This window comes from Argiope bruennichi, chromosome X2 (assembly GCF_947563725.1).
Source record: "Argiope bruennichi chromosome X2, qqArgBrue1.1, whole genome shotgun sequence".
NCBI classification, from domain to species: domain Eukaryota; kingdom Metazoa; phylum Arthropoda; class Arachnida; order Araneae; family Araneidae; genus Argiope; species Argiope bruennichi.
This window is the reverse complement of record NC_079163.1, coordinates 68428815-68531270: the sequence shown is the minus strand read 5'-3', so window position 1 is coordinate 68531270 and position 102456 is coordinate 68428815. Positions and strand designations below refer to the sequence as shown.

At 29.7% G+C, this 102456-nt stretch overlaps 1 protein-coding gene across 1 annotated transcript; it reads left to right on the top strand.

The window, feature by feature from the left end:
* The first annotated feature begins 26185 nt into the window (after nucleotides 1–26185).
* LOC129960569 (WD repeat-containing protein 35-like) lies at nucleotides 26186–97736 on the top strand. Its single transcript, XM_056074061.1, has 32 exons — nucleotides 26186–26454; nucleotides 30690–30801; nucleotides 31877–31948; nucleotides 41110–41202; nucleotides 43038–43139; nucleotides 44672–44751; nucleotides 47416–47496; nucleotides 47681–47834; nucleotides 47986–48134; nucleotides 54765–54887; nucleotides 55071–55166; nucleotides 55278–55370; nucleotides 56375–56574; nucleotides 57665–57722; nucleotides 59667–59720; nucleotides 60680–60795; nucleotides 63116–63620; nucleotides 67650–67718; nucleotides 70280–70408; nucleotides 73483–73571; nucleotides 78616–78733; nucleotides 79667–79752; nucleotides 80934–81080; nucleotides 81218–81350; nucleotides 86309–86371; nucleotides 90145–90357; nucleotides 90442–90567; nucleotides 91912–92044; nucleotides 92149–92235; nucleotides 93117–93246; nucleotides 93326–93394; nucleotides 97536–97736. The coding sequence occupies exons 1-32, from the start codon at nucleotides 26431–26433 to the stop codon at nucleotides 97714–97716; spliced, it is 3885 nt and encodes a 1294-aa protein (XP_055930036.1). The 5' UTR covers nucleotides 26186–26430; the 3' UTR covers nucleotides 97717–97736.
* Nucleotides 97737–102456: the final 4720 nt, after the last annotated feature.

Sequence of the window (102456 nt, the reverse complement as noted above, 5' to 3'; positions counted from 1 at the left end):
CAATCTCAGATCTTAGAGAGTGATATTTTCTCTTGATTTCTAGCAGATTTACCATGCTGTAAGGATAAAACCCAAATTGATACACTGGCGACCAACAATGACGAACAACATTATCCATCTAATGGGTCGCCACGCATGGTCAGCATATAGTGTTTATGGTAGCCCGTGAGAAACAAGAAGCAAACAGAGCTGTTATAGCTTTTCATGTAGGATTTCCTCATTTGTCGTGGAGAGATGGAAGAAAACAGGTGAAAGTAGAATGTGTAGGAGAGAATAAACTTTAAGAGATAAATTTGATAAATATGTAAGAGATAAATTTGATATTTGATAAAAGCAATCAAACTTTTATCAAATATTGAGTGGATCGCATATACAGACTAGCAAACTTGATTGAAGCGATTTTAAACTCATAATAACTCCAGATAAAGTCACCCTTTGATGTTTAGCACAATAAAACAATACTTGTAACTACTGAGCTGTAATTTTAATATTTTTTCCGTTGGTATCCTGGAAAATGATCAAATTGATACTGCAGCAGCAAAAACTCCAATGATTAAACGTTTATCCCATTCCAGGACTTATATCGAATCCTAAAGCAATACATATGTGGCAACATGCTTTGAGAAGCAGAGATACGGTACTAATATACGGAAACTGAGATTTCGGAAACTTGGGCAATTTAATAAGAAACTGCATTTCATCCAACAGTCTATTTCTGGTTTTAAAACCATTCTCTTAACCTTTGACTGAATCTCAATTTAAGACCATACTTATTTTACTCACGAACATCTGCTTCATTCGAATCTTAGTCCGGCCATTCTAGATATGGATATGGTAATATCCTCTCTATCCAAAATTAAAATCCTCTCTATTAAATTAAAAATGGTTAATCTGAATTTTATTAAATACAGGTACAAATAATAGGCTTTGCAATAATACAAAATGATATGCTGTACAGGAATAAAATGAATAAAATTTCTTGACATGACACAGTTCGCTTAACGAAATGATATTCGATTATTTTTAGCCCCTTTTTTCACAGGATTTCAGTGGCATCAGGGGAGTGGCTGTTTCTTCAGGCTTTATTTACAGGCTGATTATAATTGAAGTTGCGTTTTCAAAAGGCTGTTAAAAAAAGAGCCACTGATCAGAAAGACCTGATATTTCATCTGATTATACGTTAAACAATGGGACTTGTTTTGAGAGAAAAAACAGTTCAAAATTTTCCTGATAAATGGTGCTGTACTCGTCATAAAGTACTAACTAACAGACACGCCACGCTATTCCAGCTCTCTTTGTTCAAAGCTTATCCACCACGACAAGGTGGTGCCAAGGAAATCGGTTTTAATTGTCATTAGGCCAAAAAACGTAAAAAAAAAAGTAAAAATTGATGAAGTTATCAAATAAAAAGGGAGGTTGGCGGCGACTTTCTTAAGAAATGGGCAATATGCTGTCCACCACTTTCTCCTACGACATGAAAGCGCAAAGCAGCATCTTCATAATGTTTCAGTGGCGATATTGCGAATGTGTTGCGTAATGCGTGTTTGTTTTCATTTCTTCTAAATTCTGAACTGGACGCCTATACACAGCATATTTTGAGTAACTCCACAGCCAGAAATCTCAAGAGTTCAGGTCAGGTGATCATGGTGGCCAGGTTGTTGGTAAATGATGACTGACAATTCCGTCATTTCAATAATGCATATTCAACAGCTGCTTCAGTGGTGTTGCAATGAGTAGAGAGCCATCTTATATAAAAATTGTACTATTCACATATCGGCGCTGTTCCAGTGCTTAAATGAGTTGGTTGCACAAAAGAGATTTATAACTTGTCCCGCCGTCTTTACGGTTTACAAGATCCGATAGACCAATCTCCTCGAAAAAGAAAGGGCCAAGATTAAATGTTGCCGTAAACCTTCACCACACAATGAACTTTTGAGAATGAAGAGGTATTTGGAACGGATTTTGTTTTGTCCGTATTATGCAATTTTGAATATTGAGAGGGCATTGGAGAGGGAAATGGACTTCATCTGTCCACATAATATTCCATTCCGAGAAATTTCCTGTGCACTTCGTGACGTTTCCTCCAATTCTGAAGCCGCATCCTTCACTGACGTACAGCAATTGCTTTCCTCCTAGTACTACATTTTACGTCAAATGAACCTGTCTTTTCAATTTTATCAGTCGGCTCCTTCAGATCGAATGCAATCAATGTATCAGTGCCTCTTCTTAAACTTTTTAATATCCGGAATTTCTTCAATGCATAGCCATCGTTCCTGTAACAAAGCATCGCAATCAGAATCTAATACTTCGATGATAGAGACATAACTACCTTCTCAGACGGAGAATAATAGGAAATGCATGTTCCTCTCCCTTTTATCACAAATATAATATGCGCCGCGCGTGTTGCATTTGTTAATTGGCATCTTAAAATTAGCATATATTTTCAAGTAATCATTTTTTTAGCATCTTAAAATTATCATATATTTTTAAGCAATCGTTTTTTAGCATCTTATGACGAATACCGGGCCATCTATCGGTTAAGTTGTGAATTATCTTTTTTTTTTTCATTCGCAGAACAAATTCACATTGCTTCCTGTATACTCATAAGAAATATCAGGTAATTCTGAGCTGTGGTTCTTTTTTACACCCTTTTGAAAGTGCAGCCTTAATTATAATCACCCGCTTTTTGCTAATTGTAGTTCAAGTGGTTATTTTTATCTGAACGTATTGTCACTTTTTATCTATCGGAAGTATCCAAGTACCATATTCTTAATTAGCTTTCCGATAGTTGTTAGTTGAGTCATTTGAGATACATCTTAACAATTTAGAAAAAGCAAAGGGCCTTTGTCGTATTTACGCTCTAGAATGTATATTGTTTTAGATTACTTTAGATCACTGCTTACGTTTCGCAGTGTTCGCTTCTTCTGGGCCCATAACCAATATAGAGTAAGCGCAATAAATACCACAGAATAGTTTAACAGCAGAAATATTTATTTACTATAACACATTAAAGGTTACGAAAGATTATGACAAACATGATAGGAAAGGATTACATATCTCCCTCTGTTTACACAAAGCGATCGAATCAAAGTTATGTCGAAGTTATGTAAATATCAGAATATGATTTTGTTTCAATGTAAACCATTCGCATTTCTAATCCATAAAAATTTCGAAAGAATAAAAAACTATTTGAATCGATGAAAAAGGAGTTCCAAGAATGCAATAGAAAATTTAATGGTTCCGAGAGACTGATGGGGAAAAAAAATTCATTCATTTCATATTTTCTCCATTTACCACAAACAGGTCAAGTCTCCTTTATACAAGTACATTTAAAATGAATTTTTTTCTTTAATAATAGAATAAAGGATTCCATTTGTTTAGTAACAGTAGTAGGCAAATTCTTTAGTTAAAATACATTATTCGAACAATTAAGATTTGTTTTGAGAGTTTCTTTCTTTTCAAGAACTAATGCTTTTAAGAGTCGGTATTAAGTTAATAACATGAAATAAAACGATGTATAGTAATAATCTTATTTACTGATAAAACTGTTTTTTCATTAAAATAAAAATACGAGAAAATGTGCATTTAATGAGAACAATAGTTTTGCATTTTCTGGGAAAATTTGGTAAAGTTTACATGTCACTTATTTTTCATTTCAAGTAAAAGTCCAAGTTTTCATCAATAAAATTTTTCAATTTACTTTTGATAAGGATCATAAGAGAAAAATATTGTCCTTATGAATGTGTAGAACCAAAGAATGAAGAAGCAGCAAATGCTGGTTTTTCCAACTGATTATATGAATCAGGAATACTATTCCAGGTATTGATCATAGGTTTAGGAATACTATACACCAGCTCTTTCAAAACAGATGACTTATTCTGTGAATGCATTTATTTTTCTCTAAATTTTGCATATCAGCATTTAAACCTTCATGCTTGAGACCCATGTGTCTTTATTTTTTAGTTTCTATAATTGCATTTCAAAAAAAGCTAGTTTCAATGTGAAAGAAAGAAAAATTCAATTCCATTACTTCAGCACCGAGAGTGGCTAATGTTACTATGCAATATCTAAATGCGTGAAAACTCTTAGGAAAACTTGCCGCATGCTTAAAATTGTTGTTTACAAAAAATGTGACATAATGAGAGTAGGTACGCACAATAAATAAGTTTAGAGTAAATACTTCACTTATACTATGTATTTATAGATTATATGCACTCTTTGTAACGGATATGAACCAAAAATGAATTTAGTGAAAAAAATTAAAACAGCTCAATAACAAGTTCAACTGTACATAAAGATGAAATACTGTATTGTACTATGCATAAAGATGAGGCTTCCAATACGGAAAGCCGGAGAAAGCCTTTCTTTCTTTGCCCTAAAAGCGACATTTTATTTCCTTTCGAGATCATCCATGTTGCATTTAGCTAAGGCATCTGTATTTGATCACTTCCCAAGAGGCACTACTTTAAAAAAGTGATGCATCTGTGATTGTCGTTCGGGAAGCAACAAAACCTCTATCGATCATTTGTTTTGAACGTCTGTTTATTGTTAGTCATGTCATTTTGAATTAATAATAAATGTCAATCACCAAGTTTTTTTCTATGCGATGTTTAGGCAAACTTGGAAAATTAATTAATGTTTTCTTTCAACATCTTGAGCAAAGAGGAATGATTTATTTTCGAATGAAATGACTTCTTCTAACATCGAAAAAAATTTCTTTTCCACTGAAGATGATGATTAAGATGAATTAAATAAGATGTAACGTCTACCATGAAAATAAATTTTTGGATCCACTTTTAGTCCTTAGTTCATGAAAGTCAACACACTTTTCTAGAAGAAATGCTTTAATTTCTAATAATAAGAAACTGAAATGTTTGAAGCATTTCTTCTTGAAAGTCTACGTATTTTATTATGTTGCAAAAGATCAGCGTAGGTACTTTCCCTTTCATCTAAGAATTCTTTAACTGGCAATAAAGAACTTTATCTATAATTGTGTTACAATCTTTATCATTAATTACATAATTTTGCAAATTTCTTTTGGAAATGCCTGCACATAAAGCGCTTCTTGATGAATGATACAATGGTAAATAATTATCCTGTGAATAATTTCTTTCTTCAAAATAGGACTAAACCCTTTTCTCACCGGTTTCTTTCCCATCTGTTGAAATTGAAACAATATTATAGAGTGGATTATAATGTTTCTCCGTGCATTGAATGACAACATTTGCAATATCCATGGCATATCTTTTATCTTTTAGTGGCAATAATCCTAAAAGCTCTTCTTTAGGAACCATAGACGAAATAAATTGAACGAAAAGTGAAATATGCTCTATCAATTATGTCAAAGGATTCATCAGCAGCTATTAATAACGCTACCACTAATTTACGATCACCGATTTGCTGGTTGGTTATATGCGAAAACATTTTGACTATTCTGTCTTTTGTTTTTTTCAGGAAGTGGCAACTCTAATTTTTTTCTAGGAATTTTTGTTTTATTCTTAAAATTCCGAAATCTCTCTTTGGGTTCGTTTATAAAACAACCTTTGGTGTATTCATCGCCTTAATTAACAATAACTTTTGCAATGTTAACATTGTTGTAAGATTTCGATAAATAAATACAGAACATGATTTTTCTTGACTCTTCTAAAGTTCCACAATTACTTTCTTCCACGCATTATCGGTGGGAGGTTTACTGCAAAATATCCCTCGATATTTAATTTCTTACTATGTGTCACGTCACAAATAAGATAGGTTGGAAGGTCATTTGAATCTTCAATAAACTTGAGTAATTTGGTTCTTTCAACTTTAAATTTAAGACTTTTGTGCTTAGTACTTTCCTCTTCTTCTTTGCAGCCATGTCAAACAGTGATTCATGAAAACATGTTACGTTTGATAATAATAAAAGCAGCAGCACGAAGTTAAAACATCTTATTAAATTGATGCAAAAAAGACAGTTATCCATAATAACATAGGCACTAAAAATGATGAACCTGAAGAAGAGCAAGCTCTATTCGCCGTGAATGGAGAAGCAATAAAAACAAGAACACTAAAGATTCTTTCACTGGATCTTTCTCCAGGTTTATTCTTGCCTGTGTCGAGGGTAAATTTCCTTTCACCAGAAATGTGAAACAAATCTACCAATGGGAGGACCTAGTAGGAAAGTTGGTGATGAATTGGTGAAACGATGTCAAGAGAGTATCGTCAAGGAGAAGGCACGGGAAAATGGTGAAAATTAATTACAATTAAAGATAATTAATGGAACTTTATTTAGATTGAAAAATGGGGCACATACACCTGATGAGCGCCTCTTAAGCCTCGTTCCTACGACTTGTGGCCTTACGGATTTGGTCATAAATTTGCCAACTGACCAATTGTAGGACACCCCCCGTCTGTGGACATCGATCGGCAGCTTCCCGCAAATTGTCGGTAAAATGAACAGACATCAAAGAACCCCGGAAAACCACAAGAGAGGCGAAAGAGGGCAAAATGCGCCAGACTGAAGGCGGGCACAGGTTGTCGGAACGAGGTTTTAGGAGCCCACCTCCTCCTTGGGAGTACGGTTGTCTCAATCATGAGCGAATAAAGTTTTACTCTCTTCATGCTCATCCTTCCTTTTGTTTTCTGCTTTTGCTTGATTTTTTCATTTCTCGAAGGCAAGCGAGAAAGTATTGTCGAAGCGAGGCCACGGCAGAAACTATCGCCGCTTCGTCTGATTCTTACTTTTCATTGATAGTCATAGATCCCACAAGATGGACATGTGTGGTGAGGCATTACACTGGCGATACACAGTGGTTCCCATTCTATTAATTCGGCTAATATCTAAGCATATGAGTGGTTAGTCTGCTGTGAATCAAGCGAAAAAGTCACTCTCTTACGCCTGATATTAAAGGTAGTCATTATCTTCGGAAGTGACTCTAAGTGTATAAGTTCCAGCTAGCACTATAGTAAGTGTCGGGGCTGGAATACCTTGAACCCGCGTTTACCAAAGTGCTAACTGGAACCCATTCTCCCACTCATTTAAATTTTAAAACTTCAAAAATTAAAATAAGACATTTCATATCCCGAAGCTAAGCGAAAAGACTTAACACAAACACCTACGCCAAATTCAAGCTATGTCTCGGCTGTACAAACAATTTCTTGCACAAACTTTTCATGCCCAAATTGTGTTTAAAATGCCACTCAAACAAAATTCCTTAATAATCATCCGATAACGATAACAAACAATACGTAACTGGTGTAATTGAAACTAGCAAACACAACACATCAAAATCAAAATCTGAGAAATCGTTTAACTAAATCTTTCTAAACGTGACATGTTTCCAAAAGATATCTGCCAAAAATTAACCTTCGCATTCCGAAGATCGTTTTAGTTCTGATACTTCAGAGTACTGAAAAACCGGAGTTCCTCTTTCAAAGATAAGAAAAATTTCCCTCTCCCTTCAGAAACTTACTTTTTAAATTTAATTTTGAATTTTTTTATAAGCGCGATTATTTGTTGTTGTTGTTGCTAATCTCCATGGTCTGGCTTAGTCAGACCAAATCCAAAAATCCGTTGACAAGAAGAAAGTCAAAAACGAGGAAGGGAGAAGAATAAATTTTTCCCCAATGAAATCCTAAACAGTCCAGAATATGTTCAGCAGAGGCCTGATGTTGGCAGCATTTCGGGCAAAGAGGGTAAAATTTTTCACCCTGAGAAAAGAAAAGACATTTAAGGTGGTCACTGGCAAGGCGCGACAGGCAAGTGTTGGTTTTTCTATCACAAGAAAGAATTAAGGACTGTCCAGGCTTATTGGCTCTATACCAATCATGAGTAGGGGGAACCATCCAATTCTTCTTATTTAGGAATTCCGCCTGAGAGAACAGTTCTAAGTATGTGAGCTCAGCAGAAGATGAAGTCGCTAGGCTGCTTCCTTTCTTTGCAAGCCTGTCTGCTATTTCGTTACCAAGTAAATCCACATGAGATGGGATCCACTGGAAATGAATATCATGTTGAAGTGAAATCAGCTTCAACTTCTGAAGAATAGACAAATTTGCTTTATCTCCAACATAGGTCCAATTGTGAAGGTGTTCCATTGAGCTGCGGCTATGTAAGAATCCTAAGGTTCTTATAATTATTTTCGTGGCGTGATTATTTAATCTACTCTTCTGAAGATGATTCGCAATTAAATGCTTTAGTAATTCAATTTTCCCGAATACTTGCTATTTAAATGGTGCGTGCAGAGTGATTAAATTAAAATAAACTAAAAATGTAATGTTTTGATAGTTTTAAAGAGGAAAGGGACTGGTATTGCCAAAATTCTAAAATGAACCACCCTTATCCTCTAGCAGCTAACATCAAAATGCAATCGACAAAATCTTAGAAATCTAAATAAATAAAAGTGAAACGCTAAATAGTTTGTATGTTTTAGAAATTCAAACTTAAGAATGTAATTCCGCAAATTTTGCAAACAAATGCTGTGGAGCATCAAGAAGGTTTTTAATTAAGGTTTCATAACAATTAGTTAAATCTATTTTTAATTAATTTTTGAGGCTATAAATCTGCCAATATTGAGTCTTGCAGTTTTTCAGAAAAGAACTTGCTCTCGACTTTCAGCCTTAGAATTTTACTCTTTTATTCTTTTCCTTTTGGAAAAGGCAGGGATACATTTTTTTCTATTTGGTGCTAAGCATTTCCTTTATTAATTTTTTCTAGGATAATATTTTGTTAAAATGAGTTTTCAGCCTTATTACTTAAAGAGCATAGTTTTACTGAAAGAAGCTCAAACCTTATCTTTTCCAAAATTGCTCATTATTATTTTGTTCTAAATTATTGAATTAAAAAATGAAATTAAAATCTATTTCAATTTTTTTATATTGCATCTTTTCCTAAATTTTAAAAATATTAATAAAGCAGTGTTTTGTCAAGCACATTATGTATTACTTTTTTTTCCTTTTGAATTCAATTTTCTTTTGAAACAAATTCAGTACTGCATATTTTTAATACTTCGTTCATTTTGAAATAAAGTTAATTTGTTAACCAATGCACAGAAATTAGCAAAAAATACTTTTTTTTAATATATTCAATCTTAATAAAGATTCAAGAAGATAGTACTTAAAAATAAGTGCAATTGTTTGAAAATGAAGACGATATGCCCATTTCAAGAAATAATACCTTATTTTTGAGCAGAATATATTCTTTTTTGCTTTCAAATAAATTAATATACGTATGTTCATGGGATCTCATTCCTAAGATCATTCAAGTCAGTTTCCTCAAAATACTGGAAAGCTCGAGTTTCTCTTTCATAAATCCGTCTACTCCCTCAAAAACTACATTAACAGTCCCTGCTCTTAAGAGGGTGATATACAAAAGAAGTCTCCATTTATCTGATAGCTTTTAAGCAAATGTATGTTCGGAATTTTTTTTAAAACTTCCCTGCTTCCCAACACACCTGGGCGAGCAGCTCTAACGAACAAATCATGCACCACAAGTATTCAAACTTTTTGTGCTAAACATACTGCTAACTTTTAACAAAAGGGGAAGGAATTTGGCAATGATATCCTGGCGACTTGGATGGCCTCCGTCCCTTCACTGAATGGGCGTTGTAGCCTTTCCATATTTATAAAGTTAAAAAATTTTAGTCTTACGTAATTCTGTGATTCTGGGACCTGAGAGTCACGGTTCAGTATACACAAAGGTTCAACGTCCATTTTTGATGGTGTTCCTAATTACTAGTATAAAATTTTATTAAATCAAAATAAGTTATTAAAATAAAAAAGATTTTATTTTGTAGCAATATTTTAAGTTCAAGCACCATTGTTGCTGAAGGGCAAAAAATAAAATATTTTAAATACTCTAAACTGCAGCGTTTTAATAATGTTAAACTAAGAAATTCACAATGTAATAAGTTATAGAGAAGAACTCTTGTGTATGAACAAATATAAACATTATTGTTTGGTATTTCTATGAAAAACAGCATATATTCTTTAAGTAGTAGAATTTTAATGTTAACATATCAAAAATAATACCTTATTTTGTTTTGAAATATCAAAGATTAAAAAGAGAAACCTACATTTTTGATGATAATTGAACTGAAACAATTGCAATATATTTAATTTTCCAGACACTTTTAATTATCATAATTAATTCTTGGCTGATGAATAAAGAAAGTAAAGATTTTTATTTTTGATTAGTTCGAATCATCATTTTTAATATAAAAGTATGTATTGATGCATGTATATATTTAGTTTTACATTTATATATTGATATTGGAAGAGTTAAGCTTTATAAGTTGAAATAAATTTAAATTTTCTTTTTAAATAATGCTGTTTATCTGTAGATTATATAAGTTTCTTTTTTTTTTTAATTCTTTATGCTTAAAATTCACAAATCAAGCATTTATTTTAGGTAAAAATATTATCAATTTTTAAAATGCATAGTTACTCCAAATGATTGATTATTTCATTCTTAACCAGATTTTCAAAAACAATGTGTATATATCCTCACAATTAAACATCAATCATTCTGTTTTTAAAAAAATATCTTTGATTCATTATTCATTGTGATTTAACAGTTTTCAGCTTATTGTTTGGATTGTTTTAAATGCATATATCCTTGTAATTACATATTATCAGGTTAATTATTCTGATACTTATTGGGTTTAATAGGCTTTGTTGTTGTTGTTTCTTATGGCACTTGCCACGGACAAGCCCGCTGTTACGAAGACAGCCGATTTAAGCCGGAGGAGGAGCGTCTCTTGTTTTTATAATAGCACCAACTAGGGCCAAGAGTACGACTTAGCTACTCACGCATCACTCATTCGCTTGCACAACTCATTTTTACAGGAGGGCACATTCACACACCTCACAGATTGAACAACGGAGGAACAACCATGCCCAAACCGGAACGCCCAGATCACTGGGAAGACGCGCTAACCCTATGCCAGGACGCCGGCTTAGTATGCTTTAAGATAATAAGCTAATTTTGCTATAATGAGTCTGTTTCAGAAATAGATTGTCATATATCAAAAACTTTTATTTGGAAAACTATTCAAAACGCATATATTAGTTAATAAGTGTCCAATAAACAGTATGACGAAATCAATATTACTGCTGTTATTTTTAGCGACGAAGTAATATAAACAATAATCAAATTAACAAATGAGAATCAAAAGTTAACAATCTGCATATTCATTATTATTGAAATTTGATTTCAAGTACCCTATACTGAGGAACAAACAAACAAACAAACAATCAAATCGATGTTCGGTGAAAACAAGAAACATTAGTACGATTAGGCGCTAAATTTCAGAGAATCATGTGAGATATTTGGACCAATGAAAATTTACTTCTTTTTTGATGGGGCAGTATGAAATGGGCAAAATCAATGCCACCTAGTGGTGGCTTTGACAAAACATGGGTAGCGGAACTCGCTCTTGAGAATAAGAATGACTCGCAAGTAAGAATCAACTCCCAATTGTGGTTTGCGTGACTTGCAAGTTAATTCGCAGTTTGGTGAACACGGTCAATTGAGGTCCATCTCGAATACGATATTCCGTTGACCTAGAGGCAATTATGAAATTGAGGTGGAAATTGGTGTGAGGAATTCTGGACTTCGAGTAGGGAAAACGAATTCCTCCATACTTGTAGAATGAAATGAACTTAAAATTCGACCTATACTACTACTTTTCGCATCTGGTACAAGAATGGAATGCAATTCTGCAAATAATGTATTTAATTTATAAATATGAAGAAGTATTTAGTATACTTTTAACCTTTTATAGAATTCAGCATATCTTCTCAATGATTCAAGTTTTAAAAATATCAATTCGTAGAAATCCTCCCGTCATTCGGTTTCATTTAGACAGCAAGCATCTGAAATTTAATTTATTACAATGTCGATATTTTACTGAATATTAATAGTATTCATCTGGAATTTTTATATAAGTTTTCCTATATATCTGACTTTAAAACTATGAAAAAATATCCTATAATTCTCTCATGCACTGTAAAACTTTATTAAAAATGCTCATATTTTTAAGAATATTAAAAAATATACTTTGAATTTTACTATAATATCTTAATAATACTTTGTAACACTTTCTATAATTTTCATATAATTTAGTTAAAAATTACATTTTGTTAATAATAAGGTGCTTAAATTTTTATTCTATTTAAAAGTCATTGATATTTTTCCGAATTTGAGTGACAGTTTTACAAAAGTAAAAGTACAGCAAATAAAATCATTGTTCGGAGTTTCAATCAATCTTTATTTTTTGAGAAAAAGTGTGACCCAAGATCTTTCTTTTTTTAATCAACTCATGGTCGGTTCCCTATATGCTTCCATGATTAACTCGTCTTTACATATTCGAAGACTGTTTGTCCAGCTTTTCTGGAGATATTTGGAAAATGCATAAATCCGAAAGTGGTGCGATACTTTTGATCTCATAGTGTAAATATCTATTATTACATGATCAATTGCCTGCATGCTCACACTAATTATAACGCAAAGGTTTTTCACCTCCTTAGTAAATGCCCATATTTAACTTCGTAGCGCTTGCTTTACTTCAAAACAACAGCAGTGACTTAGCTAGTGTTGTTTGGAGTTTATACCTTATTTTGAACTGATTTCTGTTGTTTTTTATTGCGCTTTATATTTTATTACTATTTTACCACTGAGTAATTACAGTTAAACAGTGTATCGCAGAAAAAACATGTTAGACGAAGTATAACCTACATACTGGTTCTTGAGCTTTAAAACTTCAAACTAAAGAGAATCTTCAAAAAGTGAGCCAAATATACCGGCCTTATTTCTTCTTTGGTCGACGGGATGCACTAAATATTAAGGACTTCGACATTTTCGATCTCCTCTACGACCACATTTTTGCTAATTTTTTTTTCAATTTTTAATTAACCCGTTAATTGTTATTTTCTTTACTACCTAATAAGATGACATTTTTTACTTTGGAAATATTTTCTTATTTTGATTCAAATGGTAATCGATTGAATACTTGACTTATCTATGTATTCGAAAAAAATTTTAATATTGAATTATAATCGTTATGAATGGTTTATTTTTTACTTACAACTATCAAAATTCGATAAATCGACGTATGGCACTCGGACAAAACAGTTAAGCGGTTAATCAGCTAGGAAATTAATAGAATGGGCCGCCACATTTCTGCACCTAAACAGCACTACCAATAAAAAGTAAGGCAAAATGCCATAGTATGTAAAAGAAAACATTCCAAGAAAATAATCCATGCATTTTTTTTCCCCGTCTAGATGAAATCGATTAATGTGAAACAACCCGTAGAGAGGGCTTGGAACACATGTTCGATTGATTAGATTCTAATGAATATTGCTTACAAATTTATGTTGTTTTTAATCATAGCCAATTTGTTATATAACTACTTTCGGAAGCTTATAAACTTACAGTAAAAAGCATATAGTAATTACTTTTTTTTATTAAGGTATAGCTTCAAAATAGACATAAAAACAAATGTAACTTTACAACATACGTTTTTTTATTACCCACAGTTGTGTTCAACTAAATCAATACAAAAAATATTTAAAAAAATCAACGTTTTTCATTGAACTTTTTAAAATTAAATAAGTTTAATCGATGGGCAGTGATTATTTTATTCGAATTTCTTTATTAAAAACCTTCCATAAAGCAAGTGAAAAGAGTAAAACTAATAAAATAAATATATACATTTATTAAGCCTTTATTAAATTCCTTTTAATTGCATTTTATTAATCTTTTATTAAATGGTTTAAAAAGTAAAGAAAAATAAACGATAAAAGTGCATGTCACTGCACAAAGTTATATTAAAATAAATTATTTTTAAAGTTAAAAGCAATGAAAAAAATTAACAATTAGATCTCTTTCGAAAAAAAAAATTAATAACAGAGTTAGAAGCGTGCAGACACTAGAGGGATGCTATATAGCAAAAATAGCTTTCTGAAGAACAATCGACGCATTTTAGATGTAGTTTTACATCGATCGCCAATTTATCACAATAACTTGATAACTTGATACCTTGATACCTATTCTATTATCACAATACAATAACTTGAACAACCTATTCAGAAGCATTGAAGTAATCCACTCTAGTAATATGTGATTAGATCATGAAAGAGAGAACAATAGCTTATTCTTTCTCAAATCTACAGGAAAAGAATCGCTTTTGAAAAAAAGCTTTTTTCTATGAGATACGATTCTAAAAACATACTAAAAAAATTTAAAGAATGGAAAAATATATCAGAGCTATAAAATATTTTTTTTCTACAAAATAAATTTTTCTAGTGCAAGAAGCAGATGGCTTTCTATGAAATAATGTTTTTATAAATGTTTTATCTTTTAAAATGAGATGGGTTAAATAAACAGCATATTTTTCACACATAAACGCAAAAGACACCCTAAAAAGCTTTTGGTAATTCTTCCATGCTAATTGTAATTTTGTTTTCTGAATTTTGGAACATCTTGAAAATGAACGTTTCTCAGATAAAACAATTTCTTTAAGAGAAATGTTTCAAAAACTCCTTAAGTTAATTAGATAAGTGAATTACTACAATTACTTAATCTGTAAAATATAAATAATAAAAAGCTAAACGAAGAATTTTTGGAATAAAATACAACTTGCAATCCTTTTTTAATTAAAACGTCTTCTGATTGGACAAAATAACGTTAGCATTTCCACTTGAGTGTTAAAAATTTTTTAAAAATTCTTTTGAAATCACACAATTGGAAAATAATTAAGAAAACATAAATTCTAATCAAAATGAATTTCTGAAAATTTTAATGAACATTTTTGAAAATGAAAAGGTTGAAAAGGTTATGTATAAATAATAACCTTTATATTATGATCTATAAAAAAATAATTTTAATGCAGTCTTTCCAGCGTATTTCTTTTATTATCTCTCTGAACATAATAAAGAAACATCAGTCTTGTCTGAGAATACTATAAAACTTTCATTTAATGGTTGGAGATTCCGAAATATTTATCGATTGTTACTGCACAATTTTCTATTATTTTTAACCTCTGCTATATCAAAATAAATCTCCAATCTCAATTTTTAGTAATCTTCAATTTCAGACTTGTATATGAAATGAATGTTTGTCAAATAGAATAATAAGTATCAGATATATTTCTGGAAAATATTGCCTTTCTTTTTATGAGTTATACATCTTTACAAAATGTCAACATTTTTTTCTCCATTTCTCAGAGCAAATAGTTTCTTTTTTCTTTAAAGTATCATTAGCTATTTAGTGATTTGGATGCGCAAAATGTTTCTTGTATGTATATCCTCATATTGATTAATTATATTCTTTAAGCAAAGCCATCTAAACTATCTTAAGCCATTACCCTGTTAAAAATTGAAAAAAAAAAAAATATTGTGCCATTTCTGAAACCGAAAACCAATGCCTGTGCTGCTACTAAAAGGGATCATATCATACAGAATATGAATCTTACAGATAAAAGTAGTATAAGTGACTAATGAAATTAGTTTATTTCATTTGATAGCAGATAGAAAATAACAGATTACATATAAATGTGACTATCTTAGCCCTTTTCATGGGTAGATAACAAATTACAAGCCGATTAATTAGACTCGGTCACTTTTATCTGATTGTTGGTTACTAAGAGGAAATTGTCTAAAATAACGAAGCAAACTGAAAGATAGCATTTTTTTTTTCTTTCAATAACAAGCTATTTTATTTTTGGCCTTTTTTAATCAAGATTTTTTGAGATAATCAGAACTTAAGATATTTTACCTATTTTTTTTCTTACGCCGCCGAAGTAAAAAATTATTAAATGTTACTTTTAATGAAAGTATTTAGCTCAAAAATATTTTGTTATTTCTTATTTAACCTATTATCTTGCAGTTATTCTTTTCATTTTTTGAAGGAGATTTTAATTTTTTTCATAAATTACTTTTCAAAATTATTCTTCTTAGAAATTTTTTTCTTTAAATGTTTCGGTAGTATCTTTTTATTCGAAAAGTAGCTATTCTAACTTAGAAATCGAGCATTATTCATAGATTCTCAAAATTTGTTTATATGTGAAGTCATTGCCTTTTAGATTATTTTTAGACGAAATTATTGCATATATATATATATATATATATGTGTGTGTGTGTGTGTGTGTGTGTGTGTGTGTAAGCATTATTTTAAATGAAGCAGAATGCAGGTGTGACAAGCAGCGAAGAGTGTTTGTATTTTTAAGTTTGTTTTATTCTCTTGCGGGTGGCAGGCATGATTATTTACAAGAATGCGTGGACAAGGCACGTTCGCCACAGTGCGGCACAAAAGCAGAAGTCGGGAAGAGAGAGAAATAAATTATCCCTCGTCTTATATAACATGAGACACCGATAGGGAAAATATTTTTTTTACTGTGCTAATATAGTATTAAGATTCTGATAGGGATTTCTGAACGCATGTCACTCACAAGTAAGGAAAACACAGGGATCTTTTAAAAGGAATGTGCTTACTGGACATTTTTCTAGCCCTTCACGCGGAGCGTGAGAATGTGCCGGCGTATTGCCGATTCAGCAATTTTATAAAGCTTTTCTTGAATTAATTAAGTAGAGAAAGTGGAATTGGATCAAGAAATAAGAGAATGAACTTACTATGGGCCAAATTAAGATAAAACTTTGGAAATTAATTAAACTCTGATTTCAATTTAATTAATTTCCAAAGTTATATATAGTTATATATATTCCAATAGTTATATATTTCCAAAGTTATATACGTACATCTGTTATTGCACAAAAATACTTACCTAACTCTTTATTTAAACATTATAATGATAAATTTTCTAATTCAAAATCTCCATGCTAATAAAGAATTTATATAAAAATTTATATTTGTAATGCTTAGTTAATTTTTAATCCAAATGAATCCTTTTTCTTAAATTATGACAGACTGAAAAGTAATAGAGGAGTTTAATTAATTACAGGATTTATTAACGTATTTTAATTTCCCTGGATTTTCTACACTTATTTCGTTATTTTTTGCATTCTTTGAAAGAAACGATCGCTGTTCTAAATATGAGGGTTTTTTTTTTTTTTTTTTCAATTACTAAATAATACAAATATTGGAGTTCTCAGAAAATCTCAGCCTAAATACTTAAATCTTATCTTTGAATTATCTTTGAAAGATAAAAGAAGAAAATAATCTTGTGCCATCTTTTGTTTTCTAATTTTTATGTGGCAAGTTCGTTATCTCTGAAATGTCTGGATGGATTTTTTTTAGATGAAATAAAAAGCATATTTTCTGTTGAGTGACTAAGTTTTTATTTATTTTTTATTTTCTACTTTTCTTCCAATTTTACGCGTAGAGAGAGTCTCTTGACGTCATTCAATAGAAGAAACTGAAATGTCGCTGTTTTCAGACATCGGTAAATAAACCTGTTTCTTCAAGACGAACGGCGAAGTTGAGTATCTCTTTAGGCTAGACAGGTTTCAGCATTCGGAAATTTTTATTTTACTTACAATGTTCCTGTGCAAGTGTCTTTTCTATGGTCAGAGGAATAATTGATGTTTTTCTGGGCACTTTTGGCGACGAACTCTTTGAACTCCCTTTATGATAATATCAAATAAAGATTCTTTTTTTTTCCCCAAAAATGTTCCGAAGCAATGCATCTCAGTATTTTCATAATCACCTCCAACACTCTAATTAAATACAATTTTTATATTTCTTTTTCTCTCTTAACGGACATTTAAGGCATTACACTTTTTAAAAAAATTTTCTCCTTTGACGCTAAACATACAAATGAAAGTAGTTCTTCGTAGAGGAATAAAACATACCGAAAAATTTTCATTTTTGGTTGTAGCATTATTTAAGATACATGGAACATTCAAAAGTTAATAGTTTCGAAATATGAAATTAATGATATGCTTCTTTATAATTCTCTTTTCCCATCATAGTAAAAATAAAAAAATGATTTAAAATGAAGTTTGTCCTAAGGATTCATAGAAAAAAATTAGAGCCAGCAATTAATTTCCTCGGAAACATTGCTGAATTTTATCCACGCGCAGAAAGAATATAAAATTCTTGATTTTAAACAATGAAATTTCGAAAGCGAAATCTTATTAAAACTAAGAGATTTAATTAAAATATGAAACTTTTGTCTGAATCGGAGTTAATCAAAATCTATTTTAGATTTTTAAAAGTTACGAGTTATTTTTCTGCCATTTTTTATGTGAAACAAATCACGCATAGTTTAATCATGTTTGAATAAAATAAAAAGAAATAATTGCTTGCAAAAGAGTAGCAAATCGTTAAAAATTCGAGATGAAATTACAGATAAAAGCTATAAATGTACCAGAGCGTAATGATTGATTTTTTTTTGTCAAAATAAAGCAAAATAAAGAGGAATTAAAAATGAATGGTCCATATACCAATCTTATATTCAAAGAGTCCCATCCCACCCATATATCTTATATTCATTTAAAAACATAATCAAAAGAACAAAACATGTCATTTGAAGAGTATTAAAAAATCACACAAGCTTGTCAATAATATAACCAACTAATAAAGTAGTTCAGGCTAAAATCAGTATTATTGAGCCATTCGACAAAATAGTCACTATGAGGCGAATGATGATTTCTACCCCATAAAGGGTGATGGAGGCTGAAATCATGAAGAGTGGCGAATTTATGCCGTCAAGGAATATTTAAATCGGGTTAATATTGAAACCGTGAGAGGAGCATAAGTATTAGTAATTGTGAAAATTTGATTACGGGTTTGGATTTCAACAAGTATTTTAAGGTCCAGCTCATTTTCTTTTCTAAAAATAACAACCAGGCGTATTTGTTAGTATACCGATAAGAAGGCCACCACCTGATCTATTATTTTGGTGGGTACGAAAAGAAATTTATTTGGAATAGTGAAGTGTATCTTTCAGATGAAAGATTCAAAAAGTAGATTTGGAGAATGGAAGTTGGTAGCACCAAATTTTTATATTTTTAATGCTGCGGCAATTCCACTGCAGAAAGGACATTTTTGGGGAAAATTAGGAATGGGAGCAGAAACTACTGTTGAACAACTATGACAAAAGGAGCCATGGAAAGAGAAAAAAAAAGTAGTGAAAAACGAAGAACAAAAACCCGAAATCGATGGTTTGGAAACAATGACAGAAACAAACAAAACAAAAGAAAGAAGGGAAAGAAGTCCTTAGCCAACTGGCATAATCTCTTGATCATTACTTCCACCAGCATCCCAATGTATTTTGATTTTCGACCTTTGATTAAAATTCTGTAAGATTTTCTTTTAGCATACAGGAGATGAATTGCAATCGACACTTTGTGTAATTAATTTAAGCATATTTCGGATTATCCATTCAATCTATTTTTGTAGCATATCAGCGAAAAGGACAGTTTGTTTTTCGATGCGTTCTTTTATTCATTGGAGAAATGATTCGAATTTCGCGTTAAAAGAATCTTGCAAGTCGGTGGCTGCTAGCATGATTTTGACAGTATCAGAATATTTGGTGCTTGATGTTTGTAAAAGTCTGCGAACTTAGCCAGTTGTGATATGGTAATGGCACTTAAGTTCAATTATATTTTTGTTCTTTTACGTATGATGGACATGATCTCTGTTGGACATTATGGGAACCGCTGCAATTAATGCATTTTTCTGGACTTTGACATGGCCCATGATGTGTCACACCACAAAGATAGCAGATGTTAGCTTTACCACAAATATGGATAGGGTGGACAAAGGAATAACATTTGTTGCATTGTCGAGGGCGATCTATAAATTGCTAGATCCGCTGGTTAATAAATCAAATTTTGATAGACAATAACTGTTCTAAGAATTTGATGGTTATTCCTAGAACAGTTATGAGAACTTGTAATATATATTTTTTATAGAGTTTTGTTTTAAAAGTCTCCGCATTTCAACAACAATAAGGTTATTTTTTTCCTGTATTTCTGCAGCTAGTTCCTCCATAGGGGTATTTATTGGTACATTGAACAGTCAGAAGCAAGAAGAGATGTTTTCCCATATCACATCTATCTCAACATCCTTATCCATAAATTTGTTTAATGACAGAAATTGCACAGCACATATCAGATCCTTTGTCGTGAATAATATTTTGCTTTGTCGGGCGTATTTCATGTTATCTTTTAAGTCATGCTTGTTAATAATGTTTTTGATGAAAGCTTGCTCGAGGAATGAGTTTAATTGGAGCATTTTCTGCGATTTGTCTGCATTCGACAGGATGCCATTAATTTCTTTATATTGATTTGGTCTCAGGCGCTTAACATGCTCGTTGGTGATTTTATTACTTCTATAGTAGTAATTATTTTGAACTATATCCATATTTAATTTTTTGTTTCCGTTCATGATTGCAGCATCGTCAATTGGTGAAAAGTGAATTCCGAATTCGTTTTACCAGGTGTGTGTGTGTGGGGGGGGGGGGTATCTTCTTAAAACTACAAAAAAAAATGACAGACAACCTTACTTGTCCGGAATACTTATTAAAGAGAAAAAGTATCAATAACACTTTCGGCAAAACACACGGTTGAAGACAACGGATTGAAGGCACAAGGGACGTAGAGAAAAGAATATATATGTACACATATATACAAATTCAAGTCGGCATTTAATCAGTGAATTGCCGTTTCAGTCTTCTGTTCTTCAGAATTAGATGGTTTTGAATTATAAATTCAATGTTATTTACAATTACTCTACATTGCGGGAAATTCAACCGAAAAATAAATGGCGTGTTTTCCAATATCATATATTAAGTCGATTACAGAGGTAACAGTGCATGATATTGAATTCTGAGAATTTTTCAAAAGTAAACTCATGATACTCAGTCATTCTAATTTTGATTTAAAAAAACCCCTGATCAGTTTTTATTTATCAATGGAGCATAAAAACAAATATATTACTCGAAATTGATTTTGTTAAAATCCACTTAAGATGTTCATAAAGTGGGAATTCAAATGTTCTGAATTTGACTCAGTTTTTTAAATTACTTTTTAGCAAACAATTGTCAGCTTTAAAGTCATGTATTTCTATTAAGACATTTTGGCAAACATTTCCATCAGTCTGAGATGATGCTCCCTTTCAAGATGTATCTGTCCTCTTATGATTTTCATTATGTTCCAATCCGAAAATATTAAATTAAGAATTAAAGTGGATTTTTTTTGTCTTAAAGCATTAAATTTAAAGAATAGTATTTTATCAGTAATATATTCTTTATTAAAAAGTCTCTAATAAACAGAAATACACAGGGGTTGGACAAAAATATGGAAACACCTCGTGAAATGCATGCTTATAAAGAAATGTTTATTCTAGTGAAATGTGTTTGTGCCGTTGGTGTTTTCGCCAGTTGACCCCACCTTTACAAAGACGTGAATACAATTCTCAAGTCATTTATTATCGGCGCTCTGTTCTGTGAAGCTGCAATTGCATCATATCAGAGCTAACAGAAATCGAATGTGGGCAAATTGTTGGAACGTGTATAGTGGGTGCTTCCGTCAGCAAGGTACATTAGATGTTTAGTGTTTCGAAAATGTATATCTAAGATTTATCCCGCATATTTGAAATGCGGAAAACATCATCAACTAAATTACAGCGTGGTCGAAAGTGTGTGTTCAATGAACGTGACAGATGATCATTAAGGAGGATTGTGACGAAAAAGAAGCAGACCACATCTGCCAAAGTTACTGCTGAAATGAATACCATGCTCACAAACCCTGTCAGTACTATAACAATCAGAAGGGAGCTACATCAGCAGGATATTTCTGGCAGAGCTGCAATTCAAAAACCATTCATCGGAGATGCTAATGCTCGTAACAAGAAAAAGTGGTGTTTAATTCATAAAATCTGGACTGTGGAGCAGTGCAAGACAGGAATATTTTCAGATGAATGTTGTTTCACATTATTTCCTGCTTCTGGCCGAGTTTACGTTTCGTGAACACCATCCCGAGCCAATAATGCAGACTGCTTATTGCCAAGAGTGAAACATGGCTGAAGTTCTGTATGGTTTGGGCAGCCATATCATGGTTTACTGCGGGTCCTATGATAACTCTGCTAAAGAGCGTTACTGCCAAGGATTATGTAAACGTTTTGACCGATCAAGTCCATCCCATGCTTAAATTTGCTTCCTAAAGGTAATGATGTTCAGAGCCGACCTTCTTTATAAAGGGGCCTGGGTGCAAGAATTATTTGGGGCCCTAAATTTTTGGTGAAGCATATATATGTATATACACGAACATATATTAGTATTGCATGTTTATTTTATGCATAATTTTGTTTTTTCTATTAATTACTTCAGAAAAATTACAATTTTTTGCAATTTCTATTTTGGTGCTTAATATAGCAAGCGCATTTAAGTATTCTGTACCGAAGTTTTTGTACTTAATGACCGAAGACATATTTTACGCTCAGCACTTGCCATAGTAACTGGCAATGTAAAGAAAAGTTTTAACATAGTTAATATATTTAGAAATAATTTATTGTAATTATTATTTAGTGAATATTACAGTATGTCTTATGCGTTATGTGCATCCCTTTCATTCGAAATCTAATCCGCTAACAAACCAATTTCTTGGGTTATATTTTCATTAATATCGTTGTTATAAAACTTTACAAAGTTTTTGAATCATTTTTCTAATTCCTGTTTTTCTAAGGTTCTTTCTTTTTTTTTTTTTATCAGTGATTGATTTGAAATACTTTAAATCTATCTTCTATCTGTGCAATAACAGTGTTAAAAAATAACATCTGAATTCCTCTATTGGGTTTTCTATAACTTCATCATCTGCTATTTCAGAATATAATTTTTTTCTTTTTCAAATTCGTTTTTCAGGAAAACATTCTGAAATTTTCAAATTATGAGTTATTACTTTTGCTTCATCTAAAAATGCGTTAAATTTTAAATTTCAGTTTTTGAGTATTGAGTAACTCAATAAAGTTATTGGGTAACTCAATTGAATATTACAGTTGGTTATTGAGTAACTTAAATTAAATCAATCAATAACAATTGGTTTTGCTTGAAATAGTTCATTGATAGTGTTAATTTTGGACAATATTGCAAACCATATTATTAAACATAAGAGAAATGGAATTCTTGTATTGAATCCAATAGGCATAGACATATCCAAAAGACATAGATAATACATATTCTTGTATTGAATCCAATAGACTTATAGCTTCGGATACCGCTGTATCATCGTTATTTGCATCAATAAATTCTCTAGGGCATTCAGGTTTGGTCAAACTGTGTGTACACTGCTTTAATAGAATCTATTTTGACTTCCCAACGAGTGTCGCATAATGGTTTAAGAGAAATACTTAAATATTTTTATAAAATTTCCCACATTTTTGTAAATGCAGAAAATAAGTGACATAAGCGTTGCAGTATCCAAAAAAAATTGTAATATATTCTGCTGAAAGCGGCATCACAAATTAATGGATTAAAAGAATGTGATAGGCAAGGCACATAAATTATATGAGTGTTTAGAGCAATTATTCTAGATTTTGCCCCTTTAATTTTCCCTTCCATGCTGCTACCATAGCCGTGTACCTGTCCTCTACAATTCATTTTTCTACAATATCTAAATCAAATTCTCTTAATCGTTTCAATAGTCTTTGCTACTCTTTCTCCAGTTACATAGGCTATTTCAATACGCCCTATAAATAACTCATTTATAGTCCATCTTTTCTCTTCAAAAACTGCATAATGACTGAAGTTTGATCCTTATGAGAAATTTTGTTCTGGTTATCTATGTGCTAAATGATGCACAATTCTATTTTTTGAATTATTTGTTATACTTATATGGTCTATCAGCACAGAGTCGTATTTACTTATAATTCGATTAAACTTTAAAAAATTTCTATTATTAGGTGTTCATATCATTTCATGGGTTCCTAGAAGTAGGAAATTATCACATGCTAAAAGTAAAATTACACCTATAGTTTTTTGAAATAGTAATTTAAGTCGTTCCGTTTCCTTATTTATAGTAACTTGATTTGTTTTATCAATAGTCGAACATAAATTTAGTCGCTTTAATAATTCTTTCCAAGCAATAAACAAATTAAAGTGACAAATAGAACTCTCATGATTGAATTATAGTTAGCAACTTTCTCCAGTTATTCTAGCCGCCTATAAATGGTGTAGATTGTTCATTTCCTCTTCTTTCGTAAAATAGTATACAACAAAAACAAATATGAAGTCTTGTGTTTTTGAATAAATTAACCAGTTGCGAAGCTGGGTTTCACCATTTGGCATTTTTAAAGCAGTATGTAGTGGAAAATGGTCTACCTTCAACATTTTCAGCAAACACTCCTTTGTGTTGTACAGGTCCGGTTTTAACACAAACAATCTAAACTTATCGGTTATAATATTTGGCCATAAACCTGGATCACTTATATTTACTGACCATATCTATTATGGTCATTTTCGTCGGTATTTTCTGATTCTATCATATTTGTATAAATATACAGTTCTTCAAAGAATTTTAGTTTCCACATTTTTACTGTAAAATTGTGTAATTTGTTCAGCTGAAGATGGAATTGTAATTTCTGAAGTCAAAGAAACTTCATTGCCAAAATTTACTTCAGAGACAAGAAGACAGACCTACTCATGATTTCTTGAAATTTAACTTTTTTTCTTTCTTATAAATTTTTTGACACCTACAGGTATATTTCTTTGGCATGAACATGATCAGATCTAACAATATTAAGCATTTTATTGTAGGTATTTTCAAAATGCTACATGCAACCTAATTAATTCGGCGAGGTAAATTACCGTAAATCTACTTACCCTATGTTGCACACTTGTCGCACACTTATTGCACTATAATATATCTATAAACTTCATATATTTACAAACTCGTCAATTTTTCCAGTTAAATTTCTTTCTCTCTTCTTTCCAATCCGCTATTATTATTCAGAACATTATTTTACTTCTTGATCATGTTGGGGCCCCGATGCATAGCATCCACTTCATCCCCCAGATGGCCGGCCCTGATGGTGTTTTCCAAGACAACATCTGGAGAATGTTCACACAACTAACATTCTCCAGAACTGGTACTCTGAGCACGATTTTACACATCTCCCTGGCCATCACAGTCACCTGACCTCAATATTATTGAACCATTATGGTCTACACTGGAGAGGAAAATACGCTGTCACTATCCACTTGATTATAGTTAACTGAACTTGCCATCGTTTTGTAGAAAGAATGGTACAAGATTCCCTTGTCAACAATACAGAAACTGTATTTATCCATTCCGAGAAGACTGCAAATTGTTTTGAATGACAGCAGATTTCCTACACCATATTAGGCTAGGAAACATGTTATTTTAGGTGTTCTAAATTTTTTTCAACCCCTGTGTACTTAAGCCGTGGCACAAATGTTTTTATTGAGGAACAAAAAGTTCTACCAACAGTATTAAAAATATTTCCTGTCGATACTGCCTCGTTCAGAGGTGGCTGGGTTTCAGCTGTACACAAGAAGAATTATTAAAAATATTAAGAATTTGTTCTGAAAAGCAAAGTACTCTGTCTGAATATATAATGCTCGAAAAATTCTTAATTTATACATTACATTAAAAAATAAACGAAATTCCAAATGCCAACTAACTTAGCACAAAAGGTATTAGATTTGGAACAGAGATTGTCATTTATTAATGCAATTTTTTCCAAAACTTAACTTTTTCAGACAACAGTCATAAATAAAAAGTCATGATAATTATATTTACAGTGTATGTTTTTATCTTATATGGAAGAAGTAATGGAACATGCAAGGTCGATCGTCTTGTGTTTGCCCATCACTACTGCTTTTAATGTAGCCTCGAACTTAAACAGTATATAAGGTCTGTTATGACTCGGAACACCACTTTCGTTTTGAAATCAGTTTATTTTTGCACAGCACAAGACATAGTTTCATGAGGCTATTTACATAAGGTTGATAGAAACTTGGCAGAGTATTTACAGATGAAGTAGACTGAAATTGATCAAATGAACCGTGCATCAAAAAGATGAAAATCGTAAAGTACAAAATTCTATCCTTAAAGCAAACACAGCATCTTCTACTTAAATCAAAACCAGATTCCCAGTATTCAAAGCTGAATAAGATGCAACGCAAACTCTAAAATGAAATAAACAGGAAATATAAAACTTATTAGAAGTGGCAACAACGTTCATTCGTCACATACGAAGAAGTTTTACATCTCAACTCCTTGGTAACTAAGGAGGAAAAAATGTTGCTTCAGTGAGCGTTGTTTACAAACAATGGTAGCAGAGCCGTAGAATATATCACATCTTTTATTGTTTCACTTACGCCGTGTGTTTTTTAAAAGAAATGTTTTTTGAAAGGAAAGGTGTTTAATTTATTGATATTCTTTTAAGAATATATAAGATTTTACCGAATTTTTAAGATATAAATTATTAAGATATAAATTTTCATTGTTCTAAAATTCTTTTGAACGAAGATGCAGTGCTATATGAGCAAAAAAGTAAGTGTTATTTGAATTCTCTAAAAAATTATGCATTTTAGAAATATTTTTTCTGCATTTATTATTGTTATGGCTAGGTATCTATGACATATAATTTCACACACATAATAGTAGAATGATTTTGTTCAGCATGACAGGTATATTGAGCTGCATTAAAATAATTTATGATTATTTTTAATGGTCGAGGATTTTTCAAGTACTTATATTTAAAGCTCCTTAGTGATTTAACTGAGTGACAAGTAACAGTAGAATATAAACGTTTACAAATTACACAACATTGAAATAGTGAAGAAAAATATAGTTCATTCAGACTCTTTGATAATATATTATTAAATGCAAATATTTATTTTGTTAGTATGTTTTAATCACTTGCTAACAAGGTAAATAGAAGATGCCTTATGAAATTTAGTATATTGAAGTCTCAACTTTACTGATACTAAAATACTTACTTTTAAAATTTATTAAAAACAAAATTAATCTTAAAAGTTTTATTATAAATTTTCAGTCTGATTTATATTTCCAGTATGGAATTAAAGCATGCTGGGTATATAAAGTTTTATATGGGCTTGATTTAAACTGATATGTGTTATTGTTTAATAGCCATTATATATATATATATATATATATATATATATATATATATATATATATATATATATATATATATATATATATATATATATAATGGTTCATACATTATACTTGTGAATTTTTGTTTACTTCTAATATGTAATCACTTGTTTATTGAATAGTCTTCTTTGTTTTGAAGTTTATAGCATCATATACATCTAAAGAATTAATGTTACTAGCTAATTTTAATAAAAACTAATACTTGTTAAAAAGTTTTTGTGTTCAATCCTAAATTCTTTCGTTTGTTTGTAGTAACTTAAAATAATAAGTAAATATTCAATTGACAGTTTAAGGAAAACCAAACATTGTGCTTGGCTTATAACAGGATATAATGATAGGGCATTCACTATAAATATATTGTATTTAAAAATAATACATGTGATTGAATAGAATTCAGTTTTAAATACTAGTAAATGATATTGTGTATAATCAATAGCATAATGAAGGTAAGGGGTACCTGCAACATAGCATTATTTTTTCATCTTTGTCATGATAATTTTTCTTTATAAAGTGATGGATAAATGTTTTGTCCCCATGTCACCTCCTTAGACTAATGACTGAGGAATATATAACCGTTTTGCCTTCTAAATTACTGTCTCATTGTGTATAATGAATCTACATATGAAAAGAAAATTATAGTTTCATTTTATGGGGTTATTTTTGAAGCTCTTTGATACATAGAAACATGTATTATGTCATTTAATAATATAGTACTCTGTCGTACCTCTCTATATACTATACTGTTAACTTGACTTATTACTTGCAATAGTATTTTTATCTTTGTTGTTTTTTCTTAATTATATGGTGAATAAATTATATGACAAATAATTTTTTGGCCATCATTAATAAGAGAAAGTAAAATGATATATGTTTTTATGATTATATGAGTTAATTAAAATTTTAATTGATACTAGTGGGGATTCATTGCAGTAACTATATTTAATTAGATATTAATTTGCTTTTTATATAATGTAGTACAAATTTTGTTCTTATCAAATATTTCATTACATTCAAATCCTTTTGGATAATTTTTTTATAATTTATTATTATTATTTTTAGAGATTCCAGGCCATTTAAAAATTTACATTTGGGAAGCATTATTTTTTAGGTTATTTTATTACCTTCTTATTGAACAATGAGCAAATAAACATTCAACTTATAATTATTTACTTGAAAGATAGTTATGAAGTTTTTTTAGTAAAGAGTATAGTTATCAAGCCAAATAAAATTTTAACCTTAGAAAAATTAACTGTTTTCTTGAAAGAATTTTTTTACTTGTATTTATAGATTTGAAATATTATTTAAATTAAAATATGTGTATTGAAGTAATTATAAGAAAATATATTGGTTAATATTTCTTGATAAAAATATATATTAAAAAAAATGAAAGATTGAAATTTGATTTTGAGGTTTATCATCTTGGTTTACATAACCTTGAAAGAGAAGAATTTTTTTTTTTCTAACTGGAAAATTAGCTTCTTAAAGTAACAATGTTTTTTCACATTAGATTAAAGATAAAAACTAAAATAAAAAAATTATACTTTTATAGTTTAAAGTGAATTATTTTTATCACTGGAAATAATGATATCATGTAATTATATATAGTTTAACAACCTGTTTTGAAAATATATTTGAACTGTGAATGAACTTAATAATTTTGAACCATGTTTGGATAGGATCTTAGCTGACATCCCTTTCCAAACTTCTGCGCCACACAAGTGCAAGCGTTCAATCTTCAACAAATGTAATAGTTACCAGGCTGAATACATAACAATAACAAATAATAAAAGATAATTTTCTTTTTCTTCTTCATTTGCACAACAGCTCTGGATAGGCCATGGCCTTCCTCAGAATTCTATTCCATGCCATTCTATTCATGGCTAAAGTTTTCCAAATTGTCACTTTAGTAGTTTTCTGGTCTTTTTCCAGACAATCAATCCATTTAGGTTTTGGTCTTTCTCTTTTTCAGGTTCCAAATGATTAGACAAAAAGATCTTTTTAATGGATTAGTTGCCATCCAATCTTATTAAGTGACCTGCCCATTTTATCCTTTATATTGTTATAAATTTATTTATATCTTGGTCTTTAAACAATTTGTAAATTTCTGAGTTGGTTCTTCTTCCCCAATAATTATCACATTTAATTCCACTAAATATACTTCTTAAAAATCCTGTTTCAAATATAACAAGAGTCTCTTTATCTTTCTCAGTCATAACATGTTTCAGCAGCATATGCTAGAATTTATAAAATCAAAGTTTTGTAAATGAGTTTGGTTTTTCTACTGATGCAATTAAATTTTAAATATTTTATTGTCCAAAAAAAGCAGCAGCACCTGTTAGCAAATGTAACTTTGTTGCAAACCTCTGATGTCATGTGATTCAGTATGTTTATTTCAGAGCCTAAATATTTGAAGCTATTGACAATTTCAAGCTTATATTCTCCTATTTCAAAATAAGGATTATTGAAATTGGTGCAAGCCATATATCCTGATGATGTCAGCTTTCGAAGGAAAGAAGGTCTGTTTAAGTGTTTCTGGGGTCTGAGTGATAATACCAATGGAATCAGCAAGTGTGAAAATTTGCACATATTAAAGATTATTCTTCTAGTGTTAGTGTTCAAATCTTTAATAATCTTTTGAAGAGTGATATTGAACATATGACAAGTCAGTGCATCATCCTGTCCAAGGCCATTTAAAATGACAGTTTGTTCTGAATTGTGACTCTTAGTTTAGTTTCACTTAAAGTAATAGTGACCAGCTTGATCAGTTTTTACATATTTTAAACTATCTCGCTGATAAAAAGATAACTTTAGGGTTTATTAATTCAACAATCAGACATTTATTTCCTCTCCTTACTGAGTGGTGCAAAATGAGAATATCATATCCAACCATGCCTTGATTATTTTAGGAGAAGATTTTAATCAAATTTTCTCCCTTTTTTGCACTTTCTCAGATCACATGCATCAGATATTATATATTGTGATCTACTCATGCATTTCATTATTTGTACTGGTGGGGAGAAATAAAAAAAGATAGGATAGAATTCTTCATATTTTCCTTAGCGTTTAAAATGAAACAATTAGTTTCCACTCAAAAGATTATTAATCCATCCAACATGAAACGACAATAAACAATGCCCATTCAAATCTTCTTTCTCACTGTTGAAAATGGTTGTTGAAATGGTGATTTTATGCTACACTTTGATAAAAAGGATTCAGTTCTTCAGAAAATTCAATATTATGCAAACAGAAAAAAATTTATATTTAGAAGCTGGAATTTACATTTTACAAACTAATTTTAATATTCTCCTGAAGAAATGAGTTTTCCTACTTATTTAAATGGAAAAAAACATAATGTAAAAGCCTGTGTCTTGAGTGTTTAGATTAATAGACAATTCATTATTATATAAAGACATAATTTTGTCATAAAATTGAACAGGGAAAGGAAAATTTCTTGTTGTTTTCCATTTTAAATTATTTGAAGATTATGTACTAAAACTTCCCAAACCTTAAAATACACGGCAGTTCCAATGGAAAATTTTATATAAAAGCTACATTTTTGTGGTGTTTTTTTTTATTGTAATATGAGATATGTTCTGTCTTTTCAGATAGCTTTACCAAAAAGCATAAATATGAAGTCAATAGCCTGGAATAAAACCCATGGTTATATTGCTTGTGGAGGTGAAGGTGGACTTCTAAAAGTATTAAAACTTGAGTCTCGTGAGTGACAAGCTTCAGTTCTATAAAATTGTCAATAAATTCCATTCAAATGCATGTTATTATATTAAATTTTTAGAAATTTGATTTTCCTATTTAGCATTATCAAGATATTAGTATATGCAGAATGCTATTAGTAGTTTGTTATCTGGATCCTATCTACAATGATATAATCGAGTAAACTATTCTTATTTGTTATGCTATATAAAATAACAGTAACCAGTTTTGCATACAATCAATGTAAAATGCATTTGCTGTGAACATCGGCTAATCTGAAGTTGATAGGACATAATGAAATTTCAGTTTATTCAAAAATTCAAAGTAAGAAAAATTGAATCTAAGTATAGCAAGTAAAAATGACATTAAAGATTTATTTTGAATAATTAATTGTTTGAGTAAATATTACATAATAAATAAATAAATAATAGGTAATTTTATTAAATAAATGATAATTCTAATTACAGTTTTTAATAATTAAAAATAATAATTTGAATATACAAATAAGTAGTTTTAATAAACAAAACAGTGTACAATACTTTGAATGGAACAATTGTCCAAGACTACAAAAGACTTGTTAAGACTTCAAAATAAAAATACTTTTCTAACATCTTCAAAGTTTTTTAAAAATAAAATCTGATTGCTTTTTATATTGAAAATTTTATAAAGTAATGAAACCCTCAAATGAATTAAAGGCTTTTAAAAGGTAGTGACTTATGATCGCTGAAGACATAAGATATGGATGCATTAAATCAGCTAAAACAGTTCCTAAAATAAAAACAGTTTTTAATTTTGTCTTTGAATTAACTGAAATAAATTTGAATTATAAACATTATTTTAATATTATATTAGTAAGAGATTAAAGAATCAGATAGAATAAAAGTCAATTTAAAATGTTCAAACTAGACATTTCCAGTGTATTAAGATTTTGGCTTTGAATAAATGCATTAGAACAACCATTAATTATTGTTTTGCTTCACCTTTCTGGCATACCATATTTAATCTTTAATGGCACTTTAATGCGTGCCATTTTATAAATATTTAGTAAGAGCATATTTTTAAATATTGAGTATTATTTCAGGTAGAGAAATTTCAGCCAGTGTTGTCAACTCATCAAGTTTATCAACAAATCAAAGTTTAGAAGGCCACACAGGTAAATATAGTGATCTATTTATATTACTGGAATTTATAATTTTCACATTTACTGAAAATATGAATTTTGTTTGCAGTTGCAAGCTTCATATTAACTCTAAAATATTTTTTTAAGAATATCTTTAGAAGGTTTAAATTTTTGGCATAGCTTTTAAAAGTTAGAGAACAATTTGATTTTTCTTTCAAAGGACCTACTTTAAAGCTTTATGTTCTCTTAATATGAATTTTTTTCTCTGTTTATTGTTCCATTAATGTGAATTTACTATTTGAATTAGTCTACAGTAAAAACTTTTATTCTTGTTGTCATCAACTTAATTTTACAGTCATTAAAAATAATTCTTATTTTTATTTAATATATTATATTATCGTTCTTTTCTGTTGCACCTTTGACTGTAATTTATAAAATACAGTGAAAATAAAATTCATGATTACTATTAAAGTTTTTTTAGTTAATTTTTTGATAGGGATTCTTGTCATGTTTATTAGGATATTTATTGGTCAATATGGAATACAAATCTATTTAAATAATATATCACTAATTGGGGATGAGCATAATCTACTCTACAGTTCTGAATAAATCATGACGCAGATAAGTGATTAAAAAATATATCCTTTCCTTCTGTTTAGGAAATAACATAGATAAATTTGCTATTGATGATTTTCTAGGTCATTTCACTTTTTACTATTTTCAGGGGTGTTTGTGTTCCGGGGAAACCCCGGAATTCCGGGGATTTTGAACTTCGATACCCGGAAATTCCGGGGATCGTCGTTCAAAAGAAAGTAGGAATAATAATGAATTATTTATTTTGATCTGGGTAATTTTGTTTGCTTTGAAAGCAGAAAACGCAAGGTCAGTGTGTGTGGTGAAAACTTTTCCTTTCTTTCTCCAAAGGCAGTGATAATGCGTGAAAAGGGGGGGAAAACTTCTTTTTTGTTCTTTCCTTATTGCGAGTTATGACTCATTCCCCCGGTTCTCGGACATTCTCTTCTGGATTCTTTTCGGCAAGTAGGCGCGGCTGAAAAAAAAGGGAGAGACTTCGTTCGACCAGATGTGCGATAACGTGACTTTGGGTTCAAAGGTCTCTCCTGGCGTGGCGCCATTAAGTAGAGAAGGGGGATTTTTCGCCGTATTAGCTATTTGTCATTGATCGCTTCGCAACTTTTTTTTCTCCGCTGTGTAAAATTTTCGTTTCATTTATTGATGCACGTGTAAATTTTTCGTTTCGCTTATTGAAATATCTTTTTATTTATGTACGCAAGAGAATTTCACCTTGAAATTTCAGCATATGAAACAGAAATTACCCCTTAAAAATTCATATCTAATTAGTTTTACAGCATTAGATCCAGAGCTAAGAGGTAAAACCAGTACAATATTAGCTTTTGAAAAATTATCATCTTTTATGTCCCATATTTTTAGTGATAATGAAAAGTCAAAAGTAGAAGCTGAAATAAGGTTATACCAGAGTGATATTGATATCACCAAAGAAATGCTCTACACATCTGATGAAAGTGGAAATCAAGTCAAGTGTACAATTGATAAATATTGGTCTAAAGTTTTTAATTTAAAAGATGATTTCACAAATGATTATAAGTATCCTACATTGGCTAAATTGGTCAAAGCCTGCCTTAGTGCTTCCATGGCCCATTAGTGGAAAGTGCATTCAACTTAATGGATACACTTGTCACTGACTATAGAACCTCTCTTAAGATTGATTCCCTAGATGCAGTGCAGACTATTAAATATGATTTAATGGCTTCTAAAGAAACCTCATGTGAAAAATATGGCTCAAAAAATCCAATGACTGATCCAATTCACAAAGATCTCTTACAGAATATGAACAGAAGTTGGAAAACATATCAAGAGGACTTAAAAACATGTATTTCAGATGAGTCACCTATAAAAGTCTCTGAAAAACCTTCTACATTAGCAGAAAAGCTGCATATGCTGTTCTCGAGGAAATTTCTTCAACTGTAAATGAGGAAAATAAAAGCCAACCTTCTTGCTATGAAGTTCACCACAAAAGAAAGACAAGCCCACAAACATCAGAAAATAAAAAAAAGCAGCAGAAATTAGATAATTTTTTTTAAAAGAATTAATTCAGATAATTTAAAATATTTGCATAAAATGTAGTAGTTTATATGTTTGAAAATTTATGATTATTAATTTTGCAAAAAAAGTAATTCATTGAACTTTTATAATTAGGTCATTCAATACTTCATAATTGTAATTTTTCATTTCTCCCCCCCCCTTCTCGAAACTCCAAAATGCCGGTAGTAAGTACGTAAAAGTTTCAGGGGATTTTTTGGGGTCCCAGAAACACCCCTGTATTTTAGTCCCTTAAATCTCAATGGCATCTAATACAAAATGACACAATAGATAAAATCCATAAATGAATGTATTAATAATTGCATCTTTTTAATAAAGTCCATTAAGAGAAAAAGGCTAATGATATAACCTTGGTGACAGCTGGAGATAAATTTGATTATGTAACTTCAAAAATCAATACAAATGCTTTATAACAGTTTTAGTACACATATATTTATTAAAATCTGATTAGTAGGGTGGACCATAAAAGAAAAAATCCCCCCCCCCTCAAAAGTACACTTACACCTCGAAAAATGTGTAAACTGGTGAAAAATAAGATGAGGGAAAAGAAGTGATAAAATTTTATTAAAATATTCCTCTCCTGCTTGGGTCTTAAAATATATTAAAAAAATGGTTGAAATTGACTGTTTTTCTTTAATTTTAAAAATTTCTTACTCTTTGTTATAGCATTGGCTATTACTTCTCCAGCTAAAACTATCTTCTATAGAGTAATATTTAAAAAAAAAAAAAATGAAAATCGGTGAGTAGTTGTTGGTCATACATTTTATCTAATGTTGACAAAAAATATGCGGAATTGCTTCAATTTATGGATGTCTTAATCATCACAATCTTTACATATCATCTCTGTGAATTGTAATAGTTAAAAATATGAATATTTCAATAGTACAAAAGTATTAAAATCAAGTTAATAGGAAAATCAAATAAACCAAATAAAAATTAAACCAAATAAATAAACCAAATCTAAATACTATGAAGTTTCTTTTCTTTTTCCTTTTTTGGTTTTAGTTTGAATAGGTAATAATTTTTAGTTGCGATTTCGAAACTGTTTTGTTTCGTTTTCATTTTAGTTTCGTTTTCAAACTATTTCTTACTTTAGATTGGTTACTTAATATTTCAATAGGTTATTTAGGCCTAAAAAATATCAATACCATTTATTTCCTTTGATTATTGGAAAACATTGTAAAACTAAATTCCAAAAATAGTATATTATTTCTAACAAAGAACGATTGGCAAAACTGGAGAAAGTTAAAAAGTTAAGAAACTTTTAAGAAAACATCTAAGCTATTATTATATTTTAATATCTCTTAAATGTTTTGTATGACTCTGCACTCTTTCGTCATATTAAATAATTCTTGGCTGTCTGATTTAAAGAAGTGTTTGGTTATTACGGATCTAATCCTACGTTCATCTGAAAGTACTTGGTAACAATTCATAATATTTTCTTAATATTATTAATCTTTACTAAAAGGGAAAACATCTACTTGAGCGAAACCGTGCATTCTCACTATTTCAATTTCACTTCAGTTCAGCGAATCTTGGTTCTCTAATCTGTTCCGTTTAATGGCCTATCAATGCCTCTTTTATCTCGACCAAAAGGTCATTCTGTTTCTAATATGTTTTCTTCCAGCTGATAACAAATTCCACATATCGATCATACGGTGATGACTGGTATCAGCCAGTGTTAATAAGTGCACCCACAAAGTTCATGAGTCAGCCGTAGAGTGTCAGATGGTCCAGAGTGTTTAATTTTCCATTCTTCAATATATTTAATATACCTTTATAATATTACGAAAATACCGAAGCGACTACATACTTAGTGCCTAAACCCAGATTTGTTGTTGAAATCGTCCATGCCACCGTTGTTAAATATTAAAATCAGGAAGTACTTCGCACCTGTTGAAACCATTTGAAATAACCTGTTACCTTTTTGAAAACTTATTTAAAACTATGGGACCTATGAAAAAATACAAGATATTTGCACTGAAAATATGCTGTTGATCACGCTACTGGATAACTATTCAGAAAATTGACAACTGGACAAATTTTATAGGCGATGCAAAGAGAAAAGCAGACATTTTAGCCAGCCAACATTCCGTTTTTATGCTTTGGAGTATATGGAAATTATGTGAATGAATACTTGCATCAGTTCTACACTATTACAAGAAATTAGTGACGATGAAATCAGATTATTTAATCAGCTTAATGAATTATCTAAAAGGGAAGTGGAAAGATTCTTATCTTTCATACAAACAACTGAACGATGTGACCGAAGCAGAATGTTCCTTAAAAGTTCATTCGCACGCAGTTGATGTTGTTGATAGCAGAAAGGCGATTTAGTCGTGGGGTGTTTAGCGAATTGTGTTGGAAGGTGACGTTGCATATTCTTCTCAATTTCATTCTCAGAAGAGAAGGACGTCGTTGTAAACATACCGGCAAATTGGGAGAATAGCCTGCATTTGACATTAAAATTAACTTTTAATGAATTATTTGACATTAAAATTGATCCAAGAGCTCTCAAAACCCTCAAAATTATGAATAGAAGAGACAATTCTGGGAAACATTTTCATTCATAATCAATTAGAATTGCAAAATGATATATATAAATTCATGAACCTGGGAAATATATTTGAATATTAAATGTAATAAAATTTTATTATTAAATGTTTTTATCCAATGCTTTCTGTCAGTTTCCTCATTTGCAGATTATAATTCACTATTCTACTAAGTTAAATAACAGAAAAAGTGTTGTTTTATTTGTGTTTGTCAAGAATTCAAAACTTTAAGCTATTGTTTAAAATGCTTAATAAGACAATAGTGGATAAATCTAATTTTCAAAATACTGTATTTTTTGCAGAATGTCAAACTTGCATAATAAATCTCTGTTTTCTTCTTTAAAAATTATTTACTTATTATAAGCTAAGTGTTTGCATATAACCTGAAAATGCATTAAGTATCTGTTAATGAATACATATTTTATATATCATAATCTATAAAATGAGTATTCATATTTATTCAGTTTTTTACGCAAGCATTTCAAGTGTTATTAAGATTATTATTCTTTAAGCATTCCAATTAATGCAAATTATTTCAAATTCAAATAATTTCAGTTAAATGCCATCTTAAAATCAATAAAGTATTTGTTCTAAAGTCAAATGCAAACATTTAGACTTCAATCTCATTGAATTCTATCAATGTCTAGTTATTATTACATATGATCAAATTCCTACATTTAATGCTTTAACAGAATTTTATCATGTCATGTATTTGTAATTAGTATTAAGATAAATAACATTGTATTATTGTCAATTGTTATATTTAACAAATAAAAAGTCTTTACATGTTATATTGTTAAAAATTCCAACTCATTTAATGCAAATGCCTATCAACAATTTATTATGTACTGCTGAACAACAACTAAAAGTGTTGTACAATACTCAATCATGTAGCTGCAAATTCTGTCAATTTTTTTTTGCTATGCACTGTAACAATTTTAAGAATGAGAAGTAAATAACAGGCTTAATATTGTTTATGACATTCAATTCAATGTGCATATGTGAAAATAGGAAAAGGAGGAAAGCAGTAATGTATTTTCAGATTTTGATTTGGTGGAAATGATTATAGACCATCTACTGCTGATATTCTATCTTAAAATTTTTGATTTTATCTGGAGGGTAAATAAATGATTTTTATTTTCAGAATTGTTATGAGATGCTGAAATCTCGCCAGATTTATTTCCTGTATTCCTGAGCTCATAAAAATTCTGCAAAGATAATAAATGCTAATATTTTATAATTGCATGAAGCAATTGCTATGTTATTATAATAGTAAATATCAATATGGAAAATAATGCATAGGATATTTATTCATTTGGAATTTTCCTGTTGTGAATAATGTTGAAACTATAATTATTTTTTAACAAGAGTTTTTGTTTACTTAAAGCAAGTTTAATATTTTCTTGAACTGGGAAATTGTCTCCAACTTTGATATCTTCACTGTTCTTGTTTGTTGAAAAATTACACTCGCTAGACTATAAAAAAATTATTTTTCATTCGTTGGGGCTCCATTTTTTTACACAGAACCACAAAATAAATTTTTTTTTTAAAAATGCATAAAAACATTCTTAAGAAGATGAATACTTTTAACACTATATGATCAAAAGGAGCAGGACACTTCAGCATTTCGACAACTTCATGTTTATGAGTCAATTATTTATATGAAATAGAAGTTATTTAATTACTTCATTTATTAAATAATGCATCAATTATTTAATAAATGAAGTGGAAGTTATTTTGTTACTTATCCTGCAGATCACTTGTGGGATGGCAAGTATAATTTTAATCAAAATGCGCAAACCTCAACAACAGAGCATATCAGTTTTCTTTTAAGCAATTGCATAAATTTTCGCTCGAAAGATTTCACGGATTAGGGGACCTTACACAACAGCAACCGTCATTGCAGCAAAAAGTAACCTAAATTCGTATTAATAATTATTGCATCTGCAAAATAAGCAAAACATGAAAGTGTTTAAATTCGCAAGATGTGATGCATCGAATCAGAGGACCACGATAAATTTGATTGATTTGATTTGCGTTTAATCAATACATAATGACGTAGTGACTGGTGGAAGATTAGTGATCAATTATGAGGCCCCATCGGGACAAAATGTTAGTGCATACGAGAAGGTACGGTTACGCACCTGGCGCCATCTATATTCACTAAACCACTAATGACGACTGGGGCGAAAAAAGTATATCGCGGGCGGCTATTACTCTCGCTGTGCCGCGGAATAGCAATCAAATAATAAAATTTAGTATTATTGGCAATACTTAATTTACTGCAGTTTAAATTATAATCTTACTTTATACATTTGAAGTGATATCTTGCATAATTTTAGTCTTTATGCAATTCAGTATAACTATTCAAAAATTCGAGTGTAAGAAATACTAATTAGTATAAAATCCTTATTGTTTAGCTTTTTTAAGCAACAACTGAAGTTCAGATTGCTGTCATGCGGATATCTTTTTGAATCTTAATGTTATTTAACACAATTTTTTTTTATAAGTTGCCCTATATATTTGGCTTAGAATATTTTTTCTTTCATTACATCTATGTTTTGCATATGCACAGCAAGAAATTATATACAAATAATCATATTACCTCGTACATTCAAATTATTTATTTCAAATTATAATATAAAGTTCATTTGGCCTATTTTCAAGTCTTCTGGAAATTTCGTATAATTTGTTGGGAAAACTTTTGCATGTTATTAGCGAATAACTTGCTGAAAAATTTGAAATTTTTGAAAAGAACCTTTTTATCTTAACCATTGTTATATGTTATTTTTCCAAAAAAGCACTCACTTATTGCGCACAGTCAATAAAATTATTAATGAAAGTTGAAACTAATTATCTGCTTTGTGTGAAATTGGATGAGCCCAAGCGTTTTTTTTCTTCATTAATTTCTGGTCGATCGCTTAATTGTACTCGTGATTCGGGCTGTGCCGATTTTGGATTTATCAAAAAAAAAAAAAAAGAAAAAAAAGGAAAAAAAAATGATTTTTCGATGCCAGTTTTCGAAAAATGTCGATCTATCGATATCAAGATCATGAATAATGGTTCACGATGAATCGCGAGGCAATAAATCGATATTCACAATTTATTTGCTTTTCCGATTTCATTTTGGTTATCGGTTAGTGTTTATTTTTGTTGCTCCTCGTTCTTTTTTCATCTTCATACATAATTTTTGTTAATATTTCTATATTCTAATATATAAAAATATTTGTTTTAAGCTTGTCATTGCTATTCAAAAAAGAATAAAAATTTATGTGACTTATATAAAAAATTAATTTTTCAAGGTATCAGATTTTGAATTCATGATTTATTAAAACTACTTAATTTTACTTGTTAAAGGCATTATTATCTCGGTTACCTTTTTTTTTAAATGAAGAATGAAAGGAACTGAAGTTTTTTTTAAAGTCAGTAATAAAAAGGGGAATATTTTTAAAATTGTTATTATTGAGAAAACGCAATATTATAAGTGTAACATGCAGACATTGCTTTAACATTGACACTATTAAAGGGGTTTTAACACTATTATATTCTACTTTTATTCAAAGAAAACGATTATTTTCATTATATAAATTGAAACTTCCTTTTGTTTGGAGTCGTCCTGATCAGTCAGTACGTTAAGAGATGCTATTTATAACTTATAATAGCTATAAATAAATAAGCCCAGCTCTATCGTAACCTAATTTTCAATTTGAAATGCAAGTTCAAGCATTATATTGTCGATATTCAAAGGCAGTTCCTAGAGTTTCCGAAAAAAATTCAAAAATATTGTATCAATCCTACTTTCGATAAAACAGGGTAATCTTTGCTATAATGAACTGAGAAAGAGAAATTTTATAAGTAAATGAAAAAAAATCGGTTGTTCCGCCTTTTTTATAACGAGGAGTTTTGAGGCCAATGCAAGAGCGTAAGATATCAATAAACTTATTACTTTCCCCCCTTTCGTTTTATCTGTTACCAATTCACAGCTTTTCTACTGCTATATAGTGACATGGGAGAAAAATAATTTTTTCACCAGTTTATTTGGCTGATCGTATTAAAGAGGATTTTGAATGATATTTTCTGATAAACGCAAATATGCTCTTTTATTATGGTATTGAAAATATTGATTATGCTGCTTGGCTGATGACTCTGTGTAATATAATTACTGCACAAATTTATCTTTTCCCCTTAATTTTCTGCATATATTTTATTGTGAGAGAGGAATTCATCTATTGTTTGATATAAATAATTCTTTTGTGACACAGTCTCATTGTTATGTATTCAGTTTATTCAGTATAAAATTATGCGGATATGAATGAAATTTGTTGTATATTTAAGTATTCTCTCATTGATAGGATTCAGAAATTTGATCTGCTATAATTTCGTTTTAAAATTTTGAATATGTAAAATTAGCTATTATAGAAAATATTTTTTATTATATTTAATGTGTTTAAATAATTTCCTTTTGGTGGTTGTGCAATTTCTAACCAAGGTTTTGTGTCGTAGGAAATGTGTCACTTGTCCAGTGGAATGAGCCGTATCAAAAATTAACTTCTTGTGATACTAATGGATTTATAATGGTTTGGATGGAGCATAAAGGTAATAGAATATGTATTTATTATGTTATCTTTTATATGCTGTTTATCTGATCAAAATGGAATATACTAATGATTACAGATTCCATGGTATTTATTGAGTAGATGCATGTGATATTTAAGATCTCTAAATATATCAAAAATGTTATTCAATTGCTATCACAGGAATAATCAAATGGCTGATTTATGACTTTACTCAGAAACTAAATTCCGTCATTGAAAAAATGTCATTTAAATCACTTATTCTGTGAATAAAGTGAATGCATGCTGACAGAAAGCATCAGGACAATAATTTATAAGTGGATTATGATTACTACAGAAGAATATTATTAATAACTACTAAACAGATTAATTTATTATGATATCAGTTCATAAAAGTATTTCTATATATATTAAAAAATAGTATACCACAATTTCAAATTTATTACTTACATATGTCTTAAATTCATTTTATCCATGTTCTTAGAATTAATTATTTTCTGTCTATTTGAATTCAAACTTACTTTAAGATATGGATATAGATTTCTCATGCTTCTCCAAGTTTAATTTCCATAACTGACCCTATGAAGCTGCAACATTGTGCGAAAACATGCGTTTAAAATAAATGTTTGCTGAGCTAAATTTGTTATTGTAATTGCAAGAGATTTCATTAGATATTGTTTATTTCAATGTTATTTAATTATTAAATGTTATTTAATTGCTAAGATAAGTTGCACATAACACTATAAAAGAATATTTGATAATTTTCCTTCAGGATTGATTAGATTCTTGTTTGAAGCTATATAAGTTACAGTTACTTGTCAAAATATTTTCTTCCCTGTTGTCTGCTTTCTTGCGGTGAGTACGTCATTCCCTGGTCATGGAATGAATAAAGATTCTTTCTACGCTATATCGTGCTTACCATGGTTTGAATAAAGACCTCTTGATAAATACCGTAGAGTAGATAGAATAGGAAGGCAGAAAGCAGGGAAGAGCGAGCGTGAGAAAAAAATCTGAGCTTATAAAGTTTCAAAAGGGAATTTTTCGACTCGGCGTTTTAACGTCGTTGGAAAAAAATTGCATCTACCGCGCAACTCAAAATTTAAAATTAAAACGAAACCAAAGTTCTGGCGATGTGAAAATCATTTTTTAGTATGTAGTTAATTTGATATAATTACACACAAGTTATATGTGCAGGGTGTTTTAGAATTCACAAGACAAATGCTAAGGGCATATTGTAAATATGCTTTATACTTTTCAGAAATATATGATGAAAATCACACTTTGAGGCTCAAACACAAGAAACAACAATAATAACAACAATTTTTTTGTTCTTCTTTATTGCAGTTTTCAGAAAATGGCGTCCACCAACAATAATACGTTGTGGTTTCTTAGATTTAAAATGTTTTGAATGGGAAATATTTTCCAAAATTTCGACTAATTTTAGTTTATAACTGGAAAAGAGTTTCAGAACAAATACTCGCGATAGTACAGCCTTTTTTCTTGTTCTGTAAGCGTTTAAAATTGAAAATGTTTTTGGTAAAGCGATTTCATTTAATCTCCAAAAAGTCATGGATTTCTTGTTTCACTATAAATTATTATTGTGCAATTCCAGTTTTATAATATAATAATTCATGCATTTAATAATGAATTATGCATCTTACAAATTTAAAATATAATAATGTTGTGCATTTGTGTTTGTAAAGATTGGAGAATAATACCATGGTTTTTATGTGTTTTAAAAATTCGACTGCTTTAGCAAGTTCTAAAATTACGCCATTGTTGGTTATATGATGAATTTTTTTTTTTAAAAATTTCTATGCCGTTACAATCTTTTATTCATTTTTTTTTATTTTATAGGAATTTGGTATGAAGAAATGGTTAATAACAGGCAGAAGTCATTAGTGCGAGGAATGGCATGGAATCATGATGGGCAAAAAATTTGTATAATTTATGATGATGGTTAGTTACTATTATGCATGCTATTATATTAAGTGTTAAAGTTATATACAGGGTTGTTATAATTTAAATTTGCCTATTCAGAGAAATTCGGAACCAGTCTTATAGCTCCCAAATAAACATAATTTTACTAACATGTAATACAAGTAATGCTCTCAAGGAAAACAACAAAAAAAATATACAATTTTTGTCAATAGGCGGCGTGCGTTGCGTCAATATCGGAGGTAATTTTTCTAGATATGTTGCTAAATAACCTCAAGGAAACATTTTTCATTGTTATTAATATCAAAATTCGCTAATTCAGAAAGCTCTGGATCTGTGGCTGCAAACACTGCAGAAAAATAAAAAGAGATAATAACATGGAATGCAATCTACGTCAACAAACAAAAATAAATATATGTCGCTCTGCATTCATAAATGAACAAACACAGCATTATGCATGCTCAATGAACCCTCCATTGTTTTCATTCATTCATTCTGAAAACTGTGTTTTCTACTGCATAGCGTAATGCCCTGTGTGATTGAACAGATACGAGGTGTAATACCGTCCTTCAAATCAGAGATCATCTGACATCCTTTAGACATAGTTTTTCAAAACCCTGCAGCCAAAAGTTGCATGGTAAAAGGTCAGGTGAGCGTGGTGGCTATATTGTTTGGAAATAACGAGTTATTTCACAATCTTGCATTTTAAGGAAGTCTGAAGTGAACTCGTTGATATAAATACCTTAACGATTTCGAATTTATGACATCACTGCCGCTACGTAGTTGGTCAACGATTTCAATAAATTATCTTATTCAGTGTCTTTAGCGTAATTAAAAAAAAACTTTAACGAACTATGCAGATTGTTATTGCTACAGAAACAAAATTGAAATAATATCCTAATATATCGGCGCAGTGGCGCATATAGACAAAAAATGGAACTTTTTTTTTCGGTTTACACAGAATGCATCACTTGTATTTCACGTTCGTGAAATTATGTTTCATTAGGTGTCGTAACACTGGTTCTAGAACCTGTTGAATAGTGGATATTTAATTATAATAACCCTGTATATGATTCAAAACATTAACTTGTGTTTGCGTTTTCTAATTATGTACAATCTGTCTGATATGCAAAATATTTTTTAAAGATGCTACATTTCATCACCCCCCTCAGTACTTCATTTATAAAGGAATCAAGGCAATTTTCTTATTTTAATTCATCATACAAGCATTGATAAGAAGTAGTAAGAGTAATGATATAATATATATTCAATATAATATGCTGGTAGGAAAATTAAGCCCTAAAAATGCTTAATTGGAATTATTGAGTACGGAAATTTTCACTAGAAGATTGATATTGGATGATAAGCTGTAAAACAATCAGTTTTTTCTCTTTTTAAAAGAAAACTGAAGTGTTAAACACACTCTACAAAATATTGTGACGTACAAATTGTGGAGTCTCTACACAATATTTTTTTGCAATATAATAAGATCAGACATTTAGATAAATCGCATAATATCACATATATATGTTTTTTTTTTTTTTTTTTTGCAGGTGTCATCATTGTTGGATCTGTTGATGGAAATAGAATATGGGGAAAAGAACTTAAAGGATTAAACTTAACTTGTGTGGAGGTAAGCATGGTTCCGAAATGAATCTTAGATTTGCAATAAATTTTTAATACGCTGTTCGGTTCAATGTGCTGCTGATTCGAAATTTAAAATTTTGCTTGTCATAATATAAAAAGCGATCGTAAAATAAATGGCCAATTTGAGCACTCTATAGCTGCAACTCTTATTTGGATTGATACTAAAATTTATATATATATATAGTATTTAATGCTGTGGCGGATGTCGGCATTTTGCAGTGCAAACTTTGAGGTATGAATTTTAGAAAATTGATGGATTGAGTTCCAGATTTCAACTCGGAGCATTTCGCGCCAAGCAAGCACGCGATATGCTATTTCACCATATCATTTCTTATATTCGAAGCCTAATTTTGCCAAACAATCATTTAAAAAAAAAATCATCACAATAAGAAGAGTGATAAGCAGATGAATGTGACTTTATAATTGAGATGAGATATAAATGGAAGGAGCTAATTGCTTATTTCTACTTAAAACCTACCCAACATGAATCACGTGGCTTGTGCGGAATCTTAGAGTAAGAATATCCTTTTTTGCCAGCATATCGCGAATCTTTGCATACTCTAAAACTGTCGCGTAACCTCTTTCTTTCCGCGTTAGGCCGGAATAACATTTCCTGAAAAAGATTTTTTTGGAGGACGGAAATTATTATTCTTTGAAAATTAAGTACACTGATTTCGAAAATAGGGGTTTCTTTTCCATAACATCAATAACTTGTTGATTTAAATCATGCTTACTTTTTTTACTTCATTTTTCTGATTTATTAAAAGTTATTATTTTTCTCCATTAAATAAATATTTTAATTCTTTTATTTGCCTAAAAACGTTTTTTAATTTTACATTTCATGTTCAAAAATTTCTGTCATTATTTCAAATACCATTTATAAAAGTGACCTAAATTATGAAAGTGACCTAATAGTTTTTTTTTCTCCAGATACTATATATATATATATATATATATATATATATATATATATATATAATCAGTACCATCCATTTTATGAGACAGAAAATTATAAGGTCTTAAACTTTGTTATAGTCTTCTTATGAGATTTTGTTATTTATTGTTGCAATTATTTTTAAAAATTAAATCTGTTAGAATTTTTTAAAAAAAATATCATTTATCAGTTGATTCTTTGTATAAAAAGTAATACCAATAAAAACTTCTTTAGTATCCCAATTAAAAAAATATTTTTTTAGAATTGGTCACAGATTACTTAATTATCTTCGAAGAGAAAATCCTTGATTATCATAATTCTAAATATTTATTCTGAAGATTGTTCCTTTTAGTAACTTTAATGAATAGAGCCACACAGTAAATTTTTTTTGAATAAATTCAACAAATCTTTTCTTAATCGAATTCAATCAAAGTTACCTTGTTATAATTTATCTAATAGTTGTATTGAGATGTGAATCTAATGTTTGGTAGTTAATTTTAATGAAAATTAAAATTAGTTAATAATTTTAAATATATTCTTGTATATTAGTTTAATAAGCTTTTGGATGAATACTATATTTAAATAAATTTCTTTAAAAATAAAATATTGTGGAGTAATATTTTGACAGCTCATTAACATAACAGCTCCAACAGCTACTTATACACATTTTTAATATTTCTACGGTTTAGTTTTGGTTTCAAAAATTTCACTTCTGGTTTATAATTTTGTCAATAACATGTTTCTAACTACTGTAGAAACTTAAATCTTTTTTTGAATCTTAAATGTATTGTTTTTAATACAAAATAATAATAAAAAAATGCAGAAATTTTTACGAAAGCAGTGATACTAGGGTATTGCATACCTTAAATTATTAATAAAAGTTGACATTCAGACAAAAATGTTATTTATAAAGATAGCATTTCTTTCTTTAGTACTTTCTTTTAAATCTTTACAATATCCCTAGTTTCTTTTTAGATCTTAATTAAAATTTATTTACTACTAGCATTCGTAATTGTTGAATTTTCAAAGTATTTAATACGAGATATAAATAATAATTCATATACACTTTTCTTTTTTTAAAAAAAAAAATCTCGTATAATTTAGGTAGAAACTCTGAATTCTGTAAGCAAAACAGGAAAGAAAAAAATTCGGGATGAAAAAACTCCTTATATCTTCGCTAATATACATGCTATTTTCACGAAAATCTGCAGAAGTATTACACATAATTGCGGCGGTGTGTGAAACAAGATGATCCCGAATCCTTTTCTTCATTTTTTTTTTTTTTTGGTTTATCCCCAAAATACCTACGTGACTGAATATGCATTATAAAATATGAATCCAACCATAATTTGTTTAGATAAATTTGAAAATATTTTGATACTTTTGAGCACATAGTATGTATGCGTCAATCTCCGAATAGAGAAATTTGAAATGTATTTTAGTACTTATTAAGTATGATTAATGCTGTTGTAAAATTAATTGAATTTCTGTTTGCACTATAATCTTGTCAACAAATGTAGCTATCTTTTTATAATACCTGTTCTTAAAATCACACATCATAATAAAATTTGTATTTTTCTGTAATATATTGATTACTAGGCTTTTATTTTTCTAGTTCTTTTATTCCGTAAATTACAGTTGTATTTTTAGATTTTGTTGAATGCATATTTTTAATTGTTAATTCTTTTGTGTAATTTTTTTTCGAATTCATATCAGTGGTCTCCGGATGGACGGTTTTTACTTTTGGGGTGCAACAATGCCGAGGTTCATATTTACGAATTTGGTGGAGCGTTTGTAGTAAGTAAATATATTTTCATTTTTCTCCATTGTCATAAAAAGTGATATATGATGTATTGGTTGAAACATGCAGTTAATTAAACAGTCTCTTAGCCGAAAACCTATGTTAAAGAGGAATATAGTCGCTCTTTGATGAGCAATTTTTTCGATATTTTAAAAATAATTGTTATGATTTATTACGCAGGGTAAAGTTCCGATAACATCGATTGATACCAAGAAAAAGGACGATTTGATAATGATAAGCTGGTTTAAGAAACAAAAGCATCCTGACATACCATCTTTAGCCATAGTTTTTGAAAGTGGTACAATTCAGTTATTGAAAAATGAAAATGATAATGGTAAGTATTTGTTTTGTATTTGGAAGTAATTATTATTATGCATTAATACAATCTAATCATGCCTTAGCTTCTTTGTGATTTTTAAATTTTTTGCAATAATATTTTTTACTAGCATTTGAAAAGTCTCTTGATTATAATTTTTGACTCTTAGCTCCTGCTGTAATTGATACAAACCTTGTTATAAGCTGCTTGGAATGGAATTTCAATGGTAGCATTGTTGCTGTTGCCGGGAAAAAAGAGAAAATTAATCATCCTGATGATAAATCTCATGAAGTTAAATTTTATAATGCATTTGGAGAGGTATTTTAAGTTTTTAGTTATACTAGAAAATACAATGCTTAGCACATTGATTTTAATTGTTTAAAATTTTTCCTTTCCAATATTATCATATATTATAAGCATTTATTTTAGGAATCTTACTATTGTTGTGTACTTGAATATATATTAAGTAATATATATTGGTAATAAGTTAGTTATAGATATGTTTTATTTATTTATTTTAATATTCTTTTTAACTTACTACAAAGCTAATTTAAATTTTCTAGGTTTTTGCCACAAATCTAGTAGTTTCTCTTGCTTCTTTTTTTCATGTATTACTTTTTTATATCATAAAAAAGAGAGTCAGTGATTACTTAGTATCAATTAATTTTTTTTTGGTTAGCTCCATTGCTTTTAGAGAAATGAATAAAACACTGTCTGGGAAATTTTAAATTTCTATGGTGCCTTTGCATTTTTATCTCACTCTTTATTTCACTTGTAATGTTTCTTTTTATTGATCGTCCTTCTACGCTATCGATTTGCATATAAGCAACCTAGCTCAACAAGGTGATTTTTTTTAATGTTTTGTACGTATTATCATATAAGAATTTCTTTTTTAAATTTTGCTTCTAGATGCTGCAACGTTCAAAAAAGAATTTTTTAATGGAGTAACTTTTTGAAAAATCAACGTAATAAGAAAGTTAGTTGGCTTTGTATTTTGAACAGTTTTTACAATCGCCAATAAAGTAAGAGACTTTGTGAACATACAAAAAAAGTTAATACTCTCCATATAAAAATGACACCCAGAAAAAATTTTGATGATGAAATGAAGACAACGATATTCGAAAGAAAGGAACTTTGAGGAAGTTTGTACAATGCAATACAGTGTTGACATTGTCTTTACTTTCACAAAATGTGTATGGCACTCATAAAAGCGATGTTGCTAAAAAAGTGATATTTACAAAAAAAAAAAAAAAAAAAAAAAAATGTCGATGAAATATCACATGCCATTGATATGTCAACTAAATTCTAGATCTCAAATATATTTCTTAATCATATCTGGATGGAATTAATTAAAGAGTAAACTGCTTTAACTTTTCTTTCAATACTTGGGGAAAAAAAAAAAAAGATCGGGATCGTTTTTTGTCTATAGATTACATACGACACGGTCATAAAAAATCACAGCATATATCGCAGCAGAAACTGTACCAAAGTGTGATTTATAAAAGAAAGCAACAAATGTGTACATTTTTTAAGTTGTAGTAGGATTCTTTGTGGAAATTCTTATCCTATCCTTCAAGGAAAGTGAAAATAGTGTAAAATATCAGCTGAGATACAAATGTTAATAAAGTTAGGATGGCGATAGAACCGGCAAATCAAATATACCAGGGAAATTCATTAAAATATCTAAAAAGCAACGAACGCGCCAAACATGCTCGCGATTGACCATTTCGCTCAATCATTTCTGCACATCCGAAATCTAATGTTGCCGAAATGATCATAATGACAGTAAACCAGTACCAATTTCTTTTAAGGGTAGGGCAACATTTTTGAATTTCTTTAAGATAAGAGGAGTGATAAACTGAAGAATGCGAGTTACAGCAATCCTAATGGAAATGGAAATATAGGAAAGATCGGTTTTCTCTTGGTTTTTATTTATTACTTTTCATTCGCTGGGATCGTATCAATGTCAATTACTTTTGGAACGTCATGATTAATTCATGATGTAGGCCTAAGATTCAAATATTAAGCGAGGATAAATCTGTTTACTCTATTTAAATTATGCTCCCGATATTCATGTTACAGGACACATTCAATTTAATTTTTCTATTAAACGTGTATTTCAATTTCTCAACATTCACCATTTTATTTTTTGATGCCTCAGTCATCGCTTCTTTTACATTCTTTACATTCGTTTTCGTATTCGCTTTCATTTCATTTGGTATTCACTCAGGAAAGTTATCATTTCATGAAAGACGGCGAAGAAATGTTCCTTCAATTGCATATGGATAAATAATTTCGGATGGGAGAAGTACCTTTTGATAGGAAACTTTCAGGTTATTGTTCTTTATGCAACAACAAAAAAAAAAAAAAATAATAATAATAATTTAAGCAATGTGGTGCGGAGAGCTATTGCCAGCCATCAAGGTAACCGGAAAATCTTTGATTTCACGAGAGCTCTATATTTCGTAATTAAAGATATTTCTGCCAAAAGATCTCTTTATACATTATGCACTAATTTAAAATAATTTCAGGAATTATATTTGATGCGGGATTGTTGGGAAATTTGCAGATGACTGCAAGAAGTTTTTGCATCCCCCAGCGTATAAAGTTTTTATTAAATAAGCAAAAGAAAAAGAAAAAAAACGAAGAAGGAACAAAAATGTGGTCAATCAGCTAGAGCTATCTCACTTTTATGAAACATATCAGTGACCACCTTTTACCAACAAAATTGACATTTTTTCTCTCCATTGCAAATAAATTTCAAAGTTTCTTAACTAAATATCAAACAGATGTATCCCTAATCTCATTTCTTTTTGAAGATCTAACGAAATTGGTATCGAATTTTGGTAACGAATTGGAGAGGTTTTGTGGTGATAGGTGTATTAAAGCAGAGGAATATTTTGAACGCGGGCTTTGAGAATGTAGCAAAAATTAATGTTAAGGTTTCCACTGTGGATTATTAATGCCAAAACATCTAAAGAACAGCTAATTACGTTTTTTAAAGATGTGCAAAATTTTCTAATTTTTGATGCGTTACTAGAGTGGTTCCCGCTGACCAATATTCTGATATTATTATTTTTCTTTTAGTCCATTGGTAACTTTGTATGAAACATTATTTGCCCTAAGCCTGCAAAATTATTGTTCATCTCATGTGAGAATAATTTAATGACTTCAATTTCTGCAGATAAGGGAAATAGTAATCCAAAAGATATACGTGTTGAATCAAAAGCATGTGCCAAACCTAGAGATGGGCAAAAGAGCAGAAAGAATTGATAAATTTTGTTTCGACTTGGTCTCAACTCACGCGAAACCTTGCAATGATTCTATATCATTTTTTAAAATGATAATTATACTTTCTGGTGGCAACAGTAATGTTGAGAGAGGAGTTTCCATCAATAATGATTGCCTATGGAAGAATATGAAAGAACAAACACTCATTACAAGAATAATTTTTAATAATATCATTTAAGAAAATGATGGAATTAGTAATTTTGAAGTGTCAAAACAAATGATTTTAAGTATGAGGAACTTGCGAGTCAAATATAAAGAGTATGAAGAGGAGAACCAAAAGGGAGAAAAGGTATCAAACGAAAATTTGAAAAGAGACAGGGAACAGAATATTAGCTTAAAGAAATTAAACAAAAAAAATAATTCTTGAAGCAGTTCAAAGAGCTAAAGATTTATGAAGATTTTATCTTGAATTTTTATAAAGTCTGAGGTTTCCATTTTTTGCAAGCCTCAAATTTTTTCAAAGGAGCTTTAAATCTTGAATTCATTTAAAGTAGGACTGGTTGTTTTCAGCTAAGTGCTTTTTATTAGTATTTTAATTAATTATATTTCAGTTTTTATTTTCATAATTGGTTATTATTTGTATTTTTTTTTTTTTTTTTTTGCATTTTAAGAGTATTAGACGTGCAATAACTGTTTGTTACTTGAGTTATTTTATATAAATTATTGTTTTATGTCTAGCATTGTTTATAATATTAAATAGAATTAAAAGACACTTGTATTTTATAAAAGCGTACATTTTTTGTTAAAGCAGTTGATTTTTTATGATTTATTAAAGAAAAAAAGATTTGAAATAATATCGGCAGTTTCTCTCATTAAAATCATTGCTAAATTAAATTGGATTTATATAATTATACTATTTTTATATTTATGCCGCAAAATTGTTATTCTGATAGTCCCGCAAAAAGCACTGTTTAGTTATTGAACTGTTTGAAAGTTTTGAGTAAAAGCTCATAATAGCCTTTACTGTTAATATAATTTAACTTGCATTGAAAATAGGTGTTTTAAGAATTAAGAGATGCTTCATAGAATTCTTATTCAGTTTTAATAGCAAAGCCTTTTTGCTAAAAATTGCGGTATTTTTTCCTTATGAGAAATGTAGTATTCTATTTTAATACATTTTTTAGGATGTTTATCTAATAATGTATATTATGCATATGCAATGATTTGAAATAAAACAGAAAACTAATATAATTAATAGCCGTAAATCAGCGATGTTGTAAGTTTAGTCTGGGATTTTTTTTTTTTTTTAACCTTTCTCTAAAGTTTTGCAATAAATTCCGACAAATTGGCGAATAAGGAATATTTTCAAGTCTGAAATGCTGGGTTTTAGTTCATTGAAATTTTGGAATACGGATTATATTGATTAACGGAAGTATTTTTTAAAAACTTTTTTTTTGGAATTTTATTTTAAAATAATGGGATCTCATTGTTTTTTCTTTTATTTCGTTCTGTCACAAAGTCACCTAAATCACTTCTTACTACTCTGCTTAGGGAGGCCTTAGTGACAAATTGAAAACTTATTTATTTATAAACTATGGACGTTATGGATTCTATAATACAAATTGCATGGAAATTTAAATTATATACTGTACATTTATTTTGATAACCTCGATCGACATTTTATTGAGAATTGCATTTGAAATATCTGGGTAATGTTACAAATTTTGAATTGCACTGAATCTTTTTATGTGGAAAATGTCTGAAGCCAGTTTAAGTTTCCAGGTATAATTAGTGAATTTATATTATATACACTCATGTCCAAAATTAAAGTCACAAAAATATTTTTCAAAGTAATTTTAAATGGCTACCAGTAAAATTTAAACAAATTATATTTTATATATTATGAAGGACCGGCAACACTATATTAACTTTTGTTGAGGGAAAAAATGTTGTTTAGCATTAGGTTTTGAGGAACTACTAAAATTAGACCGTTTAGGCATCTGGGATTTTTGTCTGCAATTTTGTGAATATTGCATTAAAACAAAAAATTTAACATGTTTCCAGTGAGAATGAGTTTTCATAATCGTTTAGACGATTCATTGAGATGCAGAGCCGTTGGCAGGCTTGAAGCTGGGTAGTCTCAAGCGGAGGTGGCTCGATGATTACAAGTGGCGCCGAAAGTGGTATCCAGGTTGTGGAATCAATTCCAAACAAGTGGTACTGTAACCAGGAAGGCCGGCCAAGGCCGTCACAGAGCAAAGGCGCCTGCACAGGATCGCTATTTGGTATTAAGCGCACGACGGCATAGGCTGACAGCGACTCCTCAACTTGCTCTTGACCTTGCTGCTGCGCCTGGAATAAGAATTTCTAGACAAACAGCATACAGACGTCTAGCAGAGAGGGCCCTTTATGCCCGATGACCAGTTGAGTGCGTCCCTTTGACTGCATCCAACAGAAAAGCCCGGTCCTTGTGGTGCCTAACACAGCAGTCTTGGGCACAGCAAGAATGGGGGCGTGTTCTTTTCAGTGATGAGTCGAGATTTACCACACAGAGTGACACTCGTCGAATCTTCATCTTTAGAGAGCGAGGAGCTCGCTATCATCCCTCCTACGTCAAAGAAATTGACAGATTTGATGGCAGAGGAATCCTTGTCTGGGGTGGCGTAATGTTGGGCAGTCATACACCACTGCACGTCTTCGATGCGGGTACTGTCAATGCACATCTCTATAGAGATGAGATCCTTGAAGCCTATGTGAGGTTGTTCCGGGGTATTTTGGCCGAGACTTCATATTTATGGACGATAACGCGCGTCCACACAGAGCCCAGATCGTTGATGATTTTCCTGAGGAATAGGATATTCGACGTATGGACTGGCCCTCGAGGTCTCCGGATCACAGTCCTATTGAACATGTTTGGGATGCTCTCGGAAGAGCCATTGCACTGCGTAACCCCCCTCCTAATACCCTCCAAGAGTTAAAAGCCGCCCATTTGGAAGAATGAGCTTTGTTGCCCCAAGCATTTATTGACACCCTCATAAACAGTATGAAAGCTCGTTGTGAAGCCTGTATAGCAGTGCACGGTGGTCACACTCCATATTAGACAGGCTTTTCCCGTGATAAATGCTTTATCTTGGATTCATAAAGTAACACTTTTTGATGTACCCTGTTTCTTAATTCTCAATTAAATTTTTTTTCATGTTGTTATGTGTTTATGTTCTTTCTTCCATTGTAGTGTACCTCTATGCCAAATTTCGTGGCAACACAGTGAACAGTTTTTCATTTTTCTCAGACTTTATGTTTGTGACCTTAATTTTGGACATGAGTGTATAGGATAAATACTTAAGTCTGGTGCAACTCAGATAACTGGTTAACCGAGAGAGTTGCAGCCATGAATGTGGGTGGATAACTTCTAGTAAAATGGTTTTATGCATACTACCAAATACTTTCAAGTGCTCTCCAATGGTAAATTCGGGAAGTATTGCGTATATCTTGAGAATTATGGGAGATACTATTAAACACTTTTATTACAAAGTACATTCGATTTTGTAAGTAAAGGCCTGTTTTAAAGAATATGATGATTAGTTGCCTGAATAGTTCAAAAATTATCTGAAGATTTTGCGAGAGATGTTTTATTTTTCAAGTTCTATTAAGTATTTATTTTTTGTTATAATTTTTATGGGCCGACTTATTCAGAAATGAATATACTTTTACTTTTAGATTATTCATATACTTCGATTTGCTGGAAATATATGTGGACTTTCATGGGAAGGAAATGGTCAAAGAATTGCTCTAGCTGTTGACTGTTACATATTTTTTGCTACAATTCGCCCTTATTATGAAGTTCGTACTGATTTTTGTTCAATTATTTTATGAAATATTGTTAATATTTACATTGTCCGTAATCTCTTTAATAAGTAATCAGACCTGTGAATTCAATTTTTCGTATAATGCGGTATTTTAGTGATAATTTCTTTTCTTGTTTTATTTTAATTGAAATTTGAAATCCATTTCTTTTTTTTCCAGTGGTGTTATTTTTCTAATACACTGGCTTATGCTTTCAGTAAGTCACATGATCAAAAGGAAAGTACAGTTATGTTTTGGAATTCGAACACTAAAGAAGTAATTATTGTTTTATTTCTCTCTCTCTGTCTTTCTTTTTCTTTTTTGTTTGAAACTTGTATTGGTATTATTTTTGCATTGTGTTCCAATATGCTGCCTCTTATCTTACAGAAACACATAAAATTGGTGAAAAACCTCTTTTCTTTGGCTTCATATGGAGATTTTTGTTGTATAGCCACAAAGAGCGAGGATATTTCTAAAGAGGTGATTTTATTGCTTGCATGATTTTATTAGAAAATGAAAAAACAATGCTTAATTTAAGAATGGTCTTTTCTAAAGTGTGACTATGGTAATGAAGTTATATTTGTTTAGACAAGCTTCATAATTTAATTTTGAAATTTGGAAGAATTTTTTTGTTTTTACTGACATTGTGGCAGTATGTGAGTATGGATAAGGAAAAAAAAAAGTATAAGGTATTATATTATTCTTAATAACTAATAATGGTAAAAAATTAAATGTAAAGGCATGAATTCAGTCTGAACTTAAAGTGTCTGTATTAAATGGTAAACTTTTGAAAATATGGAAAAAGCAAATTAAACACCATTTAATTTATAAAAATTCAAAAAATATGCATTATGTTACTAATTTGCATTATAATAGTGAAAAGAAAGTTATAAATTATTTGTGTGTTCATTCAAACAAAGTAACTTGACCCCTCTAAAAAATCTAATTTTGCAGAAATGCCTGTTTTATTTTTTCTTCCGACTTTTTTGTACTTATTCTATAAAGCATAAAAATGATGTTCATTCTAAATACATCTTTTGGCTTTAATAAAAAAATTGTGATATTTCATTTCATTTTTGTTTTGTCTATTATTATATAAATTTCATTTTTAAAATTATCTTGCATTTCCCTGTTTTATGACTTACCTTTTTTTTTTTTTTTTCTCCAATTTCAAAATTAAATGTTGCACCTTGTGGCAATTTTCAGTTTAACTTTTTATTGAGATATATTTTTTATTATTATTACTGCAGTGTGAAATTTCCACCATTTTATGGAAATATTATAATATTTTAGTTATACGGAAATCGTGCATGTCAAATGGCTGAAACATGAAATCGAAAATAAAAATCGATGTTTTTTTAATGGCATAATGAGGATTGTTAGATTATTATTGAGTTTACATTGTAGCTTTCACATTTTCAAATTACCATTTTCACCACTCACTTATTATTTCTTGTGATGAACATATGCATTGTTTATTTCAGTATTCTCTTGTTGTGTGCAATGCGATTGGATCACCAATCGATTCCTGCAACATTAATTTAGAACCTCGCCAACTTTGTATGAATTCTTCTGATGTTTTTGCTTCTACAAAAAATGCTTTTTGTAAATTTCATTTTCATTCACCAAAAAGCAAGTCATTAATGCAGTTTACTTCTGAAAAACCAGGTTTATCAGAAGAGAGGTAAGAAATCAAGTAATTTTTTTCAATGTAGATTGTTTTCTGTCATTTAATATTCATTGGCAGTTTAAAGAAATTTTTTATATATATATTCTGACCTGTCTGTGTATAATTTATATTAACTTGCTTTAAGAAAACTTTTCATAAGAAGAATGTCTTTTCAGAGTTGCCTTTTCCAATTAAAAACTAATGATTGTTTAAATTATGTCATAAATATTTTTAATCAATTGAAGATAATTTTACTTTCTGTTTTGTGTTTATCATTTTGTTTCCAGCTGAAAGAATTTGAATCTGATTTTAAGATGAAATTTGTTAGATGCCAAAATTAAAGTTGGCAAAGTTTGACTTTTTGTAGTTTAAAAATTTTAAATTTAAAAAAGTTAATCTGTACGTATTTGTATCACAATATAAGTTTCAGCAGAACATAGGTTAAAACGTTTAGCTAAATTGTAAGGAAATTTTTATTCGCCGATTCAGTTGCAATGAAAAATCTTTTTACAACTACGCCGCTCATGGATTTTGCTAAATTAATTTATAAGGTACTCTTTTTAATGGATAGAATTTATATAATATAATTACATTAAAATATATAAATGTTTGCTTGCTATGCTTTGAGCTTCACGCCTAATCATGTTTTTTGAACGATATTATTTGTCCTGTTGCATGTATAACTTTTGAAGCAATTTTCTTTTAATGTTTCTGCCTCTCTTTACCATCGTGACGAAAGCAAAAATTTAAGGCAAAGATTAGCATCGTTAAAATATTCCATTTGCGAATATCATCTTATTTTATATTATTTCGGAATTATGTCATTTCTTTCATTTGGAGCTATTTTTTATATCTACTTGAATTTACTCTATGTCTTACCTCATTACTCCGCATCCTTCATTGGTTTCAATTTATCATTTTCAAAAAGGATTTATAGTTTAAAATGAATTTTTTAGCAGAAAAGAAAATATTTTATTGCCGGCAATTTTCCATAATGTAATTTACTCATTTTTTCTGTAATGTTTTTACTTTCAGAAGGCATGATATAATTAGAAAATATTTATAACTTTTCTTTGCTGAAGTAACGTATGATTGTTCTTTTCAGATGCATTGTATATGATTTTCCAGTAATAGGGAAAAATTACAGCGATGATTACAAAAATGTAAGTTTTTTGTATATACAAAGATAAAAATAAGTTTTAAATCTTATTTACAGAAAAATTAATCTTTTTTTAAAGTCAAGTGTATTTTTGTAGGATTATTGTGGTAAAATAAAGTATAGTCCCTTAATGTCTGCACCAATTAATATGCATTAATTTAAGATGCTTTTTGCCTTTAAAAAAAGGATTTCCAGTGTAGATACATATTTCATTGGTCTTCGATTTGATTTCAATCCAGTTTTATTTATCAATTGACGCAATATTGCTAAATGCGCTATAATACAAAAAAAAAAAAAAAAAAAAAATACGACAGCGATAGTTGCCTACAAAAAGAACTCAGTGGATTGTGAGCGCGCTTAAACTTCAATGTTCGCTACTTGTTACTGATTTCTTCTACTATGTTCCCTTCGTCATATCTCCAGAAATAATATAATGTCTTTTATCTGTATCATTGCCCCATGTGGAACTATATTATGATATGCCTCATGTATTGTCTCAGTGTCGACTCAAATGTCGTTCTCGTCATCAGACTGTGGTTCAAAAATTCAACATTCTTTCCAAACTACTCCTATGGTTGCTTCAGAACGGGACGTTAACATAACAAAAATACACCAATCACAAACTAGCAGCAAAAACAATGAAAAACTGATTCTGTGAATGGAAACATGTATATATATAGTTCCATTCACAGAAGAGGTGGCTCGTCATCTCAGATATTAGAAGGGCTGAAAAAAAAAATTGTAATTTTTTTTAAATCTATTTTATGAGAAAATAAGTTTTCTTTTTCTTTTTTTGAAATTTCAAAGTCACATATGAAGCTGGTTGCATTTCAGAAATTTTAAATGAACAATATATGATATAAATTCCTTGTAGTTTTGCCAATGGAAAGTTGTTTAAATACTGAAGTGATAATTTAGCATATAAAAGTATCAGAACCTCCTTCCCCCACACACTCTTCCATTTCCATTGAGTCACCTCGATAATGCTACTTCAAAAATGAATATCAATAAGATATGCAATAAATGATTTGCAACATTCTTCGTTTTTTATTAATTAATTAATAATAATTGATCCTTCATAAAAATATAAAAACGTTAATCTGAATAACATTTTTGAAAATTATGTACATACCTTTTTTTTCAAAGAATAATCGTTTACAAAAGAAAAAGAATATTCAATCAATGATATGTGTTTTTTCGGTGTAACAAGAACCGAATCCGAAACTCAAAAATCAAAAAAGTACAAAAAAGAAGGGTAAAAAAGAAAGAAAACTGAGACAACTAAGGTCAGTTTTAAGAATGAAAGAAAGGAGTCATATTCCTATTCGTGTCTGACATTTCTGCTTATCTAGAACTTCTAAATTCAAGTGGAAAAAATTAGTCTTTGGTTTTCAAATCATTCATTCGCCTGTGCGCTTTCATAGCTGTTAGACAAATAGCCTGACTTAAGTTGTTTTTTTTTTTTCCCCGCATTGGTTCATTTTCGGTGTGATTTTTAGGTTTTCACTGTTCATTTCCTTTTTTGTTGATCAGTGAAATTTCATATTGGGAAAGTAAGCAAGCAAAAATAAGCAATATCTTTGAGTACAAAAGTAAGCAGATTTGATAAGAAAATAAAAATGTAATCTTTAAAAGTAATTTCAGGAAGTTCTGCCCCATTGCAATCCTAATAGACGAACAGCTATTGATTCACAGTATTAATTAATAATAAATTTTCTGTATCATTTTAAGCATCTGTCATTTGGAGATCATCTATGCAATTCTATAAATGCCTTTTGCTTTAAAATGCAATGTTTATTTCATGAAACACAAGCAGTATTCGGGTTCTTTTTGATCGATCATACTAAGATTTTTTTCTAGCATTACTTTAAAATTTGTGATTCTTGCTTTTATTTTGATTTTATGCTATTTACTGCTAAACATTAATTAAAATGTTTTCAAACCGTAGATAAATGCAAAAGCTATATGCTGTATGACATGCAGTGATGTGACATTAGCACTGGTAAGTCATAATTTTGCTCTTATTTTAAGAAATATTTCTTTTATTTCATTATTTCGGATTTACGACTCATAAATTTCATGGTTTTAACTTTACAATTGCTATAAAAGATAGCAGTGGTGTTAAATTAGCCATACTGTTAGCCATTATCTGATAGGGAAGACGCACTAGACTTTCCCTTTTTAGTAATTACTGGGCCCCTGGGGGATGGGTACTCCTTCCTGTGAGCTCATTTACAAATACATAACTGTTTCCTCTAACTGTAATACGAAAAACAGCTTCAGACCACTTTGATATAGTTTTAGAGTCATTTTTTGCAATAGAGACTAGAATAATTTAAACTGAGTTTGCAATAGACTACCAATATATATATATATATATATATATATATATATATATATATATATATGAACATTTGTAATGGACAAAAAAAAAAAAGCTTTTTTTTTGTTTTGTTGTTGCTGTTTAAGTCTTGTAAATATTATTGACTTACAAGAATACATATTTTCTGATAATTATCATTTTAGTTCAAAGAACTTCCTTCCAATAGTTAACGTAGCGAAATTTGTTGGTGAGTATTTAATTCCTCATTAAATTATATAGAGCCATGCCGAAAACTCATTTAGAAAATGTCATACTTGAAAACTTGACAGATTTGTTCACCATATGCCTCAATGTGATTACTGTTTAAAATTCATTATTCAGGAGTGTTTGTAATGTCTATTTTTTTGGTAGAGTTAATGTGGATCTAATCAAAAATCTAGTTCTACTTCATTAAAACATGTCGTCTTCGATAAAGGATGCCCTAAAATATTTCTTTTATTACCACGAAAGTACCTCACGTTGCATAATATCATAGAAAGAGAGTTTTTAGAATTGTTTAATAAACATAGTGATCTGAAATATGCATATGATGCGTGTGCATTGTATTGCCCTGACATTTTTTGTGTTTTCTTTATTAGGCAGATGTAACTGGATGCTTCTTCCTGTATTCATTACCAAAAGTCTCTTTAGTGTCAGTAATTCAGAATTCTCAGCATGGAATACCTTCTAAAATTGCTATGAATTGCTCATCTGAGTAAGTGGTAAATTCCGCTATTAATTTAACTGCATAATATGTTTCTAAAATTTTTGTTTAATTATTGCATATCTGAAATGAAAGGTGAAGATGAAATCGTAATAATAAGAGGGAAAATATAGAATATTCTGTTTCTTTCCCCTCCAAAGTATTAATTTACGATTTTTCAAAATAAGCGTAAATGGACAGAAAAGGAATTTTTTAATTCCACTTTTGATATATCTTATAAAGCTTTTTTCGATGATTGAGATAAAAGTATACTTATGGGAAAATTAGAAAAATATCAACAAAAATAATGTTAGAGATGAGGTTTGATAAAAAATGTATAGGTTATTTTATTCTGTTAATTTAAGTTATTTTAATTAAGTTAATTTTAATTTCTTTTATTCTGTCGTTTTCTTTTATTCTGTTAGTCTCGCCATATTATTCGCATTATGACTGGAAAAAAATATTTACTATATAAGGGACATAATTCAATGACTAGCATATGGACTGAAATTTAATTATTTGGAATTAATGCTAGCGATAACTAATTCTTAGAAGTAAGTACATAATCTGACCTCGAATTTAAAATCTTGCAAAGTGAAAGTTTTTTAAATCCAAACATACATTAATATGAATACTATCATGCGATATAAACTCATTTAACGTTAATCATGCAAGGCAAGACTGATTTTTTTTAAGTATCACTTCTTTTGCAGTAGTTACTGATGACTGTATACAAACAAAGGAAAATGTTTCATTGTCCGTATGTCTTAACAGGCATATTAATTTTACACATTCTGTTCTTATTGCGAGGAGTAAACATAAACAAAACAATCCTATTTAAAAAGAAAAAAAATGTTTAATATTATATATTAATGAATTTAACGGAATAATATTTTCTCTGTTCGTTATATTGCTACTACTGAAGCAGTAAATATCACGTTTTTTTATAATACTGTTTTGCAACATAAATAGCAGAGGTAGAGATGCGGGATCAATGTTTATGTGTGGTTTTTAGTAAACTTTTTTTACAGCCGACCACCCCGCCGCCACTGAATGAAGCAGTATCGACAGGTGGCTTTAGTAAACTGAAGGGAAAAGGAAAGAAAAAAGAAAATTTGTGTCTTATGATAATTGTTTTGTAAAGGCAAAACAGGGTATTTTTTGTGTATGTGTGAAAGGACCGATTAGCCGCCTTCCTCTGGCAAAAAATATTTCCGAATTCAATATTTTTTGGTGATAATCTGGTTATGCCAATTTCTTTTTAGAAAACTATTAAAAATAACCCCAAATATAACATATTGTTTGATGTCTTGTTATTGTGATAATATCTACTGAAAATAATCTTCTTTAATATTGTGAATAATGCTATAAGACTTTGCAAAACGATGTAGGTTACATTGAATTATGGAAGAAAATCAAAATATATCGTTGAGTTTTGCATTCTAGGATTTAAAAGTGCAAAAATAATAATATTTATTTAGAAATGTGAATTTTACTCATTTTTCTTTTACTATTGTTCTAAAAATTATATCGACTTGGCAAATTACCGTCGCATATACAGACATATCTTTCTCAAAACTGAAAAAATTAGAAAAAAATTACTGGAGATCTAGGATTAGTTAACATCGATTTACTACCTTAATTGTTTTACTCTAAAAATAAAATATGTAATGAAGATTTTTTTAGTTTTGCATACATTATAAGATTTTAAAATTATCATGTTTTTTCTATGAATTTTTTAAATAATTTTTGTAAAATATTCATTATCGAAGAATTGATTGCATTTAGTATAATAATTCTAAAACAATCAAAGTATAAAAATTTCAGTGCTTTTTAACATGTTGATTTTCTTAAGTATTTATAGTAATTGATATTTTAGTCTTATTTACCTGCTAGAAAAAATAAAATGTCAAGTAAATATTTAGAAATATCAATTTCGTAATTTCAGACCCCTCCTATTCGTTTTCTTTTTATTTGTTAAAATTCTGCAATTAGTTCTAAATTTTTATTCCTAGCTTTATTTTGATCTAAAGTGTGAAATCAGGTGAAAGTATAAATTCTCCGACATGTTTATTTTTCATTACTAAAGTTATACTAATTTTAGATGATGTGTTATGAGCGTTTTGATTTAGTAAATGGAAGATTATTCAAATTAGCGTCCAAGAATTGTCTATCCCGAGTTATTATGAAAAATTGCCACATTGCTGAAAATTTTAAATGCAATATGTGGAAGTTATTCTGTTATTAGATCTTCCTAATTTTCTGGAAAGTAATTCTTTGATATCATTATGTTTCTTTACTTATTTGAATTAATTCAAGTTCTTGTTTTTAGAATAATAGCCTGCATCAATATTTATGGAGAAATTACTTTTCACTCGGTATCAGAATATTATAAGAATCAAGCAGACACGAAGACTTTGAGCTCCAAAAAAAGTTCAGACCTACTTTCATTGCATTTTTCTGATTTCCAATCTGAAACAAGGTCGAGAAACAAAGAATTTGGATCTGATTTGGAAACACAGTTTTCCAGAACTAAGGAATCTGACTTATCTTCGGAATCAAATGGCATGATTCTCGACAATAGCAGGGATGGCGATGACAACAGTAATTTTGCTCGTCAGGCCAAGTTCAAGAACAAAAAAGAACTATCAGATTCTTTAGCAACTCTTGGAGAAACACATGATTTTAATTCCTCAAAAATGTTTAATGACCACCGGCAGAGAAATTTCGGCAAAAGCAAGTTCAACGATAATGCTAGAACTAAGAATCTATTCCCGGTAGTATCAAAACCATTGGATTTTGATCGAAAATGTGCATGGGATATTCAATTTGCTTCAGTAAGTGTAATGTAATATTATTTTGTCTTTTGTGATTTAATACTGTACTTTTATTTTAACTTAAAAAAAGTTGAACATATGTATTATATTGTTAAATAATTCAGACTTTTCTGGGAAAGGAAGTAAATTATCATACATTTTTTTTTTGTCTGCACGTTTTTTAGAATCATTTTCTTTACAGGCAGTTGTTTACTTTTAAATATTTGATAATTTTTTGATAATCGAATGACTGAAATTTCTATAACCATTAGATTTATACCACTCAATTGAACTCACACAAGTAAAGATATAATTTATTTTAATTCTATTCAATCCAGCAGTTTTCAATTGATACAGACAAACTATAACATGAACTTTCTACGCTATTTTTTTCTTAAATTACTTGTAATTTTATAGGCTTACAATTTATATCATTTATTTCTTATGTTATTTGAGGTTAGAAATATTTTTTATTCATAAAAGTCTTTTTTGTTTTGAGAACACTAGGACATGGCTGATGCTTTAAAAAGTTATATAAAACTCATTAATGATAATTTTAGATAAAGATTTTTCTGCCACTCTGAAACCAGAATTATAGTCTTGTACAATTTCAAAAATACTTATAACACAAAAAAGAATGCAGAATTTGTTCAGATATCTGGATAAGTAGATTTTGTATCATGGATGAAGTTGTTCTCAAAGCAGCATTATTAAATCTTTGCACTCTTTAACAAACTAATCTGTTGTTCAAGACTTAATTATTTAACTAAAAACATTTTTTGAAGATTTAAAATGATGACGCTTCGAATGATGACTTCTGGACACTTTGCAGTTTCAAAACTGATTAGCAAATAATTATTAATTCAAACATTTTGATAGAATATAGTTTTCAACTTTCCTTATCTCTTTAGAAAATTAACTCTCATAGATAAAATCAGAAGAATATCATCTTGTCCCCTGATTAGACTTCAGAATCCATGAAATTCGGATCTTCGGGTAGATTTCCCACGACAAGGAATTTATTTTTGGAAGTAGTGGGTATGAGAAGGCACCGATCCTGGTTCGTTCAGGCTGACCTTAAGAAATTAAAAAGTTATTAACCTAGTTGCAAATAAATATATTTGTTGGAAAAACAGATATGAATTATAAAATATAAGAAAGTAATAACTCTTTAACATATATAATAGGTAAAGTTCTTATCTGTTTCGTTGCATTAAGTTAGTGTTTGCAATATTTGTTATAATTTTACAATATTACAATGTTTATTAGTCCTCTTAAATTTTATGTGCAAACGTAGGTTCCATTCAGTCATGAATCATGATTAAATCTAAATAGATGCTTTTAAAGAAGTTATGTTCTTGAGTGAATTAAAAGGTTATTTTTTTTATCATTGCGAGTACAAAGTAAGGTGGTATTTAAGTAATTAAAAAAAATCCGGAAATGTAAGGTTAAGTTAATAAATATATGCACTCAATTTTTATAACGAGTACTGATAATAGGTCATGGGTTATAATGATATTATTTGTCAAATAAGCGACTCTGCTTCTCAATGCAATTGATTCATCATTATACTTCAGCATTTCAATACCCTAAAAAAATCAGCTGAGCAGCAAGCCGCTTAAGCACCGTTTCCTTCACGTCTTGATGGGAGGCGAACCGATGACTTCTTAAATGATCTTTATGTATACTAAACAGATGGTAATCTAAGGACAGGGAGAAATAGACCTAGACTGTATGCAGAATGTTTCAACTCCTTGAAATACAGATTCTGGAGACTTTGAAAATTATGGGCGCGCGTGGGTATGCAAGCAATCGACCGTGATGTTTATTTTGAATTACAAACTTCACCCAATTATAAAGCATATAATTGTAAAATTCGCTGTTTACCCCATTTCTAGATATTATTCGAGAATTGACCCTTATAAGTTTAATAAACTGAGAGCATCTCTTTTCCCACAGAGGTTTGACTCTTGCGCATCTTTTTTCTTGAGATTCGAGATGATTCTGTTACACGCGCTGGCGTTTATTCTCTGGTTCCAGCAGGTTAAGCTGCAGGAATTTTCGTGCAGGGAGCAAGATGTCCGACGGGGGAGGGGGGGGGCAAGTAACATTTTCCTAATTTAGCTTCAAAATAAGTAGTCACAAGGAAAAAAAAATGAACAATTCATTTTCCTAAAAACAAGACAAAAAAAAAAAAAAAAAACTTTTCATTTTTCAAAGTCGAAAAATTACCCGAAAAAATACTATATAGTTTCCTTTCAGATTTATAGATAGCAGCGATGGAATATGGCTTCTTTTATGACATTAATTTTATATTTAAAATGCTCCAATATTTTGACTTTAATATCGGAATTTTATTTATTTAAGCTTCTTAAAAGTTACAATTCTAACAAAAGCAATCGATCATATTCCTCCAATATCCTTGAGGTATTAAGTAATTAGTTTTACGATTCAAATTAATTTGTAAACATTTCAAAATGGATGTCCCGGAAGTCTCTTTATATGAGTCGCCGTCCGCTTAGTAAATTTCCAATTTATTTACGTGAAATATGTATCTTCGTATTGAAAACATTTTCAATGTATAAAACATGCTACACTCCTATTTTGTGAAAAGCAAATAGGCACTGCTGCTTCGAGCAGTTTCATTCAAAATAATGAAACTTTTTCTGTTTTCATTGTCTTCTATAAAAATCCCCTATAAATTTTTATCTCCTATAAAAATTATACTAAAATTTGTTTTTTAATGTTTTAATGGATTGAGATTTCTTAGAATAAGAATAAAAATATTTACCTAAGTTATTCATAATTAGTGTTACTGTTATAAAAAAATCATGCATAATTGTTTCTGTAGATTTTTCCTACCAAACTGATTGCTCTAGATGGGCAGTATTCTTAAATGAGGATATAAACCTTCCCGGAGGAAAACCAGTTTAAACAGTAAAAATTTATGTTTGGACTACCAACTAAATCTAATTTTTCGAAAATTTTAATAGACCTCGCTGGAAAGGGATAAACGAAGATGTTGTCGTCTAGTGATCGAGAAGTGCACAAAACCGTGCAGCCAACCACAACAGAACTACCGATTCTTATTGTCTTATTCTCATGTGTGTATGTAATTGCAATTCTTCCTCTTGGTGTTGAACTAAGCGAAACGAATTGGAAGAACAAACGATACTTTAAAATGATGCTAAAAGGAAATTTAATAGACCAGGGAAAATAAATTCAAATTAACCAACGAAATAAAAATTTTCGAATTAGCCGATTCCACTGTAATAATGATTTAACTCGCGTTTTTCAAAGCATGTTTTGTGTAGAAATTACTTTAAAATTCACACCATTCATTTTTTAACGTTGCACCACTTTCTGAATTGAAAAATAGGAAAGGTCTTTTACCGTTGTTTTTAACTTTTGTAACATTTGATCAATTGGAATTTACAAACTTCAGTAATGTAAAAATAACTATATTCTTATTCCATAAACCTTTTAGTGTCACCCTTCTTCAAACACTTTTTTCAAATTTGTTGCAATTATAAGGCAAGTCAAATTACATGAATCTAGATCGTAAATATTTTCCATAACAGGATTGTTCTCCTCAGATAGGGTTAGTTTGCAATAAGAAAATAAAATTAAAAAGACAACACTGATGCCCAAATGAATTTAATAACCTGAAAAGAATTCCTAAGAATTATGGCTCTGAAATTGAAATGGTACTTGGTTTTAATTTAAATAATTTCGAATACATTCTTGTCATAGAACATTTGGTTTGCTCAGCTAAAGGTCGTGTCTATCATCAGTCTTCTTCAAAAAAAAAAAAAACAATGCTAACTCATCTAATTACAGATGATTTCTGCATTTCTATTTACTATTTTGTTTTAAATCTAAAATCATATCTGATTTTTGAACTTGTTACAAAATAACGGACCTATCTTCAACTTTTGTATTATAATTGAAACTTTTTTTATTCGATACTTAATTAATTGATAATTAGGGAAAAAGTTTGTCACTGTTTAGTTTTCAGATTATTTATATATCCATCTATTTTTTTAATAGGATGATGCTCAGATGTGTGCAGTTATGGACAAAATGCGAATGTATATTTATAGAAGTACAGAACCTGAGGTAATAGTCTGCATTTAATCATTTTTATATCATTTGAAAAATGCTTTGTATTTTGTAATCTATAATAGTATCTTTATATTTGTGTAATATGTAACTTGTAGGAAAGGCTTAAAGCTCGAAATATTTTAATTTCAGACAATATTTTTCTTACCTTCTTTATATATTGCTATATATAGGTATTAGGCATCTTAGATGGCCAACTTGTTTGCTGGGATTACTGGCTGTGAAAAATTTCATTTCATTAATTTATTGTTAACTTTAAATAGCTTCCGTAGCAAAATATTTTTAAACTTTGAATTTTAATAGGATCTAACTCATATTATTCTCTTCTTTTCTGTGCATCTTACTAATTGACACTGTCACCTCACTTAAAATTTGAGTTTTAATCTGAAATGGAAAATAATTAAACTTTAACTAAATTTTCACCTACTAAACGTCGTTTGGGACCCCATGTTGTATGTTGATTCTTTATCCTCTTGATGCTAACTATCACCCCTCTGAATTTGTCGATCGAATTCGGCAACACCCTGTGTGTGTGTGTGTGTGTGTGTGTGTGTGTGTGTGTGTGTGTGTGTGTGTGTGTGTGTGTGTGTGTGTGTGTGTGTGTGTGTGTGTGTGTGTGTGTTTAATATAATGATATCTCCAGATCTAAATTAATTTCCTGGTTTTTATCTCGATTTGGCCCATGTTACACTCCGTTCTGGGATGTTTTCTTGTTTCCTGGTCTGGTTCCGCCTCTTTGTTTTGATTAATGCAGCAGGAGCTCTGTGATTGTGCTGAAATCGACAATCCTTACTGTCCACACTCCGAGTGTGAAGATGGCGATTTGTTGATCTGGACAAGTTCTTTTAGAAGATCCCTATTGTTCGTTTACCTATATCGACACGTGTGGAGAAGTCCCTATCAGAGTCTCAAGGTGTATAATCTTGAGGATAGATATTTCATTCGCTCTTTTCTCTTTCCGCTCTTGTGTTCTAGGGTAGACATGCCTCGTCGTTTCTTGCTGGTACATAGATTGTGCCTCTCGGGATAGAATGGGGGCGAAGTTAAAAATTCGGGGTGTCTTATCTCTCTTCAGCCGCGAGATTGCTTCGAAATTATGTGTTTTACATTATATATAAGTGTGTAATATACATGAACTAATTCTGTAAGAAAATTCAGTGTGCTACAATGAAAATAAAAACACTGAAATTAAACTAAAAGTTCGATAAGAGATACAATGAGCAGTTGTGTTTTTTATAAGATTATTAACTTTTGAAGTTAAACTTTAAATATAATTACCTCAAATAAAAAAAATCAAAGTTTCAATTTAAACATGATATAAAAAGAAAATCTTCTCAATATGCAAAGATGGGCGCATTTTTATAGTTTTTAAGAATGGAATAAAAATAAGCGATAAATTACTGTTGGAAAAAATTGAAATGATTTAAATTTCATTTTAATCATGAGAAGTATTGTTGCTAATCACGAAAAGAAATGTTTTGTTAAAATTATGATAAAAATGTTTGACAGTTAAATTGATGTTATTAAAAATATAATTCTTTTAAATTTTAAAATGTTGTAAAAATAATTCTTATGTGATAATGCAGGATGATTATAACTAAATTTACAAATTTAAAGCATTGTATATTAAGAACTATTGATCAGAGGTACCGAAAATTTTACTTAAATGCATTTGATATAGGCTTTGGTTTGAGAAAAGGGGAAAAAATAATAATAAAGTGAACAGAAAATTTAATATTTTTTAGGGTGGGTGGGTACTCTCTTTCTATGATGTTACCAAAATAATGTCGCTGTTCTTGTATGCATGAGTTTTTAACTATGATGTAATCATTTTTGCCCTAAGCCTACATTGTTGTCATCATAGGCTTGCATTATTCCCTTGTTCAGCGATTTTGTATGAGACATTTTCACTAAAATCATTCTTTCTTTCTGAGTTTTTTGTATAATTACCCTCACAATACTAATGGCAGTAAATTCTTGAAGGAAAGTTTTGCCCTCACTCTAGCAATTCTGTAAATGCATTCAAATCAAATTCAGGTAATACTGGCTTTAGGCTCTGAATTTATAGTATTTTAAAATCTTTAATCGCATCTACTTCAAATTTCAAAAAAAAAAAAAAAAAAAATGCTCAGAGGTACATATTTCTATTCTCTAAAGTATATTTGTGCCCAATTTTGTAACTTTAGGCCAAATGGTCTGTCCTCTCGAGCATCACCAAGCAAACACACATACACATTCTCTATTGTTATTAGTAGAGATGTACACAGAACTTTAATTTATACACGCAAAATAATGAATTTATTTTAATGCAGTGCCTAAAACAAGTCTATCCCAATATTTTTAGTTTCTAGTATTCTTTAAAATACTTCTGTTAAATTCCATATTATACTTTCCTATCAACTTAGAGCAACAAGACATTAGTGAAGGGAAAAAAAAATCTCTTTCAGTTGCGTTAATTATGCCGGTTGGTCTAATTTCTAGTACTCTGGGTACATTAAGATAATTTTCTGTTTATATGCATAACATAGTACATTCTTTCGGTCTTCGTGATTTCTTAGGAGCCTATGACTTGCTCAGCGTATATGTGCGAATTCAAAGATTTGGAGGTTAAAGCAGTTAAACTGACTGAATTGATGGAAAATCCAGATGAACCTGAAGTTGGTTACTTTTTCAAGAATGATGTCAAAGTATGTTTAATATTTATTTATTTATATTATACATTTCCTGTTTGACTTTTAAATTTAGCTTCTTATTTAAAATTTTTGTCATTGTTTTATTTTTAAATTTTGAAGTCTATTCCTAAAGCAAATGAATTTAATATATTGAAACACAGGGCATCCACAAAGTCTCTTAATAATTTCAAGATTTTACTTAGCAAACAAATAAAAATGTAAATGTGTAGAAATTATTATAATTAAGAAATAGGCAATGAAGTCCCCCCTCCTCCTCATTTTACCACATCTCTTTATGAGCATTAATAATTTCATGGAGAAAGCTTGGTGTTTTGTCTTATTTTCTTTAGCACTGTCAATGATAACAATAGCATTCGTCCACTACTTTCTATATTCATTGCTGTTCTAATCACCATTAATATTTTGTTTCATGCACAAGTTGACAGATATTATAGTGTATATTTCCCACACATAATCCTGTAGTCTCATTGATTATTCATATCTTTTTTTCTTATTTCAATGAACTATTTTATGCATTATATTTTCTAGAGGAATAGCCTTTTTCGTTTTACTCATCAGCTCTCTATCACCAAGAGAGAACTTAAAATACACAAATGCTATGTGATCACATATTTTGATAACGATTTGGTGCATGGTATAAATTTAATCCACATATCTCATCTCATCAATTGTCATTAATATATGGTTTAAAATTATAAAATATTTCCTATTATTGCTCTTTGTACCATCCAACAATTCTTACTGACGCGATATTATACAGATATTTAATTATTACAAAGAATATTTTATTATAATTTTGCTGTTAAACTTTTAATTGTCTTTAAATAAATATAAGATCAACTGTTGTGTTGTTTTTTTTTAAAATTAAATTAATTTTACACCCAACCTTCGGTGATGAGATATCTTTTCTTCCATATCGGAAAATTTTTCGCCGCTTCTGTTTAACCCTATAGATAAATAGATTATGATAATTCGCAGCATTAGTAGGAATGAGGAAAAGATGCGATAGCGCATATATTCTTTAAGTGTTACAGTCATTATATCATTCAAGAAAAATGTTCAAAACAAAAAAAGGGAGCGTGGATTGTTAGAAATAAGCTGAATAATATTAAATATTTTAAGTGGCATATACAAAATTGCTGGCACAGACATAAAATCTTTAAAAACTGTTGAACTATTCACTGTGCTGCCACAAAACTCGGCACAGAGATATATTACAATGGGAGAAAGAATATACCAATATAACAGTATGGGAAATCTTTTAAATTGTGAATTAAAAAACAGGATGTATTAAAAAGTGTTAAATCATGAATCACAGATAAAGCATTTATCTCGGGAAAAGTCTGTCTGTTATGGAGTGTGGCAACTGTGCACTGTTACGCAAGCCTCACTACGAGCTCTCATACTATCTATGAGGCTATCTATGATTATTATTCTAATATGGATAGTACTCTTATAATATCAATAAATGCTAGTGGCAATAAACCCATTCTTACAAAGGCGCGGCTTTTAACTGCTGGAGGGTCATGAGATAAGGGTTACGCTGTGCAGTGTCTCTTCATAACCCATCCTATACATGTTCAAAAGGATTGGGAACCGGAGACCTCGAGGACCAATCCATATGGTGAATATCCTCTTTCAGAAAATCATCAACACTCTGGGATCTGTGTGGTCGCGCATTATCATCCATAAAAGGGAAGTTCGGGCCAATTGAACCTTAGAAATCTTCACGTAGGTTTCAAGGATCTCATCTCTATAGCGATGTGCGGTTTAAGTACCCTCATCGAAAACTTGCAGTTGTGTACATATGCCCAACATTATACCGCCTCAGACAAGTATTCCATTGCTACCAAATCTGCTGTTTCTTTTACATAGAAGGGATGGTAGCGAGTTCCGTGTTGTCTTCAGATGAAGATTCTACGAGAATCACTAAAAAGAACGCGTCCCCATTCTTGGGGTGTCCAAGACGGATGTGTTCGGCTCAATAACAACTGGACTTTTCTCTTGGATGCAGTCAGAGGGACACACGCGACTGGACGCGGGGCTTAAATGTCACTATCTGCTAGATGTCTATATAATGTTTGCCTCGAAATTCTTATTCCAGACGCAGCAACAAGGCCACAAGCAAACTGAGGTGTCTTTGTCAATCAATGTCGTCGTGTGCTTAATGCCAAATAATGATCCTGTGCAGAAAGTTTATGTTAATTAAAGCCGCTTGAGATAGGCTTAAATCTGGCCAGTCAAAAGCTCTGCATCTCAAGGAATCATCTTAACGCTTATGAGAACTCATTCTCACTGCAAACAGATTAACTTTTTTATTTTAATGCCATATTCACAAAACTGCAGGCAAAAATCCGAGATGCTTAAATGTTCTAATTCCAGTAGTTTTACAAAAACTAACAATAAATAGCTTCTTTTGCTAAACCGAAGGTTGAAATTGTGTTACCCGTTCTTCAAAATATATAAAATAATACAAATTACTGTTAACAATTTAGAATTATTTAGAAAAAAATGTTTGTGATTTTAATTTGTAACATGAGTTTAATATTGTAATAATATTTCTATTATCATTGTTTGGCGATTAATCTTATGTATTTTTATTTATGGATGAGCCTAAGTTCATTTTAAGCTTTGGATGCGATTAAATGTAGAAACATATAGTATATTTTTTCATAAAATGCTGTATATATGCAATGTAGTTTTGCATATTCAAAATGTGTTTCTCAATCATAATCATACTTTTATCAGTAATGCGTAAAAATTTATGTGCTTTACAATGCTTTTCAAATCAAAACTATAAAACTAAAGGCATATTTAAATGAAAAATAACGTACTGCTGTAAAAGATATTAAAATTTTGAAAACATATGCTTTTAATGACATTTTTTGTTTTCCGTGTTATGTATCATTCTCTGGTTACGCATTCTTCGAGAACTCATTCTTTATTGTATCTTACGTTGTAATGATATTTAAATTTCGTTTATAATATTTTATTGTGATTATCTATTTGTAAAGCATATGTTTCAATGTATTATTTAATTTGTCTCTAAATTAAATTTATTTTTATAGTCACTTAGAGATACACGAAATTTAATAAGCAATGTTGGACTAAAAGATGCTGCTCAATTTATAGAAGAAAATCCTCATCCTCGCTTGTGGTAAACCTCTTTTTGTTTGCTTAATTCGATTAAATGAAAATTAAACTTACATTTGTTATGTAAGAGTAACCTAAAATTTGTATTTGACGCCGTTATTTTGGTATTCAAAATACATTTTCTGTAAATGAACTGCTTATAGTATGCTGGCTTCCAAAAGTTAAAATACAATATCCACTGTCAGAAAAAATAATATGAATGAAGCATAATTATTAAAATAAATAAATAATGAGTTTTAAAAAGGAATGTGTCTTACTCTGGTTGCCATGCGTTGATGTTATTATTTTTCTATAATTTTAAACTCCTGAACAGCAAAAATTGAAAGAAAAGACCATTCATCCAACAAACTTGTTCTTATTCATTTGAAGACCTCAAAGTGGTGTTTGAAACATTCCATTTATCTTCTGAGGTGGTTACACAAATGATCTTTTTATTTAAGATCCGGAGATAGAAATATCTAGTCCATTCGCTCCTAACCATGATTTTCTAGATATTCCTCGATAAGTCTAGCTTGGTGAGGTCAAGCATTATCATCCATTAGGATGTATTCCTTGCCAATAGCTCCAGCATATGGTCTGATACGTGAATCGAGAATCTCGTTTCTTTATCTCAAAGCAATTTATTTCACAGAAGTTAGGTGACAACCTAGAGAATTTCCCGTCCAGATCACATAATTCTCTTTATCTAAAACGTTGTCTTCTATTATAGATAGATAGTATCTTGTGTTTTGTACTCTTATCGACATTTATCTTGATTCACATTCTAGAGTAAATCTGGATTCGTTTGCGAAGAGCACAGAAGGCCGTTTTTATCTGGTCCTGGTAACGTGCTCTCACTGTCAAACTAAAGGGAATTTCTTTGGCGTCGATTAAGATGGACACACACAAGTGGTCTACCTGTATATAATCCTTGATTTTTAAAATGTCTTCGCACTGTAGTAACCTATATTGTCGTGCCTGTTCCAGTCAGCGGCACCCTTGTGCCATAAAACCGGAATTAACAACAACAACATCCAGTCAGCGGCAGTTTTCCCACAAAAGTGTTAGAAGCAGTTTCCTCGTGATTCGGAGGCTAAGGAAGCCTCAAAATTTATTTAACATATGTCACAATACTAACAGAAGACGAATTTTATACATTACAATCTTGTTCAAGGAAAATTTTCTTCCCTTTCTTTTTCCTTTAAAAATTTAATAAATGAATCAAAAAGACCAAATGAAACATAGAAGGAAATGACCCCTATTGCGGCATGTGCCTATCATTTCTGATAAATTAGTCTTCTAGTTACACAGGAAACATGTGCTCTATGTTAAACTAGATTAAAAAAAGACAGTTTTTTTTTTTTTTTTTTTTTGGTACCTGGGGTGCGATGGTCTGCTAATTTCTTAACAAGTATAGAACCTACGAAATTTTTTTCTTTCAAGAAGTGTTTATTGCCATAGCGATTCCAGAAAAAAGGATTAAGAGAAACTCTTGTGGCTTCACTGTTAAAACTGAATGTGATTGAGTAACTATAAAATTAAAGCATCAGTGACTGTTCTTACTTTTCAGATCTGTATGTGTAAGAAAACAGATTTTTGGCCGAGTTCCCAAGGTTCTGAAAAAAGTCTTAAAGAGGACTTAAATATCATAATCCTTTTAGGGGCTCATAGAAAGGTCATAAATTTGTTTGAAGCCTCTAAAAGACCTTTTTTCTGTTCTGGGGCCTTAATTTTTCTTTTACTTGAGCTCCCGGCAAGAAAATTTACACAAGTGAAAAGCATTTATCTCAGGTGCAAAATCGAAAATTTTGAGGCGAATTGTAACCTTCATAAAGTTTACTGCTATTGCTGAATACGCATAAAATATTGAAAATGTCTAAATTTAGGAAGGCGGGAGGGGGGGGGGGGGTTGAAGGAGTCTTTGGAAGTTATGAATAGTGTTTATAAATTATCAAATTTAATTGTGAAGACATGTCAGTTTTTGGCCCTCTCTCTAAGATAAGCCTTGGAGTCACTGGAGAAAAGATTTTAAAGCTCTTAATATTTCTGAAAATATACTTTTGATTTAAACTTATAATGTCAAATAAAAGAGAAATCAAAAGGACATTGAAATATTTTTGAAATATCACCTATTAACTTCAAAATATTTAGGTGTTTATTTTATATGGATCCTAGAAAATTGGCTTCAATTTGTTATGTCTGGTATGACAAATTGAAAATTTTATTATTTTCATTTTACGGAAAATACTTCTTATAAAAGAAAATGAATGCGATTATATAATAATTGGGTTTAATTCTTTCTAAGTAATGTAGTAAGGCCAAATTATTTAACATTTTTTAGATATAATTCATCGAAAGCAGTTAATAGGGACAATTTTGTATGTATGGATATTTAGGAAAAGATGAAAACTTGAATAAATTGTGGAAAATAATACAAGCACTTTTAATGCTTTTTCATGGATCAGCTGATATAGAAAAGGGTTTTTCTTGTAATAAACAAATCAAAGTTGAAAATCTAAAAACAATCTTTTAGATTACTTAGTGAAATATAATTAATTATTTAAAATATTCTAAAAATTCAAATTGCCTTGGAATCACGAAGGAACTAAGATTGTCTGTTGCAGGGTAAGACAAATATTTAGCTTACCTTGGAAATCAAAAGAAAAAGAAGAAATGCCCCCCCCCAAAAAAAAAGAAGAAATGCTGTTTTAATTAATTATATGTCCTAAAAATAAGTAAAGATTTCTACAAAGTGAAGGTGAAGAATTTGAAAAAAGTTCTGAAAAAATAACAAACAAAGGTGATTTGACAAATGATATAAAATATGTTTATTAATCGAACAATTTTCGCTGCTCATCACAAAAGAAAAAAAATCAGAATTGGAAAGTATTGAAGAAGAATTAAGTACAACGCTGAAAGAGTTTGAAGAACATTAATTCTCCCCTGTTCCTTGTAATGATGTTTTCTGTAACTAGTGCATTTCTGTATGTATTCAAACGTCAAAACAACATAAAAAAACCCCTGAAAGTTTAATGCAAGAAAAGTGTGAGAACCCTGTTTGAGGATGTAGTATATTTCGTTTCCAAAATCGGCAGGAAATTCCATTGACAGATTGTTTAATTGTGCAGTAAGTATCGCTTGACATTTAACTAATGCTTCCTTAGCAGTTTATTTGCTGCCATTTCATTTCTAATAATTACAAAGAAGAATTTTGGCAGATATTGAAGAGTTTTGAGTGGTACATTTTATCACGTATTTATTCAATTATCATTTTCAAAGTAGCATTTAAATATTGCTAAATATGAATTTTTGTCTCCCTCTCTGAAGTTTAATTTAATTTAATTTTATTAATGTTTAATCCTGTAATTTCTTTCATTACGATTCTAAAATGTTTATTTAATTTTCTTTTCTTTATCAGAAAATATGATTAAACTAAATTTAAGATACCAATGTAATGGCATGCTATTACTTATTTATATATTTTTTGGAACTCGTTATTTGCGATTCATATTATAATTATTTTAAGAATGGGACTTTTTAAAAGAAGAAAGTGACGTTTTTAATGTTTTACTTTTAGAGATAATATTCTTTAAAAAATTATCTTAAATTATTATTTTAAAAAATTGTGTGAGGGAAGGTGTAATTTCATCATTTTCATTTTCTTCTATTTGTACTGCTAAAGAATTAATATAATTTAATATTCATAATCACAACCGTTATGTGGTGCCATGGAAAAAACATAGTGTAAAAAAAATATCTTTGTCGGTAATAAAGTATATTAAAGTAAACGTTTTTAGTCCGACAAATGGCAATATAAGAATCAGCACCAAATTAAACAAAATGAATGTTAGAAGATAGGTATAAATGTAAAGTTAAAAGTACGAGTAAATTTATTTCATATTACATTCTTATCTTTGCTTTGGAAGGGTTTCAAAATAATTTTATGGCTGAAGTCTTGTAAGCTTAAATTGGTAACAACTAAATGATCTGAAACGAGCTCAGATGCAGTTATTATCTTCTTTATTCGAGTTTTAAATACTAGAAAAAGATCTTTACTAGGGGTTGTAACATGTGTCTATCTGGCGCAGATCTTGTCGAAAGTTAATTTTTTGGACTGAAACTGATCAAGAACCTCACTGAAAGGCCGCATCAGTTCGTGTTAATCTCATTTCCCTTTACCCCGATCTTGTGCTTCTTAACGAATTGAATAACCAACTTCTTTGAAATATTGCCAACAATACCTTCGTTGACAAAATTGTAGCAGGCCTTCATAGATATTCTTAACAAGCTACGAGAACAAGATATTAATAGTTTTCTTTGGCTTATATAAAAAAAAATACCAATATCTTTGAAAGATACATGGTAGATATTCTTTTTTATCATTTAATTTAATTAATGTTACCTAACATCCTTCGTATAAACCATATTTATTGTATAATTACATTCCTTTAATGGTAAGCTTCAGAAAACTTTGTACTTTAACTTTTGTAGACCAGTGTATTTTTCTTTTTTGTTAGTTGCTTAACTTTGCTATTTTACATCTGATTTTTTTTGGCATCTTTTGTGCTCTTAGTTTTGAGGAGAACTGTAAGTTCATATATAAAAATATGCAAAAGTGTACAGTTTATACGAAAATCGACTCTATAGGGTGTTTATAATTCTTATTTATATATAAAAATAATCACACTTTTCTGAACCTTCTAGTATTAAAAAAAAGTTTTTGCTGTTTTTAATTTTGAAGTATAACATTCCATAAATTTCTTCTTTAATAAAGATTAGGTTAAGAGTAAAGGTATAAATAATATTTCATTTACTTTTTGTACTCAGAAAATAATGTTAAGTACCACAAAGTTATGAAATATTGTTATAAATTACATTTTTTTTCTATATGAATGGATGCTGAACATTTATTGTGATTTTTCTTTTTGTAAATTTTTTAAAAAATACGGTTGCATTTTTCTCAACAGAGAATAATAAAATATTCTTAGTCTAGCTTTTATATTGTTAAGTTTTTTTTTTTTTTTTTTTTTGCAAAACAAGATTAAACAAATTGTTGATAATTATTATAGGCAGTTATTGGCTGAAGGGGCTTTGCTGAAAATGGATTTCTCAACTGCTGAATCTGCATTTGTTCGCTGTAAAGATTACCAAGGAATTCAGTTTGTTAAAAGCATTCTAGATATTAATGTATGTGATATCAAATTTATATTGATTTTATATAATGTGTGACATTTAAATCTTTCCGTCTATAATGTAGTCGTGCAGTGAGGAGAAAACAGTTGCTTCCCGTAGATTCGAATGCCCTTGTTGGAAACTTTATGTATTTGTTCCTTGAAATTAGAGAAAAAAATATGCATTCAGTACAAATATTTTTTGTTTATTTTGTATTTATGTTTTAAATCAAGGCAATAGGCCTTTATGCAATATAGGTGATTTCTTTTTCATATAATATTTTAGGGTAAATAATAATAATAAAAAAAACTAATTAAAATATAAATGTGGAAACATTATGGAAATTATGTTAAAAATCGCTTTCCAAAAAATGTATTTCTATTTTTGATTTTCATTTTATATTTTGAAATGAATTAAAAACCATATTGCTGCGAGTGTTCTGATATAATGCTGTATATATTTTTTAAATTTTCAACACAATTTATAACTTTAAAAAATTAAAAATTTTATAATGTTTCATGATTTTTTTTGCCTCTGTTGTAGTTTATGCTCCCTTAAACTTTTATAATTTTTTTTTATAATTTTCTATTTAATAATTGAATTATCTCAAGTACTGTAAAATTAGACATTCAAACAACAGTTTTGGATATTGAATATTAAAGCATGCTTAGGCATTAGCATAATTGGTAAATCGAGATGGTAGCTATTTATAGTGTAAGAATTTCAAAAGAATGCAAAGTAATTTTTTTATAGTACTGTATTTATTGCTCAAAAAGGATTCTCCTTTAAGATGAACTAGAAATATGAAATCTCATGTTGTTATTTTTTTAAAATAAATATTTCTTTCAATCCTACATGCTTAATTTGTTTAAGATATTAAACCTTTTTTATATCAAAAAGATTCTAAGTTCTTAATTTTTTTTTATTATTCAATTTCATTTTGATTAGAATGAAACTATTAGAAAAGCTGAAGTCCAAGCTTATTTTAAGAAATACGATGAAGTTGACAGAATATATTTGGCAACTGACAGAATGTAAGATATGTATCTTTGTTATAATTTATATACTATATATATACAATCACTTTTTATTTATTCTTATGAATTTCAAATGTATATTTTGAAGAATGAAATTGTTTTTGCATATTTAATTCAGATTTCAAAATTTCCTAAGTGGAAGCATGATAATGTAATAAAGCAGTATAAGCTTTGGATTGCAAAATCATGAAATGTTTTAGCAAAGATGTCGTAGTATTGGCATTTTATAAAAAGAGTGATAAGAGAAAAGAAATGAGTTCATTTCATTCATTCATGGAGAGTTAAAACACAAAACGAAATAATTAATGAATCAATTAGTTATCACTTTAAAATGTATAATAATTTCGAAATATTAAGCCTATATAGAATTGAATGCATAATAATGTGGCTTATAATTTTTAGTGTGGTAGCATTCATGTCATTTTGAATCACAATGAAAAGGAACTGTGGAGAAATCAAAGTGAACAATATTGTCAAAGTGAACAATATGCGTAATTGTCAGGTTTTTTTTTAAAATCCACAATGATGGATGATATACTACCAGAAAATATTTGCATATGGCAGTTTTTCTGTATTGAATAAATTTGTATTTCTGAAATAAATATTTTTACCTCAATTTGAGATTAAACTCTCCTAATTTAAAACCAAGCATATCTCTGAAATTTTGTGGATAGAAGTGTAAAACATTGTGTGCTTGCTGATGAATGTAAATGAAACATTTTAATAATTGACAATTTTGTTCTTGAGAGACATGTAAAGATTTAATTTTTTTTAAAAATTTATACTATCAAACGCAGTAGAAGAGAAAATCTTTTCATTCAATTTTTCACCTTATTTAAAGAAGTCCTGTAATTGGAAGTATATGCTTAAATGCAACATTTAAGGAAGTGAAATCTTGTTCCACTTTTTGGGGGACACCCTGTATATATATATATCTTCCAAAGAATTTATGTAAATGAAGAATCAAGCAAATTGCAGACAATTCCGAATGTATGCATTTTTTTCTATATGATTCAATCTTGCAGGGGTTTGAGGTATTTCAGGTTAATAATAATATCTAATAGATCGGAAAATTGTTTCTGCTAAATTATTTTTGTAAATTAGAAATATTGCATCCTACATATTAGTATATGATTTGTAGTTAAGCCATCTAAGATTTACTTTTGTTTTCTTTTTAGAATGTCTGCGATAGACCTTCATCGTCTTCTTGGAGATTCATTTCGAGTGATTGAATTGCTCAAAAAAGGAGGGGACCTTTTAGAAGTAAGTGAAATGGAAGAGGCATGGAATGGTGTGGCGGATTATTACTTTGACAGGCAAATGTGGTAAGTAAATAGAACTGTGATTGTTTTTTAATACTCAGTATTCACTAAAAAATAGAATTTAGAAAATTTTATATATGTATTTTTTTTAAATACGAATTGTTTGAATACTACGTGATATATTCTTTTTATATTCAAAGGAATGAAGCTGTAAATTATTATGAAAAGGCTCATAATGAAGCACAAATTGCCGAATGTTATTACATGCTTGAGGATTATGCTGGATTAGAGCGACTTCTTAATGACTTACCAGAAAATCATAAGTTATTGCCTGTATGTGAAATATTATATTGATTTTTAAAAATATATTATTTATATATAGGTTGTCTACTTTAATCGTGATATAAGTGCCAATTCCTGCTCTTTTATAAATAGGGAAAAAAATTAATATGTTAAATTCAATTAGGGAAAAATGCTTTAAATATATTATAGAATCATTTTTTATATTGTTTGTGTCGATAAATGTGCTGATTAAAAACATTCTGAAGTTTAAATTTTTATATAGACCCCTACTTTTATTAATCATACTTAATGAAATATTCTTGGCACATTAACATTTTAAACAAAATAATGTTCTATTCTCCCTCGAATAAAACTGGTATTTTGATTTCATTATTTTGAGCCAATCAATAGCCGCCTCGGGAGAACGCTACTTACTGATTGATAGTTTTTCCATAAAGTAGTCTTTGAAATGGTAGAAAATTGAATTTTCAAGATTTTAAAACTCGGTTAATTTTAATTGCAGAAAAGTGGAGCACTTTTTAAAAATTGAAAACGCTATTAAATATGGAATATTTTACTAAATATAATTAATAAGATAGGGGGTTCTAGATCTTCATAACTTTTTCAGCAGTACAACACAATACGCATTTATTGATATAAAAATACCTATATAAATGACATTAGAGACAGTATTGCTATATCAGTTTACTATTGTTACTGTTTGTTTCAATTTTGGTTTGTGTTAACAGTTATAGATACTGTTTGTGTAAAACTGTATAATCTCTTATTCTGCACGGTGATTTTTGCCTTATCTTGCAGCCGAAAGGGGGGGGGGTAGAAGAGTGTACATGAATTGTAATGTACCAGAACAATGTCATATTATTAACTGTTTGTAAATGATTGTAAAAACAAAAATGTGAGATGTCAAATAAAGGTAAATTAATATATTTCTTAAAGACATATTTAAAAAACAACAACTACATATTTGTGAAAAGCAGAAAAATTTCTCTATGATAACAGTATTTTCATTAAGAAATCTCGGTTTAATTGAGAGCTACAAGCATTGAAATACCAGCGAACTGTAAAATTAAACTATCGCCAAAATCTATAATCGACAATATCTTAAAGGACTTTTAACTGCAGTTTTTTTTATTTACTAAACCCAATGCATTAGCTTTCAAATGAATTAATACACCGTCTCGGTGTACTAATTTGGTGCACTAATTAATACGCTTTATCGGTGTACTAATTCAGAAGAAACTGTGCCTTTTATTTGAAATCTGAAATATTCCAGCACAAAATCAAATAAAATAATATCAAAATAGGGCCTTATTACTTTTTTTTAATGTGATTCTCGAATTTTCCTTCTTCTCTTTAGAAAAATGTTTTTTTGGGGGGTGTTAGAGCTGAAATTAATTGAGTTGAATAAATAATTATATATAAAACATTAATGAATTAATATAGCCTAGCAATCGCTAAATACTTCTTAATTATTCGAACAGATTTATTAAACAGGTTATAAAATATAGATAATATAAAGACAATGATTACAAAAATATAATTAAAATATGTAGTAGCATTTGAAATTATATTTTAAAATTAATGACTAACAAAGCGAAAAAAAAATTATTATATGCGGTTATGCCCCCAAGCACATCAGCGCCAGAGGTTACCAACAAACTTATACTGTTTCTGTCGAGATCAATGAAATGCATGTTTGTTTTTATTTTTCTAAAATATCAAAATTTTCATACGAATAACTATTTAAACTTCTCATTTCACATTTTTAAATGGTTTCAAATTCATCAGACAGTTCCTTATCTTTTGCAAAATTTCATTAAAAACTATCGAGACGATTAAATTTTTTTTTTTTTTTGATATATCAATATGCCTATTAGAAAAGAGAAAGTCGTCCTTATTTAGTGTCCATTATGAAGTTATTTATTTATTTTTTATTTTAATATTATATGGATGATTCAACTAGGGTAAGCTTTCATAGTAGAAGTGACGAAGATGGAGGTACAGTGGGAGCCCTAGTCTCCCGGCCGGGAATGATATGCCACACCGTCAGAGCAAAAAAAAAAAAAAAAAAAAAAAAAATATGGGGGGGGGGGAGGGGATTTTCTTCAAGAAGAAATTTTTGCGATTTTCTCCCTGTGAGTAATTTTTCTTTATTCCAAAAAGTTTTTGCGAGATTTATTTTGTACACACCGACAGTTGAACGTTGTTAAACATAAAAGCCTTAGCACCACAGTCAGAAACGTTTGGAAATATGAAGGTATTGTTGCTTTTGATCAATAGCAAATCATAAAATTTATAGCTGCATTTATAGCATAGAAGCAAATCATGAAATTTAAAAATTGTTCTAAAGAATTTGGGTCGAGGTTTTGCAAGGAAGTCAGATGCATTGATGAAAATTACATGCAATATTCTTAGAAGTATCAACAGGTACATACAAAAGATGTGTCTGTGCATTTTTAATTGTTAAAAATTGTATACTTACGACCGTAATTCAGAATAGACTTCAAAGCCTTATGATCTTTGGGATGCATAGTAGCAGGTCACAAAAATTGGACTTGCATCGTTAAGTAGAAAAGTTTTATATGTATTTTTTTAAAAAAAGCCAAAATCAGCTGCGCAAATGTCATTAGGAACTACTTTCATCATGGGATGATTTATTATATTTTCCAAAAACATATCAAGTGTATCCATTTGTGGTTATATCTATTTTGTAATATATTATTTATTTATTTATTATGTAAGAGTCCTATTTTTTAATGGGAAATGTGCCATTGGATATCTGAGAATGGACACAAAACTGTTTATCTATTTCAAAAAATTTAAATAACACACCTTTCTCAAGTTTAAACATATCAGAATGTGCTATTGTTCTTACATTCTTTTGAATGAACGATGAAAAATTCGGAAGAAAAATCTTATAGTGTTGTTTAAAAAAATTGCTGATTTAGTTTTTAGTTCAGTTATATTAACGTTCCGTTTTAAAGCAACACTAGGGCTATTTTGGGACGGACCTCATAATTTTGAACCGCGATCAGATGACGATGAGGACACCTGAGCTGGTACCCCCTCTCCAAACTTCCACACCACACCAGAAGGTGGACGTTTGGTCCCGACGAATTTTAGCGTGCACCAGACCCGCTTCCTTGATGGTTCTTCGGTGGAATGGGGTCTCGAACCTGAAGCCCTCCGGTTCTGAAGCTGAGACTTTACCACCAGGCCGCCGCTCCCCATAAAAGTTGCTGAGATATGTAAATAACGCATGTTATTGCAAATGAATTCAGGGATTTATAATTTGCCCATTAGATCCTACTTTTCTTTTTTTTGTGGGCCTGGGAGATTTAAAATGGCTTTAATGAAACATAATTAGATGAATTGAGGCCAATTTTATCAATATTAATAGTTATATTCAATATTAATTAACCGAAATAATATTTTTAATTACCGAATGAAAAATTTTGAAATTCTGAAACAATATTTTTTAGAATTATATAAAATAATATAAATATATAGAAATTAACAATCTTCATCGAGATTTAACTTGCAATGAATTATAATTGTGCATTATTTACACTAGCAACTTCCAGCGACTATCTTATTCGTCGGGAATATTGATTTAATTTCACTTGAATCTCTTAATATATATCAAATTACGTATAACAAAGTAATTTTAAACTTCAGTAGTAATAGACATGCTTTTAGTAACCTCGCATTCTCTGCTCATTATCGACGGGATTGTCTCTAAATAGAATTGATTAATTATTCTACGCAACATCTCATTGCAGGCGGCAGACGCAACTTCATTTTCTTATTCCTCATGTAAAATAAGCATTTGATTTCAGCATTAAATTAGAGAGGCGTGTCCAGCAGTATGTTAGTGAATTAAAACATAGTGGTTAAAAGAATCAATGATTTACAATCATAATCTTTGAGCTAATCGGGTGTATTTTCTAATATGTTTACTATCATAATCGTCTTTATTTTCAGATATCGCAGGAGAAATAAATGAAATAAGGAAATAAAGTAAAATTCATCAGGATATTATTTCAGATATAAAGAATGAAACAGAAGCAGACAAGCAAATATTTTTATAAACAATGAAAACAGTTTGAATTCCATAAAAAGTATTATTATAAATAATATATGAAATAATTTTGAAAATTTATTCAAATTAAGGGGGAAAATGTGTAATTAAATAGGTACCATTCAACAAATATATTTTTGAATTTTAAAATGAAGCAAAAATCTTTGTGTGTGGATTGTATATAAGTTTAATAATAATGTAATAAACTAAAAATAATGTAATAACCGATTGCAACTAGAACGGTGTTTCAGATATAGCTAATTACAGATTTTGGTTACAATTTGATTTTGTCCCGAATTTTCAGAGCTTATAACTCGCCATTAAATCTTATTATCCGTAATAAAAAGTTGCCAGTTTTTTTTTCTCTTTACAAATAAGTGATAATTGTTTATGCTGAAATTTCAGAAACTTCTCATATTTTGTTAATTTTAGATTTGGCATCTTTTGACTTTCTAATAATACTCATAAACAGTTAGTGTCCCTCCTTTCATTTAGCAGATTAGGTCAAGATTTCTCGGCATATTTGTAAAATTGGATTTCTCTTGTTTCTGTAGAATTAAATTCCCCCTTTGAAATGCATTTTTTAAAAATTTGTTATGAAATATTTATTGATGTATCTATATTTTCTAAATACATGTAAACTGAGTATCTGTAATATGAAGACAATGTTCTTAGTTTTGACAAATATATATGATACGTCATTTATATAGCCACCTATGGAATTGCCATTTAAAAGTTTTCTACATTTTCTTAAGTAGCAAATGTATGCACATTTTGTTCATTAGAATTGCTTGGATTTTTATTATTTTTGCCGTAATCCTTTAGATTTGAATAAGCTTTGAGATTTAATTTTTTGTACATTTTTATGATAAATCACACAGAAGATTATATATCTTTTCTGAATTAGGAACTTGGATCCATGTTTTCATCTGTTGGCATGTGTGAGCAAGCCGTCTCAGCTTTTGTTAAGGTAATAGCAAAAATTTAAAAAAACACCTTCGATTTAGATTGTTTTTTTTTTCTTTTAGAATTATTATTACAATTATTTGACTAACATTTTCAAATGCTTGAATTACTATTGTTATTTCTTTTTCTAATTACTATTTTATGAAATTATGATTTGGTCAATATAACAAATTATTATAAAAATGCTATGTATTATTAGAGTTTTGCTAATAATTTACTGGAATAAAAATAATTTGTTTTTTTAAAAATGTTCTTTAGGTATGTTGTTGAATATTTATTGGAATATTATTGTAGGATAAAATGATTTTTGAAAGTTTATTCTTTAGTGAAATTTGTTACATTTTTATTCAATTGATTTTAGTTTAAGATTAAATGATTACTAGATTTTTGCTTGTTGCAACTTGAGAAAGATTTCATTTAAGTGAGCTTTCGTTATTAATCTGGCAATGAAAACGTTGCATTAACGATGATTGCCACGGCACCGGGAGGACCGGAAAAATACAAAGAATTTAAGAATCATCTGAAAAACGGGGAAAATTCTGAGAAATTTGAAATTTTTTTTTAAAGTAGGGGATTTTAATTTCCTTCGTTCTTTTTTTCCCCCATCTAAAAAATGCCGATCTCTAAACACTGCAAGAATAAACGATCGTAGTTATAGCTCCAAAAAGAAAACGACACCATTCGCGACTGTGTAATCACGGAAATTCACCCCCCCCCCTTTTTTTTTTCTTGAATAGATCAATCGAATTTCGATTTCAGAGACAGTACTCTTTCTGTGAGATTCCCGGATTGCAGCTAACAGCATGCATGAGATTGCTGTAACTGTATGAGAAAATAGAATGAATTTCTGTGGCGGGAAGACTAACATTCAATCTGCGGAAGCATTGCTGTAGTTTTTAATCACTCACATGTGAGTTTATTGAATGGTTTGTTTCTTATTTGAGAAATTGTGAGCTTATTCAAAGCAGATTAAAATTTTTTTTAAACAATGCGTTGCCCCAAATCCGTATTTTATACGGATTGGACAAATAAAAATATTAATCCTGGCTTTGCTGAGTGGGTTAGAGAAATCCCGCAAAACCCTTTTGTTGCATACTGCTTTGTAAAAAGATAGTAAGCTTAAGTAATATGGGAAAACAAGTACTTACTAGTCATGCCAAAAGAGGAAAACATAAAAAATTTCGTGCCAATTCAAAAAAAGTCTTCATTGATTTTGGATTTTGTATCCGAAAGAATACAAGAGAAGGCGACATGTCAAGTTATAAAATGTCAAATTTGATGTCCGAAAATAATCTGATTTCGAACTTTTTAGTTGAAGAATAATCATTTAAAGCTGAACTTTTATGGGCAATAAAATTTTTTGTCACATTCGTCCTTTAATATGTTCACATATGTTCATTGATAGTGGAATAACTTAAAAATTTTTGTTAGGTCATGTAAAAATGTCGTACATGATTTGTTACGGATTAGCTCCATTTACGCAACAATCTCTTAAGAAATCTTTAAACAATAAAAAATTTGTTATATGCTTTGACGAAGCTTTCAATAGCATTTCACAAAATACCAAATGGATCTTACTGTAAAATGATGGTTTTGAATCAATTGATAAAGTCACCAGCAAATAATAGAATCCAATATTTTTAAGGTATACTACTTCTCAAGAATTGTTTGAGAATTTTAAAGATTTTGTATCAAGTTTGGACGTACAGTTACTTTTACAATTTAGTGTGGATGGACCAAATTTAAATTTAAAACATGTCAAAGAAGAATTTTCGAGCGAAAATTATTGTAAAATTTTAGATCTTAGTACTTGTGGACTACACATAATCCATTGAGCATTTCAGTATGAACATAAATCTACAGAATGGAAAGCTGAATCTGCTCTAAAAGCAACGTATAGAATATTTAAAGATAGTCCAGCTAGATATGCCGATTTCCTGGAAGTTACAGTTCTTCTGAATTTCCATTGAAGTTTTCTTCTATCCGCTGGGTAAAAAATGTCAGTGTTTTCGAACTTTTTCTGATAGTTTTTGATTACATAAAGAAATATATAAATTTCAGGGGAAAAAACTTTGCTTGAATCTGCCACGAGAGATAATATAAATGCTTGTCAGGATAAATTGATTCTGTCTAAAGTTAGCTTATATTGCTAATATTCCTCAGCCATTTCTTAAAAGATTTCTGACATCTAAACTTATAGTTCCTTTCTTATATGAAAATATTCTCATGCTTGTTTAACAATTAATGAAAAATATTGTCAAAAGAAACCTAATAGAAAAAACAAAAACATTAGACAGCTTATTTTAATAGAGCAGATTAATGCTTAAAATCTGAGATTGAGAAAAAATACCGATATTGGAACAGTGGTCACAAGCTACTTGATTACTAGTGTAGATACTAAAACTGAAAAAAAGAGGCATTTTTGCAGACTATTTTATGTTTGTGAAAAATACAATAAAAAATATTTGATTGCATGTCCAAAAATTTTGCTGTTTTAAAAGCTGCATCTTGTTTAAATCCACATTTATTGAAGAATAATGCATTATTATTTGAAAAACAAATAGTTGATTTGTTTCATTTTCCTTATTTCACAGTACAAATTTCTTCGACATGGTTAGAATGTGCAAAGATCCAATTTGAAATTTTCCTGAAAAAAAACAATAACTTAAAAGTGTATTCAAAGTACAGCGTGATTAATTTAATAAAAGAAATTCATTTAGATGATTTCTATTTTAATATTTTGAAGTCTAAAGAATTTCCCGATATTTGGGAAGCTGTAAAAACAATTTTTGTGTTATGAGTTGGCAATGCGGCTGTGGAGAATGGATTTAGTATCAACAAGGATGTGTTTGTAGAAAATATGAAAGAAGATTGTTTAATTGATCTGAGAACTGTGTATATTATCACGAACTTTTATGGAAGTGTTTTAAATGTACAGATTTCAAAAGATTTGCTTCAGTACGTTAAATGATCACGTGCGAGGTATTATGAAACTTTAGAAGAGCAGAAAAAAGTTCGGAGAAAAGAAAAGGAGCTCATCAAACGCCAAACAGCATTGCAAATGAAATTTGTTGCAAAAGAAAAAAAATTAAACGGATGACTGGAAAATTCGTAGAATTCGCAAAAATTGATGCCCAAATATATGAATTGGCGAAAGTAAATTAAAAAAATAAAGCAATCTTGCTTCATAATGTTTTTTTATTAAGCAATCATACAATGTTTTGCATCATGATAGTAAAAATGTTCTGTTTCATCAAACATTTTTCAAATGTTTTATTTCCTCCGATTCCTTAATTTTGTGGGACTTAAATTAAAGAGCATGATAGGTAGTCAATATCCTAATTTATTATATAAAATTTTTTTCCTAAATGATAGGTAATAAATAAAGTAATTTTTTTATATAAATATAAACATTCTTTTAATGTGCTATTATTTCAAGTAATGTTAAATTGTTGTTTCTTTTGCTTGTTTTTTCCATTCATTAAAATTATGGAGTAGTGTTATTCCATTATAACTAATACATAAGTGCTTTTCACACATTTTCTCTTATATTGAATATAAGCACAGGGAAAACACAAGGAATAATTTTGCATTCTAAAATAAAGTGTTTGAAATTATTTTAAGTCAGTTGTAATTTTATTAACTTATTGAAGAAATCTTAATTTATCAGTTTATACCATTTCCTCATAATTCTGTCAAGTGTCCTAAAACGCATTCATAAATGTTTCTCTAAACCTTTTACTAAGAATGATTTTAATTTAACCTGTTTCTTTTAAGTGCAACAAATTAAATGCTGCCATTGAATGCTGTACAACTCTAAATCAATGGAAGATGGCTATAAGTTTAGCTCAAAAGTATGATATCAAAGATGTTGATACGCTTCTATCTCAATATGTTGTTTATCTGAAGCAAGAAAAATCTATATTTACTGTTGTTGAGCTTTATAAGAAAGCTTGCAAGTTTTTGAATGCAGCTTTGATGCTATATAAGGTAATATTTTTATTTCTTAATTTTTCCGTATCGTTAAAGAATTTCGAATTTAATTTTAAATATCTTAATTTTTTTTTTTTTTAGTTTGTTAAAGATTTGCCGGAGAAGCACAAAGATCCTTTACTTCTGAGGAAAATATATGTTCTTATCGCCATTCTTGTTGAAGAGTATAAATCTAATAGAAAAGTCGCGAATTTCGACAGAAGTGATGTAAGATACTTTTTATCATTTTTAGCATATTCAATTATTCCCCCTCTCTTTTTAAAAATGTTTCATGAAAAAACGATTTCACATAATTTAATTAATTGAATGAGTGAAAAATTAAAATTTGGATGAAGTGCAGTGATGTAGCAATCGGAGGGCAAGAAAAGTTTATATTCTCCAGATGTCAGCCAATAACAGCCAGTCTCAGAGGGTGCAACAGGGACAAAACAATAATGCATGTATGCCACTTTTTAAAGAGAAATATCATGGAGTGATGTAAGAATAATGCCGTGCCCCTGGCCTCCTGTACTCTTTCTAAACCACTGAGGACGAAAAAAAATCGCATTATGCTCACTAACTCTCGCTGTGCCATTGATGAAGTGTAATGACATGAGTGAATAACTATTTTATAGATGTGAAGCATACTTTTTTTATTACTATTTTCTGTTTTTACATCTGCAAAAATGTATTCTTTAACCCTTTAAAGGGCCATTTTTTTCTAGTCGTCATTATGTTAAAATATTTTTAGGCTTGAAATTAGAATAAGAAAAGGGATTCATTTAGCTTATTAAATGAATTTGAGTTGATTAATTAATTTGGTTAATTAATAATTAAGTAACAAATCAAGACACATCATTTTGTGTAAGATAAAGAACTGAAGCATCTAAGTTTCTGTCTTTGTAAAAAAAAATTGCCAGAACTTATGCCAACCTACATAATTTCATACAAATATTGATAAATTTGGTGGGAAGCATACTTCCCACTGCCCTAGAAAGTTAATATAAAATAGGTTTAAAAGAAAACTCGAGGAATTGAAATTTGCTGTTGTAAAGTAATATTTAGATATTTGATTTTTTTAAAAAAAAAACCGTCTGTTATTGTGGCTGTTTTCCTTTTCAAAATATTAGCTTCTGTGATTGTTTTGTAAGATGCATGAAATTTTTTTACTTGAAATATTATTAGTACTATTTGGAACTAGATATTTTAGATAGTATCTATCAAAAGTTTCATATCTTATCTAATCATCTAGTTACTCACAGATAATTAGATTAATTTTATAGCATTATCAATAAATAGTTCTATAAATGCTTGTAACTGATATACTCTTGCAATATTTTAGGCTTTGTGATTCGATGCTTTATATAAAAAATTATTAATTGCTTTTCATAGAACAATTATTTGTTTCAGTTTTGTATATGCCTAATTTAAATTCTGTTTTCAAATTTGGTTTGCATGCAACTGTATATTACAATTATTTTGCATATTTTATTAAGAATATTTTTGTATTTATTAGAAACTTGAAATGCTTTCAACTGATTTTTAGATAATTGTTTAGTTATGTTTCAACAGATTACAGATTTAGGTATCAGCCTTGAAGAGGAAGTTGTTCTACAGAATGTAGCTCCTCGACTTATAGATGATCCATGGAGAGGCGCGAAAGCTTATCATTTTTTCATGCTTGCTCAGAAGCACTTATATCAAGGTTTTTTATTTGTTTATTTGTATTAAACCTTTTTAAATTAGCAATCTATATAGCGTGCTATTTTATTTAATTTTACTAAGATATATTTCTTATATTCTTTATAGGGTATATGGATGCTGCAATGAAAACTGCTTTGCATGTTCGAGAATATGAAGACATTTTGAACCTCAAAGATATATATTCACTTCTTGGTATTTATTTTTGTAGTTTGTATTTTCGATAGAATAGGAAATAATAATTTTCACGTGGTTATTTCTGGAGGTATAAGGTGATAATTTTAAAATACCAGTGATTGTAGTTTTTATTGTTTGATGGCTTAGAGTAATTTTGAATATTTGGTATTATGCTTTTTATTTTAAAATTAGAAATATTTAAAATAAAAATTCTTAAAGTATAGTAATATTTATTAACTATTTTCGTTCAATATTTTGAAATGATAATGAGAGCATCTTTAAGATTGCATGAACAAATCGGAAACAATTTTGGGATGAGTTTATCATATTTGGACTAATTTGCAAAGAACATGTCCAAAACATCGATTCTTAATTGAGAAATTTATTTACTCCTCTGCTAACAAGAAGGTGTGAAGGCTGTTGGATGTGATGCTTTTAATGAGTTTTTTATTATTCGATAAGGCAAATTCAAGTGTCTTCTCGCATTATAGAACAGTATCAATATTATGGCATTATGAATATATATAATTCTGAATAATGCTTCATTTAGAAGAATTGTGTCAGATCTTTTATGCTTTAAAAATTAAAGTAACTGCAAATGAACACTTTAAAACATAATTTACGCTATAAACGCTTCGATAAATAATTACATCAATATGTACAAAGTAAAAGCATTTTATTGTCACATACTTTTCTCTATTATTTTACATTTTTGAGAATTTTTCAGTTTCAGGTCGTTTTCTGTTTGTTTTAAGATTTATACATCATAGTTATTAAATAGAATTGTTTTTTTTTTAAATTTTATTTTAAGGTTTAGTATGATAATATCAGAGTTTTAAAAAATGCATTTGATTATAATTAATGTTTTTTTTTTAAATAGTAAATGTAAATTTTTGCAGCATTGTCCAGCTGTGCAAATCGTGCATTTGCCACTTGTTCTTCTGCCTTTATGAAACTGGAGTCTTTAGAAACTGTTTCATCAGAAGAGAGATCCAAATATGAAGCTTTGGCTGCTGAAATTTTTATAAAGTATATACCTATAAATGCGTTATACCTTATTAAATTCAGCTTTTGTATGCATTTCAATTACATTTCCAATCTTTTGTAGGCATCCACCCAAAGACAGTAGGAGTAGTATGGTTCATTGTAGAGGGTGTGCCGAATCTATTTCAGATTGGTAAGTTTCCTAAATTTGTATATTTAGAAAATTAAATGAATACTGGTCTTTTTCAACAGAAAAAGAAACTAAATCTTTATATCTTCAAATATGTATTTTTAATAACGGATGCTGAAATTAATTTTCTTTTATAGAAACAGAATTTTGAAGATTTTAATATTTCTTATTCATTTGTTTAAAACTGCTTGAAAGTTTTCTCTAATTCCACGAGATTCTAGTTCAGATAATAATCTTCATGAAACATTAAAAAGTGCTTCATAGATTTATGTGAAATGTATAATTATTTATATATGCTATATTATTAGAGGGAAAGTAAAATTTTATTATTAAGAATGGAATGTATAAATTTTTCTCATCTTAGATGACGTCTACGTAAATATTCCCTTAAATGCGTCAGAAAATTGATGTGCACTCATATATAATAGTAAATTATAAGAAAGATACAATAAGAAATTCAAGACTCGTGTCAGATATTGCTATATTTTAATGACCCTTTAATTCGACATAACACAGTTGTATCACCATACTTTATCTGTTTATGCCTTTAAATAATTGTACAAAAATAGTGTATGTGATTATATGCAAATCTTATTGAAATAAAAATTATTATCCTTTGACTTAGCATCTAATAATTTATTTTATTTTCGCAGAATCTTATGATAACAAGGGCCCTGCTACCATATGGGGATTGTTGTGGAGGGGGTGGGAAGAGGATTGTAATAATTTCAATATCACTCGAAATTGATTCACTTTAATTTTTGAGCTATGCGGGCTTCTTTTTCCCACTATGACTAACATGCCCCGAACCAAAAATAGTTTATTAGCAAAATTCCATTTTATACGCCTCTTTCTACTGCTTATTGTCATCCTATTCAGTTCTCGGCGCTGTCTGGTCATAACTTTCACAAGAGAAGGGGAAAAAAAATGAAAATTATTAATGAACTGCACGCCTACTTAAATAAAAAAAAATGTTACATTTATATTTACCACATGACAACAGGGGTGTTTGTGCTCCGGGGAAACCCCGGAATTCCGGGGATTTTGAACTTCGATACCCGGAAATTCCGGGGATCGTCGTTCAAAAGGAAGTAGGAATAATAATGAATTATTTATTTTGATCTGGGTAATTTTGTTTGCTTTGAAAGCAGAAAACGCAAGGTCAGTGTGTGTGGTGAAAACTTTTCCTTTCTTTCTCCAAAGGCAGTGATAATGCGTGAAAAGGGGGAGAAAACTTCTTTTTTGTTCTTTCCTTATTGCGAGTTATGACTCATTCCCCCGGTTCTCGGACATTCTCTTCTGGATTCTTTTCGGCAAGTAGGCGCGGCAGAAAAAAAAGGGAGAGACTTCGTTCGATCAGATGTGCGATCACGTGACCTGGGTTCAAAGGTCTTAATTTTGCAAAAAAAGTAATTCATTGAACTTTTATAATTAGGTCATTCAATACTTCATAATCGTAATTTTTCATTTCTCCCCCCCCCCTTCTCGAAACTCCAAAATGTCGGTAGTAAGTCCGTAAAAGTTTCAGGGGATTTTTTGGGGTTCCACAAACACCCCTGTGACAAGGTGATAGACTTAATTGTTTTACTCTGTATCTGATATACTTTTAAAATGTGTAATTCCTCGTTATGTGTTGATATATGCTTCATATTAGGCCACTCAATATTTTATATAAGATCATTTGCTTATTTATTTTTCCGTCACTAATTTTGTATTCAAATATCTAAAACATACTTATTTTTGAACTGCTATTTAAAAAAGTTCCAGAACTTACTAAGAAAGAATATGTACAGTTGGAAATATTTATCTGTTTTTTTCCTTCAAAATAATTAGTCTGCGCAACTAAGCATTTTTACCATAGTTCATATAGAGATATAAACCCAGATTGCAAGCTTCCTTTTGTGGCTTCCAGCAGTGCCTGCTTTGGATATCTGCTTCTCAAGCAAATTCTTCACTAGGAAAAAGAGGGGTTGTGGTGGGATCACTGAGATAAATTAGTTGTGAAAGTACCGTGAGGGAATATTTTGATTGGTTATTTGTTACTAACAGTAGGTCCAGCTCTAGAAGCGAAAGTACTATCGTACTATTTAATTTCAATCCGTCTTTTTCCTCCGACAATTTTTTCACTCATTTTCTAAACGGGTTAATTTAAAATTAAAAAATTTCTCAGTTCCATTAATGTCGAGAAGTTTAATTCATCAGCAAAGTTCTGAATATAATGCCTATATAAAGCTAAATTTTTTTAAGCTTTAGCGTAATTTTCTTGATGCCAATTATAAACTTAATTTTCTTGAAAAAGACAATAGGAGTGCAACAAATATTACCAAAGATTGTTGAGACATATAATGAAAATGCTAGAAAAACCTTTCATTCATGTGCTACAATTCACGTATTGTGACTGATCAGGTTTTCTTTCAAACAAGTTCTTTATATTCATTTGTAGTTTGTACTAGGTTTCTCGGCCGTCTTCGCGCATGCACACTTTACACAACCGACCCTGACTTAGAACCTACTTATTATCACCTTTAAACACCCTCAATATGGCCTTCTGAAGATCTAATCACACCAAACATTCAGAAGTTTACCGCAACAAGCTCTAAAATCTCGACAAAAGTTTTTCAATAGCAATTTTTCGCAATTTCTTTGAGAAAGCAAATTTCATACTGAGCGCAGTCCTTATCTTTCAACATGCTCGATACTTTGTAATCCGTTTTTGATCTGTCAATTCCACTCATCCTAGATAATTAACAGTAAAAATAAGAATCGATTCATTGTTATTTTGCATAAGCTTGACTTTTCCATTGGAAAGTCTCGGCGAATGTTGTTCGATATTCCCCCTTCTTCCCCTCGGCAAAAAGTAATTACCACTTAAGCGCATGTTCTTTACGTATTTGAACTGAAGTTCTGATCTCATGATACCTACCTCATATTTAGCTAAAAATGGCATAATTCTTTTATATTTGGAAATATGTAAAAAGTTGTCTGACTTTTTTAATATTTCCAAATAATATTTATTCCAGAATAGTTAAGAAACCTTCTCCTAATTTCTTTCAAATCGTGTTCAGAAGAGAGCTACAAAAGATATTTTAGTACGATTAAAATACAATAATTAACATTTATAAATAATTAACATTTTTAAAGACAACTTCACCTTTAAACGGCCTGAACTTTTTTCTTGTAATTATGTATTTTAGAAAATTATTTGTGTCTTTTTCGATTAAGGACTTTTTTCAAATAAAACCGAATGTATATTAAAGCAGGTGAGTTTCGGTTGAGGTTATTAAGAAAAAACGAAGCAAAACAAATCAAGAACAAAGCAAATTGTGCATTGGAGATGGGAGGGAGGAAGGAAGGAAATTCACATAGTATTCCGTGCGTCAAACCTGGGCTGCAAACATGGCAATCTAACCACAAGATACTGCTAATTTCAATGGGGGGGGGGGAATCTTTGGATTCTGTGTTTCAATACTACGCATGATTCCACTACTGAGGCTTTATAAAGCTTTTCGAAGACTAATCCCAAGATATGTATCTCTTACTTATTTATTTTGGAGGAAGGGGTATATTTTTTTCATTTTTATTGCTAATCGATATATCAAATATAACCCAACAGGACTTTAAAAAAATAGTTTTTTAAATAATTTGATGGGGCGCCGCAACCCTAATGGTGTTAATACATTCAAAAAATGATTAATAGAAAAGGAAGGCCAAGAATAAATATACTCTTCAAATTTTAAAACAAGTTTTATAATCTTAAATATTTGCAGAAAACAGTAGTCGTATAACCGTAGCAGACATCTCCTTGCAAAACCTTGGCAAAATAAATTATTTCTTTTCTGTATGGAGAATTATTTTTCAACTAAGACTATCGCCCTCAAACCGAATTCTCAAAATTCTACTGTATATAATAATTTTTAATTAGTTTTGATTCTGATTATTTAATGAGATCGATAAACTTCTGGGACGAAAATAAAAGTCGAAACACAAGAAAGATGCGTATTTAAAAGTTTCAAATTTTATTTGTTCTGTTTCTTGCCGATGTTTTTGTTTGATATCTGTATTCATTAGAGTAAAATAATTTTTCAATTTGTTTAAATGCATTGAGCTTATATAAATTTATATTCCATAATTTTTTTCTATTCAGGTACACATCGTGCCCAAACTGTACTCTTAGTTTTCCTATATGTGTTGCATCTGGAAGACCTATAATGAATCCCAGCTTACAGTGGACCTGTTTACAATGTCATCACTCTGCATTTAAGCAGGAAATGCTGACAAGAACATGTTGTGCTTTATGTCATTGTACCCTTTTAATACCAGTGTAATAAATATTAAAAAGACAAAATATTTATTGTTGGAATTATTAATGCTATCGACATATGAAAAAGATCATAAACCAATCGCTAATTAATTTTTCTAATTATGATTTTCTGGTATGTCTAATGAGAATTTTTCTTAACAGAAAAACTTAATAATCTCTCTCGAATAGAAATTGGCAGAGGCTGGAAATGTTAGTTTGAAGAAATTTACCTTTAACGATAACTCCATGAATTCTATAAAAATCATCTGGAAATTGTTTTTCATTCTTATTTAAAAATAGAAAAATATATGTAACAGACAACACTAGCAGAATTAAGTTTTAATATTTGTAGCACCTGAGGAAATATTTCTTTAGAAACAGTTTATTAAAACTTGATGGCTGTTTCGCATATATAACTATATATATTCAAATATATCTAGAGAGCTTACCACTTTAAGCAGTTTACAGAATATGCTAAAGTAGACCAATTTAGATGTATTTAGAGATGTTAAATGATACGATAAAAACGATATTAACAATTGAAACTGCCAAAAGAAGTCGTAATTATCAACAATATTTTAAAAAATATATATCATGAGGACTTTTACTTTGAAAACAAGTTTACTAAGAACATATATTTTCAAAGAATATGAAATAATAATAATAGTGTTAAAGTAACAGGTTACAGATACTTTATGAACAAAAAAAAAATTATGTTTGTATATTACATAAACCCTCCACCCTATTTCTTACAAAGGTTCCCATTTAGCTTTTGACGATGAAAATTCCTCCGTATCATTGAAATTGATAGAAGTCAAAATTTCTTACACAATTTAAATTATTGAAAGCTCAACTAAAGCCCTTGTGACAGGGTTGAATTCAAATCTTAATTAAACTTAGCTAAAGCTGTTTCTCCACTTATCACAGAAACAGATAGCATTAGTACTCAAATTCCCTCAAAACTGCTCTACATTATTTTTGTAAATTTAACAAAGCGTTTTTTCCGGAAAGTCTGAAACAGGTAACAAGTATCTAAAGTGCTTCATTTCTTCAAAATACTCGTCCCTGGTTATATCATTAAATGAAACTTTTTCATTAACCGAAAGAATTTGTTTCCAAGTTTTGACAATCGTTTTAATTCTTCTTCAGATGTATTAATAATATTTAAATTGGACTCTAAAATTGTCATAGTATGGTTTAATTAGATAATGTAAAGTTTCAGTTAAGAAATATTTCTAATCTTTCTTTAAAGGAGCGAAAGAAATTTCGCGAATATTTTGAAAAAATTAATATTTAGGCCAGTAATAGACTGCGTTATTGTTCACTATAGTAAATGAATGAAAGGGAGAAACAATGGCGTAACTAGGGTGGGAGAAGAGGAACACTTGCCTTGGATGCAAAATTAAAATATCGCTTGTATTTAAAGGGGAAAGTACGTTTTTCACTTTCTCGCATACAAAGTATAAAAAGAGTAAATTGTTATCGACAAATAATTCGAATTCGAAATGTTCACTATCTCCACATTTCATACTACCCTGAATCTGAAAAGCACTGGTTTGGAATTATGGTTGTCTGTCTGTGAACGCGATAACTTCAAAAACGCTTTAAAATACATGGATGAAATTCGGAATATGGATTTTACGTAAAATTTGTAAATTTAAATAAATTTTGGAAAAAATCCAATCAGTGGAAAGCTGTCTACCCGGCTATCCGAATACTGAATACGATAACTACAAAACAAAAACAGCTAGATGGATAAAAGTAGGTTCACAGATTTATTATTTGAAGTGTGGATCCGTATCAGATCTGGAATCGAATCTGTCAAGATGTTGACCATTTGTCGGTCTGTACTTTCTCATGCTTATAAACGCAATGGCTTAAATGATGAAATTCGGTATATGATCTTTTGTCTATAATTGTAGTTCTATATAAAATTTTGGTTTCAAATCGTCGGATAAAAAGCTTCTAAAATACATATTCGATTTTCTTGTGCCTATAACAGCGATTAATTGCCAATGATCACGCATAAAATTTAGTAAAAATCTCAGATTTCTGCCAAAAATCAGTTTTTACCAATGTAGCATGGCATGTAGTTGATGCACAAATGCCTGTTTACTTCACTATGCTACAAATCATGCATATGCAATAATAAAAAATGCTTTATGTATGAAAATTTAAGCATTCGTTGTGTTTAGGGCCTAACCCAAAATCCACAATTTTATGCAAGTAGAGGATAATACCTTTATTAGAGAGTATACGAGAAAGTTTCGAAGATATTCTCCAAATTAAAGATTCATATAATATTATTGGTCTGAAAATTAATCCGTAGAGTAGAAACTTGTTCTTAATCGCTAGCTTAATCTTACGAGAAATTAGGAACCTCACTTCCTGAGCTTTGTCGAGGGCATGTTTGTTATGATTATTAAATGATAATTTTTTGGTAAGAATTGCAACTATTTACACACCATTTACAAAGGAAGAGGGTTCGAAAATTCTGAATAGAATTAGAGAAGACCTTTTATACCTTCTAATGAACAGGAGACAAAGTATCTTTCTGCAGATTAACTTTCTAGTCCATGAACCAGAGCTGTGGTAAAGACATGTATTTTTGAAACGTTTTAATAGTGCTTTGTGGGTATTTATGTTTGGTAACAATTGCCGTATCTGTAAAAATTGCTAAGTGGCAATCCAGAACCTCAATATCGTTCACTTCAAAGTTAAATAAAGTTGAAGAAAAGAAATTTCCTTAAGTACAGCCGCTGAAGTTTGGTCTGGGAGAAGAAATAACATTATTTGTATCTGAAATTACACGAGGTCAGAAACGAATAGACAATTTTGCTTAGTTGAGCCGAAAATCTACATAGCATGAACTTGGATAATAAGCCATCGAGCCAAATTTTATGATGTTTCGGGAGCGGCTAAAAGCTTCAGGTTTTGGAATAATCTGATGCAGAAAAAAAAATCTATCACCAGCCAATGCTATTAAACCAACCATTAAAAGAATATCTGAATATGGAATTCCGCGTTGTGGTTTATGGTTTCAACCCCAGTACTGAATATTTAGTTGCAACTCTGATTCAGCTAATTCATGAGGATGATGAAATTGGGGAAGTGAAATGCCCAGCATTCTGTAAAAATAGAACTCCAGATAATACTACCAAGACGAAAAAATTTCCATTTTGTATATTTATAAAACGGAAAGATGGAAAAACAGGAGTGAAAAATAAACCAAAAACATTATTTTTAAGATCAAGGTAAGTTGCATAGAAAGAGGCAGAAAACTGAAAACGTAGTTTATGGTTCAATTTTTTTTGCAACAAAAATTAAGAAAAAAAACTTGAAACTTCTTTATTTTGAAGGCTTATTATCAGAACTCGTTTATCTCAGACATTCAAAATCGATGAAAACACGAAATCCTTCCGAAATTGTAGAATTCCGCCCCCCACCAAAAAAAAAAAAATAATGGAAGAGCATTAAGAGTGCTCCTATAGTTTTTTTTCTTTCATCATATTTTATTTAAACAATGTCATTTTTTAAAATTCAGTAACTGATAGTGATTTGTTTGAATCCTTTTGCGAATACTTTGATTAGATGATGTAGTAAATAGTTTTATCTAATCTTATTCCTATATATTTCAATACATGAATATTATTTTTCTATTTCTCTATCTACTAGTAAAAAAAAGTGTGTGTGAATGTTATAACGAAACTGGTAGGTGGCGCTGCTGTGCCCTAGATGTGTTCATAATTTGTAATATTCAAATGGAGCACTTGAATGAAGGACGCCAGTCTTGATGCGTCCGATTTTCTTTGTGTTTTTATCAACCGTCCATTTTAGTGTTCTATTTGTGTCTTAAAATAAATTGTAATTATTTTAAAATCTTGCAAGCTTTCTGAGAAAATCACAACACCATCATGACATCATCCTCCGATCCAATTTAGGTAATTCTTGACCCCTCAGTGTGTTTATGTCTCTGCTGGCGCTCTATATACGACAGTTTTTACCACTCTGAAACTACCACTCTTGGCCCATATATATTTTGGAGGGTGGGAATGCGCATCTCGCAACTTATTTTTGAAATTTTAATCATAACTTTTCATTAAAAAAAAATTAAGAGAAATTTTGCTTCCTTTTTGATTATTTTCGAAAATATTACATCCCAAAACGAATTCAAGGAATTATCTTTTTAATGATGCCAGTTTTTTTAAAAAATGATTTTCATATTGTTAATCAATTATTAAAATAATATTTTAAGTATTTTACTATAGATTTTTAGATTTCATTGTCGTTACTAATATTTCACCTTCGCTATTTTTTCCGTTTTTGATGATAGAGGTATGAAGTTACGGCTTATTCTTCTGTAATAAGTGGATTTCTATTTAAAGTATATTTTTAATATACTTTTTGAAATTTGCTGTACTTGCAATTAAGGTTAAACTTCACAATAATGAAATTTTTATAGAGTTCGGCTATTTTTAAACCCTGCTACATTTTAATGTAATAAATTAACTCTCACAGAAAAATGTTAATGTATATTGTAATTTGTAAAACATATCAGCCATTTTTTGTTGTTTCGTAAACTTTTCTTTTAGTACTCTAACACATCCTGCGTTTTAGTAAAACTTCATTTCTATTTTAATTAGTGTTGTTATTTTAGTATTATTGAAATTTTGGATCATCTACCTACGTATTCGATAAAACCTGTCGAACCTTAAAAGTTCGGAAAAGTTATCTTTCACTATTAAAGCTTTATTAAAATAAATCC

Coding starts and splice junctions, on each gene's coding strand:
- LOC129960569 (XM_056074061.1), top strand. CDS start 26,431: ATGCAGTGCTATATGAGCAAAAAA. Junction 30,802..31,876: donor AGTATTAAAACTTGAGTCTC/GTGAGTGACAAG, acceptor GTATTATTTCAG/GTAGAGAAATTTCAGCCAGT. Junction 56,575..57,664: donor CCAGGTTTATCAGAAGAGAG/GTAAGAAATCAA, acceptor TGTTCTTTTCAG/ATGCATTGTATATGATTTTC.